This window comes from Sciurus vulgaris, assembly GCF_902686455.1.
Source record: "Sciurus vulgaris genome assembly, chromosome: 1".
Taxonomy (NCBI): Eukaryota; Metazoa; Chordata; class Mammalia; order Rodentia; family Sciuridae; genus Sciurus; species Sciurus vulgaris.
Genome location: NC_136461.1, coordinates 48,535,897 through 48,680,075, shown reverse-complemented (window position 1 = coordinate 48,680,075; position 144,179 = coordinate 48,535,897). Strand labels below are relative to the sequence as shown.

The 144,179-nt window shown below is 37.8% G+C and overlaps 1 protein-coding gene across 4 annotated transcripts; it reads left to right on the top strand.

The window, feature by feature from the left end:
* Positions 1–56,557: 56,557 nt before the first annotated feature.
* Positions 56,558–142,716, top strand: LOC306639994 (uncharacterized protein C1orf87). Of its 4 annotated transcripts, none has more exons than XM_079103766.1 (12): positions 56,558–56,711; positions 58,207–58,339; positions 74,545–74,773; positions 92,359–92,493; positions 93,128–93,391; positions 96,044–96,165; positions 99,226–99,415; positions 108,014–108,111; positions 124,494–124,558; positions 133,283–133,362; positions 136,286–136,493; positions 142,275–142,716. In XM_079103766.1, exons 2-12 carry the CDS (start codon positions 58,233–58,235, stop codon positions 142,433–142,435), a joined length of 1,659 nt encoding a protein of 552 aa, XP_078959892.1. In that variant the 5' UTR covers positions 56,558–56,711; positions 58,207–58,232; the 3' UTR covers positions 142,436–142,716. The 4 variants fall into 4 exon arrangements, with proteins under 4 accessions (XP_078959892.1, XP_078959891.1, XP_078959890.1 ...); XM_079103765.1 differs by lacking the exon at positions 56,558–56,711 and adding an exon at positions 56,722–57,523 and having other exon boundaries at positions 99,250–99,415; XM_079103764.1 differs by lacking the exon at positions 56,558–56,711 and adding an exon at positions 56,722–57,523.
* Positions 142,717–144,179: the final 1,463 nt, after the last annotated feature.

Below are 144,179 nucleotides of genomic sequence, written 5' to 3'. Positions count from 1 at the left end.
TTGGTAATTTAAAAGAAAACCAAGGATAAACACAAATCTTATAAGCAGGTGAAGAGAAGCAGGTGAATAAGAAAACAAAAATAAGAAATGATACCTGGCTTCTCAACAGCCATGGCAGTAACTAAAACACAGTGGAGTGGGAAAACATATAGATCTAGGATGCCAAGAAAAAAATAGCTAAAATCTTAGAGTTGCATACCCAGTGGAACCATTTCTCAAGATCAGTGGGCAAATTGGTTTTAGATAAAACTGAATTAATTTATCACCAAGATACTCTCAACAAAGGACCTATTGAAGTTGTGCTCCAGGAAAAAAGGAGGTTAGTATAAGAAAGAATTGGAGATACCAGAAAAAATAGTGACCAAAGAACTTAGTTAATATGTGGAAAATAAAAACATTGACTCTATGAAACATAAATAATGGAGATTTAGACTTCAACATATGAATATCTGTTTCTTCATCAAAATGGCACCACAAAAAAAGAAATTTTCCACAGCTTGTTTTACTACTATATCCCTAGCACCTAGCAGAGTGATAAAAATAGAATATACTATTTGTTAATTGGACAATTGCATGAAAGGATATTATAAATATCCATTCACATCAATTCATATCAATTTAAACAACCAAATGAAAAATAACAATCTTGGCCAAAGAAGAAGTATATTTTAAAAATTCTATAAGAATATTATAACAGGAACTTATTCTAAGTAAGATTATAAAGTCAGAGCAGGCCAATATTTCCACTTGGACAACCCAAACATGTTACAAATATCATGAAATTTATATTGTTAAAGTCTTTGAAAGCATTTTAAGCAACAAAATTAAAGAAATTGGGATTCCAGAGATCCAGAATCTTTCTAAAGTGATCTGAGTATTCCTGACATTATCCTTCTTCAAGGTGTGACCCATGTGAACGATCTCTTGGGATAAAGAGAAAGCAGTGAGGTTTTGGTGGTTGCAAATGGAAGACATGACAGTTTTGAAGCAGGAAGACACATGATAATCCATATGTTTTGCCCACAGAATATTTGTTGCACATGAAAGATAAGGTTGATAAATTCTAAAGGGTAAAATAAAATCCCCTATAAACTTTTAGTCTTAGAAAACAGAATCTTGCCAGAGGATGAAGAGATGCTTAAAGCCCACAATTTTCCCTCAAGATAATTATCAGCTTTTGCAGCTTCAAGGGAGGGAGGCTAATAATCTAATATTAAAACGTTCAAAGAACAGGCTTAAATCTCCTGCAGTGTTTCATATCTGAACTGACAAATACTAACTGGCTTCTCAATCAAAATTCAGGGGGGTAGCATCTAGGGAAATGGGCTAAAATCAAAGTAGAAGGTCATTTCATTAACTGCACTACAGTCTGAACGCATTTGAGCACACGGGTGGATTAAGGTGATCAGCAATTATCCTATCCAGCAAATTGAAGCCAGGAAAGAAAAAAGAAATATAGAATAAACAGAGCATAAGGGGAGTGATGGAAATGTGGGACATGGAGAACACATTCCTCATTTCTACCTTTGGAGTGTCAAAAGGGAAGCATAAAGAAAAAAATACAAAATAAATATTTGAAGAGCCACTTGAAGAAAAATTTCAAAGACATACCAGAGATAGCCTTCAATTGAACAATCTCAATTGACTCTTCAATTCAACTGCATGCGGTTTAAAAACTTTTTGAATCCAATTCCTTAAACCAAAGTGTGTGTGAATGTAGTGTGTGTGTGTGTGTGTGTGTGTGTGTGTGTGTGTGTGTAGAAAAGGGGAGAGAGGGAGAGAAGGAGGGAGAGGGAAAAGAGAGATAGACCTAGAAACAGCCTAGAAAAAGAACACATGCCTACAAAGGAATAATGAAAAACAGACAGCACCCTGTTCTTTAACTGTTAAGGAAACCAGAAGAAGTAGATGATGTTTTCAAGATACTAAAAGTCTAGCAATCTCTTCATTTGTACTTAGTAAACATATTCTCCAAAAATGATGCCCATGTAGGAATAATTCAGACAAAGAAAATACAGACCAGACCTTCAATTAAAGATGTAAAAGAAATTACCCAGAAAAAAAAAAATGCACATGGAAGAATGAAACGCCAAAAAGAAAGTGGAGCATTAAATATGTAGTTGAAGCGTAAGGATATGTAGTAAGGGTAAACATGTAGTTACACATAAAATAATATGGACTCTTTGAAATAACTATATTCTATGGAATTTATAACACAAATAGCAGTAAATTTCATGAAAATAGTAGGAACCTGAGTGGGAAGGGGTAAATGAAGTCACATGGTTTTAAGATAGCTGCTCTGCCTTCAGAGTGCTAACATTTCTAATTTAATGGTACTATAAGGACTCAAAAATAAGGTTTCAATCTCTAGGGTAACCACCAAAAGACTAATATGCATATACTTAAGTAAAAATGAATAGAAAAGCAAGTATTGAATCATTCAAATATGAGTTTTTCAAAAGAAGAAAAGAAGGAAAAATGAAAGAGCATGGAAAAGATGAACCAAAATTAAAATAAATAACAAGCTAGTAAATGCAACCCAACTGTATTAGTATTGCATTAATTAATATTATATTAAATGTAAATGGACAAAAAGTAAGAAGGCAGATATTGTTTGATGGAACTTAAAAAATTGCCCTCCTGTACACTATCTCCTAGAGACACTGTTTGAATTGAATACATAAAAAGAATGGAAAGGAAAGAATGGGGAAAAAATCATGTAAAAAATAACTAACAAAAAAGCAGCCATACTTACATCAAACTTTCAGATGATAATAATTATTAGAGCTAAAGAGAGACTTTTATAATGACCAAAGAACCAGATCACAGAAAAATATAAAAATCCTAAATTTATAAGTATATAATAACACAGATTCAAAATATATAAAGCAAAACATGACTGAATGAAAGCAGAAATAGACAAATCCACAATTGTATAGATTTTAGTATACCTCTCAGTAGTAGAACAAAGGCAAAAACTCAGTAAGGCTACAGAAAATATGAATATATGATATAATTATCAAATTTACAGTACTTGGCATCTTAACAGCTGATGATATGGTCTTAACAGATGATATGGTCTTCTCAAGTACACAAGGAATTTTTTAAATTGACCATGTGCTGGTATTGGCTTATCCAAAATAAAACATAAAACCTCTTTTAACAAGACACATCCTTGATTATCTCAAACCAGTCTGGCAGAAGCCAGCTTCCATGTAAGAAATCTAACTGCCCTGAGGCTATCACATAATACAGAAGGCTAAGCTAGCAAAATGGAAAGCAATGTGGAAAGGGGCCTTGCCTTCAGAAACTTCAAGAAATGTCTAAAGACAACAGACACTTCCTATGAATCCAGTTCCAACAACCGTTTGATGGATATTGCATAAGAGACTATAAGTGAGGAAAGACCAGTTAAGCCCAGTCAATATTCCCAAATCATAAGATTTAATAAATGGTGGTTTTAACCTACTGGGCTTCATATTGCTTTGTTATGCGGCTCCAGATAAATGAACAAGTAGTACTATGAGAATCCCCTGCTTCTTTTTATCCCCAAGGAGGAAGAGGGATTTTCCCTTCACCTCTTCTAAGGAAAAAGTGTCTTCCTTCAGTGTGTCTGCTCCCAAGACTTGGAATATCAATGTGGCAATTAGGAAGACTTAGTAGGCTGATGTCTTTCTTCTCCCTGGGAATCTAGAGGACGAGGAGCTGCTGCCGTGATAAGGTTGGCCTGCATTCCTTGAACTGTTCAAGCAAAAATGTGCGACTGTTTCCTGTGGATCAGATCAGGGCATAAATGTGGGAGGATACCTGTGTGAAGATCATGTTAGACTCTAAGCAGTAGTTGCCTGGAAGGACAGAGACTGTAGCTTTCAGGTTTCACTGTGGACATTAAGATTTGCCTGTAATCCCAGCAGCTCAGGAGGCTGAGGCAGGAGGAACTCCAGTTCAAAGCCAGCCTCAACAGCTTGAGGCCCTAAGCCACTCAGGGAGACCCTGTCTCTAAATGAAATATAAAAAAGGGTTGGGAATGTGGCTCAGTGATTAAGTACCCCTGGGTTCAATCCCAGGTGAAAGAAAGAAAGAAAGAAAGAAAGAAAGAGAGAGAGAGAGAGAGAGAGAGAGAAAGAAAGAAAAGATTCTGAGGGGCTGGAGCCTGATGAAGAGGTCCTGGGAACTAGGCACCCTCTGCAGAGTTCACAGTTCTCCCCCTGGAGCAGCGAATCTCAAAGTTGGGGCACAGATGAACATTAATTTAAATCTTAAATCCATGGTACTTTCTATTAGAAAGGTCCTGAACTGTCTAAAGGTCCACTTGAGATGGGGGAAGGCTATCCTCCAATTAATACACTTTTAAAAACAAGATTGTTGTCTTATTTCATTCAATGCCTCTTATTTTTATTTAAATTTCATAGACATGAAATGCCATTTCAAAGAATCCTCACAAAACTACACTTGTTTTTCTGATAGTAGAATTCCTTGTGATTTCGAGTTTTTTCATTAGTCTTATTTTTCTTGTTTGATTTTTATAAATAAGCATGCATTACTTTTATAACAGAAATAAAGATTTTTTTTCATTCTACATTTGAAATCAAAGGATTGAACAAAAAGATATTTCCCAACTCTATAAATTTTACAATACTAATAATCAGAATTCATCCAAATCTTTTTGTGACTTTAAACCACATATCCCATAAAAGGAATTAGTCAAGTCCTCGAAGATCCTGAGCCGAGGAAGTTCATTCATGGCCTGCAGGGAAAATATATAAATCCCAAAGTCAAAAGGTTGCAGAGTCAGGATGTAGCTTTCAGGTCATGAGTGAGCCTCCTAAGTAGGGATCCTAGACACATTGCAGTTTCTTTGAGGACTTTATCGAAAAGAGGTCTTTTTTATTAGAAGGAAAATGAGTCAGGAGGACTCTTTCTCTAAACACCTTTCCCATGCCGCCTGTGATCAACATGAAAACAAAGTGGAGTCCAGAGAGTTTGGCTAGTGCAGTTCCTCATCTTCCCTACATTATTGAATCACTACTTCAAACATCTGCTCACTTTCCTCTTTAAATAGCAATTCCTGTATAGATCTTATTAATTTCTTTTTATTGAGCATTTCCTTAAGTTATTATGCTTACTGTTTGATTGAATTCTTATCATGAGTCAGTGGCCACTTTTTTGCTTATTTTAATGACTAGTATGGTTTGGAAGTGATTTGTCTCCCAACCCTTCAGGTGTTGGAGGCTTGGCCCTCAGTGTGGCAATGCTGAGGGGTGCTGGGTCCTTTAAGAGGTGAAGCTTAGTGCAAGATGATTGGGTCAGCAGAGGCATCTTCCTTGGAAGGGATTAAGCAGTCCTTAAGGGGCTTCGGTTAGTCCCCACAAAAGTGTTTATAAAAGAGCAAGACTGACCCCTCCACACTCTGGCTTCCTGTCTTACCATGTGATCTCTTCTTCCTGCAAAGGTCCTTCCGTCTTAATGCCACTCACCATGAGGTCTTCAGCGTAGCCAAGCTGATGCCTGCATCATGCCCTTGAATGCCTCGAAAACCATAAGCTAAATAAATCTCTCTTTAAAAAATACATTATCCATCCTTAGGTGTTTTGTTATAACAATAGAAAACGTCCTATTAGGGATGAGGGAGTACATCAGCGGTAGAGTGCTTGCCTAGCATGCTTAAGGCCCTGGGTTTGATCCCTAACCCCACAAACAAAAACAAACTAATGCAACAACCTTCTTGTTTTCAAAATGAGAAGACTGTAGTTCAGTGAAATTTAGTTTGTGGCCCATTGTCCAATGAATAGTGAATGAATGAACTTGGATTTAAAAACACTTGGGCTGGAGCTCTAACTCAGTGGCAGAACACATACTTAACATCCATGAGGGCCAGTATCAAAAAGCAATAACAACATGAAAAACCACCTATCTGACTCCCAAACCTGGGCATTCTCCAAAGTCCTATACTGTGCACAAAAATTAGAACTGACACTCTAGAATGCGGATTATGGAGATGTGGCTGTTCAGTCTCTGAAGGGTTCGTCTGCTGCTGTCCCCTGATCCAGCACCTTGGCAGAAGGTGTCAGGCTTTGATGCTGTGACACAAGCATGACATCCACATCAGAGCATTCAGCCTGGGGGTTTGATCCCCTGCCCACCTGCATTTGTGACACATGCTGCAAAATAAAAGTAGGAAACCAGGAACGGTTTAGTCACACTGGTTAAACATTTACCATGCCAGGCAGGAAAGATGTTGACCTTCAAATTAAGAATTAGAACCACACATTCCATAAAAGGAATTAGTTCAATGAGAACAAAACCAGTGCAGCCAGGGATTGGCCTCTGGGCACCCACAGCAGAGGCAAAGAGTAAGCTGCAGCTAAATGATATATTTCCTCTGGCTTTTGCTATTTATGGTGCACCGCCAGGACCATGCGGTCTTGTCTGTACATATGTTTTTCATGAGAGAGGAGGGGACCCTGGCCATTTCTGGACCTTCAAAGGCATAAGAAATTGGAAGTAGTTTGCAGCAGGAAAGGTGGCCAGTGGTTGCTCTGCGTCTGTCTGCTGCCACAGTGTGTGACTTGACCTGTAAGAAGCCAGGTAAGCTGGAGAATTAGCCAGTTAAGACAGACCTGCTTTTGACATCATTTCTTTAATATGTTTTTTATTGTGGTAAAATATGTATAACATAAAATTTATGATTTTGACCATTTTCTGGTGTGTAGTTCAGTGATAAGTAGTAAATTCCCAGTGTTACACAACTATCACCACACTCAAGTGCCAGAACTTTTTCTTGATCCCAAATGGAAATCCTGTGTTCATTTTTCCCTGCATCCAGACCCTGCTAACCACTAATCTGCCTATGAATTTGCCTATTTTGGACATTTCATGTGACTGGAGTGATACACTACATAATCATTCATAGCTGGCATCTTCTTTCACTTAATCATGTTTTCAAGTTTCATCTGTGCCATAGAATGAATTCATACTTTATTTTTATGACTGAATAATATTCCATTGCATGGATGGATTGCATTTTATCTGTGTATTTACCAGGTGGTGTACATTGGGGTTATTTCCATCTTTTGGTCAAGCAGCTCTTTGTTGTTTGTAGACTCTGTCCAAACCTCTTTGTCAGGCCTTGAGGACGCTTGTAAGAAAGAACCACAGACATTTCCCCAAGTACCCAAAGCTCCAAAGCCTGTCTACAGGCTGCCAAATCCACCCCATGTGATTTCAATTTCATTTTCTCAGAGTCCCTCTTCTTCCTTTACACATTCATCACAATTCATGATAAGGTTGGTGATTTTGTTTCAATTTCTGTCCCCTCCACTGGAAAGTCAGCTCTTTAGGAATGGGAGACCCCACCTATTCTATCCACTTAGTTGTTCTCAGCAGTAATGACACTGCCTGCCACATAGTAAGTATTTAATAAACATGTGAGCCTTTTAAGCCAGGCCCCATATTCTTAGAAGGTGCTATCCCCAGATATGCATCTGGCTCAGCCCAGCCCATCTCCTGCAAGTCTTTGCTTCCATTGCCCCTTCTTTGTGAGACATACCTAACCATCCTATTTAAAATTGAGGGGACAGGAGTGGATGAGAATTGTCTCTTCTTAAGCTTCCTTTAACTCTCTGCAGAGTTATTTTTCTCTAAAACTCTTTTCCTACCTGGTGAATCCGCCCATGTGCCTCTTGTTACTTAACAAGGCACTCCCGGAGGGCAGAAGACTTCATCTGTCTTGTTCATAGCCACAATCCACTCCCTTGGCCAATCGCTGGGCATATCAGTGCTCAATCAAGATTTGGTGAGTGAGTGAATAAATAAATGAAGGGGAAGACTTCTCCCACAGGGCAAGGAATATGAAAGTCTTTGAAAGATTTGGGGGGAGGAGTGATGATATTTCCAATTTTAGGAGGGTTTGCTGGGGATTGAACCCAGAACCTTGTGAATGCAAGGCAAGCACTCTACCAACTAAGCTATATCCCCAGCCCTTTGTGATGTTTTATTCCCCAAGAATATAAAAACTTCTTAGCCCTCCCAAGTTCCACCCAACTGTCCCCTCCCCTCTTACCTGTGCCAAGGGCTTTTCTGCCCAACTGTTCATAAAGCAAATACACATCTTTTGAGTTTGTTTCTTAAGGGCTTACTTCCTCAAATGGAGTTTATATTCACTCCTCACATCAATTTGCTTGTATGTCTCTTGCATGGTGGCTTTTGCTCTCACCTACCTTCTCTTTCTTTCTCTCTTACTCACCTTCTGCCCAAAACTAACCTATAGGCTTTGCCTATGGTTCTTCTCTTTATAGACTCTTTTCCTAAAGCTAACAATAGCTTGGGAAAAGAGTTCAACAAATGTAAAATAGCTACCAATTTTTTAAGGCCAGAAACCAGAACTACCAAGAACAATGGCTTGCATCTATTTCTTGTTTACAGGCCAGGGTCTAAGTACTCTATGTGCTTCATTCTCAGAAAAAAAAAAAAAAAAAAAAAAGGCATTAGGAGCCATTATTATATCCATTTTTTATATGAGGAAACTGAGGCACATTTGAATTGAGTGGATACTCAACAACTCTCAGCCAGAGTTTTGACACCTCATTTGTTCTTCCGGTTTCGTCTACGGTTCCTGAGGGCTTGCTGAAGGCCCATAATCAAGGACAATGCTATAATTAAAGTCAGGTATTGCTAATGGAAAAACTCTTCCTTTTTCCACTGTGCTGCAACTCCTCCTCCAAGAAACAATTGGAGGAGAGAAAATGCATGATAATTATTATAAAAACTATTATTCTTAACAATCTCTGGTCTGTACTGGACTATGAATCATCTGTGATTCTCTGGGAATCAAGCCCACCAGCTCCACTCTAAAACATATGAGGACATTTTCTCAATCCTTAATCAGAGCTAAAGGCAGGCTGGCACCATCGACAGTCTGTCGATTTCTCAAGCACAACTAGACTAGGGCATGTGGGAGTTTATGAATTTTTTTTTTTTTTTTTTTCACTTTGAGTCACTGGGTCCAGCAGTGGTCTCTTAGGTTCTGTTCTAGTTTCTGAATATCAGGAACATGATGCACATCCCTGATGTGTGTCCAAATGTTCTTCTGACCTCCATCATCCTTGCCTAGAGATGCCTGTGATTCAAAGCCTGCAATCACAGAAATCTTAGGTTGTTTCTATCTTTTATGAGGGAATTTCCATAATTCATCTTGCTGAGGATAAAAAATAACATTTATCATGTGCTGGGCATTGTATAAGTGTTTCTCATTTAATTGTGGCAATTAACAGTTTAAAATTCATCTTCAAAGGAACTTGTTTATAACTCTGCAATTTAAATTATTTATATATTAATAATGTTAATATATTATAAAATACCTCAAATTTAGCAACTGAACACAATATCCTTTTGTTATCTCATGTGTAGGCCGGCTTCTGCACCATGACTGAAATTAAGGCGACAGTCAGCACATTTTCCTTTGGAACTCAGAGACTTCTCCCAAGATCATTCCTGTTATTAAGCAACAGTCTATTCCTTGTGATTGTAGGACCGTTTCACTACTTTTTTGCAGGCTGTCAGCTGGGGCTGTTCAGCTTCAAGAAGCCACTCACATTCCTTACCAAATACTCCCCTCTGCTCTCAAGCCAGTAGTAGTGCATCGAATTTTTCTCATGTTTTAATCCTTTTGTCTCTCCTTCTGATACTATCCAGAGAAAACTTTTTGTTCTTTTGTTGGTTTTTTTTGTTTTTTTGTTTTTTTCTTTTTGGTACTAGAGATTGAACTCAGGGGCACTGGACCACTGAGCCACATCCCCACCCCTGTTTTGTACTTTTATTGAGAGACAGGATCTCACTGAGTTGCTTAGGGCCTCACTATTGCTAAGGCTGGCTTTGAACTCACGATTCTCCTGTCTCAGTCGCCCGAGCTGCTGGGATTACAGGCATGCACTTTCTGCTTTAAAGTGTAGTGTTTGTTTGATTATATTACACTCACCCAGGTATTCTCCCTTTTGCCATACAGTATAAAAGTGTATTTTAAAGTATACTATATGGCACAAAAGTTCTGGTGACTTTCCTGTAACCCACAAACTTCCTAAAGCAGCCAGGAACAAGTTTATATCTGTTCTTATTACTACCTCTTCCAGTGTTGTGAGATACTTCCATTTTCCCTAAGAACTGGCAGAACCATGCAGGAACTGATATCAGTAACAATTAGTTACCCAATATATTTAATGATGAAGGAGGTGGGGGAAAAATAACAGTCAACATTTATTTATTTATTTATTTATTTTCAGTACTAGGGATTGGACCCGGGGCACTTTACCACTGATCCATAACTCAGTCTTTTTATTTTTTATTTTGAGATAGTGTTTCACTACGTTACTGAGGTTGGCCTCAGAACTTGTGATCCTCCTGCCTCAGCCTTCAGAATAGCTGGGATCACAAGCATACGCAACTGCACCCAGCAAAAGACAACTTTTAAATAGAAACTAGAAGAATTTACCTAAAAACAGCATTCAAAGTTGTTTTTCAACTTTTTTGAAAGATATTTGGTACCAAACTTCCTCTTACATTTATTGTATATTTATTGAGTGTCAGATAAACTCTAAGCTGTGAGAATAAAAGCTTTGTGTTGGTACCCACACAAGGAGACTTGAAATAGTCTGAAATGGCTACCAGCAATTGGTGCTTATTGTGATTCAGAGCTGATGTTATGAAGGTGCAACTAGTGCAAAGGACAGTGCTGTCTAGAGAGCTGTGGGCTCAGCATTACCACCCAACGGGACACCAACTTGGTGTGACAGCACATCTACTTCAGATTTCAATAACTGTCTTTCCAGGAGTATGAAGAAGACAGGTGTTCTTATTTAGAGGAGCAGAAGGATCCTATAACAAACACTGTAAACTACAACGCCATGCCCTAATGGAACATGTTAGCCAGGAGGAACTTTCTGTCCGAGGAGTCCCTTGCCATCTCTCAAATCAACAATTGAATAAACATTTACAGCTGCTAGTTTTCTAAATGGTTCTCCTCTGTAGCCTTTCCTGAGACCCTGAGAAAATCCAAAGTACTTTGTTTCCAACTCTGTAAGAGACTGTGGATCTTTTTAACTTACATTGCTGTTTTTTCTTTTTCTTTCTTTCTTTTTTTTGTTAATCGCCTCTACTAGACTTGCTTTCTTGAATGGGGAAACTGTGCCTTGTATGTTTTTATACACTCAACATCTGATGTGTAACAATTAATTAGTAAGATAACTAATAACTCACCACTAGTCAATTTGGTATGTTCTATGATACTTTTTCCATTGTGCTTATTTTATTTCTAAGTCTCCTTTAAGAGCAAGGTTACATATTTATGAGTTAATGGGTTGAATTAAAGTACTGATTCACAGAGGGAGCTAACCAGTGACTTAGCTTCTGTCTCTGCTTGAAGCCTTAGTACGAGCTGGCTGGAAGCATCTGGGATACATTTACAAGGATCTAGTGAGAGCAACAAAACCACAGGGAGGAATTGGAAAATTCAAATGGGGACTGTAAAAAGCCAAAGAAATATTGAGTTCCAAAGAAAGGTTGTTTGGGAGCCAACAACTTCTTGGACCACTCGGATCCATTTGCTCTCTAACAGTTGAAGCTCCAAGACTACAGTATAACTTCATTTTTTATGAAGATCTAACTTCTTCTGTGAGAAGACATATACTAGTCTAAAAATGCATATTGAAGAAGGCAAACCATTGTGATCGGAAAGACTAAAACAAGAGCCCGTAAAACAAGCTACAATCCCATTGCCCCAGTTTGTCTAGAGGGCACAGCTGACATTCATCCACTCCCTCCTCAGCTGTCCACTCTAGATCCCCCTCAGCCTTGTCAACAGGTCTGCTGGGCTGGGTTGTTTGGCTTGTGGGGTGACCCAGACCTTAATCCCTAAGGTGTCCAGATGCTTCATTGCTCTATCCCTGTTCAGTAAGTTCATTGTATTTACTCGTAAATAGTCCTTACCAGGCAAGAAAGTATGGAGAGAAACCCCAGAGATTTCTGCAGATTCCAGACTTGCTCCTCAGCTTAGCGGGATAAGCTACCACAGTAGCGCAATAATACCCTTCCTAGTCTATTGCACCACTAACTTATTTTGTTTTTAATTTTTTTATTTATTTATTTTTATTTTTTACAGACTGCATTTTGATTTGTTGTACATAAATGGGGTACATCATTTCGTTTCTATGGTTCTGCACGACATAGATTCATACCATTCATGTAATCATACACGTACATAGAGTAATGATGTCTGTCTCACTCCACCATTTTTCATACCCCCCTCCCTCTCATTTCCTTCTACATAATCTAAAGTTCCTCCATTCTTCTCTCACTCCCCACCCCCCAACCCCCATTATACATCATCATCCACTTATCAGGGAAAACATTCGGCCTTTGGCGTTTTGGGATTACGATGAGCTCAAAGTGATTAGCCCATAGTCACACACTAAGTTTGGTAGGACTAGGACCATATCTGCTGGAAAAAGGTTTGCTCTCACTGTAGAATTAAGTTCTACAACCTGGCAGAGCCTCAGATTAAGGGAATGAAGGCCATTTCCACAAGTGGACCACTGGATCTGAGAGTCAAAGTGGCCTCGCTCACTTTCACCCCTTGTTTCCCAGAGCCATGTACATTAATAAATAAGATGAGGTACCATCACTTCAAGGTACATGCCGTGTCTACAAACACTGCCCTGTCAGAAGAAGCACCTGCACCTGTACTGTATTTGAGTCTTCAAAGGCCACCCCACTGTTCTACCGGGCTGATGGTTTCTAGGTGACAAGGAACATAGTAAAACTGCCAACGCCACAATCATAAGCCATGGTCATACATTCTTTGCTGAAAAGGAGATTCTTTAATCAGAAGTATAGCCTTGTGGGAATCACACCAATGAATGGGACTTTCTGTGAACTTGCAGATGGCAGTCCTGGGGAAGGCTCTCTAGGAAGGGGGAAGAACCCCTATCTGGAGTGTAGGTCAATTCCAGTAAAGATAAATGACTTAAGTGACTTCCTTAACAAGGTGAAAGCATTTTGATGTCATGTGTTCCACCACCAAGTGGCTGTCTGGACTCTCTGAGTCATTATACCTTGGTCTTTGCTGCTAAAGAATTTGCATTTGTCAGGGACTGTGCTAGAATGGTCCTGGTGCAGGACAGCTTCTGCAGTCGAGACATGTGCAACCTACGTACCTGTCTCCATGTGTCTATTTACTAACCACTGAAGCACTGGTTCCAAGAAAAGAATATAACAGTCATTCTAAGTACAGGTCGGACTGCCCCACCTGCATTGGTTATCCTCTGGTGGCATTAAATATGAGGCATGGAGCACATTCTAACTATTACCCCCTGTTCCTGCTGATACATGTTAGACAAATCCTGGAATTCCTTTGGACTAAGGATTTTTCCTTTCAGGAATAGGCTTATAAATTTCAGTTAGAGCTTAACTGAGACCTGACTCTGATTATCAGCCATGAGCTAATGAAGAATAGTAAGGGTGAGTCTTGAAATAAAAAGTGATATTATGAAGTTGCTGCTCAAGGTAAAATGATTACACGGTCTCCAGGAAGGTGAAGTTGTTCTCTGGGAAAAATGAAGGTGCCGATGATTGTATTGGCCAAGAGAATTTGAGAATTCCAAGAGAATTTGAGGATCCAAGATTCTCAGATTTGTTTACTAACTGCTCTCATTTCAGTTCTCATGATTCTACTTTTTTTGAAGAGGTCCTGACTTTGGCATAGGAGACCCACACAGACCATTCTGGTGTCTCCTTGGTAGCTCGGTTCCCCTTACAATCAGTTCCTGGGCATGCTTTTCATCACAGAAACCCACAAAAGGAAAACTGAGAAAGAGTTATCTGACTACCCATTCTGCCTTTCCTTCGTTTTTGCTCTTGGCTTGTCCAGCTGTAGTTGAGGAACTCCCGCAGAGGCACAAGCCACAGCGTCCTCTTTGCAAAACTGCCTCACCTTAAAAGGGACCAAATGTCTGGACACCATACAAAGCAGGAAGAGATCATGATATTAAACAGACACATAACAACTGACTCTTACCTCAGGCATAGAAGGTAATTCATGTTCTTTGGAGAAAAATGGGGAAGAAAGAGCCAGTGAGACTGGAAAACCAGAGAACTCCTGAAAATCTTCTGATCATCATCCAAGACCCACAATGATTTTAGAAATCAAGACGTTACAACACGTTTTATATAATTCTACCCTAAAAACAAATTTCTTCTTCCATTATCATTGCATAGCAATGGCTTGAAAATACACAAAATTTTAAATATAATTTATTTAAATAATTGTTGTCTGTTTTATAATTTGCTATAGTTTGGGTTTTAAATGTCCCCTAAAGACCCATGTGCTAAAGATGTGTTCCCAGTAATGGCACATTGGGAGGCTGTGGAACCTTCAAGAGGTAGATAGAGCCTGCGAGAAGTCATCAGGTCATCAGGGCGTGCCTTGAAAGAGAGTGTGAGGCCTACTTTCTTCTCCTCCTCTCTCTCACTTCTCCACCATTGTCATCTAACATCTCTGCCAGAGGCCAAAAAGTAATGGGGCCACCTATTCATGGACTGAAACCTCTAAACCCATGAGCCCAAACTGCCTTTTTTTTCTTTTGAAGCTTGTTATCTCAGGTACCTCTTAAATGGATAATGAATAGCTTACCAACATGCTTGCAACACATAGCAGCATCTGATGTAAGGCAGAGGCAAAGGAATACTGCGGGGAGTGTCCACACTGGTGTGGTCTCTGGGACCTTACCAAAATAGTAACACTTTTACTTTAAAGTATTAATAAAAAGCATATAGTTCCCTATGTGCTTCTTTGCTCAAAGGTCATAAGATTATATACTCTATAAGAACATGGGCCATATGTTTTAATGAGCAAGGCATATAGTATATCAAACTTGGAAAGCATTTGGTTGCTGTTTATTGGATGACATAAATAGAATATCAGTCAATTCAGAAAGTCTGGAATACCCATTTCTATTTTCTCTTGCTTTGCTCATTGAAGTCTTGATGCTACATCAATACACATTACATTTATTGAGTGGTATTTACATAGGTCTTCCGAATTTTCCTCATAGCTCTTCTTCAGTGCAGTAAATAAAAACATTGAAAATTGTATAAATCCGTGGATAAAGGATAGACCTTCTAAACCATTAGTTTAGTAAAGGAGTTGGATATAGCTGAATTTCATTTTGCCTTGAAGGATCCATAATTTGTATCATGTCAATGTTCATAGATTTCCAAAGATGATTTGTTTTTTCTTGTAAATGTGTAAAAAAGACTAGTACCAGCTTACCTTTTTATAGGCCCTTTTGACAAATGACTCACACTGGATTCATTTTTTCCTACCATTTGACAAATTTTCCTGTTGATAGCATTTTTTTTCTTGCCACTATCTTACTTACTATGTTTCAGTCTGTTCTAGTCAAGTTTTTCTCTGCTATGACCAAAAGATCTGACAAGAATAATTTTAAGGACAAAAAGTTTTGGGGGATTCCTGGTTTCAGTGGTCTCAGTCCATAGACAGCTGGCTCCATTTTATGGGATTGAGGTGAAGCAGAACATCATGGAGGAATAGCATGGTGGAGGAAAGCAGCTGGGAACATGGCACCAGGAACCAGAGAGAGAGAGATTCCATTCACTGGAGACAAAATATGTACCCCAAAGGCACGCCCCCAATGACCCGCCCCCTCCAGTCACAACGTACCTGCCTTCAGTTACCACTTAGATAATCCCCATCACGGGATTAATTCACTGATTGGGTTAAGGCTATCATAACCCAATCACTTCACCTCTAAACCCTTTCTCATTGTCTCAGGCATGAGGTTTTGAGGGAATCCTCATATATAAGCCATAACACAGTCCATAGTTAATAGCCATGGAAAAGTACGCCTGAACTTTCAAACCTCTTGACATACTGAGCAGGGTTTTCTACATCATGGGAGAGAATTGGAAATGAACTGGTAACAGTCTGAGTTGAAAATAATGAAAGTATAATCTTACAACAGGCTTCACTATGTTTGATTTAGGTTGACTTTGTCTATACCAATCAACTGAACATAGATTATTAGAGCTGAGTTTTGGAAGAGTCAGTGATCAGGGAAGTTCTTGGAGAACTCCATGGGAATGGAAAAGAGCCAATAACAATAATAGAGAAACAAGATTTTAGTTATCAATGCAAAGAATAAAGAGTTTCTCATCCTTAGTAACTTCAGAGAGGAAATCTGTATTATTGGTGTCTCAGGTGGGAAGTGATGCTGGCAGATAACAGCTAGTGGAGTCACTGGCTTCTTGGTAAGCATGATGCACAGGATCAGCTCAGGCCTCTCAGTGAGACCAATTCCATTCACATTTAAAGGTGTTGATTAAAGGTGGTACACAGCTGAATTTTCTTCTTTTTCATCAAGCTAACTGTACCTATTAGGTTCTTGAGAAATGGGATGAGTCTGAATATAGACATCAAAAATTGTCCTTGCCTGCTCAGGAAAAAGACTGAAGAATCAATTCTTTAAGTTCATTGAATAGTCCTTGAAATTGTCTAGCAATTATCAGATTCTATTTATTTATTTCTCATTTAACCCAGTGTTGTAATGTTATGATGTGCTGATTAAATTTCTCAACATTTTTGAAGTAAGAGCATTCACCCAAATTATAGATAGCCTCAGAAGTAAACATTGCATCTTTCTATGTTCCATGAAGCTAGCAACCTATCAATCAGGAAATGCCCAAGAAAATTTTATAGGCTGGACTTTCTCTTTTTTAGTGTAGACAGACAAAAATATTTTAGCAGTGTTCCTTTCATCCACACTTTTCCTCCAACTGAATTCTTTAACACTAGATTTCTCCTTTCTCTTCTGTGGAAGAACTTATCAACATTTTTCTCTCATGAAGCGAAAAACCTTCAGGGATCTTGCTGGCTTCCTCATCTGTGTCTTTGAGAACCAGGGTAATGTAACTACAAGTATTAGAATGATACAGAGAGGACCCAAAGGGTACTCATCACAGCCCTGCTGCAGATTCATGTGATGACTTTGAAAAAGTCACTTCCCTTTTCTAGGTCACGGTTTTCTCATCTGTCAAAAGAGAAGGTTCAATGAAGAATTGGTAAATTCAATTTACAGCTTAAATGTCCTTCAATTCCAAGAGCAATTTGAGGTTTAGGTTTCCCTGAGCCATCTTATTTACTCCAACCGACTAGATTTTTTTTGACCATTAAGTATGGTTGATGCCTGAGTGTAGAAAGTAATTGTTAACTTTCTTGAAATTTGTGAACTTTCCCAAATTGGTTTTGGTATATTGAAAGAACTCTGAAAGAACTCATTTGCATATCCCCCCTCAGTGTCCTGAGTGATTAGAAACCTGTCTCTTGGGTGGACAAATCACCTCATTCTCATAAACGGGTCATTCTCTGTTGTTCCTCTTTGGGAATAGCCTTTCTGCTTAAGAATATTTTAAGAAGAAGTGAGAGATATTCAGTGTCTGTGTCTTTAATACTCTGCCTCCCAGGTCCAATGGACCTTTAGTAAGTGTCCAATTTGAAAGAGAATCAAGGCATTACTAAGGCATTTTGCCAACGAGTATACATTTTAATTCAGTAATTAGTGCTTCTCAACCTTTTATTATCCTCACTATGGCTGGTTAAATGTGAATTCTTCATATATATGGTTGTTCAATGGTTTCTCTCTCTCTCTCTCTCTCTCAATCTCTCTCCATGCCCTAATATATATATATATATATATAAAATATTGAAAAGTATGAAAGTATCTTTCAGGTAGTTTAACTCTTCATATATTGGGTAAAATGTCTTCAAGTTGGTAAAAGGTCGACTTCTAGAGGCCTTTAGAATACAGTTTGAAGGAAAAAACCTAAGTGATATCAAATTCTGCTAATTCTCAGCTCGTATCTACAACAGACTATGTTTTCAGTAGGGGCTTTCTTCTGCTGCTGCTGCTGCTGCTGTCACTACTAGTGTTGTTCTGCTTTTGCAATATCAATACCAGAATGGGCATTCTACTTCATGCAATGCTCTTCCCCAGACCACATGCCTAGTGAAGTTGAAAGGGTTGAATGAAATACCCTGATTTGCTAGATGCCCTCCATTTCTCCTCTGGATCTACTCTGCACCCTCATGTGTCATGTGATCCAGGATGCTGACCTGTAAGAATTCTGTTAATGAGTTAACTGTTCTCTAACTTCCAACTGGGTTTGGCCAGTAAGGAATGCCAGCAGGAATTCAGAAAGCAAGAGCAGAGTGAGGGTGAGTGCTTATTGCTGTGCTTTCTTTCCATAGGGTTGGGGTTTGACTAGTTGCTATCAACCAAAGTTCTATCCCCTATCAGGCAGTTCTCTCTTCACACAACTCTCTCTGACTCCAGGTGTTGATAACTGCTCCCTCCACTTACCCACCAATCTAGCATCCTCCTGACAATACTGTATTATTCTTTATAGTTTAGTCTGTAAATAATAGTCTATTTATTAACCTTTCTCCAAATTATCCAGGTTAAGTGTGACATGCCTTTCCTGCCAGAACCCTTCCAATACACATTATCTAATGTTAATTAAGTCCATGAGGATGGGGCTCTCTGTTTGGCATTGTTCGTTGCTATATTCTAAGCACCTAGAACAATGCCTGGCATAAGTTAGGCACTTAAAATTTATTTGTTGAAAGAACTACTATTTTCTAAATATGACTTTAGCACAGGTTTTATGGGGGTAAAAATATTTTACAATTTTAGAGATTGTCTTTAAGAAAAAGGACTTACAAATATCTGGCTGTCACAAAGTTTACAAAAATCTTAGATGTATTACTAAGGTCCCTCCCTAGACCTTGAATGGGTACCATGCAAATGAAGGGCTCTGAAACTTTAAGCTTCTCTAGCTTCAACCTGGTTCCTCTAGAATCTTACTTCAGAGTTCCAAGAAATCTGTCAGTCACCTTTAGAGAAATGTGAAGAGAACAGCAGGGAATAATCCATAAACGCCAGTAACTGGGAGTAATAATCACATAGGTCAGAATTCCACTCCTCTGTGTATTAGCTACTGTTTTAGTCAATTTTTTTGCTGCTATGACCAAAAGACCTGATAAGAACAACTTTAGAGTAGGAAAAGTTTATTTGGTGCTCACAGTTTCAGAGGTCTCAGTCCATAGATGACTAACTCTGTTACTCTGGGCCTGAGGTGAGGCAGAGCATCATGGTGGAAGGATGTGAAGGAGGAAAACAACTCAAAACATTGTACCAGAAATCAAAGAGAGAACTCTGCTCCCAGGGAACAAAATATAAACTCCAAAGTCACACCCCCAGTAACCCACTTCCTCCAGCCACACCCTGCCTACATACAGTTACCACCCAGTTAATCCATATCCATGGATTAAGCCATTGATTCAGTGACACCTCTCATAACCTAATCATTTCACCTCTGAATGTCCTTGCATTATGTCACACATGAGATTTTGGGGGATACCTCATGTTCAAACCATAACCACTATGAATTTTGAAGGCCAATAGAAGACAACCCCAAGAGCTTTTGATACTTCACCTATAATACAAGAATAATTGGTATTTCTTCAGGACACTGTTGAGAGGATTGCCTGAGATGTATAGGGATAGGGTCTGGAGTGCAATAGGTACTTGGAGATGGTCCAGTCTTGCTGTTGTCAGGGTGTCTCCCCAGAAACCTCTCTTCCAGTCTTCCCAGGCCTGCTTCTTACCTGTTAGAATCAATGAGTTCCCTGACAACCAACCTACAAATCTGCTACATCAGACAATTAACCTGTTCCCCTTGGCCCAGAAGCCAATATTTGCACAACGGAAAGTCCCATTTCTCGCACAGTTTGCCCACTGCAGAACACCCGGCCCTGTTTGCTTAGGATTCCTTTATGTCATCAGCCATAACTCAGACAATTCTCTGTGGAGCCATTTAAATGCTGCAAGAAAATTTTTTCATTGCTTTCTCAGAGGAAAATTTCTCTCCATATTTCATTTTCTAAGTGATCCTCAAAAGCTTGTCAGTGGCCTTCTACATAAACATTTTATTGTAATGTTGACCAAACCACATTTTAGAGCCTAAGCTACTTTTTTTAATTCTATAATCTCTGTTCTTAATGCTCCCTCTTCTAGTTACTCAAATATGAATTATACACAAATCCTTGCTTAAATTTAAGGTAAACTCTATGAAGACAATACTGCATTTGCTTTATTTAGATTGTACCCTCAGAATAAAGTATATTGCTTAGCATGTAGTAGATACTCAATACATTTTTGAATTAATAAATTAATGATTGAGTATGGCATGAAGAATGGAAAGATCTAGGGAACGTGAATTATAAGGATAAACTAAGGAATAAAATATGGGAAATATTTTATGCCACACATTTATATTTAGGAAATATTTAATACTATATATCTATAAGTGTTAAATACCTTGTGAAGGAATGTGCTCTTCATGACTAGAGTTATTCAAGTAAAAACTGGTGAAAACTTACCAGGAATTCTGTAAAGAAAAATCTTGCATTGAATCAAAGGTATAATTTGGTTACCTTTGATTTTAATTCCAACATAAAAGAGCATGGGATTTCATAAATTCATGCTGCCTAGGTGTTAAGTTGTAGTCTGTGGCAGTTGGGGACTTAATTGACCTTGGAGCTAATTCCAGTTCAATCATATTATCCTGGATACTTTAAGTTAAATTCTCTGATGCTCAGTTTCTCCACCAGAAGATACTGACTTTACAGGGTTATTGTGGATTAAATGAGATAATCAGTTTAAGAGCCTTCAAGCACCACTGAAGTATTCAATAACTGCATGACAAATGTTAGATTCCTACTCTATCACTCACTCTTATTAATGAAGCTAGCATAGTTCAGAAATTCCTTAAGAATGCAATGTGTGATAAAAGCTGCACCTGCAATTTGAAAGACCTGGTCTCTTGGGCTGTCACTGGCCTTAACTCTCTCTGGACTTTTAGCAGCTCACATACATTTAGTTTTCCATTCTTCAGGTATAACATGACAACCCTAGACTAAATAGTCCCTTAGATCCCCTCCATGTCCTGAATATGTGGAATTACTTCAGAAAGTTCAGCTCACTCACATTTTGTATATTGCAAATACTTAGAGTAATTATTAGTTAGGAAAACCTGCATGTGCCTATTGGGTTTTCTGATCATTTTAGGGAGATCCTAGCATGTCACTGAATTGGCCTGGGTCTCATGAGTATATTATTGGGTACTTTGAGCCTTGTGAAATGCAATAAGCCACATGGTATTCATTTGTCATAATCAACTTGTCTTGCCAGGTATCCTCTTTGAGGCAGACCTCCTCCACAATTACTTCATTTCTTCCTAGAATGAGACTAAGAATTGAATACACTGCAGATATTAAGATAATATTTCAATTTTTCAAAAGGTAATACTCTTAAAATGGGCCTGGTATCCCTCCCGCTGCTACCTCCTTCTCTGAACCTCCCTCCAAAGCCCAGGAAACTCATTCCCTGATAAACACATACTCCCTTAACCATGGGGGAGAACAGATCATTTGAGCCCCCTGCTTGGGAACCCTACAGTGCACTGGTGTCCCTTCCTAAAACCTGATTAGTTCCTCAAATAGAAAGCCTGATCCTTTTTCATCATATCCCCTACCCTTGGACAGTTTTCAATACCAGTAATTTGAATAATAAAGCTAACATTAACATGGGGTGAGCTCTTTAATGGAGATAAAGAACGAGGGGTCAAGAAAAAGACTCTTTTGCCTCTAACTAGGAAATTAAACTGCTCTCTCAGTTTTGGTCATAAAGGGAAGGGGAAAAAAAAACTTTCACTCAACTGTAAAGGAGAAAGATTTGATTGATAGAGCTGTTATCCTTGGTTAGCTTTATAATGACTTCATTTGAGTGGGTTGATTTTAAGGAAAAACTGGTTTCAAAAATATGCCTCTGCCTCCTGTCCTTGTTTAAGCTGTAGCCTCATTCCCTCTGCCCCCAGTACTCTCTCACAGAGCTTCCATCGCTAATAAGTAGTGTTCAGGTTCTGGATGATTTCAGGCCTCCATCTGCAGAGATACTGGCAGGTCCTAGTTGTATGAAACTTTGAAATGTTCTTGCCCAGAGTTTTCAGTGAGAAACACGTTTCTGACACTGGCTGTCACTTCAGTAACTCATGGGGTCTGCTACCCTGAGACTTTTCAGAGATTCTCTACAGACCCAAATGATCCTAACTCCTCTTAGATACCACTGGAACTCGGATCCAGGAGCTTGGACACTGCAGACTAAAGGAAAGAAGGCCCTTAATGTCCCTCCAAAGGGACTTCTGGAAAACAACACTAAACTAGAAAACTGACTCCTTGAGTTTCAGAATCAAATGCTGACTAAGCCCCAACTCAGGAGTCATTTGTAAACTGGAGGCATTTCACAATCTCTTCACATCAAGTCTGTGTTTTTAAGCAGTCATTATCTTTATTTTATAATGAAGGAACTGAAGCTCTGTCCTTTCACTACATTATAGTATTTTCTGAATGAGGTCAGAATCCCCGTCTGTGTGTCTTTGGTCAAGTCACTTGCTTTCTCTGAGCCATTTATTTTCTCTAAAATGATGAGAATGATCCTGCAGACTGGCTAGTCCCATAATGCACCAAGCAGGAAAATTCATCCCTCATCTGACTTGAAAGGAATTATTAATAACTACCTCTCCTAACTAAAGGAACAGCATTAAGATTGCTCTTTAACCAAATTTAAAAACACCAGTCATGCAATGAAAAATTCATAACTACTGAGATTCCATGCCAGTGGTCATGGCTGCTCATAGCTTTCAGAATAAAGTTCAACGTTCTGACCTTAGCCAATCAGGTCCTTCACTGCCTACTTTCTTCCTACCTCTCTCTTTAATCCACAGGAGCAGGACTTAGCTGCCCACTCCCACCAGGAACACACTCCCAGTGTATGTGCAATTCCTCAGCCTGCAGCCGCTTCTCCCTGTGTTCCTTCAGCAAACTCAAAGCTACCTTTAAAATATAACTCCACGGTCTCCTGGGAAGCCAACCTTTACTCAGGCTTAATTTAAGTGCCTCTGTTGTGTTCCCGCCACACACACACACCATGGGGACCTTACTTATAAAGACGCTTCTTAGTGGCTGATTGACTTGCCCCTTCATCAGATTTAGAGCTGCCTTAGAACAGAACCACCTGGCATTCATCCATCACAGCAACCAAAGTGATTAATAAATGATTCTGAATGATTAAGGCGATGGTCAAAAAGCAAAATGGAAAATAATTTCTACATTTGAGAAGTCAAATATTTTTCAACCACAGTAGGATATTGCCTACCTGTAGAATTATATGTACTGCTTCCTGCTGCCACCTCCCACTTCTTCCTATCTTAAAATAGAAGGAATTATCCAAATTCATTCCATGATTATCTTTGATATGCTGAAGTTTAGCATTATGTTCTTTATTTTCACTGATGAATAATATTTTTAAAAAAACCTAAAAAATAACTACTGTATTGCTTCTTATAAATTTCCACACTAGAAATTTCTTTAGTGTGGGCCAAAGTTTAATTTCCCGTGATGAATGGTATCCTTTCTCCCTTTTGACAATATAAGCTATTTAAGCAAGTGTGATTTCATTTTCACTTTAGAACTTGCTTCTAGGAAGTTCAAAGCCAAATTTCTTGCCAACCAATAATCATTATATAAACTCTCTTGTTTGCGTATTCAGTTACTTTATGCTCTGGTCTACTTCAATTCAACCAGTATTTATTGAGACTTTGTTTTGTGCACCAAAGTGTTCTAGAGGCTTGGTATATACCAATTAAGAAAACAGAATAAAATTCTACCCCTGTAGAACTCACTCAGTTTGCAGGTATGATTTTCATGTACATCATGCCAATCAATTCCAAAATTAGTACAGTACATACTATCTAAAGTTGATGCTTATATTCATTAATACCTGATTCCTTCTTTCATGATGCATTCATTATAAATGCATCTCTCATCTAAATTTCATAAATGCTGACTTTCACAGATTTGAAATCTATAATAAAAACATAAAATGTTGGTGGAATTAAAATCAGCTCACTTCTGACATTCTTAAATAATGGTAATATAAAGTTCATAGGCAGCTTCAGTAATCCCTAATCAGCGTTTCCTAACACTTTAGCAGTTGGTGTCTGGAGTCTGACATTTGCTGTGAATGAGTGCCTGACAGCTTTTGTTGTAAGTTTGGGCTTCTTTTGCCTAGCAATTTGCTCCCTGCTGTCTGAGGGGAGGGGACTTGACTCCAAAATGCCCTTCATAGTGTAACTGTCAATCTCCCAACCCCACCCCTGAACTCACCCCTCTCCACACACTGACTACCCTGAAGGCTTCCTAGCTACCAATTAGGACTGACTTGTTCTGTGATGGTAGAGGGCTCCTCCTGAGATGCTGAGATGCCCCCACCAGTCTTCAACAACATCTAGGGAGTTTGTTTGCTTACTCGTTTTTTTTAATTCAGGACCTTACCAAGACAAGTTGAGAGGTGAACCTACATAATGAACTAACAATATACAGTCTGAGAAATGCATGATAAAGAAAAATGTATATTCAACTTATTCAACTGCACATTTTCTACAATGAATACCTGATATTTATGTCCTTTTCACTCTTTTCTCAAAGAATTAGTGGAAACCTAGAGAGAAAGGTATCTAAGCAAGAGAGTGGGTTATAGCTACTCTTTTCCTGTCATTGTCTAAACCTCCTTTTCTTCTGGGTCCCACACTGCTCTTCTCCTATGTGCCTGTTCCATCAGAGTATCTGACCTGCAGAGGCCTGCACTGAAAATTACCCCTCATTATAGAGAAAAGTGGAAATCTATTCATCACATCTCACTCCTCCTACCCCATCTCTGTTTAACTATACCATTCTCATTATGATATAGGCTGCACATACAGCAACGCTATTCTACACAACCATAATTCATGGAACAAGAAGTTAATGAATTACTACTATGCCTACAAAATAGAAAGTGACAACAAAATATAGATAGAAATAACAGCATGGACATGGACCCAGTACAGGTCACTCCTGCTTGTGTGATTGAAGGATATCTTTACCTATGGATCAAAGAGTGCACAGTTTGTCTGTTTTTGTTTTTCACATGTGGATGAAAAACATGACTTCAGCACTACAGCAAAGTAAATAAGAAGCTTCTCCCACATCACCATTATGTATCTTGGCCCATTTTCTTTTGATAAGTATACCACATTTCCAACAGTTTATTTTCTTTTCCTTTCAGGCAGTTGATGGGAAAATACACTCTCAAGCCATTCATACAAGATATAACATCAACAAATCACAAATGCATTTTACTAGGTAGAAGAAGCTAATCTCAAAAGACTGCATGCTGTGTGAATCCATAGATATAATATTTAGAAAACGACAAAACTTTTGAAAGTAAATTAAAGTTTTGTTTTTGTCATAATGATGAAGACAAATCAATGGCTGCCAGAGAGAGGAAGAGAAACAAGCTGACCCAAAAAAGAGACAAAATAAAGGGATTTGGGGAGGGGAAGGGAGATGAAACTGTTTCCTTCATTTCAGGTGTGGTTGAATGGATCCTCCAAAAACCCACTAAATTCTATACAACTGGGAAAAAATCTTATCTAAAACAAATAAACATTAAAGGACACATAATTTGTTTGCATCATAATAGAACTTTGATTAGATATCTCAGAATTACAGATTTGCTGCACTAAGATATCATAAATTTATAGCATCTTTAGTTATTAGCCTTTGGACTTAAGTGTCAAAGGCAATGCTACTTTAGCATTTTGCTAAGACAGGTTTAAAGATTTAAATAACCTACAATCACAGAATCTAAAAGATAGAAAAATATCCTGAAAGATTTTCACCATATTAATTCATAGGAAAAACTAGATCATCATTTCAACAATTTCAAAAAGTGCTCTATCTGAAATTTTTAAAAAATTGAACTGGGCATAAAAGGGAATATCTTCAAACCAAAGGCATCTGCAAAAAGCCTAAGCTGGGATCATACGGAATAGTAAAAGGTGGAAGGCTTTCCCCTAAGGTGAGGAACAAGTGAAGGATCCCTTCTCACCACTTTTACTCCACTCTCTGCTGGAGGTCCTAGACAAGGACACAAGAAAACATTTGGGAGTGACAGTTATTTCATTATACTTAGTTATAATGCTTTTTTCTTAGGTATATAACTATATCAAAACTTAACAGATTACAGTATGTGTGACTTACTTTATATCCAGCACAAATTGGATAAAATTTAAGAACATATACCATTTAAGCATAGTCCTTTCACCTGCTGGAGAGCAAAGTATTATCTGGTTCTTGTGCTCTCTGCTTTCAGATCATTCTTTATGTTGGAAGTAGACCCAGTGTATTTCGGGAGTAGTGGAACATTCCCTTCTGACAAGAGAACAAAGCAAATCAGACTTCCAGAAATTGTGCTCACTGGGAGCATAAACAACTGTGGGATCTAATCTTTTTAAGAAGCAGGAAAGTAAAGTAAGAATACAGAGAGTTTAAGAGCACACAGATTTAAGATTAATTTTGGAAATCATCAATTATTGTTTGTATAATTTAAATACATCTACTACACTTCCAAACTTCAGTTCCTGCTCTGTAAAGTGAAGATGATATTTTTTCCTAAAGGTGCCATGAGGAACAAATTAATTATTCTATATTAAATGACATTAGGAATTCAATAAATTAACTTCGCTTTTCTTCTGAGTCATTAAATCTTTTCTACTTTTATTTTTTTTCTGAAAAGTCTTGCAAATAATTATTCAACTACTTATCAAGTATGTCTCTACATCAACTCCAGGTCAGTGACTAGCATAGAAGAATTAGGCGTGGCTGTTACCTAGAAAGATCTCACAGTCTAGAATGGAAGAATAATAAATAAATGCTATATGGTCATCCTACAATTAAAGTCAGAGCTACTAAAATAGCACATGCAGGTAGAATGACTGATTTTTCTTATATACTTCAGGCAAGGCTTTTCAGAGAAGGAAAAAAAAAAAAAAAAGCAGGTCTTGAGATGGATAAGCGTTAGCCAAGTTGTATGTGGATTTGATTGTGGTGAATAGCATTTCAAATGGGAAAATCAAATACTATAGTTGCATTGAAAGCTGAATTAGTTAGCTTTTGTTGCTATAATGAAATACCTGAGGTAAACCAAATTTATAAAGAATAGAGGGTTATTTTGTTCACAGTTTTGGAGGCTGAAAGTTTAAAAAGCACGGCACAGGCCTTAGCAAAGGCATAGCAGGAGCACATGCCAGAGGAAGAAAGTCAGGGGGCTGGTTGGGGCCAGACATCAGGCTATTACGACAGTCCTCTCTCATGGACTAAGAGAGGGTTCCATGAGAAAGACTTTCAACTCTTTTAAGGACACACCTTCACTGCCCTAAGGACCTCTCACTAGGCCTCACCTCTTATAGTTTCTACCACCTCCACACTGGAGACCAAATTTCCAACATGAACCCTTTGAGTTTGAAACCAAACTCAAACCACAGCACTTGCTGTCATGAACAAAGGACTTTTTGTAGTTAACACTTTATGACACAGCACACACTGTTTGAGACCAACCTCAGATTCCTGTAGCAGGAGTGTCACTTCATAGAGATCCCAAAAGAAACCCCTCTTTCCTGAGTTCTGGGAAAGTACACAGAAGAGGCCAACACCCTCGACAACATATCCTTGGAAAAAAGCTGTCCTCTGTAAGAACAAGTTGCACAACCCTGACCTCATATCTAGGTCTCTTCTCCATTCTGTAACCACAGGAATTAGAGAAGTTGCAGATCCCTCGGGCACATCAGATGGGAAGATGGAGTCTGACTGTTATTTTTTTCCAAACAATTTTCAAAGTGAATGAAACTAACTATCAACCTCTAGGGAAAATGCTGAACACCTTAGAGAAAGGTATCAAATAACCATACCATAAGCAGCAAATCTGAAACATCTGGAATCTGCTATTTTTGGAATACACATAAGAAGCTATATATTGAATAGATCAAGGGAGTATCCTCCTCCTGAGCTGGAAAAGTTAATTTGATTTGGAAGCAAAAATAGAAAACTCTTCCACTTCCACTGCCTTCTAATTAATTTCCTTTCTAGATTGTGGTAATATGCTGGTCTGATTAGAAGTTGCCTGGATTGAGATGCACCCCTTGAAATCTGCAAGCAAGAGATTCTTGATTTCAGATTTGTACTCATTTCTTTGCAACGTGCTGCTTCTGAGAGAATGACGAAGTCTTTTTCCCAATCTTCACAGACATTTTAGAAGGACCCTAAGAACACAGAACCAAGGACTGCTAATTTTTGGTGGCAGAAGAGAAGAGATTAGAGATTAGGCATTTGAATCCAGGGAATGCAATGATGTAACTTCCCATAAAAAAGTAACCTAATAACTAGAAGAAGTTAAAAAGAAACACAGGAAAGGGGACTAATTATGAGTTTGGCAAAGCCAGTGATAGCTATCAATATCTCCCTTATAAAGATACAAAAACTGAAGCTGAGGGTAGTGAAGTGTCTGGTCTAAGAATGATATTAATAAGGGACAGAATAGAGACTGGAATTAAAACCAATCTGACTCCAAAGCAAATGCTCATAACCACTATTTTATTCTGAAAAAAGCAAAAAGCTATACAGCATACTTCAGAGAATACAACATGTGCTATACAGCATGCAGAGACCAGCTAGCCAGCAGCCAAAGGCAAATTCCTTCACTTCAAAGTTATAGTCACTCTAACCTGTTCTCCAACCACCTGGACACCAACATGAGTGTGGTGTGGAGGAGGCATTTGAAACCACTGGACCTAGGAACCAGGAGTGGCTTGTGATGGTAAGTCTCCACTGATAGCAAAGAATGTACTACAATTAACCAGGTTCAAATGGAGTTTTCCTGCTTAGTCTGCAGGGTCACCATGTCATAGAAGAATCAGATCCACTACTGAAAATGTAGTAGCTATGTTTCCTTTTGTATCTGAATGTAGGATGAAGATACAACTCACTCTGAATGGCCCTGTGATGAATATAGTAAGGTAAACATGGGACCACACAGTCATTTACAGAGAAACCTCAACTGCTTTGAAGGTTCAGGCAAGGCTGAGGAGACAATGTGTAAGCTGAAGCCAGAAGGAATAAAAGAAGACTAGGGGGTGGGGTTGAGGAAGTAACTCAGGCAAAAGAACAGCCCATGCAGCTGCCACCAGAGGAGGAAGAAGTGAAGGGAAGACCTGAACATAACCCTGTCGCTGCCGTTTACAGACACCAATCACAGCAAAAGTGCACTAAAGAAATTCACTGAAAATAAATAAAATGGTCTCTGGGCCTTCAATCATCCAATTGGTTAAAAGCTTTCTGCCCAATGTTCTCTATACTCATTCCTACAGACTGACTTGGTTTCTTTTCCCAACACTGATATATTGTCCAGCAAAATCTGTCAGCTGACTTTCCATCAAAGCTTTACTCAGGTTACTTTAATGTTATAATGTGGTTGGAAGTTGTAAAGTTTGGATTGAGTCCTGTCAATAAATCCTTCATGCAGATATAAGAAGGCCATTTGGTGGGATACCACATTCTGAAAAGACCATGGTCTATAGGAGCATATGACTAAGTCATGTGACTAATTAAAACCCTTATACTAGCATTGGATAAAGAGTTTACCTGTTCCTTCTTCCCTTTTGAGTGGCAGTCTTGTGTCTCCTTTGAATAATGGCTTAAAGATTGACACAAACTATGGGCTTTTTCAATAACCTTATCTAGATAGGTGCATCCTAAACGAATATATTGAATGTGACTGTGAGTCATTCAGAAGTCAAACAGAATGAAACTGAGAAGACTAAATGAGATTGCTCAGCTTTTAAACTCAGGAGGACACACATACACACAAGTGGGTGTGGTAAAGTTGATACAACCTGAATTAGCTCTGTAGATTATCCCACTATCTATTTCTTGGTTTGGATGTTGCAGTATACTTACATTACCATCGTAGAAAACGAGAAACAGGAATGGTTAACACAGTACTGGTCTTCCTTGTTCTGTGTGTGTGTGTGTGTGTGTGTGTGTGTGTGTGTGTGTGTGTCTGTGTGTGTGTGTGTGTGTGTGAGAGAGAGAGAGAGAGAGAGAGAGAGAGTTCCTGTGAACCTATAATTGTTTCAAAATAAAAAAAGATTCTTTAAAAAGAAAGAAAGCAGTAACAATGGAACATACACAAAACAGAGAGGGAAAGAGAGAAAGAAATCAGCAAAACTAAGTCAGAAATCAAGGCAAAGAGACTAGGCAAAAGATCAGGAAAATGGTGGGCAGGAGAAAATCTGTAGGTACCCAAAGAAGGCTAGCTAAAACCTGTGGGAAAGCAAACAACTGGAGAGGAGCAGTCCTAAGGCCTCAAATGAGGTCATCCTCTTCAACAGCCTAGAAACTTCTTGCCTGGTTACTGCTCTGTTCAGAAAAAAATATTTCAGGATGCTGAGAGACCAATGGTTGTGGATAGAAGTAAGTAAACAGCAACATGCAACTAGAAAGAGGGTGCAGTAAGAAACAGGGGAAGACATGAAATTGTGTCCACTGGAAAACATACCCAAAGTGGATCATTCAACATAGTGTGTGTGGTCTGATTTGTCTTGGAACTTGCTCTAAACAATGTGTTTGGCTTTCCTGCAGACTGGTGACTATTTTCTTGTTTATTCAATCCACAGAAAGGTTAATTATGCTAGTAACTATAGTTGGAAAACAATTCTTAGAAAACGCTTTGGTAACAACAGGTTGGCAGTGTATGGAAACCATCTGCTTCCTACAAATGTTAAGGTAAACTTTCAGACTTGTGGGGTTAGCAATTACAGATTGTATAGTAGGTTAGTAGAGTGAAAATAATGCTGTGTTGATGTAGACTTTCTGGATCTTCTTGACACCCAGCCTAGAAGGAACACCGTGTTGTAAGAAGAATGGTCTTCGGGCATATCGAAACTTTGTGTAAGTCATCTTTGTTTGCACGTAGAAGGCTAACAGAACGAGAACATTGCACAAGGGAATACAGTATTTATACTGAATGTCTTCTAAGTAAATTAAGCCTCTCTAGCGTGCTCTTGCCTTGACCTACTAATGGGAACAAGATCATAGATGGAAGATTTGTTTCTTATGAAAATATTCAGTTTATTCTACAAAGGAACATAAAATGCTGCTCCCCTGACCCTGTGGCATGAGCTGCTCTCAAGGGCTGCAATTGTGGTGGTTCCAGCTGCTTTGTCATGGACCCGTCCATTCCTGCCTCTTAGTACTGCGGGACTCCCCACCTCCACTCTGCAGGAGAGAGATGGAAATGGCTAATGTGCTCCCAACTTAGCAATCGCTGTCAAGGCAGTTATCCATCACTTATGGGTACTTCTCAAAGAGACAAATTCTTGTGAAAACCATTCAACTGGAGCTGAGGGGGAACATTTTAAGTAGAGTGAAATTCAAAATTATGAATGGCAGTGGGGAGTGGACACAAATCATATTTGCTAATGGAAGTGAAAAATCTAATTGGTCTCTTGTGTTTTCAGCTTGCATAGCAACACGTTATTATGTGTAGGTCCTCAGTGGTTTGTGTCCATTACTTATGGAGGAACAATCACATAGATATATGAACTACAACTTTAGGCAACTCTATATCTGTAAGTGATTAACAGTCTCTGCACAGCATCCCTTGCCCTGACTGACCATTGGTGATGCTTCTGTTAAAGTCTGAAAAGACGGGAAAAAATTATGCTGTCTTGCCTCAGTTCTCAGTTTATATGTGTTAGTATCAGGTAAGAATGGTCCTAAAGAAGGGTTGACAGAGGAAATTACATCCCAGCCAGAACTCTGTAGGACATAAGAAAGAGCCCATCATTTGCAATCAGGAGAGATTTGCTTGAATAGAGACTCCGCATTATATACTTGATGTGCTAGGCATTTAAACTCTGAACCACAGAATGCTCATAATTTGAACTAGATAGATGTCTCTCATAGATTTACTGTTTGTGGCACATATCTATCTCCTTAAGTGATAGATACCTATTATTCCCTCCTTATTTGCTAATCAAGCCCCAATTTTGCTTAGATGTTCATTCTTGCCCTAGTTGTGTGTTCAGGGGGAAAAAAATACCTTTCAATCTTAAATGGATAATCTCGACCAGGTTAAGCTGAACATGGTCATTTCATTTTCCCTGACAGAATCTAGTTAAGGCATGGATAAAGGAACATTTGGGAGAAGGAGAAATCTAGAAAAATGAATTCTTCATTCTTTTATGGGGCACCAATAAAGGCAAACTTTGCTTTCTTGCTTTCGGATAGCATCAGCTACGTGATACCTGGAGCTGCAGTAGATGAATATGGATCATAAGAACAAAGCCAAGAGAATCTCAGAGAAATCAAACCAGATCAATGAGTGGAGGACAGGATGCTTCTATGGATTAATTAAAGAAACACTCAAGGGTCTGGGGTTGTGACTCAGTGGTAGAGCACTTGCCTAGCATGTGTGAGGCACTGGGTTTGATACTCAGCACCACATATAAATAAATAAAAATAAAGGTCAATAAACAACTAAAAAATATTTAAAAAAAAAGAAACTATCTGTGAGGATGGAATAATTGTATTTAAGCTATTGCTTTTTGTTTACTTACATTAGTTAAGAAATCTTATCAGATATAAGAATCAAATAGATAATGCTCCTGGAGTGCTATATTCTATGTGTAAGATAAACCAAGGTCAACAGGAACTATGCCAAAGTTGCAACCCAGTTTTAAATAAACTGTAATAAATATTTCTGTTCTTCATTTATCTTTTTGAGAATATGATGAACTCACTCTGACAGAAAACGATAGCACTTAGAGATTCCCTAAACTTTCATACACAATATCTGGCGAACAAGTAAACAAACCAGAGATATCAAAACTCAGAGGGGGAAAAGATAATAGAAAAAGAACTAGAGATGATCCAGGTTTGGAGACATCAAATATGAACTTTTTAACTACTGTTGGTGCTATGCTTTACATAAATAGATAATAATATAGAGATCCCAATCAGAGAATAGGAATCTATAAAAATCACATTAAAATTGTACAATAAAGATATGTAACAAACCAAATTGAAATTTTAATATGAACTAAGAGAGGACCAGGAATTAGGTCAATGGAAAATATTTAAAGTAAACAAAGTAAAGCCACAAGGATGAAATTTTTAGACAATATAAGAGAAATAGGAGAGATAATTTAAAGGTCTATTTCTGTGTATGTGTGTGTGTGTGTGTGTGTGTGTGTGTGTGTGTGTGTATGTGAATCTTTGTGATATTCAGCTTTGCATTGCTCTGAACAACTACCTGAGAAAAACAACTTAAAGAAGGAAAGGTTTACTTGGGCTCATGGTTTTAGAGCTTTCATTCTATGGTTGGCTGGCTTCATTGTTTTTAAGCCTGTGAAGAGACAGAAATATCATGGCAGAAGAGCATGGTGGAGGAAGGCTGCTCACCTCATGGCAGCCAGAAAGCAAAGAGAGCTAAGAAATGGGGGCATAAGGGTGGAAACAAGATTTGCCCTTGAAGTCTACATCCTTGATGATCTAATTCCTCCAACTATGCCCTACGTCCTTGAGTTTCCAACACCTCTTAATACTCTTAATAGCATTATCAGTTGGAGAGAAAGCATTCAACAATTGAGCTTTTAGGGAACATGTAAGATTATATATTCAAATTTATAAGATTAAAGTAATATGTAATATATAAAATATATATAAATCATTTTATATTATATATACTTATATGTATAATATATTATAATTAATATACACCTATAATATATATTATAATATATATATAATGGGAATGACAAAGTGAGAAGAGAGAAAGTGTCAAAAGCAATATCTGAAAGTTAACAACTGAAAATTGTCAAAAATTAACAAAAGCTATCAAGCCACCAATTAAAGGAGGATGCACACAGAAAATCACAGCTAGGCAAATCAAAATAAAATACTGAAATCCAAAAACAAAACAATTTTAAAAGCAGCCAGAGGCAAAAACATGTTTACCTTTAAAGAATCAATAATACTGATGGTTGGATTTCCAGTAGGAGCTGTAGAAGTTACCCACTATAGGAATGCTACATTCAAAGTAATGAAAGGGAATAACTCTCAACCCCCAAATCTAAAATCTGTAAAAAATTCATGAAAAGTTAAAACAGAACTTACTTACAGCCTATCAAAATGCTCGTACAAGAATGCTCATCACAGCTTCATTTTTAATTGTCAATATTGAAAAGCAACCTGTGTCTATCAATAATAAAATGGACAATTTCTTTATCCATTCATCTGTTGAAGGGCATCTAGGTTGGTTCCACAATCTAGCTATTGTGAATTGAGCTGCTATAAACATCGATGTGGCTGTGTTACTGTAGTATGCTGATTTTAAGTCCTTTGGGTGTAAACCGAGGAGTGGGATAACCAGGTCAAAAGGTGGGTCTGTTCCAAATTTTCTGAGGATTCTCCACACTGCTTTCCAGAGTGGCTGCAACAATTTGCAACTTCACCATGGTTGGGGAGGGTGAGAGAAGAATGGAGGAACTTTAGATTAAGTAGAGGGAAATGAGAGAAAGGTGGGGTATGAAAAATGGTGGAATGAGACAGACATCATTACCCTATGTACATGTATGATTATATGAATGGTATGAATTTACATCATGCACAACCATGGAAAGAAATGATGTACCCCATTTGTGTACATTGAATCAAAATGCAGTCTGTAAAAATAAAAATAAAATAAAGTAATAGAAAAAAATTTAAAAATAATAAATGGACAAATAAATTATGATACATTCATATGATGTCAATTAAAAAATAAACTATGACTGCTCATACACTGTGGATGAGCACCACACATGTAAGATTGAGTTTAAAGAAGCCAGAAACAAAAGTACATATTGTAAGTCTCTGTTTATATGAAGCTCAAGGTAGGACAAACCTGAGTTGTCGTGAGAAAATACAGAACGGTGGCCACTTCTGGGAGAAAAGCATCACTTGGATGGAGGGAGCTTCTGGCATGGTGCACACATTCAAAACCCTTACCTGGAGGGTACACATGTATAATTTTATCAGGTGAACACAAGGTTTGCGCTTCTGACAGTATATGAATTATTCCTCAACATTACTTACATAATGTAAGTAAAAGTAAAGAGACATGAAATCAAAGAAAATAAAAAGGACACATAAAATATTTCCACAAAGCAAACAAAAAACCCTTAGAAAATTTGTTGTCCACAGAATCACACTAAGAGAAATATTAAAGATAGCTCCTCAGGCAGGAGGAAAATCAGCCCAGATGATGAAATTAAAATGTAAGAAAAAATTAGGGACAATAGAAAAGGTACATAAGTAGATAAACCTAAATGAAAATTGTTTATAAAAACAATAATAATAATAATGTCTTGTGAAATCTAAATATATATGTATAATATTGTTTGAAATAAATAACAGAACATCAAAAGAAGAGCAAATAGAATATAAGTGATCTAGATGCTAGCAACATCTAGAAAGAGGTAAAGGATCTAAATTATACAGGACTATTAATTAATCAAGTATTTTCGATATAATTTCTGGAAAAACCCAGTAAAGGTATAGCAAAAAATTTTAAAATATAACCAATTATTAATTAAGGTTAAGCAATTAAGTGATAAACATGGTAGAGAAAATGGGATGCACAAATTACTAGTAAATACATCAGGTATAAATGGACTAAATATTTCAACTAAAACAAAAAATAGGTAAAACAAAACACAACAATGTGCTTCTTTTGAGACATGCTCCTTAAATATAAAGACATAGACTGTAAGTTAAATGATAACTTCTTAAGTCAGATTTTCAGAGAAGCAGACCCTGACACAAGATCCTGAGTGCAGTAGATACCATGGTCTTTTGGAATAAAATAAGGCAGGGAAAAGAAGGCATACAGGAGGCACTGATGATCAGTTTAATGTCTGGGGCAACTGTAAGTTGGACTGCTGAGATGTGATATAAAATAGATATTGTAGTTATCTCCTCTAAGGCGTGAAAAAACTGAGGCTTTTATTCCTAAACTCGTGGGCCTTGGTGGTGGAAGGCCACACCTGGAGGACTACTAACTCCCTACACTTCCTGCTTGCTCCACAAGTCAATTGAAATTAAGCTGTCAGGCAGAAAGCAGAATGACTTCAGAGGGACTCCATAGGATGCTTTGATATGTCCTGGAAGAGTGCTGAGTAGCTTCTGCCAGAACCAAAAGTCAAATACTGAGCAAACATTAATGTTAAAAAACCCACTAATGTGGCTAATATGAAACCATGTAGGCTTCAAGATAAGACACTTTCATATAAATAAAAAAAGAGCACTTCATAGGCTAAAAGAAATATCTTGCATGTATTGATCAATATAAACTCACTTACATTATTTTGGTGAGATCCATTGTCCAAAATCTGGTCTCCAGAAGTGGAAGATATCAAGAGACAAAAGAAAGAGAACAAATTCAGGATAGTAACATGAAAATTACAGAGGACTTAACAGACAGGGATATGTCTTAGATGGCAGCAAGACAGGAGGATCCTATTCCCCCAGGAGGAATGAAGGGATTTATGAACTCACTAGACAAAAGTGAGTCATGGCTAACTGGGATGGACCAGGGCCTTCTCCAAAACTTGACATATCAAACCTCAGTTAAGAGGGACATGATATGAGCCCTTATGTTATTTTAATGACTTTGTTTATCCTACAGGGTTTAGAATGAATGTCAAGGTTCAAAATGCAAGATGCGGTTATAGTCAAGACAGCTGTAATCATATCAAGCTGGATCTACACACAGCTTTACAACATAGGAAATACAGGTAAAATGAGAAATAAATCTACAGTCAGTTGGAAATGGTGACATGCTTCTCTTAATAGCTGATTTATTTCCAGACAAAACATCAGTAAGAAAAGAGGATTTGAATAACACAAATTCCTCACTGGAACTAATTGATAAATGTAAAGTACTACAAGTGAAAGCATTTGTAATAGAACACACATTCCTTGCAAGGGTATATAGAACATTTATCAGAACTGGCTATATGCCAGACCATAAAACCAGTCTCAACAACTAACAAATTATTGATGTCACAGAATATCCCCTCTGACAGCCAGTCATTTATGACTAGAAATCAATAACAACAAGTCTAAATATAGGAATCCCTAAAATTGGAGATTATGTAAAATATTTCTAAATAGCTCTTGAGTTGAAGAATAAATCAAAATGGAAATATAAAAATATTTTGTACTGAAGTATAATAAAAATATAACTTTAGGCAGTTGCCCAAGTAAACTTAGAGGAAAGTGTGATGCTTTAAATGCACACATTAGAAAAGAAATGCTTAAAGGCTGAAAATCAATGTTCTAAGTAATTAACTCAAAGAATGGTAGGAAGGAGAAAAAAAGAGCAGAAAATGAAATGAAAAATACAATAAAAAATAATCAAAGCAAATGTGATTATTAGACAATGAAATGAATAAACATGTAGCAAGATTGATTGAGGGTAAAGAAGCAGAAAGAATAACTGGGTATTAAAATGAGCATGTGAAAAGATATTCTAAGATGTTTTTGAAAGAGAAATAATGAGAATATTCTGAATAACCTTATGTCAATAACTTTTAAAAATTAAATAAAACTAATAAAATTGCTGAATTTTTTGAAAAAAAAATACTTGTTCAAATTGTCAGAAGAATAAGTCAGAAAATCTAAATGATTCTGTACCTATTTAAAAGTGCTAAATCTCTATTATGAAATATTCTGCAAATAACATCTCCACCATCACACAGGTTCGGTGGTTAATTCTCCATGTATTTAAGGGGGAAATATCATCCATCTTCCACAAAATTTTCCAGAAATAGAAAGAAGAGCTAATTTTACGAAGCCAGAATAATCTTGATACAGTAACCTAGGAAGGATATTACAAAAGAGGACAGAGTAATCTCTCTCAAACATGTATAAAAAACATGAATAAAATATTGCTGAGACCAAACAGCATCAGGTAAAAATGCTAATACACCAAGGTAAAGTACAGTTTATTCCAGAAATAAGCAGTTCCTAACAACAAGTAACAAAAACTAATTCTCAGTGAAATTAAGATCACAATTATTGCACAATTGCACATAGGCAAATTTGCACAAATGCAAAAATGTAGAACACTGAAGAATTTAAAAAAAGAAATATTTTTATGATCTTAGGGTAAGCAACAAAGATTCATTAAACAGGATCTAAAATTAATAACAAAAATTATAAATTAGATTATATCAAAATTAATAACACTTATATGCCACAAGATAATATTTAGAGTGGTAAGTCTAACAATAATTTGGAGAATATATTTGCCATACATATATGCAGCAAAGAATCCACATCCAGATTTTTTTTTTTTTTGTAAAAAAAATAAGCCTTCAAATCAAGAAGAAGGCAGAGAAAGTGAATAGGCATTTCACAAAAGAAGATATGCAAGTGTCCAATAGGCATATGAAATGATATTCAATTCTAGTAGGCTTTAGGGAAATAAATGCAAATTAAAATAACAAAAGCACCACCACTACAACAGAATGGGTATAAGTAATAAAAACTCTGACCACCAATTGTTGGTGAAATACAGAGCTGCCCAAATTCTCATTCTCTGATGGTGAGAGAATAAATTATTTGAACTACTCCGGGCAATCCTTGGTCAATATTGAAGGTAAAGACGCATATATTCCATGACCCAGAAATTTAGTGCCTAGGTATTTAGCCAATAGAAAAGTGATTCTGTTTTATCTTTGTATTAAAAGACAAGCACAAGAATTCATAGTGTCCCCTAATTGGAAACAAGATGTCCTTTAGTAGTAGAATGGATAAAAAAAGATATCAGACAACAACAATAAAGAACAAACCATTGCTACATGAAACAACATGGATGAATCTCGCAAGCATAATGGAGTGAAGTAAACCAAACGTGAAAGAGTATATAATACATGACTCCATTAAAATAAAGTTCAAAACAGGCAAAACCAATCCAAGCAGTTGGAACTCAAACAGCACTGATCTATGCATTGGAGGTGGTGCTAGGCAAACACAGGAAATGTGCTGTTTTCTTTATGTTGGTGTTAGTTACATAGGCGCATGTACTCCATAAAAAGTCAAAGGCCACTTATGATTTGTACATTTTGTATTGAAATAAGACAAAAGAGAATGTATATTAATGTACTTTGCAGAATGAAAATTTATAGGTGAAATGAATGCACATGAAAGAACTTTGCATAAAGTTTGGATTGTTCAACTGTGGGAACATGGAAAATGCTTAGAATGTTTTTCATAAGGACAGATAGAAGCATCCAAGGTGGACTGAAAGGTAGAAAGGAAAGGAGAGAAGAGCAAGCAAACACTGCAGGGATGTCTGCCCTGCTAGCTCTCTCATTCACTCACATAACCTGTACTTGCACAAAAATATACAACCACAGCAATACAATGACTCCAGGTAGCAGGCTCTGAGTTTTTCTTCTATTCTGCCAGGAAGGTATTTCTGCACTCATTATATAGGTGATAAGGAGGCCTAGTGAGGCTAGATAACTTTGTGCAAAATCACACCAGTACAGCCTGAAGCAAGGATTTGAATAATGTCTCTGTGACTTCCAGGCACTATTCTTAACTGGCACCTTCTAGTGCTTACACAAGAGCTTATAGTTCTCTATTTAGATAAGCACTTTGAAAGGCTAAGTAAACAACAAGACCAAAGACTCTTATACTTCTCATACTCTTCCTAGTATTTATTTTCTTTTCCTTCTGATGAATAGTGAAGATCATGCAGGAAAGGTAAAAACAAAGCACTAAGACAGAGTGACAACTTGATTTGCTAGACCTTGGATACTGAGAGTGTCCTCAGGGCTCACACTTGCAGGTGTAGACAGTGGACTCTAAAATCACATTTACAAGTGTGCTGAGAGCTACTCACTAAAGAAAACTCATCCTTTGCTCTCCATGCAAGTGGTGTTCCTTTCCGTTGCTCAGAAAAACTGCCTCTTCTCAACCTGGCATTGACCTCAGGCTGATCTGACATCCATAGTATTCACACAGCACACAAAACCTTCCCATGTGACATCATCCTCAGCACTTCCTCCATTGAAGAAGCAACATTCAAGTGTTCACTCATCTCTTTTTAACTCTTTGTATTCAGTTTCTTACTCTCTGAAAATTCTTATTAAAAAGGTGATTGTTGTTCATCCACTGGGCGATTTTACAGTCTTATCTTAATCCTCATCACACATTAATGAGGTAATTTATTAATTCCCATTTTGCAGAGGAAGAGTAATGTTAAGATATGTTCAGGTATGTCTTTAAGGTCCTAGTTATTATGGGGCAGAGTTAGTTTCTATCAGATACGAAAGACTTAGCTCTAAACCTCTGTGTACACTGCCTAAATCAAGCCTACAGCCGTCAGCTGGTATAAATACCTTGATTCAGGAAAAATGGGAAGACAGTGAGAAACTCTAAAATGCTGACTGAACTCAGCAAGCTTAGCACTTTTTGAAAATTTTAAAAAATTTTTACAGACTGCATTTTGATTCGTTGTACACAGATGGGGTACATCTTTTTGTTTCTATGGTTGTGCACAATGTAAATTCCTACCATTCATGTAATCATTGAGGCTAAAGGAAGAGCCCAGGGTAGGCAATGGGGAATGAGATTGACCACATTACGTCACTATGAATATGACATAAAGAACCACAATATTATGTAGAATTATAATGCACCAATAAAAACACATTGGAAAAGAAATAACGTAAATGAAAAAGGAGAAAAAGAGAAGAAAATCTTTCATACTTCAGTAGACTCTAAAACATTATTAATTGAATTGCATTCTAATTCATTAGGTGTAATTTACTGTCATTCAAGTCCGCTTATTCTTGTATTTATCAATCAGGCCTTTTGTTAACATCTGTTACATGCCAGATACTAGGTTAAGAACTGGGAAGTCATATGCAATTATTATTATTATCATTACTGCTGACTGGGTGCCATATACTCTCATGGACTAATTGGAAAGATAGACAAGTTAGCAAAACAGTGAGTTATCTGTTATAACAGAGGAAATTATATCCCAGGTCATCAAGGAGAAAATACAATGATTAGAGTTCTCTTGTCAAGCAGAACATAAAAATATAAAATATGTATATGTGTGTGTGTGTATATAATATTGTTATTAGTATTTTTTATATGGAATCTCACCTTGTCACCCAGGCTGGTCTCTCAAACTCAAGATCTTTCCCCCTCAGCTTCCTTAGTAGCTGGTTTTCCAGGCATGTGACTGGCCCAAAATACATTTTAGACTTCAATGAATATAATAACAAAATATGCTTGGACCTCTTATATATATGTGCCTTAATAACTAGAAAAATGTTTGGCAAAAACACTGTCTTTGAATGATGCAGAAAAAAATAAGAGAATTTCCCAATATAATTGATTATCTACCTTTTTTTTTTTTTTTTAACAGTAAAACCCAAGTTCACTATGATGAACTTTTAGGTCTGATTCCATCTTCTGTATCTTACAGGTATTTTGTATACAACAAGGTCTTTGGAGTCACAAACAATAGTGTGAAGGTCAAATGTATCACTAGTTATCTAGTTCTTTATTTCTATTAAAAAGATCCAATCACAAGACTACTGGGTCCTAGATTGTTTTGGAAACTGGGGATAGCATATAGAAACATACCTTGCTATACATTATCTTATTCAGAAACTGTTTCTGTTGTGAGTGACAAAATTCTAACTCAAATTCATTTGTTTTAATGGTATTTACTGATATTGATCACTGGGAAGAGTGAAGTGGTTCCAGCCTTTTGAGTTGCTGAGGCCTAACAGATGCATTCTGAATGTCTCCATCTCTTGCCTTTGGTGCTTTGTTGACTTCATGCTTTCTACTGAAAGCAGTCTTCTAAAGGCTTACCTACCCCATTCTGCCTAGCAGCCCTTCAGGACAAAGCAAGTCTGACCACTTTTTGTTTTGTTTTGTTTTTAAATTTTTCTTCCAAAATTTTTATTCCTATATTGTAGTTGTACATAGTGATAGGATTGATTGCTACGCAGTCATACAGGCACACAATAAAATAATATAATTTGACCAATATCAATTCCCAGTATTTCCCTTTTCACTCCCCTCTTACCTCTTCCTGGTCCCCTTTCCTTTATTGTAATGATCTCCCTTCAATTTTCATAAGATTCACCTCCCCACACTTTTCTTTTCCTTTTTTCTCTCTAGCTTCCACATATGAGAGAAAACACACAACCTTTGACCTTTTGAGTTAGGCTTATTTCACTTAACATAAGGATTTCAAGTTTCCTCCATCTTCCTGCAAATAACATAATTTCACTGTTTTTATGACTGAAGAAAACTCTATTGTGTATATATGCTACATTTTCTTTTTCCATTCATTCACTGATGGATACCTATGTTGAGTTCATAGTTTAGCTATTGTGAATTGTGCTGCTGTAGACATGGGTATGCATGTATCACTGTAGGATGATAACTAATTATTTAGGATAAATACTGAGGAGTGGTATAGCTGGGTCATATGGTTGTTCCATTCCCAGTCTTTTAAGAACTCTCCATCCTGATTTTCCATGTTCATGGCAGAATTAATATTGTTAAAATGTTCATTCTACCAAAAGCAATATATAGATTCAATGCAATCCCCATCAAAATACCAATGACATTCTTCACAAAACTAAGATAAAAGGTACTAAAATTCATTTTGAAGAATAAAAGACCCAGAATAGGCAAAATAATTCTAAGCCAAAAAAGCAATGCAAGAGGCATCACAATATCTAACTTCAAACACTACAGAGCTATAGTAACAAAACTGCTTAGTACTGGCATAAAAACAGACACATAGACCAACAGTATAGAACAGAAGACACAGAGACAAATCCATTTATCTATAGTCATCTGATCTTTGACAAAGGTGCCAAAAATATACATTGGAGAAAAGACAGCCTTTTAAACAAAACAAACAAAAAAAAAAGTGCTAAGAAAACTTATTATCCATATATAGAACAATGAAACTTGAACCTACTCTCTCACCCTGCCCAAAAATCAACTCAAAATGGATCAAAGACCTAGGAATTAGAACAGAAATAGCAACTCCTAAAGAAAAATGAGGGTCAACACTCCAGCATATAGGTACAGGCAACAACTTTTTTAATAGGACCCCTAGAGTTCAGGAAATAATACCAAGCGTTAATAAATGGTACAGCATCGAATTAAAGATTCATAATTACCTCATGTACATATATGACTGCATGACTGATGTGATCCTAAAGAAAAATGAGAAATTATACTCCATTTATGTACGATCTATCAAAATGTATAAATGCATTCTACTGTCATGTGCAACTTATTAGAACAAACAAAAAAAATTAAAAAATAAAAAAGATTCTGCACAGCTAAGGAAACAATTCAGAAGGTGAAGACAGAATCTACAGAATGAGGGAAAAATCTTGGCAAGCTACTCTTCTGACAAAGGATTAATATCTAGAATAATAACTCAAAAACCTTTACACCAAAAAATTAATAGCTCAAATAGTAAATGGGCAAATAAATTAATCAGACACTTCACAAAAAAAGAAATACAAATGGCCAAAAAATATATGAAAAAAATGTTCAACATCATTAGCAATTAGGGAAATGCAGATAAAAACTGTCAGAATGGCAGTCATCAAGAATACAAACAAGAATAAGCACTGGAGAAGACATCGAGAAAAAGGAACACTTTATATTGTCCATTTTTATATATAAATTCCATGGATTCTAATTGACCCCACTTTCACCCTGCAGTCATTTTTATATATAAATTCCATGGATTCTGATTGACCCCACTTTCATACTGCAGTCAACTAAAGGGAGTAAAGTGAGAATATTACTGTAAATGGTGAATAAGTCTAAGTCTGGCTACTCTCATTTTACTTCATTTGTGGTCACAGGAAGGATACATAGGTTTAGAAGCCCCATCAAAACACTGGGACAGATGACAATTCTCCAAAGAGGACAAGAGAAAAGCATTCTGGAGAGTCAAATCTGTGACTACACAGTGCTTCTAGCTCCATTTTTCTCATCTATAAAATCAGATACTTCATAAGGTTGTTGTAAACATGAATGAAATAATAAGCCAAGGTGCTTAATAATTGGACTTCGAATCGCCTTGTAGATGGTGGTCATTATTAATTATATTTATCCACATCTCAAAGAAGCAAGAACAAAAGCCCAGAGAGGTTAGAACCTGCCCTTGACTTCATGCATGAGCTCCCCCATGGAAAGACGGTAACAAGTACCAGGGCCTGGAGCCCTATGGACATCCTGTACACTCTGGGAATTACATATGTGATTTATCAATAATGACATCTATTCCTGAGGGAGATAGAGACTCACTTTTAGCTTAAGGACAAATGTATAATAACCATAATATTTTGAGCTGCATGGTGCTTTTATTTTTCAAACTGTTTCCCATCAATTACATCATTTTACTCTTGAATACTCTTCCCTATGAGTCAGGGAAGACATTATCGCCATTAGTTGTTGTTCTTATTATTGATTTTTTAAAAATGTTCTGCCTGTTATAGAGCAAATACAGTCATTCCCATTTTTAAACTGTTTCTAATATGTTTTTTTTTTTTTTTTTTCCCAATGAATTCTGGTGCTTAGCTTTCTCTGACTTGAGTTGTTGTCTCCAAATTGAAAATGGCAAATTTCCTTGACAAATGCACAGCAAGATGGCTTAGGCAAAGAATCACTTAGGAGTAGGAGAGCTGGAAAACACATTTTACATGCAAACAAATGGATCACAGAATCCGCATTTCCTAATCCTGAACTTTTGAAGCAGCTCAAATCAGGACCAAGGGATCTGTAAACTAGCTAACACCACAAGTTAACACCTGTTCATACGGATCCCAGGCAATAGCCAATGAATGAATTTCTCAGTGTAAACAGAATCAATGAAAACACTGGGTCTCTTGAAATATGCTGCATTCCTCCAGTTTCATGAAAATGAGTTCTTACCTTTTTTTCTCACTATATCATGTAGAACATATGATACAGGAAGGAGAATTCTCATCTTGGTAAAGGTCAGAAGTCTCAGATTCTACTACTTAACTTGATCACTATCTTGCTTTAGGAAGTCATGTTCACTCTCTGAACCCCATTCACTCTGAGAAGTGGAAAGAGTATGAACTTTTAGAGAAGGTCTGTGTGTAAATTCACTTTCTCTACATTTTTACTGCATAGCTGGTTATTTGATTATCAGGGTTCTAATTACATCATTTAAACTGCTTATATTTAAAGATTTAAAAAAATCGGTGTGTAGGAAGAACTAGCAAGGAATCAATGATTAGTAGTAGTGCATAACAAGCAATTGATTTGTATACATAGATAAGATACATAGATGATAGAGATACATAGATGATTATTGTGCATAACTATATATATAGTTATATAGTTATATATATATATATAATTAGGATACTTCCTAATATAGCTTTCACTCATTTTAAATGATCATAAATATATGCAATATGTGATATACAATATTACAAAACATTTTACATTATTTACTATTTGGGGTCCTTAAATAAATATTCCCTCTTTAAAAAGAATACCATTGTGTAAAAGCAAGGGGCCATATTATCCTATTTCTTTACACAATAATTGAGACTCTTATGCACCAGACACAGTCATATAACTACTAACAACAGAGTTGGTCTTCACCTCAAATATAATAGAAGTTCAGTCAATTATAACAAAAAAAAAAAAAATAGCTATTTTTAATCAGGGATGTACCTGAGAAAATGAGAGATACACCCAATGCAGACTCAAGAGAATTTAGCCAGGTGAAAGCAGAAGGCAGAGGGTTCTAAGCAGAGTAAAGGGCTTCGGTGTACCAGCTCTGCCCAGTTTTGCAGTGGGTGAAAGATGTTTCCTAAGGTAGAATTTGTGGGTCTGATTGGCAAGAGGTAAGAGTTATGCAGGCCCCACACACTGAAGGATGATGTTTGCATGGAGTTTCATACTTTTTCTAAAATGATCAGTATGCACATCTGCAAAAACACAAGAGAGAGAGGCTTAGCTGCTCCACATTCTTTGGATGCCAAATATGTATGAATTAATATCTACAAGTACCAAATTCTATAGTCCATCCCATGCCTTATGGGAAATCTGGTTTTACTATCTGCCCAGGACACTCACTAGTCATGTGTCTTTGGGTAAGTCACCTCATACCTAGGCCTCAGTTTCCCCAGTGTCAAATGACAACAGTTATAAATCAGCTCAGTCTTCTTTTCAACCTGTTGCATGAGACCAGTATTTGGATGACAGGCATGTTTTGGTGTCACTTCCTGCCCTATGATTTCACATATTTATCATAAAGCCTGATTTTATCAACAGCCAATAACCACTTAGGAAGAAAATGAGAAAAATCCCTGCATAACTAGACCCTTGTGAAATAGAAAGGGAAGTGAAACTCATAAACTTGTAAAAATCAAGCAGCAAAACAATTTAGCTGTTGGTTAACACCAGCCTGGGTTGTGCTTTGCATGGGAAATGAGCTCAGACTCGAATGCAGCAGATTCTGCTTGTTTGGTTAGTGTTTCTAATCGAGAAATATATATTTTCCCTCAATCACAGGAAAACAAATTGGCAGTGGCATATTGCTTTGATATTTCAACCATTTGCTGAATTTCCTTCCCTCCAAAATATCTTAAACAGAAGCATGAATAGGCCAGACTGCAGAGCCCAGTATTTATGAGCCTATTCGAACCTTATAAAGATTTGATCAGCAAATATGCCAATTGATACACCATAATGTTTTACAACTGCAGTTGTCTTGGTCTATAAAACTTATTATAATTCTGAAGGGATTTCTGCTTTCTTTGCAGACATTTGTTTTACTGCCACCGCGTGGTTCAGATTAGAATCGGTGGTGGTTTTGCTACTGGAGTTTTAAGAAAAAGAGTGTTTTCATTTTAAGTGTAAAATGCAAATAAATGATCCTGAAAGACATCTTCCTTTTTTTTTTTTCCCGATTCATCCTCCCTTTCCCATCCAAATACCTCTCCACCACTCACAAACACAGACACAAAATATTCCCTCCAGAATCTATAAGCCCTTCATGCAGATTATGGCCTGTGATGTCTACCTGTGAGTCTGAATGATTCAGTCTGCTTCTCTGAACTTCAGTTTTATTCTCCATAAAGGAGATTTGGTGATACACTGTAAGATTCCTTTTTGCTCTGATGACCTTGCCCATCCACTTCCTAGGTGGTACTTCTGATGTTTCAAAATCATCATACTTATTAGAGGCCAATTTGTCCTCCAAAAATTTATGTGCTGAAGTTCTTACCTCTGGTACCTCAAAATGTGACTTTATCTAGAGACAGGGCCTTAAGAGGTGTGATTAAATTAACACGATGCCATCAGGGTAGACCCTGATCTAATATGACCAGTGTCCTTTAAAGAAGAGGAAATTTGAACACAAAGAGACATCAGGGATGTGAGTACACTGAGCAAAGATCACATAAGTACGCAGTGAGAAGGTGGACACCTGCAGGACAAGGAGAGAGGACTCAGAAGGAAGCAAACCTGCCAACACTTTGATACCGGACTTCCAACCTTCAGAACTGTGAGGAAACGAATTTCTGTGGTTTAAGCCACATGGTCTATGCTACATTATTAAGGCAGCCCTAGGAAACTATTACCACATTTGTGAAACAAAAAATGTCAAATAATATATAAAGTATGAACTTTGAAACAAGCAACTGGTGTCTTACTGAAAAGTCTGTGGCATGAAACTAAAAGTCCTCAGCTGAAGTTGATTGACAACTAAAATCTTCATCTGTATAACTGTCCATATGCATGCATAGACAGACATATTTATATTTGCATATAATATGTACAATATATTCATATTTACATGTGCATATGTAAATACACACACATAGATTTGAGAGTGAGGAAAACTTAGATTCAAATCCAAGCTCCACCAATTATTAACTGAGTGGCCTAGGCAGGACACTTACTTCCCGAAGACTCTTTAATAATGATAAAATAGGGAAAAAGCAAACTGTAATGATACAACAAAGTAATATTTAAGGTATTAAAGGGGGGTAATTCTTTTTTCTTTAACATGTATTTATTCCTCAGGCCAGAAGGAAAGAATTTCCATCCTTTTCTGCCCTTTATGTATGTAGCCCCACATGCCTAGGGGAGGTACAGTTAATGCTGATCCTGAAAGCGGACCACATGGGGCCATGTTTTTATCAGGGGGAGAATGGTGCAACATTAAAAGAAACAGCCTCTCTTTCCACACTATTTTTCTGATGCTTCGGTCTGTGATCCAACAAGCCCCTGACTGAGTATACATCTCAGCGTCTGCTCTGCAGACTCAACTATCCCCACAGGAAAGACCAAATCTCAGTTTGAAGGTAGCAGGAAAGATTTCAAATCTATTTTTGTCAGAGTTCCAATCTTTAATATGTACTGACTATAAATAAAGATAACATTTGGACTTCCAATTTGACTACTTGTTCTTAAATCTCTACCTGTTGAAGCTTCCAGGCTACTGATAGCAGGGACCAAAATGTTTATACTGAAGTGCAAGAATCAGTCTTAGGAGAAAACTGATGGACCAAGGGGTTGTGAGTAGAGGTCCTCTCTTGGAGACTCTAAGAGCACCAAGCAAAGGAAACAAGAGAGAACCCCAGTCATGATGTGCTGAGAAAACAAAGAGGAGCAAAGTCCCATTCTGGAAAGATCTATGGGTCCCCTAGAACTGGCTCTGAGACAGGACAGCGATGTTGAGTCCCACTGGGTCAATGACCTAGCCTCATCCCCACAATAAACATTTGACATGGAGGTTGTGTCTGTATTAATATAATGAATGGTGTACATTCCTGGCATCTAGTTCCCAAGGACTGGTGTTGCTAAATGTCCTGCAATGTTCTGGACCATCCAGCTCAATGAGGAATGTTCCACCCAGAATGTGAGTGCTGCCTCCACTGAAATTCACAGATTTGACTTGATAATTAAGGCAATTATTCATCTTTCTCTTATTCTTTAATCAGGTATTTTCTGAGCTCCTTCAAAACAGGCCCTGAGTTAGAATTGATGGGTCTGATAGTAAAAATATTTCCTCCCATAAATTTTAAAACATCCCAATGGGTATTTATTTCATGCATTCTCACAATATATCAGTGCTATTCTCTTGTGGATTTTCCTTTCCTCCCTGAGGATACCAAGGAAGTCACTTGAGGATAGCACTGTCTTGTCATAATCCCAGATGAGGGTGTTCTCCAGGAGAATGTTGATTACCTGCCAACGATGCTGTGGTCCACAGTACTCAAACCTCAAATCCTCAAGAGACTACAGCAGATCAGGATTCCTTATGACTCTCACAGTAACACTTTCACCAAATAAGTACTGCATGTGTTCATGATCTCAGAGTCTCCCACATCCTCTTGTTATAGCTGTGTAATGTATATAAGCAGGATACCTAGATTCTAGATAAACACCAAAAATTTCATTCTGTTTAAGGTTCAATCGTAGATACCCGCAGAGAAAAAGACTTTCCTCTTCAACAACCCTCCTCCACTCTTGGAAAAAAACTTTGTACTAATGCACTCCCTTACCACCAGGTCCGTTCATCATATGGGTCTAAATCCCAGTTCAGATTCAAAATGGAACTGCCCCTCCCATTACATATGAATTGCATTAACATTACTTTCTTATACAAGTTAACCATCGACATGGATTAGATACATCCATACATACATGCATAGATGGAGTGATGAAGGAAGAAAGGGAGAGAGGAAGAGAGGAAGTTTGACATACACCAGGCTCTCAATTAATTTAATATAGCACTATTAATGCATTTTTGCAAGAACTGTTGTTATTTCTGTCATTTTAATTTTTTCAATTTTTATTTTTACAGACTTCATTTTGATTCATTGTACACAAATGGCGTACTACTTTTCATTTCTATGGTTGTGTATGATGCAGATTCATACCTTCCGTGTAATCATACATGTGCATGGGTAATGAGGTCTGTCTCATTTCACCATCTTTCATATCCCTGCCCCCTCTCCTGTCTCATTTCCCTCTATGTCATTTTTAAAATGAGAAAACTGAGGTTCAACGTCACAGGACAATAAGTTCACAGAGTTAGGATTCTAACTTAACTTTTCCTGGCTCTAGAGCTCAAGTACTTTCAATTGAACATATTGCTTGTACGTTCCACCATTATTTTACTTGGAAAAGTAAAATACTTTGAGGTCATATAACAACATTCATAGGACACTGTGCACACCACCTACGTGTACTTCATTACTCAAGCATGTGTTTCTCTCTCCTCCCATTCTGACAATCATGGCTTTGCTGCCGCTTGCAAGTGAAGCCAAATGAGAAATCAGCAGTATGTGTGCAAAGCCCACATCACTCACAGTGCACCTCAGTTTATGGTCTCTAGAGACAATAGCAGGCAGATTATAGAAATAAGTAGGTATCTTTCTTTCACTATGTGCCATGAGTGGATAAACCATAAACAACACTTCCTTCATTTGAAAATGGTAAATGCATCTGATGGGGAAATTCCTGTTAATAGTGTATTAGAAATTTTACATATCTCTAGTAAATGAAACCTGTCTGGAACCATAGGGGATTTTCTGTAAGTGTGCTTGGGGTACATCACAAGGGTCATCGTCATGCACTATCCTCTGCAGCCACATGGAGAACTTGGACCGTACCTCTCAACCCCATTTTTGTTGGGGAGGGCTGGGTTACTAACTCTGGACAAGCGGCAATGGGAAGAAACAATACATGTGTTGCTTCTAGGACAGAGCACTTGGATAACCTTCCAGAACTTTCTTCTCTTACCACAGTCATCATGGAAGCAAGTTTTGAGAGGGAGGTGCTATAGGGTTCACAGAGACCAGATTGTTGAGCCAACACATGGAGCATAATTGTCCCAGAGAATTGCCCAAATGCACAGGAAAATATTGTGTGAATGAAACTCAACTTTTTTTCCCCTTAGGCCACTGATATTTAGGTGATATTTATCTCACGATGAGTGAGGTAATTTCATTCAAGCTGTAAAGAAAATGCACCTCTCTCTGTCCTAATCAATAATAATATATGTGTTTTACTCTGATGCTCAAGGTAATCCATACTCTGGCCCAAACTTTCTTTCTTAATTTTGTCTTTCATCTTTTTCTAAATGAAAATAGAAACTATTCCTTGACCATATGCCACAATTTCTGACTTTTCTTGTCTCTATTTATGCCATTCCTTGGGCTTAGGATATTGTCTCTTCCCTTTTCTGGTGTCATGTATTACCTTTTAAAAACCCAACTCATATGCTAACTCTTTAATAAAATCTTCCCTAATCTCACTATTCTGAAGTTGAAAATTTCTCCAGCCTTCAAATTTTCACATTTATTTCTTGTAACCCCTTCTTACACCATAGTCTAATTTTTATCTATGAACATGTTAACCTTTTCTGCTGATTATCTTGAGAGGGACCCCTAAACTGTTAATGAATCAGAATTCATCGATGTATCCTCAGTAACTCACTGTGCCCTAAAAATCATGTTCAAATTCCATTACTACATCAGACTATTAATGCACCAATGAAATAGAAGAAGAAATTAATAAAACAATAAGCTCCTAGAAAATGGAAAAAATAATATAAAATGTTTAGAAAAGTTTGAAGAGCTCATTGGTTAAAGCAAGGTCCTATTGGACCTAATATAATATCACTTATATAGAGAAAGGAAACTTGGGTGCAGACAAGCACAGAGGAGGAACAACATGCGAACATGAAGACAGATCTGTAAGACAAATAATGACAGAGATTGCCAGAAAACCATCAGAAGTAAGGGGAGAGGCTCAGAACAGAGTCTCCCTCATCATCCGCTGAAGCAACCAACCTTGCCGACACTTTGATCTCAGACTTTTAGCCTCTAGAACTATAAAACCATAAAATTCTGTTATTTACTCTATCCATTTTGGCAGACCTAGCAAAGTCTACTGCAGAGTCCAAAGTCAGTCCATCTCATCAGTATGCTACATAGTCTTGTTTCTGGAAAGCCTTGAGAGCATTTTAAGGAGGACAGAAACTTGACCATATTTGATGCTATACTACCGCCAGCCTGCTCTTGCTTGTCCTTTTACCTGAAGCTCCCCATTTAGTCATAAAGATCACCAGCTTGGGTCCTGTATGTCCCTTGGAGGAAAAAAAAAAAAAAAAAAAAAAGCAAAACGGCAACCACAAAAACACTGTACTACCCCCACGTTCTTTACAATATAGCTCAGTTTAGCATCAGTACAGGTCTCTTCTCTATTTGGACAGGGACTTCACGGCAAAATGCCTCATTTTTATAGATCTATGATTAAACTGTTCAAAAGAGCAGTTCTTTATTGCTTCCTGTTTATAAACTCATTCTACTTTGACTTATATGGGCAAAACCAAAGCATTGGAGACCATTTTTCCTCTCTCCCTTTCTCTGTTTGATGGTAAATGTAAAGCCATGAAGTTTTAGGAGGGGGCATTCTTTGGTTCCCTTATTACAGCTATTCATCTTTCTTTGGGGGGAAAGAGAACACTGACTCTATTGGATGGAGATGTTTCTGTGGAATCTTTCTCTGGTGACTCGTAATCTAAAGCTGTTGAATCCAAGGAAGGCAGTTTTAACCACGGTATTTAATCTTATGGAGACATTTATTGCGTAGCTTTTTGTTTTGCCTTGTTTAATATAAACCACCGGAGAGATGTTTCTTGGTTATGTCATTTCATAAAGCACAGTGTGAAATGAAGATCCCAGATAAGAAAAGGCCACTCCTCCTTAAGAATTCTGTCACAGTCTCTACATTTTGTGGGAGACCTCAAGCCTTGAAACAACACCAGTAAAAACACTAGCATTAATAATAATTATGATAACAATGACTAATCAACATTCACAGAGCAATAATGGAAAGGAGCAATAGGAACTACTTCTACAGTCAGACATACCTAGATTTTTATAATAGTCAGACTCTTCCTATCTACATTCCCTTGAGCAAGTTATCTTCTCTTAGCCCCAGGTTCCTCATCTCTAAAATGGAGATATTAATAATTCTTGTTTCATAAAATCATTATGAAGATTAAATGAGATGTTGAATGAAAAACTCTTAGCACATTATCTGGAGCATGATTAGTATTCACTAAATGTTAGTTACTGTCATAAATAAGAACATGATTTATTATAAACCTTTTATTTGTCAAAGGCCTCCAAGAACATGATCTCTAATCCTAATAATCTTACAGGGTGATTATTGTTAGTTTTCAGCTTACAGTTAAAAGAACTCAATTATATGTTCAAGGCCAATTGTTTAGGAAGTGGCAAAACAGAGGTTCCCTAGGATGGAAAAAATAAATCAAATTTGATCTAAATATTGTCAACTGATAAAACAATTGCCTGATAGATCCCTCCATTGTCTCAAGTTGGCATCTATAAAACCTATGAAGTCAAGATAATGTCAAAGAACAGTCTTCACTAAAATAATTCATTTAATCAAAATCAATTCACTACTCCTTCATTCTTCATTATAGAGTTTAAAGTGAAATTCAAACTCTCATCCCGTCAACTAACTGTACCCCATATGTGACCTTTAACAACCTGAAGTTTAAGAGTATTATTCAGAACTCTTTGGGGAAAGATGGATACAGCATATCTCAAAATAACTTTCGAAAAAGGGAAACTTGTTGCTCCTGTGTCTGAGAATTATAGGATCCAGGCTTTTTGCTTTCCTTTCCATCATCCCATTGGCTCCATTTGCAGTTCTATTTTCCTGTTGATTGACTTCCTCCTCTTCTCTGAGAAAAAAAAACAAAAAAAAAAAGGCAGAATGTGTTGACACAGATATTTGCCAACACCCTCAATACCCATCCTCACAGTCTGGTAACCCAAACAGGTCAAAGACCTGTCTACATGTTGGTCATGGGTAAGAACACTGCTTGACCTACTTAACCCATAGAATGTTATAAGTTAAATGAAGAAGTAGGATGAAAGTGACACTTGGATTGACAGTCCCCACTAAGATTCCTTGGATTGAGAAAAGAGGTTCCCAAAGAAAAGGTTCTTATCACAGAAAGGCAGACCAAGTAAGCGTACTAAATAGACCAAGCTCCACTTGGTACTGTGAGAACTATGTTCATTATGGTCTTTTTCAGAAAGAAATATTAAAGTTTAATTTTTATTCTATTCTCCTTCAGTAAAAAAAAATTTTTGCAGAGCCCTGACTACTATGATCCAAACAACTGTTCCAGTTAGTTAAAAATACAGAAGAGGAAAGAAAAAGAGTTATTGAATAGCATGAGAATAGCATTATATCAATTTTTCCTATGACTATTATAATAAATAACACATGGTGGTTTATGACCAAACTCATACAGTTTTAGAAGCCAGATGTGCAAGACAATCTCACTGGGCTACAATGGAGAGGTCAGCAGGCTGGTTCCTCCCGGAGACTCTAGAGAGTCAGTACCCTTGCATTTTCTAGCTTCTGGAGACCACGTGCATTCCACAATCAGGGACCCTGCCTCACATCACTGTGACCTCTTACTTCCATCAGCCCATCTCCTATGCCTCTTCTATAATCTAATCTTCCTCTGACTCCCCCATAAAGCCCAATTAAATAATCCAGGATAATCTCCTCATCTCAAAATTCTTATCTTAAACACACTTGCAAATTTCCTCTTGCTACAGAAGGCAACATTCACAGGTCCTAGAGGTTATAAGACAGACATCTTGGGGGATCATTATTCAGCTTTCCATAAGCATAATCCAGGAAGGTACAACAGTCAAATCAAACAAATAGCCACACTCGCAGGCAAAGCAAGACATAGTTCCTAAGAGAGAAACCACAGATTATATACAGAATAAAGAAACCACTTTCAGTTTCTAGAATTCCATTTGCTTTTTGATAGATAGGGATAAGAGCAAACACTGATATTCCTCATTCTGAGTCAGGCATTATTCTAAGTGTCTTGCTTATGTAACTCAATCTCCACAATAAATCATCCTGATTGTATAGAAGAGGAAAGAAACTAAGGCATAAAGATGTTAAGTGACTTCCCCAAACTCACATTGAACCAGCAGAGCTAGGATTTGAACTCAAGGTATTTGATTCCCAAGTTCATACGCTTGATCATTTGAAATGGAATTTAAGGAATGTTGAAACAGGCTGAAATCATGAGGAAATGGAAGGGCAGTGAGGACAGAGGGAACAGAATGAACAAAAGCATGCAGACAGAGAAGTGAAAGATAGATTCAGGTCAGTGAGTAGACCAGGTAGAGTGAAGCATAGCAAGCCTAGGACAAATAGTGGGAGATCAAGCAAGAGATCTTGCTTGAGTCAGTGTGGAAGACATTGAAACCATGGGCATCTTCCGGGACTCAGGAAACATCTGAGAAGAGGAAGGTCCCAGTCAGAGCAGGGCCTTGAGAAGACTGATCTGGCAGCAGTGTGAAAGCTGGGCTGGAGGAGTGAGAGGGGAGCTGCCCGCTCTATGCTACCATTGAACTTCGTTTATCACAGAATGTCCTGTGCCTCTCGCCTTCTAGAGAGTGAGTCCCTGGAGGGGAGCTTAGTGGATCATCCATCTCTGACTGCATGTGCCAGTAGAAGATAAAATAAACAACAAAATACAGCACAAAGGGCAGAGGCAGGGGATATGGATGATGGAGTTGAAGTAAATAATAATACCATTTTGGAATCAGTTTAAACAACCTTTATCCACATTTACTGAAGTCTTTTAACCTAAGAAAAAGTGCAGAAAATTTTGTGATATGCAGATCTACATTGAATTCTTGGCTTTGTCACTTGCCTTTTTGGTGTCTTGGGGTAATTTCTCAACACCCAAGCCTCATTTCCTTGCTCTTTTAAATAGGAATAAATTTAATTTATTGATAACTGTTAACTTATAATAGTCATACAGCTCAAATAAGGGATCTAGTGTATGAATGGTACTCAATGTTATAATTATCATTATATTCGTATTTATTGTTGTCACCAATTCACATTTAGGTTCATGTTATTAGTTTGTTTCGCTTTACTGATGAGGACACTTAAGGTCAGGGAAAAGAAGAGATTTACCTAAAACCATTTAGTAGAGAAGCATGGATTAGAAGAACCGAAAGTTTAAGAATTCCAACTATGCAAATTTCACAACAGACAATGAAGTCTAAGAAAAAGGGCCAAAAGGAGTGACCCACAGGTGAACTAGACGGGCTTCTAGAAAAGCTCACAGACCTTTGAAGAAGCTTAAATGCTGCTTTGGTGGACCCGGGCTCTTCACCGCCAGCGCCACGCCCCTGAGCACCTTCTCAGAGGCGTGTCGCCGCCTTCTACACTGCTGGGAAATCGGGTCCCCGCCCGGCGACAGCTTTCTGCGTCCTTGACGACCTGGCCGGGAACAGCCTCCTCGGCGAGCCCAGAGCTGTGATTGGCCGGATCCCCGGGCTTCAACCCCAATCGGGTCCTGGTCCCCAGGGGGTCGCCGCCGTTGGCTGCCTCAGGAGAAGACCGACCGCGCACCTGTGAGCTACCTGGGAGGGAAACACCACTTTGGGTGAGGCTGCCCTTTGGTTCTCTCTGGGAAAAGGTCTCAGGGCTGACGTTCCACTGCTGGGCGCGGAGGGAACTTGACATTCACAAACTTTGGGCCTTGAATTTCCTAGACAGCTGCAGAGAGGTCGCAGGTCGACTGGATAGGGCGGGTTCACAGATTTGAGGACTTTCCACGCACTACGTGGAACTAGGGTCTTGGGAAGAACTCTGGTCTGGCTCTCAGACCCGAGTTTGGGAAAGACCTTTGTCCCTACTCTGTGTGACCTGAGTAAGATTTCAAACCCTCTCTGGGTTTGCTGCCCAATCCTTAAAGCAAACATTTGGAGTAGAATGATTTCTACAGGCCTCTCGGATTCTGAGAGGCTCCGTAAGAGAATGGTTAGCCGGAGGTTAAGTTTACAGAATTTCTACCATTTCCCTTGGTGTCGCACCTGTTTAAACACCTAGTGCTTATCTCCAAAAATCTCTCAACGTCAGGTTCATTGAATTGTTGTGGAAACGGATAGCGACAACAAATTCCTCTTTCCTGTACGCAATGGTCCTTCAGGTACTGGGTCTCATTGCATTCACCCTAAGTTGTGAGAGCAAAAGTAGAATTATCCCGATTTCACAAATGGGGAAATAGCATTAGAGTCAAATAAAGATGCTTTCTATGTGGGAATAAAACCCCAGTTCCTTCTCTGACCGCACAAGACTCTCATCTGATGGCTTATACTGCAGGAAGACAGTCACCTAATGACTCAGTAGGTCTGCTTAATGGGACTTCTTGATTGGGATTTCCTATTCTGCTAATTACCGCACATGTAATGCTCAGTAAGTCACACAGCAACCTGTTCCCTCAAGTGTAAAGCAAGACTTTCAATAGTAATAAAGAGGATCTGATACCTGTATTAGGAGTGCTAAGTGAGATAATATAGGTGTGGAGTGGCAAAATTCCACCTCCATTCTCTTAGGTTCATGTCTGTGCCCAAGAATTAAATCTATTAAAAGACAAAAAGCATGTAAATTTATTTAATGCAAGTTTTATGTAGTATAGAAGCTCTCATTAAAAAAAAAATGAAGACACAAAGCAGTTAGAATCAGGTAGTATGTTAAGAATTTGACAAAGAATAAAATATTGTGATTAAGCAACCAAATTATGTGGTGAGGCTTAAAAATAAGACTTATTTTAACAAGGTCTGTATAGAATTCTTTCAGTCTCAACCTTCTTGTCTTTGAGGTTAAGGATGTTGCAACTTTCACGTGGGAATTTCATCTTCAGCTTTTAAGAAGCACTGGGCAGGTCAGAGTGACTTTTTTTTTCTTTCTTTCTTATTTCTACTCTTGTTTTTCAAGTGCCTCTGACTGAGTCAATATGCCAGAATGTTTTAACTCTTTCATAATTAAAGCAGTGGGTCAATATTGTTGCTGTCGTTGCTTTTGTTATTGAAAAGGATTCTGCAGTTGTTCAGTCAAAAAATCAAAAGGAATGATGTATTTATTTTTCCACCTCTAAGGATTTGAAGGCATTTGGGGAAACACCATGTCTTCAGTTTGGAAGAGTCCCCCTGGGTCAGATGCAATGCCTGATATCATTGTGAAAATCATTGGGAGCAAACACTTTGGATACCTTGCGGAGAAGCCAAAGATGTAAGTTTCCTGTTTTAAAAATATCTTTATTTCTTGGATGACAATGAAATTTTTCCAACCCAGAAATTTACATTTTAAAAATGCCATCCATGGAAAATGAAGTCATTAAGATGTAGCAGTGGAGGTAAAACAGTGTTGATAACTTCTGTGTGCACTGCTTTCCCAGTATTTTTCATCTTTACAATTCCCCATGCTCCTTAATTACTTGGGTTGGTTTTTGAAATAGATGGGAAATATGAGCATTATGAAATTTATAAATATTAATGGAGTATCGCTGCTGCTTCTCATCAGGTTTGTGATCTACCACATGTAGTAATTTGGGGATGGGGAGGGAAAAGAGGGCTGTTAGTCAATTTGTTATGAATTAGAGGAGTGGGATTAATAATGAATCACACGTTGTAAGGTTTTCACTTACTCTTCTTCGCATCTGATATTCTTCTCAGCAGCACTTCTTAGAGCACAGGCGACATGTCTTTCTTCCCTTCTCTTCAAGTCACATTCAAGTAAGCACACTCATGTCTCAAAATTCACTAGATATTTGGCACAGAAGGGTATCACTGGCTCTTCCTTGCAGAGTTTTAATGGTTCACAGAAGAAAAGCAAGTACCAGACCTGTCTTTCTTATAGAGGACACTCTATAAATAGCAGCTAGTCAGCAAGTTCCCTTTTCCAACTGGGATTGTTTCTTTAGCAATTCCCTCAATTTCAGAAACCCACAGACTGAATAAATAATCAAAAAAAGATATGACATCATTGAACAGAGGAACAGGAAACAATGGTCACCAAACCTGACTATCCTCAAAATTGCCCAGAGAGGCCTTAAAAATACACATTCAGGGTCCAAGTCAAGATCAACATATCAGACCCTCTGAATGCAGGTCACCAGGAGGACTGTTACAAAGGACAGGCTTCAGAAAGGTTTTTGGAACTCCATTTTGTTTTGCTTCTGCACCATTAGTGTTGTCAGCCCAGAGAGATTCCCAAAGTGAGGGCTGTCATCAGTGTCTGTCAACCCAGGAAATGTGCTTGGTGGCACATGATTGAGGCAGTGGAGATCCCTGCAGAGCTGGTGTGAGTTTCAATCCTAGTTCTGGCCAGGCGTGGTGGGGCATGCCTATAATCCCAGCATCTTGGGAAGGTGAGGCAAGAGGATTGCGAGTTCCAAACCAGCCTCAGCAAATTATTGAGTCCATCAGCAATTTAGTAGGATTTTGCCTTTAAATAAAATATAAAAAAGGGCTGGTGATGTGGCTCAGTGGTTAAGCACCCTTGAATTCGGTCCCCGAACCAAAATAAATAAATGAATAAATGAATAAATCCGAGTTTTTGTTCCTTCCTGGCCTTTCGATGTTGGGAAAGTGGTTAACATCCCTGACCTCTGATTCTACATCTGTAGAGATTAAACAGCATTTATTTAGTAGGGTGGTTGTGAGAGTTAAATGAGGAAAAATATGCAAAACACCTTTCCAGGGCGTATGATCGCTCGTGTGCTTAGTAAATGGTTCTGCTAATATTACTGAAGTATGCTCTATGGATATTGAAATGATTAATGAAAAATCAAGCCCTTTTCTATGAAATGCTTGCCATTGCTTTTATATTTTATGCCTAGCAGGCGGGTTATCTGTTTTGTAGATGAGGAAGCTAAGACATTAGGATGAGGTAGGTGATCATTTCAAGATCTTTTGTTAATTCCCTATCACTGAGTAAGGAGAATTAGACCCCTCAGATCTCTCACCTGAAAGAATACATTACCACTCTCCTAATTTCTTTGCTTCTTAAGGTTGTTTGTTTAGCCTCATTCAATTCACAACACCCTGCTTTTCCAGGTACATCAAGTGTAATATATTTCTAAAAGAAAAGGGAGGAGGAACCCTTGTCCTTTTATAACTGGGAGAAATTCCCTGGGTCTTATAAGAAGATACCTCCCCTTTATTTTTAAACTTCAGGAACCAGGAAATGGATAAATTGTAAAATAAAAGATTCATCTCTTCTATGAACTCTAAATTATAGCATTGTTTTTATGTAGATAGGTGTTTTCTGCTTTCTATGAACTCAATGCTATCATTGCTGGGATTGACATTGAACTATGATCGTGCTTTGCTAAAGTGTGTATGGTTCAAAAATAAACCACTGTCAAAGTTTTGTTGTTGCTGAGGTAAGGCGAAATCTACCTCTAGAATGTCATGCATGTCCTAGAGTCTGTCTCTTCCAAAGTGTCTACACTCTTAAACCAGAGCCTAAAGAGGGTCTTTGGGTTGAAATAATTGAACCCATTAGTATATGAGAGGCACAAGTAACCAACCAAGGGAGGGAAAAATCTCCAAAAGGGTAATCTAAATATTTTAAAAATCACAAATTAGTAATGGATAGAAAATAAATCTTTCACTGTTACCACATGTGACTAAGATTTCCTGTAGGATGTGTATTGAAGATGGAATGATATGTCAGACCTGAAGATATAGGGCAGCATATGAGCTTTCTGGGGTTGCTGTAACAAGCTACCACAAACTGGGTGGCTTTGGCTTAAGACAACAGCAGTTATTATCTTACAGTTTTGGAGGTTTGAGGTCCAAAGCTAAGGTGTCTGTAGATCTGCTTTCCCTCTAAAGGTGCCAGGAAGGAATCTCTCTGTCTCAGGCCTCTGTCCTTGCTTCTGGTACTTCTCTGGCTTGTAGCATTATAACTCTAAGCTTTAGAGTTTTTTGCTCTGTGTCTCCCCCTATGTTCAAATTTTCCCACTTTATGAGAATATCCATCAATTGGAATAGGGGACCACCCTACTCCAGTAGGACCTCATCTTAATTTATTACATCTACAATTACCTTATTTCCAAACAATGTCATTACGTGAGCTGTGGGGATTAGGATTTAAGCATAGGGGTCTTGGTGCGGACAATTCAACCTTTACAACCAACCTCCTATTTCATGGATGGGATAAGACAAGCAGAGATCAGTGAGCTTAAAACAAGCTGCTGAAGTTGCAGACCAGTTGCTAAGAAATAAGACTAGAATGGAACACTCCTTCCTCCCTCTTTTCTAGGTTTAGCTTGCATAATTGTTGACAGAAAGTAATACCCAACACCTATCAGTATATGTATTTTTCACAAGAAAAGCAACCCACAGACTTCAAAGAGTACATCAAGTATCTCTTATGTTTTTAGATCAATTCCAAAGGAGTTCCTTGCCTCTGATTCTCTTGTTCACAATTCTGCTGTCTGAAGCCTTATTGTTCAATGTGCAGTTCACGGACCACCAACACCATCCTCACCAGGAACCTTGTTACAAATAGAATCTTGGTCTCCTCTCCAGATGCATTGGGTCAGAATTTGCCTTTTAGCCAGACACCCAAGTGACTCCTATGTGAATCCCAGGTTCAAGTATGGCCAGAAAGATATTTCTAAAATACAAATCTGATCATATGGCACCATCGGCAGCCCCAGATTTGCCCACTGCATCTGTGCTTCCCATAACACCCCCACAGATCATATACTTATTGGTGAAGTACATATACTTCCCATGCATGTCTTTCATTCTCCTTTAACTGCAAATTCCGTATGCACAACTATATCCTCAGCACAAAAGACAAAGTCTTGCACATGTTGAAAGCCCATAGAATGCATTAGAGGAACATGGTTGCCAAAAAAGTAATGATCTAGAAAGACAATACTTGGTTGCTTTAAATAAATCCAAGTCTAAAAATCCATGCTGTTAAAATAAGCATGCAGATGTTCCTGTGGAACCCTGATGAGTGAACTTTGATAGAGCATCCAAAGGAAGATATGCCAGGTGACAACAGACACATTTTTTTTTTTTTCTTCCCAAAAAGAAAATAAGAGTGGGAAATAAAAACCACAGAGCCAGAGACTTGTGGACCATCTCTGGAAAATTATAAACCAAAGAATTAAATAAATCATTGATTATAAAAACAAAACATGAAAGTGATGGTCTGCAAGGGGGTATATGTTAACTGAAAACAGGCTGGACCACACTCATCCCATTCCCTTCATGGATGAGATCACTGAGGCCCAAATGAAGGGAATGATAAAGAAGAGTATTTGTCCATTTCAACAAGTCACTAAGCACATCTTTCTCATAAAGTCTTAAGACAAGACAGAGAATTGTGCATTGGACACTATTGAGGTAGGTGACATTCTGTAATGGTCTGTTTTCTGTTTGTACTTAATACAATTCCACAGACCAGATAAGTTATAAATAAAAGAGATTTATTTTGGCCCATAGTACTGGAGTTCCAAGTTTGAGGAGACATATCTGCTGACAGCTTTCTTGCTGGCAGAGCCTGGAGATGGTGGAAAGCTTCTCATGGCAGAGACAAGAAGTATGTGAGTGTGTGTGTGTGTCCCTCTTCTTATAAATTCACCAGGATGCAATGATGGGACTGCACCTGATGACATTCTCTAATCCTAATCACATCCCAAAGGTCCCCCTCCAAGCACCTAGTCAGATTAAGCTTCTATCCTCTTAATACCTCACAATGGGGATTTAAACTCTCCCATGAGTTTTGGAGGGAGCCAACCATATTAAAGCCATAGGATATACCAATGTGGTGGTAATTAAAACAATTGTTATAAACACAACCAGCTGGAGGTGGGAAGGATTTGTTTGTGACCATGTTCTTATTCAACAACTTTTGAATTCACAATCAAAAGACAGACAAATGATTGTAAATGCCAGGAAGTCTTGGCAGGAAAATAGGCTAAAACTAACAAGATCAAATCGACAGAAATATACGCAAAGTCTGTCTTTAGATAAGTGAAAATGTTCGTGATTATGTGGTGTAAACGTCTGTTTTGTCTGTGTTTGAACTTGGCATGCACTGGGTATATCCAGTCAGAGAGATGTGAGGCCCACTGCACTATATACTCTGCAGTTCTGTTCTTCATCCTGGATATTGTAAGAGGGACCCTGGCACATTAAATGTGGGGATAACCAAGGGCATGAGGAAAGATCCATTGTGGTAGACCCAGGATGTGAAATGTGTCCCAGGGGAACATGTAGAGAATCTCAGGATGGAGTTGTTGAAAAGAAGAAGCACGGGTCCATTTCAAGAAACCCCTGTGAGAAGCATCCACCAAATAAAGTTGATCTCTGTAGTTCCATCCAAGACTAAGTGACTAAAGCACTTTCTTATTTCACAGACACATTGCTGTGATATAGCAATATTAAGCACAGGGGAAGCTTGCTGCAAACTTTTCTGGGGAAAGGATAGTAATGCATTAATGTTTATAGCCGAGAAATAAAAACTTCCAATATTTTCCTCTGCGGCTTTCCTGGAGCCCCTATTCTGTCATTTTTTAATCCTCCAAAGTCATTTATAATAATAAATTCTTTGTCTCTCTTCTTAAACATTTCTAATTGAAACATTTCTAATTGTTACTGTTAATAGTTTTAGACATAAATGCATGTACGAAATTCTTTCCACAAATATGAATGAGCACCTACTGAGTTCCAAACCTTGAGGGCACAGCAGTATACCTAAAGTTCTGATGTGTGGAGACACAAAACAGACACATAAACAGTGATCATTCAAATGTGGATAGTGCAACAAGAAAAAAGAGAAAGGGAGATATTGGTCACTGAGAATATTTCTGGAAGGCCTCTCTGAGCAGGTGGCATTTGAACTGAAACTGTGGAGATAGGAAGCCAGAATTATCCAAGAGGACCACCACAGGTTAGTAAGCAGTGAGCTGGCTAAGACTGGCTCAGCCTGCATCCCAGTGAGCAGGGCTCTACTTGATTCCAGTGTTCCCTAAAACTAGTAGTTTCTTATCTCCTGTTTCAGAAGTAGAGGCTGCAACTTTCCATAGGCCACAAATTCTCCAGATACTAGGCATGTGGTTTTTCCAGTAACTGCTAAAAATAGCACCTAAATTGATTACATAGAACCCAAGCACTATTTTTTTTTTTGTTTTTTGTTTTTTGTTTTTTTGTTGTTGTTTTGTTTTGTTTTGTTTTTAATCCAAAATCACCTTATGTTTTCCTTATAAAAAGTACGAAGTCAGTCTGAGAGGCCAGTAGGGCTAGACTTCTGGGCTGTGTGCCCCAGTCAGAACTATGGGTTTCATTCTACCTATGATGGGATACCACTGGAAAATTGAGAGCAGGGAAGAACATCTCATAGTTCTACTTTCTAAAGAATGTCTCTATCTGCCCAGTGGTAGATAAGCAGGGAGTGAAAAGAGAGACCTTCTAGTGTTATGATAATCAAGGCAAGAGATGGCAGCAGTGGCTAATTATAATCCCTAAATAAACTCTGAATAAACTTTGTGATTTAAAAATTCAAGAGCAGTGCATCCTGTATGCATGTGTTGAAATGTCACACTACACCCCATGAAGAGGTGTAGCTGTTACATGTTAATAAAAAAATTGATTCAAAAAAATAATAAATAAAAATTCAAGCACCCTGCTTATTTATTTAAAAGAAACAATTAGTCAGAATATTATATCTTTGTTCATTGTTTTTCTCACTACATAATACCTTAATATCCATGAATTCAGTCTCTCCTTAAAACTGAACAACAACATCAGACACTTATCTCCATTTTCATGAGTGCAAAATGATGAAATAATATACTAAAATCACGTTTCTCTTCAAACCTTCTACTGCATTAAACAGTTTCTTCCTTACGTGTCTACAGTAACTTTTTTGTTTTTATTTTTGTTTGTTTTTGCGTTTATTCTAGGCACTGTGAAAAGTACAAAGAGAGAGACCCTTTAGGGTTCTAGTGTGGTAAAGATATTGTTGTTTTGCATGACAGCCTACACTTAAGTCCTTAAGAGTTCGTGGCATTATGTGAGTGAATGCCAAATGAACACTTTACAAAATAGGTGCCTACTGCTCCCCAATCTGAGACTATGAAATAAAAGTTGTTATTTTATCATTTGAAATTCTATATTGTAAAAAATAGAATTAAAAAAACCAAAGTCAAAAACAAAACACTATTTACAACATATATGATGAAAAAATTAAACCTCTATGTACAAAGAGCTCCCACAAATCAACAGGGAAAAGATGAGCAATCAAATTGAAAAAATTGGCACTAAAATTAGACAACAATTCACAAAAGAATAAATAAAACAAATAAGAGATACGTAGGGATATTCATACCACATGATAATAAACAAGATGTCAACTCAGGGTCAACAAGGGTTTAGAGAAAAAATACGTGCTACTGGATCTTTTCAAGTATATTTATCAAAAGCCTTAAAAGTATATGTACTTTGGTATGAATAAATAAATATATATATATATATATGTAGATATATTCAATTCTGTAGAAATAATTGTGGATAGATGTAATGGTTTAATTTCAGAGATTTGTATAAGAATGTGTAAATTAGGATGTATAATCAGAAATCCAAATTAGGGTGATCCAAGGAGGGCTTGGTTAGGAAAGAACTAATTATAAAGATATAGGCTGAGATTAAGGGACCATAAGGCAAAATGCATGAAATATGGTCTACTAGAAAGCAGTGTGGAGATTCCTCAGAAAACTTGGAATGGAACCACCATTTGACCCAGTTATCCCACTCCTTAGTATATACTCAAAGGATTTAATATCAGCATACGACAGGGATGCAACCACATCAATATTTATAGCAGCTCCACTCATAATAGCTAAGCTATGGAACCAATCTATGTGCTCTTCAACAAATTAATGGATAAAGAAAATGCAGTATATATACACAATGGAATAGCAATCAACCATGAAAAAGAATTATCACTTTTGCAGATAAATGGATGGATCTGAAGACTCAGGCTAAGTGAAATAAGCCAGTCTCCCAGAAACCAAAGGTCAAATGTTGCTTCTGATATGCGGATGCTAACACATAATAAGGGGTGGATTAGACAAGGGGAATGAAGGGAAGAGGGGGGAATGCGAATAGGAAAGACAGTACAATGAATTGGATATAGCTTTCCTATGTTCATATATGTGTACAAGACCAGTAAAACTGCACATCACGTACAACCAAAATAAAGGGATCCTTGTTAGAATAAGTAATACTCCATGTATGTATAATATGTCAAAATACACTCTACTGTCATGTTTATCTAAAAGAACCAATTTTTTAAAAAAATGAATTATAGTCTAACATCTGCAAGATTGGCTCAGCACTAGGTCTGAAAAGGTAACTGGAGGAGAATGTTAGTGACACTAAATGGAGAAAGCATTCTCTAACCCAAGCCGCTTTGAGGAAAGTCATGGCCTTTGGTCTTGAGACATGGGTAACCCGACTCAGTCCTGCAGGGAGGAAACCATCTCCTGCCAGGGTTATCCATTGGCCAAAACCAGTCAGAATCTGAGGACATGCAGCTGACGAGAGAATCCATACCAATCTCTGAGATGGAGAGGATGTCAAGGATCTTAGAGCCAATGAACAAATTTTGCAGAGCAGCAATGTTTAAATGAATAAAAATTTGGCAACAAAGTTAATCTTCAACACATAAGATACAATGAAATGCTATTTAGACATTTAAAATGTTACAGTGACATAAGCATCAATGTAAATGGTATCCCCATCATATTTCCAACTGGTTTTTTTTTTTTCTTTGTAAAATAACAAAGCTATATAGTTTTTCTTTGGTTTATAGGCAAAACAAAATAAGTTTCTGTGCCTGTATATGAAAACTTCATCACATTTAGGTTCGCTGGCTCAACTTTGGAGATAACACAGGTTTATATTTGTATGTATACTTTAAAATCCATGATTTCTTGATACATCCCTGACTTAGTTCAACCAAGTTAGACAGAATAACATAGTTGTAAATACTGTTCCCATTCCCAAAGACCATGTGGATACATTCAGGTGCCAGTACAGAGACAGAACTTTCATGCTGTATCTTGAGTTGGTTAGAAGATCTGATTCAGAAACTGTGCCCTAAAACATGGAGAGAGAGGCCATGCAGTGGCACAATTATTTTGTTTACCCTTGCTAAAGTGAAATGGAAGAGAATGTATGCGCAAAGGACATTGAATTTCAAGCTGGTAGTGATTGGTTCAAAGATTTAGAAGCTGTGTGGTCTGAAGCTCCTGGGAATAATTCACCTAGGTACATCATGATACAACGATGTTTGGGGAGGGGGCGTGTTCCCTGTAAAAGTAAGGAATCCTGATTTATAAGAGGTGATTTTAGTGCTAACTGATCATCCTTGTTTTTTTTAAAGTGGGGCATTTATAGAATTTGTATTTACTGTGATGAGATGTAACAAAATTGCCACATAGAATTCATTAACTCCATTTTTATCTATTTAAATAGACTTTCTCCAGTTCCTGAGTACTATGACATCTTGTTCTTTTGAACTTTAGAATTGCCTGTGAGTAAAGAAAGTTTTACAAGTCCAGGGGCAAAAGCAGCTCTCTGTACTTAGGTGATGACGGAGGTGTTTATAAAGTGCCTTATCTTGCGCCTAACACAGAACTGCCATTTGTCATGGGTTCTCTGAGCATCAGGCTGGGTGCTCAATATTTTATCCATCTTATCTTGATAAGAATTATTTTTCTCATTTCAAAGATGAGAGCCTAAAATTCAGAAATGTGAAATAACTTACCAAAAGTTGCACAATTTAATTAGTTTGGGGCTGGGATTCAAACTCAGGTCTTTGGGACATAAATTCCATGGCCTTACCTACAGTAGTCACACTATACTGCTTGACACTATGAGTAAATTTAGCAATATTTTAGAAAAGGCCTTCATTTTGTTCTCTAACCTATTGTTTCTCAAACTTTGGTGTACATAGGAATCATCCAAGATGTTTTCTAAAAATGTAAATTTTCTTGTCCTGTTTCAGAAACTCCACTTTAACAGATTCACAGTGATTAACAGATTTAACAGATTTACTCTTTTATCGTCCAACCTCCTGCACAATTATAAACTTGCAGTCTGGGGCACTTGAAGGTCAGGAATCATTGCCTTTTTCTCTAAGAAGAAGCCCATCCTAATAGTTCTCTATCTCTTAGGGTCTTTTAGAGGCTATTTCACATGTCATTTCTTTTATGGAGTTATTTCCATTTTCCTAAAGCAGATTCAGTTTGAACCTTCCCTATGGATCCAGGTCTCCTTTTATATAACTTCTATTTTTTTTCTATGGTCACATTATATTATACATTTCTGTTAAAATGTCTGCTTCTCCACTTAACTTGTAAGTCAATGCATTCTAAATATGATGGGTAGATTGGATGCCCACCCAACCTCAACTAAGAAGGGCAGCACCCATAGGTAAAAGATAGATGTAAGAAAACATCTGTGGTCCAAATGTAGCTACCACTGCAATTTTGTATATGAGAGAGAATAGGCTGTGGGAAAGTAGATATGTCGAGAAAGAATTTTTGTAAGTTAAAAGTAGATCATATAAAATAACAATTGCTGTTTGACTTGGTTATCAATTTTGTAGCTATCACTTTAATTTGAGACTTCACTTTCATTCTGTGAAATACTGAGCTGCAAATACCATGAAAAATAAACTTCAATGATTTTCAGTACAGTGAGAATTTGTCTCACTGTTATGAAGAAGAAAAAAAAAAATGAGCTACCCTGGGAATCATTTTGGGAATGTAATAAATTCCCTTTCTCGGAAAAGGTACAAACTGAGACTCAATGGTCCCTTAGGAGTTCTGCAGGGAGAATAAGTTAGAAGATGGACTAGTTGACTATGACATTTTCATTAAATTCATTAAATTTTTAAAAGAAAAAGATAATTTTTAAAAAGCTAATTCAAAAAAAGCCTATTGTTTCATGCTAGATAGTTTGCGAATTATGATATGAAACTGAGGATTAGGTCTGCTGCCCAGCAGCAGATGAACAGTTTACTTCATCTCTTTGGTCATTCAATTCTCTCGCCTGTACAATGGTGATAATACCTACTTTGTAGATTATGAGGTTAAAATGAAAGAATGGATATGAATTTACCTGTGATGGCTGACACATGCATTTAGCACATGTTAGCTAGTAAGATCACAGTGATGAAGAAATGACTTGGGACAGAGTTTTGGAAGATGAATTAATGTATTTTAAGAGGTGAGAAGCATGCTCACCTGTCCAAAGCCAAAGAAGGAACTAAGAGACACAGGTATAGCAAAGAGCAAGAATTTTCTTTATTGACAATCTTACAAGATCCATGTCTTGCAAAATCTTGTGCCTGGGGGGAGCCTGCACACCCAGATTGGTACAACCAGCATTTTATCCCCTAGAGTGCAAGGTTCAGCCCCATTCCACACTGCCTGAGTACTCTGGGGTGGACAGTCTTCCCTGCCATTGCCTGGGTTTTACTGTCTCCCATCTGGTTATTTAAAGAAATATAACTGTAGTCGTCCCCACCTTCCTTTGTTCTCTTGTGGCAGAAAGACCCCTTTGGAATCAATGCAGTTTATCTCTGTTGGTCAGGTCAGGACCCTTCTTCTCACCCCCTTTTTATCAAGAGACTGAATTTTTACACTCCAGTATCAACTGCTTGTAAACTTTTCATTCTGTTCTCCCCTCCATCAGTCAGTCTTTCTTACATCTCAAGTCATTTTACATTTAAAGTTAAATGCTGTATTTCAAAATGGACCACTAGACTTTCTATTTTTCACAAAGATCTTTCTGAAGACAAAATTTCTACAATAATAATGCATTATATAGCTCCATGGCATTAAAAAAAAAAAAAGGAAAGAGAAAACCCCTTGTCCTTCCTCTTTTGCTACATGCATTAACACAGGCTTCAAGTTTCAACTACCCTGTGGAGTTTGGTGAGATTTTTCAGCTGTTCTCCCTTCCCTTTACTATTTTATTTTTGACTATCTTTAACAAAGGAAGGAAGGAAGGAAGGAAGGAAGGAAGGAAGGAAGGAAGGAAGGAAGGAAGGAAGGAAGGAAGGGAAGTCTTGTGTTCAAGATCACTTCTGATTCCAAATAAGAGCATGCCATTCATTTACTGAAATTAGATCGCCATTCCCTGCACTGGGCACTCTCTAGTCTGTCTACTCCAGAGGGTTTAGGACCTGTTAGTTGTCGAACAGTTGGAAACTGGGGGCATTGAGTGGCTGCCAAGCCTGGCAGACCTTTAAGATGGCATCTGGTGACCTTTTGCGGAGCCCCCTGGGTCCTTTATTTGTGATTTTATGTTCCCTGCAGGGGTATAATCCAAATCAAATGTGAGATCTGGTGAGATGGAGTTACACAGGCGGTAGGGCCAAAGGGGATCCCTACACTGCCTCGGGCAGAGGAGGCTATTACAGGCCCTTACTGTCTTCCTTCCAACCCTGAAACTCTGAGCTCCGTCTGATAGAGGGTAGCACTAAAGGGCTGGTTTGCAGCTAGAGCTCAGTGTGAGAGACGGAGCCACGGAACTGTTTTCTCCTCGTTTATTTATCATTCAGCAACAGCACAGCAAGCCTCCCTAATTGCCCCAGTTCCTGGATGACACTAAGCTCTTCATGGCACAGAGCAGGCCCAGCCCGGGAGGTCGGAAGTAGGCAGGCGGAAGCTAACTGTGGTCATGCTTCCAAGAACCATCCATGGCATTCTTTCACTTTCTTTTGAAATGGCAAATTTCTATTTTCAGTCATGTAGGTAGCTAGCACACAAGCCTGGAGGAAAGAACTGTGAGTTCGTGAACAACATAACAACAAATGTGTGCTGTGGGATTGTTTGTGCTAACCACAGGCACAGGCTGTTTCTCAGCGACAGTCATTTTCATGTTAATTTTTAAAGTGCTATGTATTTTTTTTTTTAAACAGCTTTTACTTGAAACAGATTTTACAGGTTATTTTTGGTTTTACATCTACTGTGACTGTTTTAAAAGAGAGCCAGATACATTTCAAAATTTCTCAGGCCATTCTGTCCTGAGACTGCCCAGAAAAGGGTTTTGAGGGTAATTAAAGCAAACATAACATATAGCCCTTCCTTCCATCCAGCAGAGAGTTTCTGTGCTCCACAACTACTTTTGCCTTCAAAACTTGCACTTCCTGCTTTGGCTGCCTTCTCCTTTGCTTTCTGTTCCTCACATAATCCCAAACTTCCATGGACTTTCTCTGTACTCTATTAGCAATAGGGGTACAGGCAACCAAGTAGACTTGGTTTTAAATCCTGGGCCCACTAATGAAAAACTATGTAGAATTGGACAAGTCACAAAACTTTCTGAGCCTTCATTTCTTCATCTTAAAATAAGAATAATATGAACACATGACTATGGAGTTGATAAATAAACTAATGTATATAAATGGCCAGAATGTGACTATCTATAGTTAAATGCTCAATAGCTAATATATTTTTGTAATCACTGCAGACCATAGTTATTTATCTTTGTTATGATCTTCAAATCGTACTGATTCTTTATAATAGTCACTTGGTATTTATCTTTATGCTAAGTATGTTTCATATTATTTATGTAAATTTCATACCAACTTCCTTTAACAACTTTAGAGAAATATGTTTACATAAAAGTACACATGTCAAAGCCTACCACACACTGAATTTTTACAACTATTATATACCCATGCAACAAACACCCAGATGAGGAAAGAATAGACCAATATCCCAGAAGACCCCCATACTCTCCTTCTGTACTCTACGCTTTACAAAAATAACCACCATTCTTCTTCTAGAATCATTTTTATCAATCGTTGACTCAATTGTGCTACTTTTGTGCAGCTAAATGAAATGTAAGTTTGTTGATGTCAAGGAACTAATATCTCTTTTCACATCTCAAGAACTGTATGTCAAATGTATACACTTCTCGTAACATGCCCATCTTGCACTATTGCCCTTCCTCTGAACTTGCCTGGGAAAGCCCCGGTTGTAGGTGAGTTCCACTGCCTGCCTTCTTTGCATTTCCATGAAGACTAGTGGTCAATCTGGAGGAGAGTATCCAGCCATCCAACTGATGCTACAAAATCTGTAGTCTCCAACTATCTGGCCCCTGCCTTATTTTTCCTGATCAGCTCTGTCTTCCACTTTTCAAGCCAATTTGTCTTTAATTCTGACTTCCTATCTCACTACTTTCCCCATGAGACCTAATAGGTTACTGCCCCTTGTTATCAGAGAAAAAAACTCAAGATGTCAGCAATCTTACCAACCTCTTTTTACCAAACACAAACATTTGCCTAGAAACACCCATTTCACTAACAGCTTTCCCTGAGGTTCCCTTCCTGAGACATCCCATCTCCCTTCCTCAGGGCTCATTGCACATCATCAATGACATCCTCTTCTTTCTCCAGGTCCACTGGCTCTTCACAATTGACATTTCAGTGTGCCCTGCCATCTTTAAATATGACGGTAACAAAGCTCCATCTGAAACCCACATTCCACAACTACTCCCACGACACCTCAACCCCTCTTACAGTCAGAAACTTCACCAAGGTCTTTATACCGCCTGACTATAATTTATTTCCCCCTTTCTCCAGCCACTTCAGTCTAGCATCCACCTCCATTATCTCATTGGATCCTCCCAACCCCAATAACATCCTTGCAGCTAAACCAAATAGATCCTTTTTAGAACTTACCTTGCTCATCAGTGTTGGAAACTTTTGTCTATTCCCTCTCCGTGGAAACATCCTCTTTACTTGGCTGCTAAACCCCGACTCACTCGGTTTCCCTCCTACCTTACTGGAAATTTCATTTTAATCTCCCTTTAGGGAGCCCTCTTCCCTCCATAAACATGCTTTCCATCAGAGTTTTTTCTTAAGCCAGCATTTCATTTTTTTTTAGTTGTCAGTGGATCTTTATTTAATTAATTTATTTATATGTGGTGCTGAAGATTGAACTCAGGGCCTCACACATGCCAGGCAAGTGCTGTACCACTGAGCTACAACCCCAGTCCCAGCATTTCTTCTATGCTACCACTACTATAACAGGATGGACATAAAAAAAATGTATATATATATATATATATATATATATACACATATATATATGTACACACACACACATACACATATATGTTCAAATCCTCTAGTTTGACATTATTCAAATCAGCAAATACTACAGCAAAAGTTTTATGCTCAGATAACATACTGTGCTTTAAAATGGATCCTTTCCACCATATCAGTAAGAACTTCTAGAACTTAGCCTTCTGTTGGAAGGTATAGCTACCTTGAATTTTATTTTTAATGGTTGTAAAATGACATTTTCTCATGCAGAAATTTATAATAATAATATTATAAGATATAATATGATATAATGTGTTAAAGTGCAATGTAATACCCCAAGTTCTACCACTCAGAGATACTTACTCTTAATCTCTGGCATACATTTTTCTAGACTTAATAATCCACACATTGCTTACATACATTTTATTTGGTTGAAATAATCATATTGTTCACTTATTTTATGCCTGGGCATTTATTCGTGTCACTAAAATTATTCATAAGTATTTTAATCATAGAATAGACTATGCATTACTAAGCATTTCATCCAAGCATTACTAAGTATTTCAAGTTTTTTAATTTCTTCTTATGCATTTTTTTTTTAGTACACATTCACAAAAATTGATCTACTTTATCAAAAAAGTTCAGCTATCTGACTCTTAAGGAATCTTTTAAAGTCACCCACTTCAAGAATTACGTCTATTTATGTGACATTAGCACTTAAGTTTCTTATTTTCTGAGACATTTTCTATATTTAAAATGGTGTTATTGTTTTGATTCATAAGTCTTTAGTTATTAAACAAGGTTGGCTCTTTGTTAATTTTGTCTGTTATTTACATACTTTTTAAAAACATTCCTTCAATTTCTTTTTCTTTTTCTTTTCTGCTACATATTAAATTCAGATGGAAGAGTACTGAAAGAAAAAGAAATCTCCATGTCAGGCCTCTGAGGAGAGACTGTAGAGCTGGGCCTGGCAAATTGTGCTGACTTTCTTCCTTTTCTAGTTGCAAAGGCTGAAAATACCTGTTAGATTTGTAATTGAGAAATTTAATAACCTTCAGGGCCATTTTTCACACTGTTTACAGCTTCCTGTAAGGGCCGGAAGAAGATGGATGAATGATCTTTATGAGGAAGTGGGGAGGGAAAACATGAAATCTGAAAAGACAATAGCACAGTCTCTATGGGAAATGATCCATGGACAAATAACCAACATTTACATCTGCATTCCACTCTGCCCTCTTAAGGATGCTCAGGCCACTGGACTAACACCTTCTGTTTCTCATGCCACCCTAATGCTTGAGGAACCTGTCCCCTGAGTAACGAAGTGCAAAACTCTTTCTTCACAGCAAGCAGGATGAGACCCTGGAAACTGAAACAGCACTCCAGAACCCCAGGTCTGGTAGTGGGAGGCAGATGAGTAGGGACGCACCAGCTCCCAATGACCCCTCTGATCAACAAACCAAGGATAACCCAGATGATGTGGAAGAGGGCAAGCACCCAGCAAACAGTCAGAAACCAGAGAACCACCAGGATCTCCTAACAGGAACATACTGTGGCAAATTCCTGGATGGCAAAGTGAGTAACGAGAAATTCCCAAGCTTTTCTTTATAATTTACTAGGAAAACAGAGATGAAAGCATAGGTTCACACAAACACACACTTGTTGTACAAATAAAAATTAATATGTTTTATATAAAATGGAAATTAGAATCTTTACTTTTTCCATCTGAAAATGAATTTCAAGATCATCTGTATATTGCATCTTTCTTGACCACCAGTTGAGTTGGTCAACCTACTTGGCCTGTAGCTAAATCAGTGATATTCAGTAATAACTACAGTGATTAAATGTCACTATCTGTGCAACGTTCTGGTCTGCTGGAGGAGCAGGGTCTGTCTGCTTTCACATTACAGGAACAGATAATTTATTTTCAAAATCCAATTCAACCATGTCTAAATATCAAAAAATTATAGGCCAAAAACTATCTTGATAAAAATATGTATCGCCGCATGCTGTTAACAATCAACCAAACAATCCATAACAAACTGACTTGATAATGATGAATCTAAATGATTAGTAATTTGTAATTAAAAAGCAAGTAGAGCAGCAATTGAAAACTGGATCTAAGTCAAGACAAAACTAATGATTCATTGATAACAAAGTACCATTTCCAAAAATTGCTGAAATTGCAATTAAACAGATACATAGAGTAGGAGTTTTGCAATGCTGCCAAGCACTAAGTGACAGCCAGATATTTTAGTAGAATACTGATTAGAGTCTGCAGCAAACTCTAACATAACTATTTTTAGTTTAAAATTTTAATAGCCCTTTTAAAATCACTGAGATACTATCTACTCTTTATTCATATCAGAAAAGGAATACCTGGGAATTTGTGATCTTTTGTTCATAAGAACCATGCAAAGGATTGCACATCTGGAGTAGTGTACAGCCCACTAATGGACTTCAGATGATACTCAACAAGGTCTAGTTCAACACTGAAGTCCATTTATAAAAGTGACTTGCCCAGAATGTTAGTGGCATAGCCTAGGGTGGAACCCAGGCCTCCTGGTCTCCATTTAATGAGTTATGTTTTTTTGTTTTTGGCTTTCCCAGGATGAATCCTTGAAGTTAGTGCCTTCTTAGAGCAGGAGATAATGAATTTGGAAAGGTGAAATAATCCAGTGTGAACTTCTAAAGACTTCTGTGTTGTAACCCCAAATTTTACTCTGACATTGATATATTTCTTGTTGTTTCTGTTACTTCCCAAGGATAACCAATAAGATTACAATTATAAAGCACTTATTATTGACTGATTGCTTGCACATAAATTTTACTATTTGTTCTTTGGAATCAACCCTATGAGATAGGTGGCACTATTATTTTCATTGTTGTGATGTGGATGATAAAACAGAGATTCAAAAAATTAAAGTGACTCAGGCGCAGATAAGGTGTTTTCCCAGGTCGTCTTCTTTTTTCTTCTTCTTTACTTGAATTTTGAATTGCTCTTTCTAATTATAAAATATTACACAATCATGCAGGAATTCTGGAGAACAGAAGGAAATAAAACTCAATCAAAGAAAACTAGTGGTTTAATTGCCCTTGATTTCTCTTCTTTCCTCCCTGCATAGATACAGAATGAGAATCATCATCATGTGTATTTTCTTTGTTATCCTGCTCAATTCACTTCAGGTAAAGAATTCTGTCCTCAGAATGAAAAAAAAAAAAAAAAAAATTCATCCTACGTATCATCTTTAATGACTCTGTGAGAGTCATATTCAGAACTAACACTTAGATAGCAGTTACTACGTGCCAGGCACTATTCTAAGCTCTTTACATATATTAACTAATTTACTATTTCCAAGCACCTGGTGAGATAGGAATGCTTATTATCTTTAGTTCATGGATAAGGAAACTGAATAACAAAAGGTCAAGTGGCTTCCTAAAGTCATAAGGCTAACTAGTGACAAAGCCGCAATTCAAGCCCAGGTAGTAGGTCCTGAATCACTAAATTGCATCTGTTCCTCTATATGGATATAATATGGTTGATTTAATATGTCCCTTAAGGCTATTTAAGTCAATTCTAATTTTCCTCTTACAAATGGAAATTCATTTCTTGACACTCCTAATATATTCACCTGCCATTCCTGCCATGGATTCTGCATCCACCATTGCAATGGGCAGAATGTTCATTGGGTGAGCAGTTCTTGGACCTCCATGATCTGGAATCTTTGCTGGCTCTGTGGTAATAGAGAGAGGTGATTTAACCTCTCCCCTCTCAGAACTCATCAGGGTTTTGTGGGAGGCTAAGCAGGGCTAACACCTAACCACTGAATTCAGGAAGGCCTCATGGGAAGAATGGGGACTGACTAATTGGTTCTGTCTGCCAGGCGGGCCTGGAATGCTGGCCTGCCAGATGGCTACCGCAGTCGCAGGCTACAGAGACCCTCATTACCACCTTGACTAAGTGGTAAATGGAATCCTGCTGCAGTTACAGAAGCAAACCAATCAGAACTCCTTCTAGATCCTTATCACTCACACATAGATGAAAATAAGTTTCCTGCCTGGGACATAACAGACAATCTGGACTGGCTGAATTTGCTCCAAAAGTGAAGTTGCTGATAAAGACTGAGCTAACATGAGTGAGGATGGGCAAGTGTGAAATAACAGATTAAGTTCAATGACTATCATTGGTAGGAGGTAAATAAAGTCAAAAAGACACAAAAATCCATTTAATGTATATGAGAACAATAAGGTATTTTATAGATTAACAAGTACAAAGCTTGATTTCACAAATAAAAAATAAGAGTCTCAGAGGGCTTCAGTGATTTGTCTAAGGTTCAGGAGAAGAGAGCTTATTTTCTCTTCCCATCATCCCTAGGATGTTCTCCTCCAGATTCTGCTCCTTAAGGGTGAGTCTTTGAAGATGTATATATTGTTATATTGTTTGTCAGAATCATTAGCTCTGCCTTCTCTCAGAAATATAAAAAAGAAAGTGTGACTAGCAACAAACTCAGTAAGTTTCAAAAATAAAACTTGATCATGATTTTTGCATCTGTCAGTATGAACATAAAAGTGTGCTTTAATTTTAGTAGTTCATAGTTCAGTTTCGGGGCATGCTTTTCAAAACCCTTCGGCATGTATTTTCCTCATTATGCTCCCGTGAGGTCAGAAGAAGCACATGGAACAGATAAACAGGCAGAGGTCAAGGACCCTCCTGCCTGGCCGTGTATTCACATGCCAAGCAGAACCTGCGATTCTGTTCTTCCTTTTGTAGTTCGTGTCTCACGGAATCATCCCACCACTCCTCCATTGGCACCAGTAAGAAACCTGGGCATACATTCCTTCTCTCTCTCCCTCACTCTGATGTCCAACCAATCACTGAGTCTTCAATTATTCCACCTTCATGTCTCTCAGAATGTCTTCTTTCATTTGTTTCTTCTATCATCACCCTAGTTAAACCACCAATCTATCACACCAGTGACTTCAATGATCTTTAAACTGTTTTCTTTTCTCTAAACCTCCTTATCTGTCTTGGCTAGCTATTACAATCAAAACTGCTGTGTAACAAATCACCCAGTACTCAGTGGTTTATAACAATAATAGTGTATGCTCATATTCAAAGACATGAGCCAAGGCAGCTTTTACTGACCTCAATTGGGTTTGTCTAGGTTTTTTTACTGATCTCAAATTGGGTTTGTCTAAGCTTGGCTGTAACAGTTCAATTGGTTCAAGTTTGTTGTTTTTATTATTCTGAATCCAGTGGGTCCCTCAAAGCACGTTTGTCTCATGGTGACAGAAACATTTCAAGATAACAAATTCAACTAGTCAAGTGCATTTAAAGTCTTTGCTTATGTCATACCCACTAACATATTGTTGGTTAAAGCCATCAATCTATCACGTGGCCAAGCACAACACCAATGGGTCAGCAGTTGGTATACATATGGCATATAAATTGAAGACCTATAGAATTCCAAAGAAAAATCTACATATTGTAACTTTGTGTATGGTAATGTTTATACCACAAACAAATAGGGAAAGGAGACTTTTTAATAAGTGATACTGAGATTATTGGAAAGTCACATAGAAAATTTAAATTGGGTCTATTCCTCATATGTCATATGTCATACATATATGGAATGTGTCCTACAATATACTCCAAATGGATCTGAGATTTAGGTGTAAAAAAATAAAACTACAAGTAGCATAAATAGTAAACATGGCTATTTCCTCTATCTCCTGGGCTGAAGGAGAATTTTCTTAACTAAGACTCATAATGCACATATCCTCAGAAAAAGACTGAAATCTTTCACTATTTACTTATGGACAAAACCACTGTAAGCAAAGTATCAACACCTGAAAAACTGTGGAGAAATCTGTCATTGATATCATGATAAAACATATACCTAACACATAGAATCTTCTATGTGGAAAAGGAGATTAACCTATTAGAAAAATAGGCAAAATGAACAGATTACAGAAAAATAAGTGTAAATGGTTCTTCGACTTACCAAAAACTATAGTTTTGCTCTTAATAAAAGGAACATAAATTAATTCAAACCTAAAATACAATTTTCTTACTGGAAAAATCCAGAAGAAGATAGCATGCCTTGTTTAAAGGCTGTGGGCAAAGAGACACTCTGTTGCAATAATAAAGGAAATTTAGATGGAACAACCACTTTGGAAGAAAACATGACAATGCATTTAGTATTTGGCATGAAAATTGCCCTTTCAGAAATCTATCATAAAGAAACAATGGAAAATTATTAGAGGTTCCATTCAGAAGGTGTTCATTGCAACATTACTTGTTACACCAAAAACTAAACAATTTAAATGCTCATCAATAAGGAATAGCTGAATAAACAAAGATACATCCATATATGGAGTACTATGAAACTATAAAAAGAAATTGTGAATACATACATATATATGAATACTGCCATAAATCACTGTATAAAATAACTACATTTATCATTATTTGAGTAAAAGCAGACAAAAATATATAGATTTCACTACCAAGAATCTATCTATACCTAATATCTATCTATCTATTCCTTATTTTTTTTTAATGAAGGAATTAAAATCTTTGATTTTTGTTTGTTTGGTTTGGTTTTTTGGCTATGGAGGGTTTTTTGTTTTGTTATGTTTGTTTCATTGATTGATTTTTGCAGTGCTAGGAAATAAACCCAGACTCCCAAGCATGCTAGGCAAGGTGCTCTACTACTGAACCACATCCCCAAGAGATTTTTGTAAAAAGTAGTTATCTATTCTTAGGAATAGATGGAACGTAATTGAGGGGTCAAAAATAGAAAGCACTTTTCTGAATAAATCTTGTGTTCAGTGTATTAGAACATAAATATTTTGCCTATTTATAAAACAAAATTTAATGTTAACAAAATCAATTCCTAAAAATAAATAAAATAAATCAATTTGTTTAGTTGTCTATTGCTGCTGCATAACAAATTGCCTCAAAAGCTACCATTTAAATCAATAAACATATATTTTTTCTCATCTGTTTTTGCAGGATAAGAATTCAAATACAGCTTAGATGAGTGATTTTGGCTCAAAATCTCATGAGATTTTATTCCCAATGTCCCCTAGCAAGGTAGTCCTCTGAAGGTTCCACCAGGGCTGAGGATCCACTTCAAGCTTGCTCATGGCTGTTGACAGAGGTTTTAGGCACTTGACAACTGTAGCCAGAGATTTCACTTTTTCTCTATTTGGGCCTCTTTCAAAGACATCAGGTGGCTCCCTTGATTGTAAATTGTCCAATAAAGAAGAGGAAGAGAAAGTGTACACAATCATATTAGAAGCCACATCATTTATGACCTGATATCAGAAGTAACACGACTCACTCCCTCTCTATTCTGCTAGTAACATAGGCTAATCCTACTTGAATGGTGGGGGTCAGGGGAGACTACATGAGGACATGAAACCCAGAGGCTGTTCTACTCGGGCTACCTTGAAAAGTGGCCACTGCATGAACCCAGTTAATTGGCAGTAAAACCAAACAGAATGGAATTATTGTAAATGACTTTGGAATATGACTTCACTGTATGTCCCTAGAAGCATTATATATTTGCAGTAAATATATTTTTTAAAAAATCTTTAAATGTTTTCAGAACTACTATGTTATTCTCATTGCTCTGTATATACATTATGGGAGAAAGTGAGTCATTATCTTGGAATGTTTTGAAGTTGGGGTTTTTAGTATAGAAGAAATAAAATATAGATATAGTATTGATGAGATTATATAAAATTCCTATATCCTGCATTTAATTATTTATTTATTTATTTTTAATTTATTTTTATTGTAAACAAATGGGATACATATTGTTTCTGTTTGTACATGGAGTAACAGCATACCATTTGCATATTCATAAATTTACATAGAGTAATGATGTTTGATTCATTCCATTATTTTTTTCCTTCCCCCCCACCCCTCCCACCTCTCTTTTCCCTTCTTCCTCCATTCTTGTCCCACTCCCACCCCCCATTAAGTGTCATCATCCGCTTATCAGTGAGATCATTCCTCTTTTGGATTTTTGAGATTGGCTTATCTCACTTAACATGATATTCTCCAATTTCATCCATTTGCCTGCAAATGCCATAATTTTATTATTCTTTATAGCTGAGTAATATTCCATTGTATATATATACCACAGTTTCTTTATCCATTCATCAATTGAAGGGCATCTAGGTTAGTTCCATAGTCTGGCTATTGTGAATTGAGCCACTATGAACATTGATGTGGCTGTATCTCTGTAGTGTGCTGATTTTAAGTCCTTTGGGTATAGGCCAAGGAGTGGGATAGCTGGGTCAAATGGTAGGTCCATTCCAAGTTTTCTAAGGAATCTCCACACTGCTTTCCAGAGTGGCTGCACTAATTTGCAGCCCCACCAGCAATGTATGAGTATACCTTTTTCCCCACATCCTCTCCAACACCTATTGTTGCTTGTGTTCTTGATAATCGCCATTCTAATTGGGGTGAGATGGAATCTTAGTGTAGTTTTGATTTGCATTTCTCTTATTACTAAAGATGGTGAACATTTTTTCATATATCTGTTGATTGCTTGTACATCTTCTTCTGTGAAGTGTCTGTTCATTTCCTTAGCCCATTTGTTGATTGTGTTTTTTGTATTCTTAGTGTAGAGTTTTTTGAGTTCTTTATATATTCTGGAAATTAGTGCTCTATCTGAAGTATGAGAGGGAAAGATATTCTCCCACTCTGTAGGCTCTCCCTTCGCATTGCTGATAGTTTCCTTTGCTGAGAGAAAGCTATTTAGTTTGAATCTATCCCAGTTATTGATTCTTGCTTTTATTTCTTGTGCTATGAGAGTCCTGTTAAGGAAGTCTGATCCTAAGCCAACAAGGTGAAGATTTGGACCTACTTTTTCTTCTATAAGATGCAGGGTCTCTGGTCTGATTTCAAGGTCCTCGATCCATTGTGAGTTGAGTTTTGTGCAGGGTGAGAGATAGGGGTTTAGTTTCATTCTATTGCATATGGATTTCCAGTTTTCCCAGCACCATTTGTTGAAGAGGCTATCGTTTCTCCATTGCATATTTTTGGCACCTTTGTCTAGTATTAGAAAATTGTATTTATTTGGGTTTGTGTCCATGTCCTCTATTCTGTACCATTGATCTACCTGTCTATTTTGGTGCCAGTACCATGCTGTTTTTGTTACTATTGCTTTGTAGTATAGTTGAAGTTCTGGTATTGCGATACCCCCTGTTTCATTCTTCCCGCTAAGGATTGCTTTAGCTATTCTGGGTTTCTTATTCTTCCAGATGAATTTCATGATTGCTTGCTCTATTTCTGTGAGATACGTCATTGGGATTTTACTTGGAATTGCATTGAACCTGTATAGCACTTTTGGTAGTATGACCATTTTGACAATATTAATTCTGCCTATCCAAGAACATGGGAGATCTTTCCATCTTCTAAGGTCTTCCACAATTTCTTTCTTCAATGTTTTGTAGTTTTCATTGTAGAGATCTTTTACCTCTTTGGTTAGATTGATGCCCAAGTATTTTATTTTTTTTGAGACTATTGCAAATGGAGTTGTTTTCCTCATTTCCCTTTCAGCTGTTTCATCACTTGCGTATAAAAATGCTATAGATTTATGCATGTTGATTTTATAACCTGCTATTTTGCTGAATTCATTGATGAGGTCTAGAAGTTTTCTGGAGGAGGTTTTTGGATCCTCTAAATATAGAATCATGTCATCCACAAATAGTGACAGCTTAAGTTCCTCTTTTCCTATTCGTATCCCTTTAATTTCATTAGTCTGCCTAATTGCTCTGGCTAGAGTTTCGAGGACAATGTTGAATAGAAGTGGTGAAAGAGGACATCCCTGTCTTGTTCCTGATTTTAAAGGGAATGGTTTCAGTTTTTCTCCATTAAGAATGATGTTGGCCATGGGCTTAGCATAAACAGCCTTTACAATGTTGAAGTATGTTCCTACTATCCCTATTTTTTCTAGTGTTTTCAGCATGAAGGGGTGTTGTATATTGTCAAATGCTTTTTCTGTGTCAATTGAAATAACCATATGATTCTTATCCTTAAGTCTATTGACATGATGGATTACATTTATTGATTTACGGATGTTAAACCATCCTTGCATTCCAGGAATGAACCCCACTTGATCGTGGTGCACAATTTTCTTAATATGTTTTTGGATACGATTTGCCAATATTTTGTTAAGGATCTTAGCATCTATATTCATCAAAGATATTGGTCTAAAATTTTCTTTCCTTGATGTGTCTTTTCCTGGTTTGGGTATGAGGGTGATATTAGTTTCATAGAATGAGTTTGGTAGGGTACCCTCCTTTTCTATTTCCTGGAATACTTTGAGAAGTATTGGAATGAGTTCTTCTTTGAAGGTCTTGTAGAACTCGGCTGAGAATCTGTCTGGTCCTGGGCTTTTCTTGGATGGTAGATTTTTAATGGCTTCTTCTATTTCATTGCTTGATATTGATCTGTTTAAATCGTGTATGTCCTCCTGATTCAGTTTGGGAGGAGCATATGTCTCTAGAAATTTGTCAATGTCTTCAGTACTTTCTATTTTGTTGGAATACAGATTTTCAAAGTAGCTTCTCATTATGTTCTGTATCTCAGTGGTGTCTGTCGTGATATTTCCTTTTGCATCATGTATTTTAGTAATTTGAGTCTTCTCTCTCCTTCTCTTTGTTAGTGTGGCTAAGGGTTTATCTATTTTGTTTATTTTCTCAAAGAACCAAATTTTTGTTATGTCAATTTTTTGAATAGTTTCTTTTGTTTCAATTTCATTGATTTCAGCTCTGATTTTAATTATTTCCTGTCTTCTAGTACTTTTTCTGTTATTCTGTTCTTCTTTTTCTAGGGCTTTGAGCTGTAATGTTAGGTCATTTAATTGTTGACTTTTCATTCTTTTCTGGAATGTGCTCCATGCAATGAATTTTCCTCTTAGTACCGCTTTCATAGTGTCCCAGAGATTTTGATATGTTGTATCATCATTCTCATTGACCTCTAAGAATTTTTTAATCTCCTCCCTGATGTTTTTTGTTATTCATGTTTCATTCAATAGCATATTATTTAATCTCCAAGTGTTGGAGTAATTTCCTTTTTTTACTTTGTCATTGATTTCTACTCTCAGTCCATTACAATCTGATAGAACACAAGGCAGTATCTCTATTTTTTTTTCATTTCCTAAGGGCTGCTTTGTGGCATAACATATGGTCTATTTTCGAGAAGGTTCCATGTGCTGCTGAGAAGAAAGTGTATCCGCTCGTTGATGGATGGAATATTCTATATATGTCTATTAAGTCTAGTTTATTGATTGTGTTATTGAGTTCTATGGTTTCTTTGGTTGGATTTTGTTCCAGTGGTGACAGCGGTGCGTTAAAGTTGCCCAGAATTATTGTGTTGTGGTCTATGTGTTTCTTGAAATTGAGAAGGATTTGTTTGATGTACAGGGATGCACCATTGTTTGGGGCATAAATATTTACTATTGTTATGTCTTCCTGATTTATGGTTCCCTTAAGCAGTATGAAATGTCCTTCTTTATCCCTTCTGACTAACTTTGGCTTGAAGTCCACTTTATCTGATATAAGGATGGAAACCCCCGCTTTTTTACTGGTTCCATGTGCGTGGTAGGTTTTTTCCCATCCTTTCACCTTTAGTCTGTGGATGTCTTTTTCTATGAGATGAGTCTCTTGCAGGCAGCATATTGTTGGGTCTTTCTTTTTAATCCATTCTGCCAGTCTATGTCTTTTGATTGAGGAGTTGAGGCCATTAACATTCAGGGTTATTATTGAGAAATGATTTGTATTGCCAGTCATTTGGCTTATCTTTGGTTTTTAAGTTGGCTTGGTTTCTCCTTTGAGTGGTTTTTCTCTAAGGTAGTTCCTCCCTTTGCTGATCTACATTGTTGTTTTTCATTTCCTCCTCATGGAAAATGTTTGTTGAGAACATTCTGTAGTGCAGGCTTTCTATTTGTAAATTATTTTAACTTTTGTTTATCATGGAAGGATTTTATTTCATCTTCAAATCTGAAGGTTAGTTTTGCTGGGTATAGGATTCTTGGTTGGCAACCATGTTCTTTCAGAGCTTGAAATATGTTGTTCTAGGCCCTTCTAGCTTTTAGAGTCTGGGTTGAGAAGTCAGCTGCTATCCGTATTGGTCTCCCCCTATATGTAATCTGATGCTTTTCTCTCACAGCCTTCAAAATCCTATCTTTATTTTGAATGTTAGGCATTTTCATTATAATGTGCCTTGGTGTGGATCTGTTGTGATTCTGTGCATTTGGTGTTCTGTAAGCCTCTTGTATTTGATTTTCCATCTCATTCTTCAGGTTTGGGAAATTTTCTGATATTATTTCACTGAATAGGTTGTTCATTCCTTTGGTTTGTATCTCTGTGCCTTCCTCAATCCCAATAATTCTTAAATTTGGTCTTTTCATGATGTCCCATAGTTCTTGGAGATTCTGTTCATGATTTCTTACCATCTTCTCTGTTTGGGCAACTTTATTTTCAAGATTAAATGTTTTGTCTTCATTGTCTGAGGTTCTGTCTTCCAAGTGGTCTAGTCTGTTGGTAATGCTTTCCATTGAGTTTTTTATTTGGTTTATTGTCTCCTTCATTTCAAGGATTTCCGTTTGGTTTTTTTTGAGAATCTCTATCTCTTTGTTGAAATGATATTTTGCTTCCTGCAGGTGCTCTTTCAGCTTATTGGTATTATCATTCATTGCCTGCATTTGCTCTCTTATCTCATTCTTTGCTTCGCGAATCATCTTAATCATGTATAATCTGAAGTCCTTTTCTGACATTTCTTCTACCATACTGTCATTGGATTCTATTACTATAGAATCTAGATTTGTTTGGATCATTTTCTTCCCTTGTTTTTTCATGTTGTTCATGTATCTTCCCCTCTAGCGCTGCAGATCTGGGGTTTGCAGTTTTCCCCCTATAGGCTTATAGTGGCCCTATAGGTGTCCGAAACCCTTTCTTTAAGGGGAGATCAATATTAGCAGTACCCAAATCAGACACTATGCAATCCTAGACCAAATAGCCCCTATGGGGACAATAACATCATGTAATAAGGGAGTAAGCGACTCTGAGGGAACAGGTAAACAGAAGGAAAAGAAAGCAAGAAACATAAAGAAATAAAAACTTAATTTTTTTTTTAAAAAAGGAGAAAAAAAAATCTACTGTATAATAGTCATATACTAATGAAACCTCCCAGTGTTCAGTAGCCTGATGTATGAGAGGTACCTGACAATGAGCTTCAAGCCTCCAGCAGGCGTCTCAGGATGGGATTTGCCCCACCCGAAGATCGGAGCTACAGCTTCCAGGATTATCCAAGATGGCTGCTCTGGCTTCCAAGTGTGTTGGCAAATGGGGAGCTGCAGCTCAGGGGTGGACGTGGTCAGCTGGAGGTCCTGGAGACAGGATGCAGTTGGTCCCGCAGTGGTCCTGGAGGTCGGGTGTGTTTGGTGTGGTTGTGGGATCCAGGAGGCCGGGTGCAATCATTTGGTCTGGGTTCCCGGTGATAGGGCACAGTCAGTTGGTCTGGGGGTCCTGGCAGCAGGGAGCAGTCAGTTGATGTGAGGGCCCCAGAGGCAGGGAATGATCGGATGGGCTGAGAGATCCTGGAGACGGGACTCAGTCAGTCTGGCCAGGGGTCACAGGGCCTGGCTGTTGTCTCAAAATGGCGGCAGCCACGTGTAATCAATCCTGCAGGTACTGTAACAGTGAACTTCCAGGCAGCAGCAGGCAGCTGGTTCTCCACTGGCGGTTTGCGGTCAATCTGCTGGCAGCTGTCGAATGATCGGGAGGTGAACCTCGAGCGTTGGATGATGGATAGGGGTAAGGCAGGCGATGGACAGGTGAGAGGCAGGCAAATGGCAGATGATAAACACCTTACAGTGAGCAATCTGCTCTCAAAAAAGGCGTCGATATGCTGGCAGATTGCAGGTGATCACAGCAGACAAATGGGGTAAAGAGCAGGGGATCGATAAGCAGCAAAAACTGCCTCACGGAAAAACAGATATCCTCTTCTTGAATCCGGCGTTGCAGAGCGACAAGGAACGCAGCCTCCCTCTATCCTACATTTAAATTGTAAATATCAGTATGAATTCTGTAAAAGCATGTATTTCCTATCACTATCTACTCATGTAGTAGCATCTGCCACATGTCAATGAGAACCCTAGATGTGCATTCTGTTCAGTAAAATTCTGAAGCTGATTCTAGCTTTGTGCCTGAAGCATCTAGTTAGAAGCAGTGATGATATCAAAGAGCTTTCATGATTTATCAAAAAACCCTCAGAATCTAACTTGAAGATGGCCCCAGCAGTCAGAAGTGGAACAATGTATGCTTTGATGAAAAAATTAACAGCAATCTATACTTTCCTAGTGAACCTTTAAAAACAAACAAACAAACCCTCATTAATTATCTCTGAAGAATGCTAGGGAACAAACTCTTTTTAAAACTGACAAATAAGAGAAACAAGTGTTTACTCAGTCTACATTTTCCTGTGCAAACTGTGTCTTGATAGAAGGAGAGGGGAAGTTTCTGTTTAGAGACGCATTCCTGTTAATATATGAAGAAATGATAACATAAGAATTTCATTCCTCCCAAGAAAAAGGACTTCAGCAATGAGTATCCGTACCTGTGAATGTGAAAAAAAAAGATAACCAGACACCTGTTGCTTCTACAGGGAAATACACCATTTATGAAAAAAAAATTCTTACTGAACAAATTGAATTTGAGTATGATCAAGACTCTAGATCTAACTACCATTTTTGGTATATGTGATAAATTTTGGTAAACTGCCTAGGGATGCAAACAATGAAATACAGACTGTGTAAAACCAAATATGGCAAAAAATACAGCTTCTTCAGCAAATAAATTGAGAGAATAAACGTTGCAAAAGGAAAAAGGGGATGAGAAAAAATAGAAATTTTAAAAGATGTCAGAGCTATCAACCAATTACAATATACTGATATTATTTTGTTCTTGTTTTGAATAAACAGACTATAAAAATAAGATTTACCAAATAATTGGGATTTGGACACTATGTATTTGATGATATGAGGAATTACTATTAATAATGATTTTTTAAGTGCGATAATGTTACTATGGTTGCATTTTAAAAGAAGTCCTACCTTTAATGCATCAGAATTAATGGAGGCTTATTAAAACATATTTTGGGGCCTCACCCTGAGAAATTTTATTCAGTGGGTCTGGGTGGTTCTTATGTCTCACAAGTTCCCAAATGAGATTGAGGCTTCTGGACCAAGGGTCACATTTTGAGAATCACAGGTTTATAAATAACATGCTGAAATGGTGTGGATAAACCAACAGACTGGGCTCACTTCATTCCTGGCTGGCAGAGGGTAACATGGGTGCAAATAAAACAATGCTGTTGAATGATAATTGAAGCATGGTGGTGACTTTATGAAGTTTCATTATTCTCTCTGTGTGTGTTTGAAAGTTCCTTATTCAAAAAGTTAAAAGGTAAACAAAATAAAAATTTTCATTAGATATTAAAAAGATAAACATTAATATTCAGCGCATTAATCTGCTTAAAGCATATATTTAAATTATGCATTATATGTAATATTATTTGGAAATTTTTAAGAATTTTACATTTCTTAAAAAAAGTACCAACTTTCATGTGCTTCTTACTCATAGTTGCCTTCCTTATTAACAATGCCCTTTTTTGAGTCATTTGACAGCTTTCTAGAACACATCAGAGACTTGGTCTAAGTGGTTTAAGAAACAAAACTTCAAATCTGCATTTGACGCTCTTTCTGGAATTTCCTCCCCAGCCAGGGATATACATGGCACAATATTAAGACAATTAATAGTTGTGCTCACTTGCCTTAGAGGACCAGTATTCATGACTTCCACAATGTAACCACTTAAAATTGTTATATTATGAGCAATATTTAGAAGATTTGTTTACACTTCCAACACTTGCAAGTTTCAACACCCCCAAGGAGAGTTAGTAAATGTGTGTTAATTTTTGTTTTGTTTGTACCAATTATTTTAAGCAAGCATCACAAAACTATTGTTGATCAAAGTCACTTCAGGCTGTTTTGTCAACAACCCCAAGCAGTATTTTGTGATTCAAGTAAACCAAATGAGAGAAGCCTGTATATCAGAAATTTGTAGGTGCTCTGTCAGCTCCCAAGGTCAGAAACTTGATGAACCTTGATCAGAATTTCCCATTTAATTTTCTTCGCCGCTTTGGGGACACTCCTGTTTTTAAAAAACAATGGTGCAGTCCAGGGTGATTTGTATTAGTAAAGAGAGATATCTGAAGCCTGGCCCAGTTGGTGCAAACCAGGAACTCATGGCGCCAATGGCTCACTACTGTTTCATGACAGTTTCTCTATTCATCCAACAGACTCAGCCCTGGTTTTGATGCTGGGACTCAGCGGGATACAAGGCAGGGTGCTGGCCCACATGGGAATTATATTACTGAAGAGACATACACATAAAAATAATGTCAAATATAATTTCAGAATTTAAAAAATATTTAAAGTCCACAACACCCATTCTTCTTAGTACTCATGAGAGTACAATGCATGTTCCCTTTTCTGTCAGTGAGAACATAACATTCAGTCTGTGATATCTAGGCCAGAAGACCTGTGAGGACAGGAACTTTGCCTGCTTTGTTCACCTGTTTCTAGAATGCTGAGGATAAAGTACTCAATCAATTTTGGTATTTAAACGAAGGCAAAGAAGGCTAACAAGCACCTTGACTCTGTTGGAATGATGAAGTACAGACGTCTCTCTGTAACTGCCAAGTATTGATTCCAGGACTCCCAAGGATACGAAAATCCAAGGATGCTCAAGTCTTTTATATAAAATTGCATGATACATCCTTATACCCTCCGGTATACTTTAAATCCTCTCTGGATTACTTGAAATACCTAATACAAGGTCAATATGTAAATGGTTGTTATATTTTTTAGGAAATGACAAGAAAAAGTCTGCACATATTAAGTACAGATGCAAATATTTTCCCTCTACATTTGTTGAATCTGAGAAAGTGGAACTAGTAGAAGTGTTTACTGTAGGTATATAAATCCAAAAATGGAAATATTTTATGTTGCAAATAATTTGCAATGAAACATACTGTGCTTTCAACAATATGCCTGAAAGACCTTAGTAAATCTTTTAACAGAGTGAAATGGCTCTGTGGACTAAATATTAAATTTCTTTTATTCCAGGGTAGTAGTAAAAAACAGGATTCAGATTTTGTCTGCAAAATTTACTGGGGAGGAAGTTTTGGACACACTGACGTAGTCATTTCTCTACTAACATCATTTCCATGGTTCCCTGTTGCCCTCAGAATAAAGCATAGAGGCTAATTCGCTGCCTCTTTCTTGCCTTCCTCTCCAGTCTTATCTTTTGCCTTTCCTAAAAGTTTATGCTCTGAAAGCATCCATCTCTCTCTAACAAGCATGAGTGCACCTTTGGAGTTTTCTACATCCAGTTCCCTTTTCCTGCCACCTTCTCTCTTCTCCTCCTCTCTCTCTAATTGTTAGCTTATCTAGATGTAACTTACCTTTCAAGCCTGGACTTAGGTGTCAGTTCCTCTAGAAGGTTAGGTAGGCATTTGGACCATTGCCATAGTGGCCGCCCACCCCATGTGCTTGCTGTGCCCTCCACTCTCTCAAGCTCTGAGGGCAGGAGTAAGTCTGTTTTGTTCTCTCAGGCCTACCACAGTGCCTTGACCAGAATAAGCAAGCCACAGACATTTCTTAAATGAAGGAATAAAGTTATTCAGCTTCTGCAAATCTCAACTTTCCAAATGTAAAGAGGAGCTAAAACACCAACCTCACAGAGTTATAAAAATTAAATTAAATAGCATTATTGAAACTCCTACGTGGTGCTTTGTACAGAGTATAGTCAAATAAATAGCTGGCTATTTTTATGTATCCTCTAGAATTCTCTGTCATTCCAGACTGCTCTGAAAGCCTCATGTTTTTTCTTTAAAATACTTCATGACTATTAGACACCTGTTGGTTGCTATTCATCTAAATAGGTTGTTCAACATGACTATCAATTGTGTACAGATCATTATTTTCAGTCCTTTCATCTTGTTACCTTTCAATTGCCTGATACTAAAAATTAACCATATGTCTCAATTTTTACCCAGGATTTTGTTTTAATCAGATCTGATAAACTGACAGATGTGAGGACAACTGACTTTAAAAGAAGAGTTAATCGCTTACATTTCCCAAGAGAAGGGATCATACCTCCTCATGAGGGTCACATGGGGAAGCACCAAGTTTAATGGGGTGGTGAAAGGACAATATAGGGAAAGTCACAGATTTTGGTGAGATTTCTGTAGAAAAAGCAAAGCAGGGGAACAGTCAGAATAATGGCCAGCCAGAATAATTCCCTCAGGCTTTGGCACACAGAAGTCGTTTTCACTTGTTTAGAACCTGGTTCTGGGTTGATTTGGGACAAGACAAATAATGGCTTGTTGTATGAAAGTTACATAAAGGGAGCAGTTGGGGATTTGAACTCAGAATTGGTTGGTTAATGTGAATGAAAGATGTGTGTGCAAGTAAGTTTTATACTGTCTGTAGGAATTACCTAGCGCTGGGAGGAGCAGTCTTCCCTAGAGGGTAGAGTCCTTCATCCTAAATTGTCAAACCATCATAAAATGCAGACAGTTTTAAAAAAATGGTGAATGGGACTTTATTCTTGACCCTAATTTGATTATTTTTCTATGGTAACATTTAATAACATTACTCATGAGCTATAATATTCTAGACTCTTTAATCTCTTCCATTTTTGACAAAGTTCACAATTTCCTTTGCAGTTCTTTCTGATCCTGCTAATTTAAACAGCCTAAGGATACTCTTATCAATAAGAACCTCACATTTGCCTATAAACACTTTATGTTTTACATTTTTTTTTTTTTGGTCTGTCACAGACACATTTCTTGTACAAATGAGACAGTATCTAATTGTTAACATATTTGTCAAACATGTGTTAATTGCATAATGCTGAAATTTGTGTAATTGCAAGCTTTCTGAATTGGGGATTTAATTCATTTAGAATTGGGATTGTGTTTAAAGGAGCTGTTTGTCTAACATTCTCCCTTCTTTCCTTTCTCTCCCACCTGTCTTCTCCTTGCTTTCATTTGTCTTTACTTCTTTAAGTTTCCCAGTCAGTCCCATTGCAGCTCTGTACCTTCTGGAGACCAGTCCCTATCCTACATGCATGGCGTCCCCCGGAGAAATCTTAGAGACGGGTCCTTGGAGCAGATGGTGAGGGGTGGCCCTGCCCAACCTGAGGTGTGTACTGAGAGTTGTCAAGTTGTTTCCTCTTGTGAATGAACAGGTATTATTTGTTGACTGTACATCTTAATGTGGAGCAGGTGATAAGACAGTCTGAGGAGGAACTGATGGACACTAAACTCTGTATATCCATACAACTTTCTTGAAACTTTTGATGACTTTACAGGCAAACACTACAGATGTAACTGAAATCATCATCTCCCTGTCCCTGACCTACCTTCCTTCCAGAGATTCCCAAGATCAAAGGGGCCACTATGCTCCCAATTAGCCCTGTCAGTATCTGGGCTTCATCCTTTGTCTGAACCCCTGGCCCTAACCTCTCCCATCCAATAAGTCTGTAAGATATGTTATCTAAATTCTTATATAATTAAAGAAGTTATTTTGTAAAAGACAGATGGTGGATGTTAAAGAACCATGTGTGTACTCTAAGAAGATTTGCTTCCTTTCTTCTCCTGAAGGAATAGATCTGAAGCATTGCATTGTCCCTTAGGAACAACTGGCTTGTCCTGTTCTAGGTCAGGACTGTGGGTAGAGCCTCTGATACCAGCCCCCATGCACTTCTGCACCTTTGCCTGAGTCTTTTATCACCTTGTATTGAAATCTGTCCATTTATTTTCTCATTTTGTGTCAGGATATCAACCAGAGGCCAAGTGAAATGACAAAAGAAGATTCTTTTCTTCTTGCCCTGGTCAGAAGGGAACTCAAGTCACACCCTCTGAGCTCCAGCTTGTTAGACAAAATTCAGAAAGAGCTGACAAACCTGGACCCAGTCTCTTCAGGGTTTCTCCTCCAGTCTCAGCTGAGCCTCCTCTTCCTGAGGCATGGAGTCCCTCTGCCATTGCCAACAGTCAAGCTCCTTTGTCAGAGATTTTCTAGGAAGGGCTCTCCTGAAATGGTATGGCTACACTTTTAAGTGTGGATGTCTTTTATGTCTCTTATTTGTACCCACAAGCTTGTAGAATTAAGAGGTTAGTTTTTTTTTTTTTTTTTTCCTTGAAAATAACCTTAACTGTGGATGCTGTGTTAGTTAGGTTTTCATCCCTGTGATCAAAAGACCTGAGAAGAACAACGTAGAGGAGGAAAAGTTTATTTTGGGCTCATGAATTCCGAGGTGTAGTCCATGGTTGGCCGACTCCATTGCTCTGAGCTGGAAGTGAGGCAACTCATTGTGGTGAAAGAGCATGGCGATGGAGAGCTACTCCATTCCAGCACCCAGGAAGCAGAGAGAGAAACAGGAAGGTGGTGCAGGAAAGATAATCCCTCTCATGGCAAGCCCCCGGTGATCCACCTCCTCCAGCCATGCCCTATCTGCCCACAGTTACCACCTGGTTACTCCATTCAAACTAGGGTGGACTGATTAGGTTACACCTCTTATAATCAGATCATTTCACCTCTGAATATTTCCGAATTAACATAGGAGCCCTTGGGGTTACTCCTCATTGCCACATCATAACATATGCCTACGCTTACTTATATTCATGTGGAAATTTCTAGTTAGAACAGACATTAATAGAAAGTAGACCTAGGGATCTTACCTCTGTTTAATTTCTCTTAAAATTGGTGTCCTGTCCCAACTCTTATTGTTTGCTTTTAACACTGTCAAGGTGGTTACAGATTCATTATGATAGCCCCTCTTAAGACCAGTAGTGAGGTAACTCAGTCAGAAGAGAGATTTCTTATTTGTTGGGACAAGTCCTTAGACTGAGAGAGGTAGGGAATGTCTTTGAAATATAATTTACCACCACCAGCTGTGACCTGCATGACCATTAATTAGAAACCAGTGAAGGGCAATGGGGGATTAAGAAAAACAAACACAGAGAGAAACCTGGGACCAGGTGGGACAGTGTTCTCTGACGGAGGAACAATGACCCAGAGCTTGTACAGCATGTTTATTACAAAGGTCTTATCATCAAAGCTTATTTGTGGGAGTTTCTGAAAAGAAGAGAGTCTTGAAGGTCGTGGTCACTTGGGAGACACTGTGGTTATCTTATGCCCAGAATTCTCTATCCCTGGCAGCTGGTACCTGAGCTCAAGGTACAGACTAATATAGCTCCATGCCTTTTCACAGAAACTCCTAAGGTAGGGAGGGCATCATCCTAGCAAATGGGCAATCTTGACCTGCACCTTTACACAGGAAGTTCCCAGTGCAAATGCAGTCACAAGGCAGTCAGAGACCATGATCCAAGTCACTGCTCTCCACAAACATTATTTTACATATTAGAAAACCGATGCCCAGAAGTTACCAAAGAACTGTCTCATGACACCCAAGAATTAATGGCAGTCATAGAGCTGAGACACAAGCTCTCCAACAAGGTCAGAAGTCTTTGGTTACTGCACATCTCTGGACACTGAGCCTGAATTCACACTTGTAGCTGAATATAGTGTGGTAAAAGTATAACCAAGTGTGTGCATGAATAGCAAGCCTATAGACAGAACAAACCTCTCAGAAACCTGGACTTTAATTCTAGTTCCATCTTTGGCTCTTCATGTGGGGTTTACTGTACTTAATATCCCTGATGCCTCAGTGATCTCATCTAGAAAACCAGGTCAAAACCAAACTTCATAGATTTCAACTCAGGATTGGGTGGCATGATAAATGCAAATTACTGCTCCCATGTTCAGCATGTAGTGGGTACTCAAATGTTAGTTCTCTCTCCTCTAACTTGCCCTAATGAAATCTCTGAATATTATGACAAATATTTAGCAATACAATGTCAAATTATTATACAAAGTATATGAATCTTTCTAGCAGACAACTAGATTTATCTAGCTTCCTTCCTTTACTCTTACTCTCAACTTCCCTGGAATTGTCTATAGACCAGAGTTCCTAGGATCCCATCCACACCAGTGGTAGACATTAATGGCATTCCTTCAGTTCTTTCCTATGTAGAAAAGTAATCTTGAGATTTTTCACCTAGGCTCGTAAATTCTTACCCCTACAAAATCTGAATTCATCTAAACATAAGCATATATTCTATATAATAAATGTGTTAGAGATGTGAGAGGGAGACAGAGAGAGGCTAGAGGGTAAGTTGTACTGTAATAACAAACAACCCCAAATTCTCAGTGGCTTAAAATAATAAATGTTTATTTTTAAATTTACATTACATTTCCATAACGAGTCAACCACAGGCCTTTCTCCTCACTTATTATCTTAGCTACAGGACCCAGGCTGATGGAACAGACACTCTAGAATATTTTTGAACATGATGGAAGAGGGGATTGAAAAAGAGAGCTCCAATGGTTCTCATGGCAACAGTTTAATCCTCCACCCAAAGTGGCACTTGTCACCTCAGCTCTTACATTAGCCAGAACTGGTCACATGGCCCTACTCAAACACAAGACAACCAGGAAGTACCATTTTACATTATGTCCAGAAGAATAATAAAAATAATATTTGATTGAAAACACTTATAATTATGTTTCTATTTTTAAATAGTTTTTTTAAAACTTTCAATAGTAAAAAGTTTCCAAATACATTTTATCTTGGCAGTCTATTTTCCCTTCATGTAAAGTAAATGAGTATGCTCTTATACTTAATTTTCAGGTGAATTATGGAAAGCTACTCTGTTTTTTAAAAAGTGCAGCCTCAGATGATTTACAGCAAAGCAGAACAGTTGTGGACAGCAACGTGAAGAAAACTCAGAGGCACAGTGATCCTAAGCAGAGGTATTTTTTCCCTTTTCATGGGCCCATTGTTCTAGCATGTCTTAGTCAGTTTAGGCTGCATGTCTTAGTAGGCTGGCTGGCTTATAAAGTGCTGATATTTAGTTCTCATAGTTCTGGAGACTGGACATTTAAGACTAGTGTGCCAACCTACTATTAGTGGTCCAGTTCTGGTGAGAACCCTTCTTCCATGTTACAGACAGTCAACTCCCTTCTGTATCCTTACTGACAGGAAGAGTGTAAGGGCTCTCTGGTCCCTTCTTAAAAGGGCATCAGTCTCAATCCTGAGAGCTCAACTCTGATGACCTGACCACCTCTCAAAGGCCCCACCTCCTGGTACCATAACCCTGGAATGATAGTTTCAACATTTGAACTTTGTTGGGAGGACACAAACATTCAGTTCATTGCACTAGACTTCTAGAGCTGGCAGGGATCTTGGAGGCATTCACTCTAAAATATTCCCAATGCAGAATCACTTTGCTCTTCACCAACACTTGGCTTATGCATATAATTTTTTTTCCCTCTCTTGTATGCAGGCCAGCATGGAAAGTTATTTGTAGCAATTGCATATGTTTCTTAACACCAAGCATGTGTCTTTTTATGAGGTTGTTGTGTGAAAATGAAAAAACCTCATTATGAAATAAGAAATGATTGTGTATGGGTGCAGAGCTCATCTATAACATATGATTCCAGAAATAGGTTCAGTCAGTGAACCTCTGGGTTACAGGCACTAGTTAATGGTTTGAGATATAGAAATCAGTAATACTTTCACATAATCTCAAGGAAAAGAAGTGACTGAAAATTTTTAAAAGGTGTGAGAAATATCATTAGAAATGAAGCACAGCAAAGTATGATATTCTCCACATTCAAAGAACAGGGATAAAGTGCAGTGGTTAGTAGCATAGGCTCTGCTGCTGGAAAACTGAGTTGGACTTCTGTCTCTGTCACTGAGTAACTGTTTGGCCTAGGTATTCACTTAACCTCTTTGTGCTTCCATTCTCCATCTGTAATATGAGGATAAGAATAGACTTTGTTCTTTTAAAAAGTACCTAGTACACAGTCAGTGCCATATAGGTGTATTTATTACTCTTAAACTTCCCTCTGGAAAACCTTTCAGTTACAAACAATGTGACATCGCAGTTAAGAGCCATGTCCATGGAGTTTATTGCTTCACTCTAGGACAAAAATAATTTTTTGGAAAAAAGTCCCTGGGCCAAGCATTAGACTTGATTCCTCTCCACGGGGTGCCACTTTTGACTATGATTCTTCATTTAACAAAGATTCATAGGATAACAGCTGATTGTCGGGTTCATTTTCCTGGCACAGTAAATTCCAAAGCTAGTAAGTTCATAGTCCAAAGAAAATAGGTACTGCTGTGTGGGTACTGCAGTCAAGTATAGTTCTGGGAGCAAGTGACCTACTGGGAGCTAAAAGCCCTAGAAATTTTTAAAAATAAGCATCCACTCTTCATGTAAGACAGATTGTAAAATTATGGTCATGAAACGTGATCAACTATGTAGAAGAATATACAGCCATTCATTTGTAGAAATGAATTCTTTTAGTTCTAGATAGGAAGCCTTTTCTGACCCCTCAACTAGGTTCTGTCTCTTTATTTTATTATCCCATAGGCTTCCCCTTCATAACATCATTGCCTTTATAAATATTCATTTGACATTTAAGGTTAGGAATGGTGTCCGTCCTTGTGAATATCTTAGTCCTAACATAGTTCCTGGCATATACGAGATGCTCAATAAACATTTGTTGAAATGCAATTGACCTCTCCAATTATCTAAAGAATTTACATTTCTAGGCTTGTAGGGAGATGTGTATATCCTCTGTATTTAAAAAAGATGCACAGAAATCATTTTGAGCCCATCAGAGAAGGCACTGCTTTATATGGACCAGACAGCATGTTTATAGAAATGCAGGACTGATAGGCCATGATGAAGCCTGGCCCCTTAATAATGAACATGCTGTGGAGGAAAAGCCCCCTCCATGGATTGTCAGACTGAGCCTCTAATGGGGTGGTTCTGTGATGGGGCTGCAATAGACCTTAATGCCTAAAGTGGATCAAAGGAAATACACTCCAGCACACGCTTTCCAAGAAACCCTATGAGCTGCAGTAAATTGGTTCCACACAACACCTTCCCACTAGGTACTCAATGTACTGAGCCAGGGCTAAAGCCTCATGAACGCTTATTCCCAGGAACTGGTGGTGTTGCCAGCAAAGAAGAAGGAAAACTTCTGATTCAAATCTGAAACAGAGATACCTATTGGCAGAGTCTGGGTCATGTGCCCTAGTAGTAGAGAGTGGCCAGTAATGCAAATACCAGCTTTCTCTTGATAGAATGAGAGGGAGGCAGACTGTCTCAGGAGCTTAGGAACTCCCTGAGTGAACATCTCCAATTAGTTCACAATATAAATGACTATAACGTTTTATCTTTATTACTTTTTCACCTATTATTAAAAGCAATAATAGTCAAATAAGCCATCTAAATAATTACTGACATTTGCATGCCAGACTATAAGTAAATAATTACTCCCAAAATATTTCTGGGTTTCCCAGATATAAAGAACAGAGTCAAAGACAATGCAGACTTTCACCTGATTCAGGATTTCCTCCTGTGTAGGTTCCTCACTTACAGGGATCTGGCAGGATCTGCTTTGCTTTGCTTTGCTGTGCTGTGCTTGTAGCAACAAAGAGTGTGGAAATTTGATTTGCCATCAATAATTATCTGAGTTTAAGATAGGTAAGATTACTTAGGCAAAATACTACAATCACTTGTTTTTCTCTGTATTTGGGAAAAAAAGAGGAAGTTGATTTGAGAATTTCAGTCTATATTGTAGATAGATTGTTTGGTGCCTCCTGGGAAGAGACTCTAGAGCTCAGTCTAATGGGGTAGGTTTGAGTTAATTTGTAAAGCTTTCACTTGCAATCCCATGACCAGGTCATCAAATATTTAGGTTGTAGCCAGTGGGTTCTTGGGGTCCACTGTGGGTAGCCCAGTTGGGAGACACAGTGTGAAAACACGCAGCTACTTCAAATGGATCATCTTTTCATAGCCTTTCCTCTGCCCCTCCAATAAGAACCCCACCTCAAGACTCCAGCTGGCAGTCAGAAGGGAACAAGAGCCTGTTGGAGATTTTAAGGATGATACTAAGGACAACCAATGGCAAACTCAACATAGGAAACCTCAGCCTGAGTTTTCGAAAAGAAGATCGCTCATTCTCTGGCTGTCTGCCCCCAGCCAAGGTAACCAAAATCACATTTCAGATTTGTTCAGCTAAAGGCAACTGAGTCTCTGACAATATTGAGTCTCTGACAATATTAAGTCTCTGACAATAAGGAATACTTATGATCTGTATTCTGCCTGTGAATGACATTACATAATTGTTTTTGTGTGTGTGCTTGTGAGGAGAAAAACAAAATACAAGAGGAATTATGAAATGTGCAGAACTGGTCCAGGAATTACTTACATTGGACTGTTTTATGTTAATAATAGAAAATATGACAATATCCAAACAATATTTCACAGTGGAAAACAATTTTTTTTCAAGGCTGAATTCATTTCTCACATCTTCTCCCAGCCTTCAGTAAAATCAGCATGTGGTGTCTCATTCTTAGGAACACCATATTTTAGGGACTGATGTAATTTATTGCTGATAGAGGTTAGCATGCTGCTTTGGAGCATTAATTAACAGTGCAAATGTGTTCCATGGAAGAAGATCCAGAACCATATTAATTCATGGATATTTGGTAGCCAAACAAACCCCAATAACAAGACTATCTTGAATACAGGTAAAATAATCATTGCCACTGTTTTAAAAATACCAACACCACACTATTGAATTCTTACTAGAACCAAGCACTATGTAAAATGTTTTACTTACATGATCTCACTTAACATAACACTGAAAAAGTTTATTCCTTATAAAATACCACAAAATCTAGGTAGACATTATTATCCCATTTAGTAAATGAGTCTTGAAGAGGTCAACTCTAATCAAATCCAATCAAGGTCCAGGTAACAAGAGGCAGAGCCAGGATTTAAAGTATAAGAGTTCTGGAAATGGACTGGAGAGCCAAAACCAGAACTCCATTAGGTAGAAGATGTTTGAAAGTGTCCACTGAGTCCAGCAGACAAAATTTTGAATTCTATAGGATTGGAAAAGATTTGCAATGACAGGGGGGAAAATATTTTGTCAGAAAGATCAGCATATACCTTTCATCTAGGTATACTGAAGTTAGAAATGAGGGAATCAGAGAATTTTTTTTAAATGGTGTTTACTCAGGAAGCAAGGATATAAGGCGCTGAAGGGGGTTCTTATCCTAGAACAAAAAGCAACTTCCTCAGAGCCTTCAGGTATACAGTCCACTGTGCAAAGCAAAACATGTTACTGTCAATGTGTGTGTGTGTGTGTGTGTGCGCGCGTGTGCACGTGCGCACACGCGGGTATTACACATGCAACACGTTTCACTGGAAAGAGAGGGAATAGTGCAGGTCAATGAGAGTTGGCACATCATAAGTAACTTTTACTGTGTTCACGAGAAGGTCTATAGAAACAGACTAAGAATCAGAAATTCATTAGATTCAAAACCACATAACACCATTGATGAAACCTGAAGGCTCTCAAATGATATTCACAGAACAGAACATAAACAACTTGAAAATTGCAATACATTTACTTAATCTCCTTGAGTCTCATATTTTCATCTGGAAACACTGGGTTCCAAATAGTTACTTCCTGTGTCTTTTGTGAGGATTAAATAAAGTAAATATGTGAAAGTACTTAGTATAGTACCTGACATACCAGGCTCTAAATGTTAGTTTCCTTTCCTTCTTATATTAAAAATAAATCTGTTTGGTGAAAATCTCACTTCAAAACAGCCTAAAGGAAGAGGATCCTCCCATGGTCAAGTGATGGCCACATTGAGCAGTGGCTATCAAGGAAGTGCTTGAGAGTTCTTGTTCCCCAAAAGCTCATCCTTGGAGTTCAGATGCAAGGAAATGGGGCACACTTTCCTTGAAGCTGGTCTGCCTTTCGTTAGCCATCTGGCATCTCTTAAGACATCTGGAACTCACTCAAAGTCGATTACAGTTCTGGGAGGCATGGAAAATAGAATTTTGTTTCCTCAGAATGTGAGGAAAATTGAGGCCCAAGGGACACTGAATATAGGAAGCAGCAGCAGCCACACAACACTTCCTTACTCCTGGATGCAGGACTTCAGAGGAGAATGAGAAAGGTCACATCCGAATTAGGAAGCTTTTTCTTTTTGACTAGTAGTTCTGAAACACCTTAGAGTACAGAAGAGAGAATTGTGAACTTTCTTGACTATCTCACGAAAGCTTTGCACTTTCTATTCAGGAAAATTATATATATATATATATATATTTTTTTTTTTTTTTAAATAAGCATATCCAAACAACTACCATTTTCAAGGGTTGACAGACCATTTGTAGCTTCCAAGATAAGTAAACTTTGACTTCAAGGATAATCCATAGGTCTTGTCATCAAACCCATGGAATTTTAACCATTCACAAGGACCAGAATGGAAACTTATCAAGTGTCTATCATCTTCATTCTCTGGATCCACTGATCCTGTGCCTCTTGTACTTTTTGGATACAGTGATAACTTCTTGTGGGACTGCTAAGGCAAGGAAGAGCCACATACATTTATTTACCTACCACTTATCATTACTCAAATCAAGAGTTGATTCAACAGGGTCGTAGAACCTAAGACATTCCTAAGTGTGCAGACTCCATTTAACCCTTTATACATAATCCACATCCTTCACCTCTTGAATGTGTCCTCATTCTGCTTCACATCAGGAGCCCCTCCCAAACTCCTGCCAGACCTTCCTCTCAGGAAGAGCTTGCTGGAACACAGGCTGCTCTGCCTCTTAGTACTCTTTGATTCAAGTTCATGTGGCTTCTTCACCACCCTCAGGAGGGGATCTGCTACTGAGCTAACCAAGGTTTGTTGATGTGAAGTTCATTCTCATGGCAGGACTCCAGCTGGAACACTAGTTTACCTAGTGAACCAGGACCATCAGACCTTCTACATTTTGTCAGGCCTCTTTTTTCCTTATCTAGTTGTTTCAATATCTGTACATCTCCCCTAAAACAGCCAAAGGGGGGATTCCTATTAATTTTGAATCACTTCCCTCCTCCAATGCAAGAGGCATCTTTTCAATCAATAGGTATATTTAATCTCTGCTCTTGCATTTGACATGCTACTCCCTCAAGTGATAGGCACTGAGGATGACGGGTTCTATTATTTCAGTTCCTTCTTTCTCCAGGAGCTCAGGGAAAGTCAACACGTCATCACAATTCTGGTAGCACAGACTCTGAAGACAGAGAAAGTGCACCAAGGTACCCTCCTAGCCTGAAAGGCCCCAAAGGAAATGGTGCAAATACCCAATCTTAGAGGCCTGACAAATTTGGCAGATTGCCAGTAAGGATGATAGGGTCAGGAGAAGAGACTGGAAACATATTCTAGGAAAAAGAAGCCATGAAAATAGCACTTGCACAGGGAGAGAATGGGCAATTCAGGGACTGCTCTAAATCCCTGCTCAAATGCTGCTAGAAGGGAAAATAGAAGCTAGTGTGAGGAGGGTCTTTCTGATGAGTGCAAATTTTATCCTGAAGGTCCAAAGTAATCAGGGAAGGATATTGAATTAGCGCATGAAATGATTGAATTTGAAATTGAAAAAAGAGCATCCTGATATTATTTGAAGACTTGGTTAGAGGCACAGGCAAAATCAGAGGCAGAGAGATCCTTTTGGAAAGCTGCTCCAATGATCCAGTAAGAGATTCTGAGGGTTGAAACTAAGGCACTAACAGGAGTGGTGGAGACAATAGGAGGTAAAGAAGCAGGCCTTGGGGTTTAATTGAATTAGAGCTCTTAATGAGAAGGAATCAATAATGACTCCTAAGTCATTGGCTTGGCGGCTGATTGAATGGTGGTGCCATTCTCTGAGAGAGGAAACAGGAAAGGAATAATCTGGAAGGGTACAGGATGGGTTGATGAGTTCAGCCTTGACCATGCAGATCAGTAGAGATGAAGACTGAATAATGTTTTAAGACTCTTCCATAAGGAGTGGAAGTCATGGCATAGTTAAGATTACTCAAGGACATAATGGAATGTAGGAAGAAGGAAAGGGGTTGAAGAAGACATGCATTGTTAAAGAGTAGGTAGCCAAAGAGAAGTCAAATAGAGAGACTGAAAATAATAAAAGGAGACAGGGGAGTGAGCAATAAAGAAATAAAGGGAAGAGAGTTTGGAGGAGCAAGTCATGGTCATCCCAGACCCACAGTGCAAAGAAATCCTCGATAACTAGTACTGTAAAGAATTTGTAGCCAGGCACAGTAGCACATGCCTGCAATCCCAGCTACTGAGGAGGCTGAGGCAGAAGGACGGCAAGTTCAATACCAGCCACAGAAACTTAGTGAAATCCTGTCTTAAAATTTAAAAAGGACTGCAGATATATCTCAGAGGTAAAACACCTCTGGGTTCAATCCTCAGTACCAAAAACAAAAAAAAAATTGTAAAGTGTACACTCATTGAAGTTTCTAGTAACTTGATAAACAGAATTAAGTAGAGCAGTGAGGTAAAATGGAAATGGTTCTAGTCATGGGGAAAAGAGGGAAATATGATTTTGTACCCTCTTTCAAGCAGTATTTTGAGGAAATGTATGTCCTTTTTAAAGTAAGAGCTATTTTATTTACTTCTTTTTAAAAATTATTTATTAATTTTTTAATTTTTACAGACTGCATTATGATTCATTGTACACAAATGGGATTCATATTTTTGTTTCTATGGTTGTAACACAATGTAGATTCATACCATTCACGTAATCATACATGTACATAGGGTAATGATGTCTGTCTCATTTCATCATTTTTCATACCCCCTCCCTCTCATTTCCTTCTACATAATCTAAAGTTCCTCCATTCTTCTCTCACTCCCCACACTCCCTCCCTCATTATATATCATTCTTTACTTATTGGGGAAAACATTTTTGGCCTTTGCATTTTTGGGATTGGCTTATTCTACTTAGCATGATATTCTCCAATTCCATCCATTTATTTGCAAGTTCCATATTATTATTCTTTATGAACCTAATAGAAGACAAAGTAGGTCCAAGTCTTCATCATGTTGGCTTAGGATCAGACTTCCTCAACAAGACTCCCATAGCACAAGAAATCAAAGCAAGAATCAATAAATGGGATGGACTCAAAGTGAAAAGCTTTTTCTCAGCAAAGGAAACAATCAAGAACATGAAGAGAGAGCCTACAGAGTGGGAGAAAATCTTTTCCACATGCACTTCAGATAGAGCGCTTATCTCCAAAATTCATAAAGAACTTACAAAACTTTACACCAAAAATACAAAGAACCCAATCAATAAATGGGCCAAGGAACCAGACAGACACTTTACAGAAGACATACAGGCAATTAATAAATATATGAAAAAGTGTTCAACATCTCTAGTAATTAGAGAAATGCAAATTAAAACAACTCTAAGATTTCATCTTACTCCAATTAGAATGACTATTATCAAGAACACAAACAATAATAGATGTTGGCGTGGATGTTGGGGAAAAGGCACACTTTTACATTGCTGGTGGAGCTGCAAATTGGTGCAGCCACTCTGGAAATCAGTGTGGAGAATCCTCAGAAAACTTGGAATGGACCCACCTTTTGACCAGTTATTCCACTCCTTGGTTTATACCCAAAGGACTTAAAATCAGCATACTATTTTATTTACTTTTGACTGAAAACATTTCCTATTAAATAGAGACTCCCTAAGGGTCATGTCATCATTATGAATATTCATGCTTTGAAATATTTTAATAATTGTCCTGAATCATACTAAATTACAAGGCTTTTCTGGTAGATGTTTCTGTTGCTCCTCTTCAACTGTCAGCAGTCAGTTCTTAGTAGTTGTCAATCAATCTACTTCTAGAAATGTTGATGTACCATTTCTAGTCTGCTGTTCCTTTTAGCCTAGAGCAAAATTCAGTATTGCCAGAAGTGAATGATCTATTTTTAGAATAACCTCATAATGTCCATATTTAAAAATATATCAATATGTGCTGATCATGTGGATAATTAAATTTTTATTTGTGGAGTAAAATGGTATAATGCATCCAATTTCTACCTCTCTTTGTTTTATGCCAGCCTCCACCCACACACACTCCACTCTCCAGTGACTTCAGCTCATTCATTAACCCACTCATTCATCCATGTATTCAATGGTTGATCCTTTATTTTTGTTTAATTTTTTATTTGTTCTCATTATTTATACATGACAGTAGAATGCATTTATGCATTTTGATAAATCATACATAAATTTAGTATAATTTCTCATTTTTCTGATTGTACATATTGTAGGATCACATCGCTCTTGCAGTCATATATGTACATGAGGTAATAATGTCTGTTTCACTCAACTATTCTCTTCTGATTTGGAAACTAAGCAGTGTCAGGTCTGGTTAGTACTTGGATGGGAGAGCCTTTATTTTTCAAGGCTTTGCTAAGCACTGGTGATAAGAAAATGAATGAAACACAGGTTCAGCAATGATTAAGCTACTGTCTTGTCAGAAAGCACAGCAAGTAACAGAAAATTACTGCCCACACAGGAAAAGGATACAGAACCATACTAGATTGGATAACATCAAAACTCATGCCTTCCTCAATAGCACCAGGTTCTTATTTACACTTGATTTTCCTCTCCATGGATTTCTCCCCAGCTCCTTATTCTTCAGGTTAACTCTGTCCACTTTTTCACGTTTCAAGCAATCTTCTATTTTTCTCTTTTCAGCTTCCCTGATTTTATTCCTCTATGCCTAAAAAGTAATACACGCAAACTTCAAACCCAAATTTGGTGTCTTACCTTTTATAGCAACAAGTGAAGATGGACTTTTGGTTACTGATGGTTCCTTCATTTTATTTGTTTTCTAGTGGTGGGGATCGGACCCAGGGTCTCCCACATGCTGGCAAATGTTCTACCACTGAGCTCTCCCCTACCTTTGCCACTGTTTTAAAATGTAGGCTTTATTATTATCTGATGTGGTGAGACCAGCAGATCAGAAGACAACTGTCACTAAAAAAATTTTTTCCTTGATATTTCTATAAGGAGGGAGCATGCCACACCATACAGGACCACACAGAACAGTCAGCAGGCAGAAGGAGTGAGGGGAAATGTGGACGAGAGCTTGTTGTGTTTTTCTCAAGAAGGAATGAGCAAAGCAGGCAAGCAGGATTAGGATTGGCTAGTTTGGAGAAGTTCAGGTGACTCTGGGACATTAGTTCCTACTTCCCTGGCACCTAGACCTCAGGTGATTAGGAGGGAGAAATAGTGGCCCTGTGAGAGCCCCAACAAAGAATGGTGTCTAGGCTTTGGATAATTTGGTTTGCATCTGAAAGTCTTATGAGTTCCTTTCTCTCTTTAGAAACTGGCTAACCTTGCACCTTGCCCATAATCCCAGAAGCTAGGGAGACTGAGGCAGAAGGATCTCGAGTTCAAAGTCAGCCTCAGCAATGGCAAGGTGCTGAGAAACTCAGTGGGACTCTGTCTCTAAATAAAATACAAAATAGGGCTGGGGATGTGGCTCAGTGGTTGAGCGTCCCTAATACCCTCAAAGAAAAAGAAAAGAAATTGGCTAACCTAAAGAATGGCAAGCTTTCTAGGGTCAACAAGGGCTCAGGGTTTTAAAGCATAAAAGTTAAAAGATATACTTACTATACTCACTGTACTGAACTTCCTTTCAAAATAATAGCAGGAGCTACCAATAATTTACTTTGAACTATTTAGTAGCCACTAATTAGTCCAAACACTGAATTAGGTAATTTTTTCTTTAATACTTTCCTTCCTCTCTCTCTTTCCCTCTCTCTGTTCCTCTTTCTCTTTCTTTCTCCCTTCTCTCCATGTCTCACTCCTCTCCCATCTCTGTATTTCTCTTCTCCCCTTCTCACTCACTTCTTTCCCTCTCCTTTCACTTCCTTCCTTCTTTTCTTCATTTCAAAAACTATTCAAATGCTTGCTAAGAATCAAGTGCCATTCTAAGTATTCACTCTCTCATGTAACCTTCACAGAATTCATGGAAGTTGAAAGTATCCTATTTAGTAATGAAGTAATTGGACACAGGCAGCAGATCTGGTGTTCAAAATAAGATTTGTTGGATTCCAAAGTCTATTTTTGAACCATTATTATAAACGCACAGCATATGCTATCACATGCCTGAAAATATGGCATATTTTAAGCATCATCCACCCACCAACCTGAGAACTGAAATGTTTTTTTAGCTGGATCTAGAACATATTACATACACGGGAACCACTATGACACTCTATTCAATCAACAAATATTTTTTGAGCATCTGGTGTCTATACAAAGTTCTAAATATTTATTAGCTATGTGACATCAAGAAATAATCTCTTTCTTAATGGCTTCCTCATGTATAAAATACAGATAGTAACATTGACCCTGTTAGTACAACACACTTGTTTTGTAAATCTAAGCAGATGATATAAAAATGTTTAACAATGTACCTATATAATGTATAGGTAATTCCTTGGCCTTGATCACCCATCTCATGACTGATCAAAGTATAAGAGCAGCATTTGAAAGCCCAGTGACTTCTAACTTATAAACTGTGTCAGTTAAATAAAAATTTATTGATTATAAGCAATCAACTAGATATTCTTGTCCTAAAGGATATTCAGTAGAATGCACTCCTGGGTATTAATTGGCCATCAAAATCATGTAGGCTCTGATTATAGAAAGGAAATTCAATTATTAGTTTTATGCTAGTGAAACTTCAATAAATCTTTTCTTATTTCTAGGTCAGGGCTATCTGTGGGAAACATGGATTATACCTGACCTTGAGCCTGCTGGAAACATTGCTAACCCACCAAAATTTGGGTTTTCAAGATGAAATAAAGTAAGTTGATTTTTGTTATAGAGTAAACATTTGTACACCCACTCCTAATTATAAATTCCTAACTCCCACTGGGATGGTACTGGGGACTGAGGCCTCTGAAAGATAATAGAATTTAGGTGACGTCATTAAGGTAGAATTGGTGTCTTTTCAAGAAGAGGAGGCACTTCCTCTTTTGTCATATGAGTCTATATACAGCAAGAAGGCCAAGACCATCTATAAACCAAGAAGAGGGTCCTCACCAAGGACTAAATCTGCTTGCATTTTGGTTTTGGATTTTCTAGCCCCAAATTGTGAAAGACAAATTCATGTTTTTAAAAACTATTGACACCCAGCCTGTGGTATTTTGTGAAGCTAAGACAACTTTTTATCCCTTCATTCTTCTATTATGATGTGTGAACAAATAATGTCAGTCACTTGACAACCAAGTTAAAGAATGTTTACTTTTATTAAGATGAAAGGGTTTTCTTGGTCATAGAAAAACAAAGCAGGAAATTTCTCCTACTGAACATTATGAATCATCAAGAATTAGATTTACCATTCTACTAAGAACTAAGAAAAAGGACAAAATATATGAATAAATGTTTTGGACATCAAGCATTATAGAATAGTGATTCCTGAGAGAAGGAAAACCAATGAGATCGGTTCAACTTATTGAACAGGAGAGGGGAATCCAAACAGAGCCCAAAAGTTTCCTTGAACTAAAGGAATAGAGTTTGGAGGTCAGAAAGACTGAGGATAGAATGCACACTACAGAGAAGAAGAGAGGAGGAAATAAATCCTCAGAGAGATTTCTCTGGAAATTTCCAAGAATTGCCCTTGGTACTTCATGTTAGTATTGAGTAATGTATATATTTGAAGAAACTACCCAAGCCAAGAACAGAAACACTAAAATAAAGATGTAGAAAAATTATTAGCTCTCTCATAGTGTTAGGAATAGTTCATTTTTTCCAACAGTCAATGAAGAAAACCTCTTAACACATGTAGCATTGAGTAGGGTCCTTATAAGGGTATTGATTGTATTGAAAAGAGGCCAAATTACCCTACATAAACTCCACATATATTAAAAGTTTAAAAAATATTTGCAAACTACTTAACTATATCCAGAAAAAAAGCTCTCAAATTTCTAAAGGAATAAAATAATCTCTATCAATTATGTAAACTTCACAATTTCTAGCAGACATACAAAAATTATCAAACATAAAAAGAAGGAAGAAACATATGACCTAATGTTAAGAGAAAAACAAATCAATAGAGACATATACATAAATAACAGATAATATAATTAGTGGACAAGGACTTTTATTGTTTAAATTAGTTATATATGAAGGCATTTTGACACATCATACATAAATGGAGTATTACTTCTCATTCTTCTGGTTGTACATGTTGTAGAATTGCACCATTTATGTAATCATATATGTTCATAGGATACATTCTACTATCCTTCCTACCCTCATATCCCCATATACATCATATATACAAGAAATATCTTCCCAGAATGAACATAATGAGAAATATGGAATGAAATAAAAAATACATAAAGGAAACTTCTAGGTAGGAAAAACACATGCCTTCTTCCTCAAAACAAAAAACACAGAATAATAAGAAGAAAAACATTAAACTAATCACAATACAGGGATAGCTGACCAGTGCTTCTCAAAATTGTGAAGGCCATTAAAAATGTGAAAAATCTGAGAAATTGTCACTATCAAGAAGAACATAGTGAAACCAGAAGATTTAATTTAATATAGTAGCTAGGATGGAAACTAGAGAAGAAAAGGAAAAGCAGGCAAAATCTAAGTATATGGATATAAATCATGAATTTTATTTAATTGAAATGTAATAGTATTGGCTCTTAATTGTACCATACTAATGTAAGATGCTGATGAAAATGGAGACTGGGTAAAAGGTGACTGAGAATTCTCTCTTCTATTTTTAATTTTTTTAGTATATCTAAAACTATTATAAAATAAATTATCTAAAAATTATAATGCTTAAAGTATTCTTGATACAAATAACAGCAAATTAGACAGGGAATAAAAATAACTTGAAGACACAGAAATAAACACTATTCATAATAAAATTCAGTGTGAAGAACAATGAAGGAAAAATTAACAAAGGATTACTGCAGCTTTGTGACATCATCAACTGTTTTAATGTATAGATATTCAAATGTCAGAAAGGGAAAGAGAGGAGAATAGAAAAGAATGTTGAACAATGAATAGCTGCAATTTTTCTAAATTTGGAGAAAACTACAAAGACAAAAAGCTCAATGAACCTGGAAAAAAGAAAGAAATCTTGAAATAAACCATCCAAGGGATCATTCTATATAAATTACATAAAGTAATATAAAGACAAAATCTAAAAAGCACACAGAGACCAAAACAAGTAACACCAAATGACAAAGATAAGAACTACAACAGACTTCTCACTAGAATCAATGTAAGAAATAAGACAATGGAATGAAACCTACACATTATTGAAAGAAAGCTATCAGTTAAAATTTTCTTTTCAGAAACTAACCTTTCACAAAGCAAATTGACATAAAGACTTTATCATACATATAAGAGAGGAGAAAATTAATAACCTGTAGATCAACACAAGAAATACTTTAATAAGTCCTTCAGATGGAATAAAAATAATTATTCTATGTGGCGGGCGGAACCCGGGGCCCAGGGTTACACCACAGGCATCCAAAGATGGCGACTGGCAGAGAGCAAACGGCGTTCTGAATATGCATGGAGAAAGGCAGAATGCTTTACAATTGGCTGTATTATAATCAGTTCAGCTGCCTAGCACGTGGACAGGTATACTTTGTATGTATGCTCAAGAGTGACTGCTTGACCTTTAACAGGATTGGATGGACATATCTGGTTACAATTGCTTATACATGAGACTGCTTATATATTGAGGGTGTTATTGGAATAAAAAGGAAGCTGCTTCATGAACTTCTAAAGAGTACGTGTCTTCTGTCCTGCTGGTCGGCCATAAGCCCGAGGAGCAGCGGCTTTCCATAAGCGGAGCCGCTTGGAGCCGCCGGGCAAAGAAGCCCTGGTTTTTCCTAAGAGTGGCGTGAGCTGCTTGCAGCAGCCCCGGCAAGCAGCAGCAGTCTTCCGCAATTCTATATCTATATGAAGGAATGAGGAGAATGGGAATAGTAAATATATGGATGAATAAAAAGCACATATATTGCTTAATTTTAAAAAAACTAAAACAGAATTAGATGTTTAAAGCAAAAATAAGAACAATGCTGTATATGAAGTTTATAACATAAATAAAAGTGTAATACTTGATGATAGCATATAAGACCAGGAGAGGGAACGCAAAAATAAATAAAATACTGTGATGATGGTTTTGTACTATAAGTACAGTCGTATAATTTTCTTTGAAGAAGGAATAAATTAATTAAAGAGGCTAAAGTAACCTTTAAAATGAAAACATAACATAAACAGGGGAAAAGGTAACAAAAAATACAGATGTGACAAATATAAAATAAATATCAATAAGATAGGATTTAAACCTAACCACATCAATTATTACATTTAGCCAGGCCCAGTGGTGCATGCCTATAATGCCAGCAGTTCAGGAGGTTGATCCAGGAGTTCAAACCCAGCCTCAGCAAAAGGCAGGCATTAAGCAACTCAGTGAGACCCTATCTCTAAACAAAATACAAAGTAGTGCTGGGGATGTGGCTCAGTGGTGGTCTCTAAACAAAATACAAAGTAGGGCTGGGGATGTGGCTCAGTGGTGGAGTGCCCCTAAGTTTAATCCGCAGTACCCCCCAAAATAATAATAATAATAATAATAATAATTAAATTTAGTATAAATGATCCAAATGCACTAATCAAAAAGCACAGATTTTCAGATTTTATTTATAAAGGAAGAACCAATTAAATGCTTTCTACAATAACCCTTTTTAGGTATAAACATATAGACGAAAGAAAAAAGAATAGAAAAAGATATAGCATACCAACTCTAAAGAAAGTTGGAGCAGTTATATTCATATCAGACAAGGTAGATTCCAAGAAATCAATTGCATTCCTATACTCCAATGATGAATCAGATGAAAAAGAAAATCATCCCATTCACAATAGCTTCAAAAAAAAGAAAAAAACAAAACAAAACTTGGAAATCAACCTAACAAAAAAGGTGAGGAAACTCTACAATAAAACTACAGAATACTAAAGAAAGAAATTGAGGAAGACCTCAGAAGCCAAAAAGACTTCCCATGTTATTGGATATGCAGAATTAATATTGTCAAAATGGCATACTACCAAAAGTGCTATACAGATTCAATACAATTTCCATTAAAATTCCAATGATGTTCTTTATAGAAATAAAAAAGCAGTAATAAAAAAATTCATCTGGAAAAACAAAAGACCCAGAATAGCCAAAGCAATCCTTAATGAAAAAAGTGAAGCAGGCAGCATCACATTACCAGACCCTAAATTATAGTACAAACCTATAGTAACAAAAACAGCATGGTATTTAGCACCAAGACAGGAAAGAAGATCAATGGAAGAGGATAGAAGACACAGACACATATTCACAATAAATAAATACCACATACTAGACAAAGGTGCCAAAAACATATTGGAGAAAAGGTAGCCTCTTCAACAAATGGCCTGGGGAAGCTGGAAATCCATAGTTAGTAGAATGAAATTTAACCCTTATCTCTTACCTTGCAAATAATTCAACTCAACATGGATCAAAGTCTTAGGAACTAGAGCAGAAATCCTGCACATACAAGAAGAAAATGTAAGCCCAACACTCCAACATGTAAGTTGAGAAACTGGCTTCCTTAACTAGAGTCCTAAAGTGCAAGAAATAAAAGAAAAAATCAATAAAGGGATGGCATCAAACTAAAAAGCTTCTTCACAACAAAGTAAATAATCAAGAGCATGAAAAGACAGTCTACAGAATGGGAGAAATCTTTGCCACTTGCATCTTAGATAGGGCATTAATTTCCAGGATATACAAAGAACTCAAGAAACTTAACACCAAAATAATAATAACAATAACAATAATAATAAATAATAATAATAATAATAATAATAGCCCACTCAGTAAATGGGTAAAGGAACTGAACAGACTCTTCTTAATAGAAGAAATATGAAAGGTCAACAAATATATGAAAACATGTTCAACATCTCTAGCAATTAGAGAAATGCAAATTAAAACTACACTGAAATTTCATCTCATCCCAGTCAGAATGGCAATTATTAAGAATACAAGAAACAGTAAATATCAGTAAGGATGTGGGGAAAAGGGTATACTCATACATTGGTGAGACTGCAAGTTGGTGCAACCACTCTGGAAAGCAATAAGATTACTCAAAAAACTAGGAATAGAACAACCATTTGACCAAGTTATCCCATTCTTTGGTATATATCCAAAAGATTTAAAATCAGCATACTACAGTGATGAAGTCACATCAATGTTTATAGCAAGAGCTAAGCTAGGGAGCCAACCTAGGTGGTCTTCAAGAGATGACTGGATAGAAAAAAAAAAAATGTAGCATATATACACAATGGAATAGTACTTAATCATTAAGAATGACTTTATGACATTTGCCAGTAAATGGATGGATATGGAGACTATTATGCTAAGTGAAATTAGCCAATCCCCCCAAACCAAAGGTCAAATGATACATAGAAGGTACCCCACAATAAGTGGTGAGAGCAGAATAGAAGTTTCATAGATGAGAAAAAGGGGAATGAAGGAAAGGGAATGGGGATACAAAAAGGAAAGACAGTGGAATAAATCTGACATAATATTCCTATGTACATATATGTATACATCATAGTGAATTACACCATCCTGTACAACCACAAGATGTACAGGGGTACATCAGGGGTTCTAATTAGAATAAGATATATTCCATGCTTGCATAATTATATCAAAATGGATTCTACTATCATTTATAACTAAAGGAACCAATTTAAAAAAAAAAAAACCTTAAGTGGTACACATCATTCCTCCAAAGACTGCAAAAGTACCTTATTTTGTTCAGCGGGAAAAAGGTTCTTAAAAAGAGTTCTACATGACCTACTCCCCCATCATTTCTTTGGCTCCATCTAAAAGCTACTTTGCCTGTTCTGTTCCAGTTACACTGTAATTCATGTCTTCCTCAGGTGGACCAGGCAAACATCCACCTTGGCACCTATCCTTTAAATGTTTTCTCCACCTGGAATGCTATTTAAGACCCAGCCATCCTCCTGCCAGCCTCTTCCCTTTCTTCAAGTTTTTGCTCAGATGTCTCCTTGTCAATGAAACAAGACTACCACTAACTACCCTATTTCTATTTATCACCTCCCTGCACTTCTTTCTCCTTTTAACCTGCTCTCCTGTCTACAGCAGTGCCTGCCATAATAAATATTATTATCATAAATATTTATGTGTTTGAACTAAATTAGGGGAAGCATAGTATATTGAAATGTTTATAGTTTAGATGTGAGGTGTCCCCCAAAAGCTCACATGTGAGACAATGCAAGAAGATTCAGAGGAGAAATGATTGGGTTGTAAGAGTCTTAACCCAATCAGTGGTTTAATCCCTGATCAGGATTTACTGAGTGGTAACTGAAGTGGTAGAGTGTGGCTGGAGGAGGTGGGAATTGGAGTATGACTTTGGGTATATTTTTGTATCTGACAAGTGGAGTCTCTCTCTGCTTCCTGATCACCTTGGTGTGAGGGGCTTCCCTTTGCCACCCTCTCCCACCATGATGTTCAGACTCACCTCAAGCCCTGAGGAATGGAGTCAGCTTTCTACGGACTAAGATCTTTGAAACTGTAAACCCTCAAATAAACGGTACCTCCTCTATGATTGTGCTGGTCAGGTCCTTCAGTCACAGCAGTGAAAAAGCTGACTAAAACAGAAATGTTCTCATGGATTCCAATATGTGAATTCTTCCCAGTCCCTAGTTCACAATCAAAATTGAAGGACACCTTCCCTAACCATCTCATCAACGTCAGGTTCCTTCTGCTGAGTACTCTCAATGATCCCAGTCATTTTATTTCCTAACCCTACTACTTTTAATTATGTGTTTATTTGTTTGATGTTAGTTTAATTTCTACAGTGACTTCCCTAATGATCAACAACATGACTGCTTTGCTCACAATATATTCCCAGCATATAGCCCAGTACTGACACCTGGTAGTTATAAGTAAGAATTAGATGGAGTTGCTTATTCATTATTTTAACATTTATTGATTGCCTACTATATACCAACCACTACTCTAGACACTGGGAATACAGATATATCTAAAACAAAGCCCTTCCCTCATGAAGCTTATATTCTGTTGGAGTGGGGAAGGGAAATGATAAGTGAGTTAGAATATATGGCATATCACCTGATCACAAGAGTAAAGCAGAAAAATAAAGCAGAGTAAAGGCTATGGGGAGTGTTTGGGTCAGCTTTGTGTCACTTTAACCAAAACACCTGACAAGAACAACTTGGAGGAAAAGTTTATGTTGGTTCATGGTGTCAAAGGTTCAGTCCATGGTCAGACAACTCCATTGTTCTGGGTCCAAGATGAGGCAGAACATCATGGTGGATGGGCACAGTGGAGGAAACCTGCTCAGTTCATGACAGCCAAGAAGCAGAAAGAGCTCCACTCACCAGTGGCCTACTCCTGCAGTCACACCATACCTGCCCACAGTAGCCACTCAATTAATCCATTCAAGCTGATTAAACCACTGATGAAGTTATAGCTCTTGCAGTCTAATCATTTCACCTCTGAACATTCTTGCATTGTCTGACATATGAACTTTTGGGGGACACCTAATATCCAAACCATAGCAGGGAGTATCAGTCAGTGATTAAATGAATAATGAGGCCAAGAGTTTGAATGCAGTCAATGAATTTCCAGTGGAACAGCTTTGGATATGAGAATGTCCCTACTCTAAAACCTAGGGAGTGGTGTTTGAGTGAAGGTAAGAGAAGTAGTTAAACTGGAAGTGCAGAAGAGTGAGCTCAGAGCTAAATAGAAAACCAGGAAGTTGAAATTGAGAGTCCCCAGAGGCTCCAAACTAAAGGGAGAAAGAGCGTTTTTCAAAGCTCACATTGTCCCTGGTATGTAGTGGAGACTCAATAGACATTAGTTTGATTAAAAGTTGGGATGCAAATCAATATTCCAGGAATTCAGAATATGAGATCAAGAGAGACTAAGGGGCAAGTGAGGGGAGGCTGCTTATTATTCTATCAATATTCTCAATTTCCACTGCTTTTGTGAAAAATCGGAGAAGCATGTTAATTTTTTTATTTACCTGTCTTTGACCTTTGAATATTCAAGGACATCAAAACCATGAGAAACAAAGAAGAATTGCATTTATATGAGATAAACCTGTTTCATCCTTAAACAGTCATTGGCTAAAGCTTCTTCCGTTGAATTAAATCCATTTCGTTAAGGGCTTTGTATGCAAATCTATATCCTTAAGAGATTAAAGATGCAATTTAGACACACATTTTAGGAGCTGAATGCACGAATCATTATTTTAGTACATATTGTCCATTAATCTGCTGTTCAATTGGGAACCCATTTGGAATGTGGCTGCTTGCTAATTAGCAGGATTCTAGTGCTGAGCTGCTTCCTGATTAAATGTCCTTTAGAATCAATAAAACATCAGGAGGGATTATGGTGATGTGGGATTAGCCCCATCTAACCAAATAAAATGAGCTGCATTCCCTTCTTAAACTGTCATGTTGCAAGAGCTGACAAGGAGAGCAATTTTGTGAGCCCTGTAACAAAGTTGTTGTTGTTTTTAACATTGAGATTTTGTTTTTTGCCATTTGCCTACCAATTAGCAGTGACATTAGTGAATGACTGCCAGGGTAAGGCGATTTTGAGAAAGACTTGATTATGATTTCAAATCTCGACTCTGAATCACCCTTATGTAAAATGAGTTCAGGTTGTGTTGGTAGAAATTATTATCCCTGTTCTTGGCCAGGAATGTGTAAGTCAGATTTTGCATTTAATGTTTCTGTGTGACTTTGTAATAAGTGGTAATTAAGAAGAGCAGAGAGAGAACAGGAGGCAAACTAATACTCTAAAATTGTATTGGCAAAATTAAATGCTTCAAACCAGTTTAAAACACGTGCACGTGAGCCAAATTGTGTTGGGGGTGAGGGGGAAATAATGAAGCTGCTATGGAAGCAACGTGAATAGATGGAGCAATTGACACAGCCACAAGTAGGACTTATCAGACACATCTGGCCCATTATTGAGAGTGCAATTAGGTTGAAAAGGACCCGTTTTGCTAATCCCAGGAACTACCAGAGGATTTTAGGAGATAAAGGAAACATGAGGTGTCTGATTCAGCAATTACTTTGTAAAGGAAATAGGAAAGGGTTAGCAAAGAGCTATTAGGGATGTGGTATGGTCTGCCTATTGGCTATGCTATAGAAATCATACCTGGCTTTTCTAGTCCACATTATAATAATAATAATAATAATAATAATAATAATGCTAATAAAATTGTTATTATTATTAGTTATAGCCAACACTTACCTAGTGCTAAAAGTATTTCAAGAAATGTTTTAAGTGCCTTATAAATATTAATTCTTTTAATCCTTGCACCTGCCCCATGAGGTGGGCACTCTTATTTTTCAAATGAGAAAACACAGAGAGATTAAAATCTATATGTAATCAATACCTGAATTCATCAATAAGGCTAAGCCAAATGCAGGTCCTCCAGTTTCAGAGTCTGGGGGTTTAATCACTACACTATAGCAACTTTCCTACTTGCCCTACAATATTCAGAAACTTACATGTGGCTAGGCACAGGGTTTGGGGAAAAACTGGGAGTCCCAGTGCTGGCTTCACACTTAGGTTTGGTGCTGAACACAGTTTTGGGTCTGAGGAATTGGGTATCTCTTGTCCTCTGCCCATACCTCAGTTGTGGACTTTTGTGCTCCAAAACTGTGAGAAAATTCTGTTGAAGCCACATGGTCTGTGGTGTCCCGTGGCAGCCTGTCTTAGTCTGTTTGGGCTTCCATAACAAAACACCATAGACTGGGTGGTTCATTGAAAAAAAAAAAAAAACAAAACAAAACAGTCTTTTATTCCACAGTTCTGGAGATGGGAAGTCCAGGATGTGGGCAGATTCAGTGTCTGGGGAGGTTCTGCTTCCTCCTAGATGGCTTCCTTCTCACTGTGACCTTACGTGGCAGGGAGGATGAGGGTGTCTCTCTTGGGCTTCTTTTATATGGACACTAATCCCATTCAAGAGGGCTCTGCCCCATAACCTAATCACTTTTAAAAGACTCCCAACCTCCTGATACCTGTGGGGTAAAGATTTCCATATACTCAGACCATACCATAGTCCTTGCAAACTAATAAGGTCCTAGGCCAGTTCACTCCTAAGCAACCTTCTTCCTACCTGCCTTCTCCATCTGGCATATTCTGTGACCCTTCCACTAGACTCAGGAATTTCAGGATTCTGAAAGACATGGTTACAATGGCTAAATTCTTTAAATCATGGGACTTAATTTCTGATTCTGGCAGTCTGGACAGAGTTGACTTCTCAGCACTATTCTATGCTATGTCTCAACTGAGCTTAATGGGATTCATAGGAGCTAACAGGGTGAGAGATGGAAGAAGTAGTTCAGAGAGAAGGAACAGGATGTGCCAAGACAGAAAGGCAAACCAAGCTTGGCAAGTTTGGATTACCACAAAATGTTCCTCATGACTGTAGCATACATTTCAGGAGGTGAAGAAAGGTAATGGACTTGGGAGGTGATTTCTGGCATACCTTTTGACGTAGCTTTTATGATGTTTCTAAAAGAACACACCCCCTGAAACTAGCTTTATCAAGACTACAAGGGTGTTTCAATAAAACAACCAATGTCTTGTGTGCTTTTTATATTTAGGTTTGTTTTGTTTTTACATTCAAGGATTTTTGAATCAAAAGGCATCTGCCTAACAGCACTGACTAAAATTCCTAACCCCCAAAACCAAAGGCCAAATGTTTTCCCTGATAAGTGGATAATGGTATATAACGGGGGTAAGGGGGTGGGGGTGAGATAAGAATAAAGGAACTTTAGCTTAAATAGAAGGAAATGAGGCGGGGGTATGAAAAATGGTGGAATGAGACAGACATCATTACACTTTGTACATGTATGGTATGAATCTACATTGTGCACAACCATTGAATGAAAAGATGTACCCCATTTGTGTACAATGAATCAAAATGCAGTCTGTAAAAATAGAAAAAAATGTTTTAAAAAAGCAGCAACAAAGAAAAAGGCCTGAAACTCACAAGCAGCAAAACTCACTAACAGGAACTATAGTGTCAGGATCTAGCAGGAACCTCCTCTATGTAATGTAATTCAGGAAAATCGATAAGTTGCCTACCCTACACTTCACCCTGACTACCTGTAAGAAGTGTGGAAGGCAGAAGATATTTCCTCCCTTCACCACAGCCCTCCCTTTGGTGTGGAGACCACGCTCTTAACCAACTAGAAAATTGCAAATATGCTGTTTATGATAGTGGTCTAAGTTCTACTGTTCCCTGCTTCTCTCTCCCCTCCCTTCCCTGCCCAAGGAGACACATCTATGTATTTACCCACACATCACTTCCTGTACCTATTCAGAGATACAGATATATTCTGTACAACTGGCCAAAATGATAGAGTAAAAAGTTGGGGTGAGCAAGGGGGGAAGGGAAACCTAGTTTATGTACAGTGTTTGCACATGGTGAAGTTTAATTCCTGAAAATTTAGTCATGTGGGTTAGGAGAAAGGGAGACTCCTGGTAGTTGTTTATTCTAAACTAGAAAATATAAAGTAGGACATACTACATCTATCGGAAGTGTCTGGTACCCAACGAATGTGGTGAGAAGATCCCACCTCCATTCTACCAAGGTGCATGAGGAGAATGTCTACAAGAAACCAGTAAGGGATGGGGTTGCCATCTGTGTTTGACTGAGTTCACGTGAGCAGGGAACACAGTCACAGGAAAGCAAGACAGCTCAGCTGTGGGTCATATTGAATGTGGGGAGACCCTCATTTGAAGCCCAGTAAGGAGAAAGTACCAACATTTAAGAAAATACTGCAGAACATGAAAGGAAATCATCAGCCTGCAGGCTCCAAATCTCAACAAAGCTTAGAAAATGATCTACTCTAGAAATTAGAAAAATAATTTAGGAAAACACAGTGATTCTATGTAGTATATAAGAAGTCATGTCCTCTATTGAATTGAATTAGAAAGTAATAAGTGTAATGAGATTTTAAAAATCTATAAAAATCAAATTTAAAAAGCACAAGAAATTAGAAAGAATTTGGGGAAATACGGATGGTATCAAGGAAGCTAAAACTTCACTAGGCAAATTAAAAGGTAACCAGGAATCAATAAAAAGTGAGATTAACACTAGAGGAAAATGTGTAATGTCAAACTTAAGGGACTTCTGCAAAATGTAGGAAAAAGTAAAAGAACAGAGAAGACAATGAGAGAGTGGTAGATATAAAATAATAATAATAGAGATCCAATCTAAGAGGACTTGGTATTATGGAACAGGAAATTAGAAAAATTTGGAGTAAAAATAAAAATGAAAGTCCCAACTATATTAGTTCATTTTCTGTTGCTATAACAAAATATCTGCATTTGGGTACTTGATAAAGAAAAGTGGCTTATTGAGCTGACCGTATTAGAGCCTGAAAGTTTAAGATGGAACAGCCCCATCTGTTGGACCTCTGGTGGGATCCTCTTGGCTGTACTGTACCATAGCAGATGGCATCCTCGTGGTAGTATCCGTGAGAGCAAGAGATCACATGGTGAGACCACAGGCTAGTGAGTGAGGAGGACAGTCTTGGAACAACTCACTGTCATGGGAATTAACCAGATTCCCAGAACTACACTAATCCCTTCCTAAGGAGATGCTTTCAGTTACCTAATCCTTTTCCACTAGATGATTTCACCTCTCAGAGTTCTACTGCTTCATCACCTCCACACTGAGGACCCAGCTTCCAGCAGATGAATCCTTGGGGGACCCACTCAAACAATGTCCACAACTAAACAATTTTGTCCACCTGCTGACAAAGAAAGTGTACAGGGTGAAAAGGTCTCACGATGATCGCAGCTAAATTATGTATTTTAAAAATGTACTCATGTCTATCCCTATTAAACTTTTGCAATATTAAGACAAAGATAATAAGTCAAAAATCTTGGCCCAAAACAAAATAAAACTAAACTAAAGCAAATAATAGGAAAAATATAATTATCAGTGAACAGAAACCCAACTGTCCTCAGATAGTCTCGGCAATGATAATGTTAGAAGACTCTGAAGCCATGTCCATGGAATTTCAAAGAGGAAAAATATGTAACTGAAGCCGAATTGCATAAATCCGTATGGATTTGGGATGAGACAATCAGGGTGTAGTCCTGGCTGTCCCTGTGACCCATGTGTCCTTGGTCAAGTCATTTATTTATCTAATAGGATGGTTATCTCCATTGAATGAAATAATGAACAGAAAGTACTCAGAACACTCACTAAATGCTGTTAACTTGACAGACTCTTGAAGTTAGAGTTTGAACTCAGGTTGACCTGAATCTAGAACTAGGCTCACAGGTCTTCTCCTCTAGTCCTGACCTCTCTGACTTGACACTGTCACTCCTGACGGTGGAACCCATTCCCACATTTAAATCATGAGTGTCTCTTTGAAGATCTTGTAGTAATGTAAAGAAATGGAGAGAAAGGAAATATTTCACTAGAAGAATCTTCAGAATGTTATTAGTCACCTAAGTCTTATAATCATTTAAATCAGACAATGCTCAAATTCAATACTTGGAAAATTTCCCACAATCTTCTTACCCCTCTCTCAGCATATGATCAAGAAAGCAGGAGAGTTCATGGTGCCATTTTATCCAAGGACCTCAGCTCACATATGACATCTAGAAGATCACTACCTGATAACTCCTGACAATCCTGAAAATAATAGACAGTGTGTGAACATTAATGGATCTAGGCTTTGGGTTGTTGAATTTTCTTATCAAAGAGTGGGAAGGTAGTCTAGGCATAAGCCTAGTCTTCCTAAGAGGGTCTAGAAAGCCATTGTAGGAAGTGCAGACGACAGGAAATACTTCTTTGAAGTTTATTTTCAGAACTGTGCTAATGTCATATCTTTGTATGATTATCAGTATTTCTGAAAAGTGCTACTTCCTTCTCCAGTTTTCTCTTACCTTCCTACATCCGCAGCAGCTGATAAAGTCGCCAGCTTATCTGACTTGTCATACTGCATGCCACACCTTGTCTATTCATATGCCGAAAGTGACATGACACTCTGAAGGTCACATTTCCAAAACTCAGTATCAGAACACATATATTGACCAAAAAATGTTTCTGACTCTTGATATCGTGTATAGAATAAGTTTTATGATGGAAAGCAAAATGAATTAGGCACATATTTAAGAAATCATTTTTATATAAGGAGAATAAAACCACAAGACATTAGAACTTTTTGAGAAAACCCAGGACAAGTATTTCAAAACTCCCTCTTTATTTTTGCTGAACTTGCTATGATAGGCAAAACAAAGATAAAAATTCGTATTATTTGCAGTTTGGTTCCTAATCAAAAAAAAAAAAAAAAGCCTGTCTTTTGCTAACACTAGTGGAGGAAAAAAAGAACTATTTTTAAAGAATATTAAGTAATTCAGAAAATTGAGGAAAAAAAATAAACCTTCAAGAAGAACCAGAACCAGTCAGATGTGGTGGCACACGCCTGTAATCCCAGTGGCTAGGGAGGTTGAGGCAGGAGGATCTCCAGTTAAAAGCCAGCCTCAGCAAAATCAAGGCGTTAAGCAATTCAGTGAGACCCTGTCTCTAAATAAAATATAAAAAAGGACTGGGAAGTTGGCTCAATGGTCGAGTGCCCTGAGTTCAATTCCCAGTACCCACCCTAAGAAAAAAGAAGAAAAAAAAAAAGAAGGACCAGGACCAAAAATGAATGACAGAGATTGAGACAGAAAAAAAAAAACAGAAGAAACAGAAAAGAGGTGGGAAAGGGGAGGGATAAAGTAAACGATAGATTGAGATTAATTAGATAAAATGGGTCTGGACACTGGCAGAAGCAGGATATGAGATTTTAAATATACTCCTAACCAAAATATGTATAGAAGGAAAGTGGGTACTTAATACTACAGAGAAAAAAAAATTCATATTTAAATAGAGGGTGGATATTAGGCAAGTGTTTCAGTTAGCTTTTTCGCTATTATGACCAAAAGGTCCAAAAAAACGAGGATGAAAAAGTTTTGGGGACAGATGATTTCAGAGGTCTCAGTCCATGATTGTTAACTTCATTACTCAGGATCTGGAATGAGGCAGAATATCATGGCATAAATGCATGGCAGAGAAAAACAGCTGGGGACATGGTGCCAGAAAGCAGAGAGCAAGTTCCACTTAACAAAGACAAAATATAAACCCTAAAGGCGCACGCCCCCAGGGACCCACCTCTTCCAGTCACACCCTTCCTGCCTACAGTTACCGCTAAGTTAATTCCTATCGGAGAATTAATTCACTAATAGGTTGAAGGATTTCATAACCCAAACATTTCACCTCTAAAACTACTTGCATTGTCTCACACATGAGTTTTTGAGGGACACCTCATATCTAAACCATAACAGCAAACAAATATTAGTAATCTGTACTGCCAAAGTTTTGCTGGAGTACTTTTTAAGCTTTAAATAACTACTTGATTGGTGCTTGCAGACATACTGCTCAATGCAATTTCTTCTTGGGCAACTCACTACATATTACCTACTAAATAATATTTATCTATCCCCTTTATCTCTCCCCTAACACTGATATCTATCCCCTGTGTTGCAATTTTTCCATATTCCTGAAGACCAAAAGGAACATTTCTGAAATCCCCTTGACACAAAGTTTTCAAAACTGATTTGATTTATATTAGTGAAATACAATTAGACAAGATTTGAGAGTCAGAAGAGTGGGTGGAGGGATAATAGTGTAGAGCCAGTTTAGTTACTTAGTTTCTTACAACAGTAGCTACTCCAGAAACTGGCTTATATTAGTTTTCCCAGTGGCCAGAATGCACCTGGGACTGCAGTCACCAACTTCATGAATAGGGGCAACTGAGATCTCAGCCAGATTCTCCTGTAGTTCCTTGATCTTTGGACCACATCTGCTGTCCTGACCCTATTCTTAGCAGTGAACCCTAATCTACAGTCTCCTAGCCCTGCAATAATTGGGAGGGGGGACTCAATTCCCTATACTGTTCCCGTTCTAATAGAAATAAATCAGTTTATTTACTATGTTGAACCGGGAGTGATGCAGGTATCAAAAAATTCTCAAATAACCTTAGAGTTTCACTGCATATTCTTCCAGGGCAATGATACTGATCAGCAATATTATGTTTCCTTTTCTTACACAGATGGCAGAATTTTGTTGAGTTGCTGAGCAGAGCTTCTTCTGATTTGTCGTCTGATTTGCCTCCAGGTGAGTTCCATAATTTTGTTGCTTCTGAGAGATCTCCCATTTCCCAGCGCTACTGTTAATAGTACTGCTTAGCATGAGTGGTTTTCTTGTTGGACTTCATTTCATTCCTCCCAGAAATGTAGATGGCTCACCAGTGAAGAAAAAATAGGAGTGGGAATTGCCTTAATGCATATTCTTCTAGGCCAGCTGGGTTATAAAAGCATAATTCTCCAAGTTTTATCATAAGGCATACTCTAGAGGTAGTCCTTTAAGATAAATGCAGCACACTTACCAAATAAGTTGGTATTATTAGAATTTCAGTGGCATAGTACCTTTGATCTAGAATCCTGCTACCAGGTATTTATTCTACTGGTCTCACCAAAAATTTTCAAGATGTATGTTTGTATGTGTGTATGCACACACACATATGGTTACATATGTATGTGGTATGTGTATATTTAGTGCAGCATTCTTTGGTAATTTTTTTAAATGGAAAAAATGAAATGATCATTTAGGGACCATTTAGTTAAATTACAACACAACTAATTGGTAAAATTATGTACTTGTAAAATAACACGACCAAACTACTACAGGAAGATTACCAAGACATATTATTAAGAGAATTTATGAAGATGAATTGGGCAAAATATTTAACAATTTAGAAGTTTTAAATATGACAGGTGAAAAAATATGCATTAATATTAATCCACTTTTCTAGTTTCTCTATTTATGACATCCATCAAACACAGACTACCATTTTAATCAAAATATAAGGTGCAAATTGTTTGTGTGTGTGTGTGTGTGTGTGTGTGTGTGTGTGTGTGTGTTGGGGGATAGATATATCAGTCTGCATTCAAGAAAAACAGAAAACTTACTAGGTATTTCAAACAGAGGGAATTCATTATAGGAGATTGGTTATGTAACTATCACGAGACTGAAATAATTAAAAAGGGGATGGTGAATTTATTTGTTTTACCAAGCTGCTGTAACAAATTACAGAAAAAGCAGGTATGTCTTCTCACACAGTTCTGGAGACTGGAGTATGCAATCAAGGTGTTATTAGACCCATGTTCCCTCTGAAGACTCTAGGAAAGCGTCTTTTCTTGCCTCTTTGAATTTCTGTAGTCCCAGGCCTCTCTTGGCTTGTTACTGTATAACTCCAATCTTGGTCTGTGTTTTTATGTAGCTTTTTTCATGTCACCTCTATGTCTCTGTATCCAAATATCCCTCTCCTTTCTCCTATAAAGACACCAGTCATTGAATTTAAGGCCCACACTAAGTTAGAATGATCTCACCTTAACTTGATTACATCTCCAAAGACTGTTTCCAACTAAAGGCAGATTCGCAGATACCAGTGGAAAGGACATGAACATATCTTGGAGGGACCCAATTCAACCCACTACAATGAGGTAATCCAGACCTTAGTAGCTGTAGGAAGCAGCTTCAACCTGCAAGCTGAAGGAACACGGAGAAATCAGTACTATATCAAAATCTAGGAGCTAGTGCCACTATGCAGTTGGTTCTAGGATCTAAGAAAATGCCAAGTACATAGAAAAAAGATTTCAGAAGGTGACACACAGTTGGTTCTGAAAGTGTCACTTCATTTGAAATTCAGACCTGGAAGAAGGTAGCTGTGCTTGGATCTCTTAAAAAACACCATGTAGTCAATGCTGAGGCCACTGACGGGATGCCTTGTGGCTCTTCACCTAACCTCTGAGGTTTCACACATAGCTAGTGCTCAGAATGTTGAAAACCATGCCACAGTTCTGGACAGATGCTTGCTGTATCCTCACATGGCCTTTCCTCTGTGTGCGTGTTTCCCCATTGTCGCTCAGTGTCCAGATTGCCTCTTCTTATAAGAATATCCAGTCAGATTGGATTGGGATTCACCTTAACAATCTCATTTTAACTTATTCAACTTTGAAGATGCTGTCTCCAAACACAGTCACATTCCAAAGTACTGAGCATTAGAACTTCAACATATAAATGTTGGGTAGCACATTCTAGCTTATAGCATATAACATAGCTAAAAAAATATGTAAAATATAGGTTGAAGTCTTACTTTTGTAACTAAACCACCTTGTATGAATCATTTATTTTACTTAACTCCAAATTATTTTTTTTCTCATATCTAAAACTGAGAGAGAAAGAAATTAAGGAAGAAGGAAGGGAGGGAAGGAGAGAGGGAAAAAAGGAAGGAAGGAAAAAGGCAGAGGAAGAAAATCTGTTCTGTTGATCTCATAGGGTGACTGAGTCTGATACACATAATAGGCAATATATCATTTCTTTCTTTCTTTCTTTCTTTCTTTCTTTCTTTCTTTCTCTTTTTTTGGGGGGTACTGGAAATTGAACCCAGGAGCACTTAACCACTGAGCCATATCCCCAGTCCTTCTTTATATTTCTATTTGGAGACAAGGTCTCACTGAGTTGCTTAGAGCCTTGCTAGGTTGTTGAGTTTGGCTTTGGCCTCCTGAGCCACTGGGATTACAGGCATGCACCACTGTTCCTGGTTTTGCTAACTTCTTAGTCAATGTAAGACTCTCCAGAATAATAAGGTTGTTGAGGTGATGTTGCTGTTGTTGCTTTGTGTGATAGTTTACTGCTTACTGACTTAGTATCTCAGTCTCTTCCCATTTCTTTACACTAGAGCTATGATGGTTAATTGTTCTTAAGTACTGAGTGAGCCGTTTTATTTGTCTGTTCTCTTGCCCACAATCAAGTGTTATAAAAGGGAAGAGGATGCACACACACAAAAAAAGAAACTTACTCATGTGTATGTAGAATCGTACATTTTTTCATTTTAAGTATCCCTTTTGACTCAAAAATGCTACAATAACTGATTTAAATGACTCATTTTATATATGCTCCCTTTTTAATAACTTTTATCTCCTTTGTAATTATAAAAATCCTGTGAACTTATTCTTTAATGTATATATATGGTTTTCACATAACTATTCATATCTGTGATTTGCACTAATGACAAGATTGAACTTATTTGCAGCTGATCAAAGCTCTTTGCAAGAACAACTAGCAGATAAAATAACATATATAACAATATTTGTTTGAAGACTTTTATTTGGGATTTAAATTTAACTACCAAACAGAAGATGAAAAGGTTATCTGTGAAAGAAAGTAACGTCACACAAAAGCTCTGTGTGTCTCATATAAGTTTTCAACTTCTGTTAAAAATTATCAGTAACAATGCAAGCAGGAAATAGATTTTGAAATAACTATAATTAATTACGTTAAAGAAAATGAATAAAAAATGGAGAATTTTTAAAAAAGAATTTGAGGTATGTTCCTACTATCCCTATTTTTTCTAGTGTTTTAAGCATGAAAGAATGCTGTATTCTATCAAATGCTTTCTCAGGATGTGGATAAAAGGTACACTTTTACATTGCTGGTAGAGTTGCAAATTGGTACAGCCACTCTGGAAAGCAGTGTGCTAATTATAGCAGCTCAATTCATAACAGCTAGATTGTGGAACCAATCTAGATGCCTTTCAACAGATGAATGGATAAAGAAACTGTGGTATATATATACAATGGGATATTATTCAGCCATAAGGAAGAATAATATTATGGCATTTGCAGATAACTGGATGGAATTGGAGAATATCATGCTAAGTGAAATAAGCCAATCCCAAAAAAACAAAGGCCAAATGTTTTCCCTGATAAGTGGATGATGATATATAATGGGGGTGGGGGGTGGGGAGAGAGAGAAGAATGGAGGAACTTCAGATTATGTAGAGGGAAATGAGAGGGAGGGGGGTATGAAAAATGGTGGAATGAGACAGACATCATTACCCTATGTACATATATGATTACACGAATGGTATGAATCTACATCATGCACAACCATAGAAACCAAAAGGTGAACCCTATTTGTGTACAATGAGTCAATATGCAGTATGTAAAAATTTAAAAAAATGAAAAAAGAATTTGAACCTATAAAAGGAATTGAATGGAATATCTAGACTGGAAAACATTAAAATTATACTTTTAAAACTTAAAAAATAAGATTAAGAGAATATTCAACAGAGCAGAAGAGAGGGTTAGTGAACTGAAATATAGTTCAGCAGAAAATATCCATATTGAAGCATCAATGAAAAATAAAGATGGAATGTATGAAAAAAACACTATGTAAGAGCTATCTAGGAAATGGTGACACCATCCAACATATATGTAACTGAAATCATAGAAGTACAAGAGGAAAAGAATAGAACTGAAACAATATTTGAGGAAATTTGGAGAAGTTTCCAAAAGTGATGGAGGACCTCAAGCCACAGATCCAAGAAATGCTATGAACTCCCATTAAGACAAATAAAAAAAGCTTAGGATCCACCAAACATGGGTATGGTCTAAGGTCTAAGGTATTTCACAAAAATTAAGTACCACTCCAAATTTGAATCTCCTCATTTCAGAGACCTAGTAAGGAAGAGGAAGAAGGAAAATCAGTAAGCAAGGGTCAGAGCTGCAGAAAACCTGGAGGGGAAAACTTGGAGGGAATGAAAGGTAGTCACAAAGGTTCATCGAGCCCCCTCAATCATTTCATAAAAACCTATCACTGTAGATACAATACAGAAAAAGGTGACAAGTTGGCCTCTCTTTCATTAAGGAATAAAATCCATACTAATTACTAGTTACAACTATTTATATTAAATGGATATAAAAGCCAACTCGATTGGTTTAGACAATAAAGATATTTTGGATTATTTGACTGAAATGTCTACTAGCAGCAAGGTCTTTGATCTAGCCATTCAAATGTCAAAATCTGCTTTCCTCCTTTATGGCTCTCTGTTCTGCTTTATCTGGTGTTGGCATCATTCCGGGGCTTTATGTGACTCTCCTGACTACTCCAAGCACTCCTTTCACAGTAGTAGAAAAGCTAAAGTAGCGAGGACCATCATGTCTTACAGAACTATTTTGGTAGGTGCTGCTGATGCCAAGATGGAGGAAACTTTACTATCCAAGCGGCAGTTATCGTCTCTCATCCCAGAAGCTCTGGTGGAGTTTTATGTCCACCCAAGATTGAGATGAGGATACAATGACAGGCTTAAAGTAATCAGAGACCCAGCTTGGAGGTGGAACTGGAGATCAACCCTACCAAACCACAGAGCACTGGAAAGAGGGTGGAGTGACCCCTCCAAAGCGAAATACAGTTGCTGTTGCCAGAAGGAGATGGTTAAAGGGAGAATCACCAGAGAAGAAATGAATGCTGGGAATTAAAAAACAACAACTTCAGTCACATGACATGGCACATGAGGACTTTAAGATCCATGAGCACAACCCACTTCTCTTCTCCTTCTGCCTCAGCTAGACTCCCCTCTCAGAATGTACTAAGAGCAATCTTGCCTTGAGGCCTTGGCCTTTGCGGTAACTTTTCCCTCAAATATCTTTCCCCAGATATTTTCCTTACTCACTCCCTTGACTCCCCTCTGCTCAGGGTTCAACTTAATTTTCATCTCTTCAAAGGCCTTGGGTGAATTCCCTATGGAAGTTAGTAAGTGTCATAATTGCCGCCCCCATAAGTGACATCATGTTTACAGCACTTAATCAGACCTGGCATTGTTTTTTGTGTCTGTCTGTCTGCTTGCCCTCACCACAGAAATGCACATGCTATGAGAAGAGTCTCTCCTGGTCACTGTTGTGACATAGTGCCTAGGACAATGCCTAGCATTTAGAAAGCACTTAACAAGTATTCTCAGAATGAATGAGTTGGAAACACTGACTTTCATCTACTCTTTATTTGTCAAATGGAGATAATTTCTACCTCCCAGGTTATCCTTTAGATAATGTGGGAAATGCCTGTCATTTGTAGATATTTGACATATATTCGCTTCCTCCTCACAAAAATCTTCATTCAGTAAATCCAATGAGACCAATAACCTTTGTTTAAACCAGTTGTCCTCTATTCTGGTTTTACTTTAGAATCATCTAGGGGATTTTTTTTTAAAGTGCTGAAGTGGGTTCTCCCCCTCCCCCATGAGATTGTGATTTAATTGGTCTGGTGTGACACCTGAGCACTAGTAAGTTTTAAAGCTCCCCAGGTGGCTCTAACATGCAGCCGTTGCTGAAGACCACTGATTTCAAGTCATTAGTGGGGGCAGACAGGAGGGCTGGCTGTGTAACCATCAGAATCCACTGGAAGCCCTGTAAAACCTGGCCCTTCCCACACCTGGAAATCTCTAGAAGCCAGCTTGGCTTTTTTCCTCTAGTACAAATCTTAAACTGGCAGACTAGACAGATGGTTATTATTTATCCTTCCTGCTGTGTTAAAAAAAAAAAAAAGAAGAAGAAGAAGAAAATAGAGCTCTGCCTCAGGCCTTTCAAACAAGTTTTACATATGCAAACCATTACCTTTTTATATACTATTAGCTATAAGGAGGAAAAGTGGACACTTAAAAGAAACCAAGTAGACTAGCATGTATTTTCTCTTAATGGAACTTTAAAAAGTGAAGACAGAAGAGAGGAACCATACTGGGACACAGTCAAGGTTCTAGATCTTATCCCCAGACAATTCAATTATTAATGCCCAGAAAACATTCTGGCATATTATAATCAATATTAGATCCTCTTCTCTGGCTTAAGGTCATATAATAACACAACAACAAATAATATTCTGTATTGAGCATCTTCCCAGGGTTAAGTATTTTATGTGAATAATTTTTATCTCACAATGACTATAATTTCACAAATGAAAGAACTGATCCAAAAGCTTATAGCTAGTAAAGGAAAAAATCAAGGTTGATGTTCAGGTGTCTGACCCTGAAATTCATATCCCTGCCCTAATGCTATATACCGCTTCTAGAATCCCTTCAACTATCTAACACCATGATTCTGAGTAATTTCAACCCTTTTGCTCCTGCAATAAACAGGAAGCTTTTCTTTCATATTCTGGGTGAAATGAGCTGGGGCCAGTGTACTAAGAGATGATGGGTTTCCATGACAACTTAAATTTTCAACAGATCAAATAAAATCTGCCTCAAAGGTGGTGCCTTCACTGGCTGCCCTCATGATGCTTGCTGAGCTTCTGTTAAGGCTTACTTACCCTATATGGCTTCTGTGTTAGGATGGGAGAGCAAAGAAACACAGAGAAAATTCCTCTCCAAGTATTGGAAAGAAATTGGAGAAACAAACAAATAAAAAATACATATACTATATATACACACACACACACACACACACACACACACACATTAGATATATATACATTATATAATGCATATATAATGTATATATAAACACATTAGAGATATATATACACATTATATATACATACACACACACACACACACACACACACTGACACACACAATCTTTTCCAAATTTCAAGTAAAGAATACATGATCATTCCTTTATTCAACAAGCATGCTTTGAATATTTATTCTACTTATTCTAATGCTGGGGGCAGAGAAAAATGTGAAAATTACATTGTCTTTTCCCTCAAGAAATTGAAGAGGATTCATAATGACTCATGGTTACAATACTAAAAGTCCAACAAACATGTTTTAAATCTGATCTGTGTATTGATTTGTGAAAACATCCTTACCTAGATAGCACTATTACTTAACGTTTATTAATTCCTTGTTATGCTCTGGTTCTTGCTTTACACTTTGTAGTCCATGTAATCCTGACAAAAACCTATAGGCATCGTTACCTTCATTTTATAGAATAAGAAACTGAGGCACAAGTAGCTTACCCCAGGTCATGCAGCTAATAAAGAAAGTGGCCAGAATTCAAACCCAGGGTATCTGGCTTCAGAACCTATGGTCTCAACCAGTGTTATGTGCCCCCTTCTAACTTTAATATTTATTCATAGAATAATTTTTATTGAAAATAATGAGATCCAATTCAGAAATAATACATATTTTTAATGACATATTTGAATTATGTACTGAATATTGAAGTTGAGGCTCCAAGAAATCTGTGCTGAGTGGTCACCACAGGGATTTGCAACATAAGTAAGCCACCCAGTCTGATGGAAGGTGCTGAGTGATGAATGCGTAGGGTCTGCAGGAAACCTTGGAGAATCACAGCAGCAGGTCTTTCCCGTATCTGAAGGAAGTCTGTCCTGTTCATGAAGGAGCAGCCTGCAGTGAGGAGTACCCAGGAGAATGCGTGGTGTGAGGGATGCTGTTCACACCTCATCCTATACAGGGCCTGTGACATTGAAGAAGCAGAGAAGGCTGTGCCTGACCCTTCAGGTGCACACCTGCACAGAAAGAGTGGTGGAAGTGCTTGATTCTTAAGAGACAGGCTCACTGGAAGAGGCCCCTGCCCACTCCCTAAACAAGACCAGCCTTTCTGATGAAGGGCCTTTCTCCAAGCTGTTCTCTCAGCTGATCTGGAATTCTCTGCTCCATAGGCACCAGGAGCACAACCCTACTCATCCCTCAGGTCGTCGGTTTATGTCACTTTCTCCAAGAAGCCATCCCTGCCCCCCACCACTCCTGCCATTGCTCCAAAATAAGTTTCAATTCTTTCTTATGTCCCCATATTTTTCTTTTGTAGTATTTATGGCAGCTTGTAGGTTAAATAATAATTGTAAGTGATTATTTGGCATCTCCCTCCTGGTCTGAGGTACATGAGGATGAGAACCAGGTTTTTATTCATAATGTGTCCCCATCACCTAACACAGGGCCAGCCACACAGCAGAGCCTCAGTATTGTCTTTGCCCGGTGTATATGTGTGTATGTCAAATGAAGACCAAACCAAACCCTTCCGGTTTTTGTTTTCTGTTTAGGAAAGAATGAAAAGGAAGTCTCTGCCACTCCAGAGCAGCCTGAAGTCTCTGAGATATCTCAAAGCAAAACTGAACATATGGTATGCACCTGGGGTACACAGCGTGCATGGGGAAGGTCCTCATGGATCCTCAGCCTTCCTTTTTCTGATGTTGGGGGGAGGGCCTCTCCTGTGGGTTTCTGATTTCCACTCAACTGTTGATGTGAGACTGTTGTACTCCAAGACTCCTCAGGCATAGAAGGGAGGCAGAGGAACCCCAAGAGTGTGGGTCAGCTCCATTCCAGCTGGTGTGCAGAAACCTCTCGCTTTCAGTAGGTAAAGAGGTTGCCACCAACCCCAAGAAATTGTACGCATTGCCTAGGTGCAAGTGTTTGTCCAAAGCTTGTGGCCCATCCACCAACTGCCATCAAAAGGAAGAGTAGTTATGGGACCTATTTTAACATCTTAAGTCCAGCTTCCAGAAACTGATGGTGACCTTTTCCCTAATTATCCCATTTTAAAATGTAATAGGCTCTCTGATTAAAAAAAACAAGAAAAAAAGAAAGAAAATCTGGCAAGCAGCTAAAATCCATTTTAATATTCCCAGCATTTAGCCAGGAGACGTTGTAGAATTGAAAAACAGCCTGAGTTTTTCTATTGTTGTTGTTTTTTAAATGCCCGGATTAGAACATAATTCATCTTAAAATGACGGGAGGCCTCTTCATGCACTTCACACGTTGAAATATTTTAGAAAACAGTATCATTTTGGCAAGCCTCTTGCCATGCAGGAAACAACAGCAAATGCTTTTCTCCTTGAGTGTTAAGTCTGTTGTGAATAAGGTTGTAAAAAATATATTTTGCTCTTTTATTTTGCCTCTTGTCTGAGGATTTTATTGCATCTTTGCAATAATTGATTCTTCTCACATCCTTGTGTAAGCAGCACTCGTTGTCCCACTTTTTAAAAGGAAGAATTGAAGCACAGAGTTGGTAAAGCAACTTTTCTGTTTTCCCAGAGAAAATCATTCATTCATTCACTCACTTATTCAGTCATCAAACATGTCTTGAGAACCTACCCAGTACCAGGCACTACCAGGACCTTGAGAATACATCAGCAATGATCTCATGCACCCAGTACCCACATCCTTGGTGGAGGAGGGGCCAGGATTGTGGAGAGACAAAACAAGGAATCCTGACCCAGTGGGACAAGAATTATAGGGCATGTTGGTTTGTTAGTTAGCTTGTTAGTTAGTTACTTGAGCCTAATTCAGATCCATACAAATCTCCACTTTCCCCTTATATTAGTGGTCAAAGACAGTTGAACTCTCTAGAAAAATATAAAACTATTTAACATCAGTTTCTTAGATCCATGATCAACTTGATCTCTCCAAAATCATCCATGAAAATGTAAGCAAATGTGCATTAACTTGGGCAGATTTTCTAAAGCTTTCTTCAGATCTCTGAAGTGGTCCATAGCTCTAAAAATGCATGAGTCACTACTAAACTATATGAAAATTTTCTGCTTTTCCTAAAATTGATTTCATCCTAATAGAGTTCTTTTATATTAATCCCTAAAGCTTATCAGTTGCTTGTCATCCATGTGGATGTGATTTTGTATTGTGTTCTCTTATTTCAAAGGACATGGTTCTTTACATGCCCCTACAGCAGCCAAATCTGTGTTTATTAATGCAGGGCTTGGTCATTCCTATTGCAATTACTATTCTTTAGGAGTATGGAATTTTTGCAGCCTATAAGTGAGAAGTTTGAGACAAAGTTACAAAATTGGAAAAATTCAGACATTTGAAAATTAGGAGAGCACAGATGTTATACAAAAGTTAGAGGAATATCTTTATGGTACATCAGAATTATTTGGATGGCAATCAACAGAACCAACTCCCCAAGTTTAATTTACTGGAAGGCTAGAGAAGATTATTATCTTACCTAAGGACAACAGCACAATAATAAATGAAAACCAAGGTCTTGAACAGTCAGGACTTTTTCTTTTTTCTTTTCTCTCTGCTGTCAATTTTATTTTCTCTTTCCTGACTGACCAACTTTTTCTCATTTCCAATGCACAGGGAAAAAATCGGCTAGCATTTCAAGATCTCACACAGAATGATCTGTGCTTCTCCCTTTATCTTTCCCTCTCACAAACAGATCCCAAACTCCTGGACAATAGGTGTATTTGTCCATCTTGCACCAGACGCCCAGTCCTGAACTGTGCAGCTGGAACATGGTGGTTTTCTCCAACAACTATCTGGATTGGCAGGAGGGGCATTTCCAGGAAAAGCAGAGCTGGTCATATCAAACTCTCCCTACATGCAAGGTGGTGTTAGGAAACCTTAAATGGCATCATTCGGATCCATTTGTCTCTTTCATTCTAAAAACACCTGTTTTGTACTGGACATGGGATTAGGATACCTAGGTTAACTCACCTTAATGCCTATTTATAGTCTTGGGTTTACCCTAAGATCTAGGCAATCTCAGTAAGTTACTTGCACTCTCTGGGCCTCAGCTTCCCTTGTTAAATGAACAGGACCCACAGACTAGAGGTGTTTTAATATCCCTTCAAGTGGGTCAGTGAGCCTAGGATAATATCGCTATTATTTCAATCACTTTTTATCCAAAATGTCACACTCAGGATCCAGAAGTATTCTGACTGAGAAGTTACACTTTGCCAGAAACCCATCCCCAGTACATCCCACTAGTACAATTAGAGTAGAACCTCAGGGAAAAGTCTCAACCAGTTACACAGTCCTTTGCTTTGTGTAATTAAAAAATGAAAACTGAATAAAAGTGATGATGTCACTCTCTTTTAAAAAATAAAAAACACTTAACCATGTTTGCAGTCAGCAAAACTTGGAAGACATGACCCCATGTAGTGAGGATTTGAAACTCATCCTTGCTTTCCAAAGCCAGACCTTGCAGTAAATCTTCTTAGTTGTGTGGCCTCATCGTTGGTCAAGAAACTGGAGAAGCTCTGGGTGATGAATGTGCTACCAGTGAGATGCTTGTATTATTTTGGTAGAAAACTCCAGAAGAGGAGCTGAGTCCAGGAAACCCTCCTGCTGAGACTTCAACTCCCGAAGATCCTCTAAGCTGTTTGAAGATCCGGCCAGTCTCCCAGCCCTTCATGAGTACGGCCATGAAGAACCAGTCTCAAGAATGTGAGACATGGATAGACAGGTTCAGGAAACTGGAAAATGCCCTGTACCTGTGTGATCTGAGTAATACAGGTGAAGTATAAACTGTAAAGGGCCCTCCCTTCCTATCTGTGCTCTAGTCTAAATGTAGACCTCATTTCTTGAATAACTATATTAATTTGTATATAAACCATGTGCCTGGCACTCTGCTAAGCACCATTAGAAAATAGAAAGATGAATCTGACAACCATCCCCCACAAGGTTTCCTACAGCATCTTCAAGTCCCTGTTCTTCCTTCACTCTACTGCCAAGTTCAATCCACAATCTTATACTTCCCTAACTAAAAGCCTTCAGGTGTCCCCTACTGGTACCAGCATGACCCCCAAACTCCTTAGCAAAGCAAAATCTAATCCCTGATCCCCTGACCAGTCTCTTCTCCTGCAGCTACTTGCTCAGCATATCCTGTCCAGTCAAAATAAATAACTTGCCTTTCCTCAAACATGCCTTCCTTTCTCACATGTATGTGTCTCTTCTAGGCCTAAACCTTCCATCTGAGCTATCTCCTTCTACTCCACCAACCATCTCCCCGCCCCCTTCAACACACACACAGTCTTGTCCACCTGGCTAATAAATGCCTAAAGATTTTTATATTGAAATTCAAACACTCTCCTGAGAGTCTCTGGAGAGCTAGGTCATCTATCCTCTCAGGGTTATTTAACATCTATTCTTTTTTGACGCTAGCACCTGCACAACTCTTTCCAATGTTTTGTTTTTGAGTCAACAATAAATGAATGCATAGGTATAAATAAAGAAATCCAAGATGGAAGGTGATAAATGGCTTTATAATGTGCTAAGTAGACATTAGAGAAAGGAGAATCCCTTCATGGGGTGATCAGGGAAGGCTATGTTTGTGTTAAATTGATCAGTAAGGAAAAAGTGCAATTTCAATGCAAAGGGGTGAAATGTGAGATTTCATGGCACAAGTAGGTGGTTGGCCCAGCAAAACACTATGTGCTGGACGTGAGGGGTTTGGTTAGGACAGAGTGTAGGAGCTATTCTGAGTGTTAAAGATAGAAACAGACAGGGGCCACACATTCAGGGTTTTAAATGCCAGACCAGGGAACTATGACTTAATTCAAAAATAGTGATTAGGACTGAGCATTTCTAAACAGAGGAGTGGTTTGATGAAGCTGTTATTAAAAGATTTCTATGCTGATGTGCAGAATTGAGAAAATACAGTCAAGCAGAAAGGAAGTCAGTGCAGTGGATCAGTGTGAGAGAATGAAATCAAGAACTAGGCCAGAGACCCGAGAATAGAGAAGAGAGAGCAGACCCTAAAGCACATGGACAAAACCGACCCTCTTAATCACCGAGCATGCCTGGTGAAGGGCTGACATGCACGTTAGTACGCTAGAAGTAACCACATAGCTAAAGCAATGACTTCATTTTCTTTATGTGTGTTTGTTTTCTGCCTTGTGTTCTATTTCTTTTGGTTTTATTTTATTTTGAATTTCCAAAGCAATTTAATTCTAGAGCCTATGAAGTATAACTTCCTGATAACATTCAAAGATATTTAATAATTATAACAAAGACAGAAAAAGAAAACTCTAAACTGAAAACTTTAAATGAAAGATTCATCTACCTAGAGTATAAAAGTATTTATTAAAAAGTTTGCATGAGCCCAGCACTGTGGTAGAGGATGGACCCAGAGGAAAACCGGAAAGGATGAGACATGATCTCTGATCTCAAGGATCTTACTTTTTGGTAAGACACAGAGACTAATAACACTGGTAAAATAGAAAAAAATAAAATAGAAAAGAGAGAAGAGGAAAAAGAAAAGGAAAGGAAGAAAAAAAGGATAGCATATCATAAATTGCTACAATTGATGGCACAAATGAGCGCTAAATAGTCAAAAGGAAAGATGACGGGTTCCAAGTTACAGTTAGAGAGGAGAAAGCAGTTTCCTGTGTTCTATTGCACTATGGGATGACTAGAGATAACACAAGGTACTGTGTGTTTCAAAAAAGCTAAAATAAAGGATCCCGAATCTTTTTACCACAAAAAATGAAATACATTTGAGGACATGGATATGCTCACCCTGATTTGAACATTATACACTGTAGATTTGAACATTATACAGTGTATACACTTATCAAAATGTTACCTGGTACCCCATAAACATGGACAGTTTCTATGTGTCAATTTAAAACATGAAGATTCTAAAGGAAATAGAAAAGAGATGAAAAACCACCATCTAAGGTGAGTTTGGAGATCAGAAAGTGCTCCTTGGAGAAGAAAGCTGGAGCTGAGATATGAGTCAAAGAGGACTTTGGGGACCCCAGCAGGCCACTCTGAGTTTGATCCATCTTCTCCAAAGTTAGGAGTTGAAAGTGATTGTGGTGGAGAAAGGCCTGAGCAAGACAAGCCTGGAGGTTGATGTTGGATCCATAGTAAAGCTGAGACCTGACTCTGAATCCCAAGGACGGGAAGGCCCTCTCCTCCAGCCAGCATCCACCAAGGTTCAACCAGAGGACATCATGATGGATTGATTATTCAGGGAAGATTATTCAGAAAAGATTAAAAGTTTATTGACAGAACCTCACATCTAGGTATTCATACCAGGACTGAGAGAGTAGCTATGGGTTACAAACAAAAAACAAATAAAAAAATAAACCCCAAGCAGATAGAAAAACCATTCCTAAAGAAACAAATGCTGCCTCGTGAGGATGGATGATGAATCATAAACTTAGCTGCTAAGAGACTCCCCAGAGATTGGGACCTTTCTCCTAGGAACAGAACAGTTCTGAGGAAAAGCCAAGCTTTGTTGACTTTGGAGGCAGATTCCAACAGCTTTAAAATGCCTTTCTCATGGCCTCTTCACTATTTATGCCTGTTTTCCCTGTTTCTATGAAATTCATTAGTTCCTCAACGGCCAAGGAATGTGTCAGCCTGATCTGGGATCATCTACAACTGTCTTTAATGAGGAAGGAGGATTAACTGAGGTCATTCTGCTGGTTTACTGGCCACAGGGTTTAGCAGACCATGGGGCCCCTTCTAGATGTTGAGCAGATGACACCTACTTTGCCCACAGATGAATCACTGTTCTTTATTATGTGCAAGGAAATATGTAGGCCAGAGTGTTCTTCATCCAGCATGAAGACAGACCATCCATCATCAAATCAGTGTTTCTGGGAACCAACCAAGCTTATTCTCTAATGGGGTTTGTCAAGAAAATAGCCTTGAGGAGAAAGAATAAGGAATGACTAGGAATAACTGGTCATTTTTTTTCTAAAGAAAGAAGGGTGGTTGGGATAAATGTCTGAGCAAATGGTGCACTTGGAATTTGCCCAGAGAACCAAAGGCTACACAGAAAATATTTTAAAGTTCAAGGAGGCAGAATGCCTTCAAGGACATTCTCGGCATGGGCTTGCACGCTCCACACTTCATGGCTAAATTCTCACATCTAACACATGCTGAAGGGATTAGCACCCTTATTTACAGAGGAGGAACTCAACTCAACCTGATAAAATCATAGCCAGTAGGAAGTCGAGCCATAATTCAAACCCAGCTCTATGTGACTTCCCGCTACAGCCAGCTTTCATGACATGCTAGAAAGAACATGAGGTTTTGCTTATTTTTCTTTCATCAGAAGATTTAGATTCAAGTCCAGGCTCCACCAATTGTTGAGCCCTAAAAACTAGTAACTGACTCTGAACCTATTTTCTCATCTATAAATTAAGACTGAAAAAATAAAACATACCTCCCAGATTTGAGAAAGGCTCAAGTGAGATAAAAGATTTCAAAGTTCTTTATAAATTTTAAAACAAAGTGGATATTAAAGAAGTTCTTCTTATTATCTCTTTCATTTTTGTTTCTGGCTGGGAAAGAACAGGCTTTTGACACTGAGATGAATTGTAGGTGGCATTTTATGCAGCTGTTCTGGCCATTCTCTAATGACAGAATGGAGAGATACAAATTTCTGTGAGTGGACTTTTGTTTGACATTTGGAATCTTTTACCAATGGCAAAGTTTAGAAGATAGAAAAATACCACCATGATTCCTACATGAACTTCTTCATTTTCATTGCTTTTCATTTTTTTAATTAAAATATAAACTAAATGTTATATAGTCTAGTAATTTTTTCATATCAAGATGCATCTTATGTACTTTAACTAATGTTGACATCATTATTATAATTATCCTATAAAATATTTGGCATAATTGAGTGCTTACTAATATGGACATATACTAAGCAGTTATTATTTTATTGGTTTTCATGAATTTTAATTACCCCTATTTTAAAGTTGAGGAAAATGAGGCTCAAAAAGTTCAAGTAATTGTCCAAGGTTATACAGTCAGAAATTTCTTCCAAAGCCTTTCATTTTCAGAGGAAAGGTATGGAAAATGTCTAGAAGGAGCAAACCAAAGCAGAATTGGGACTAGCCAACCATTCCAGAGAATTCCAAAGAGAGAAGAGATTACTCAAAGTTTGGTTCATAACGATTCCTAAATATGTTCCCCGAATTGTGAAGATCTACGCAACATGTGTCAATGAAAACTTTTTAAATCTTTTCTAGGGATAAAAAATACATCTTTTGAGTGTTGCTCTTCTATCCTACTTAGCCTGTGCAATCGTTAACAGCAATTACAAAATTCTTTCTCAAAGAGTCCAAAGGCAGTGCCTTGGTCATTTCATAGCATTTGGCCTATACAGAGAATAAGGTTTATGTGGAAAACAGGCCAAACAGACCAAACAAACAACAAACAAATCAAAACTGAATAGACAATAAACTGGAATGGAATGAAATAGAACAGAATGGGTGACATTAAAACACTACCACTCTGTGGCCCACTGTTAAGAATACCCATTAGAAGCTGGACCCTGGGGCATATGCCTGTAATCCCAGCAACTTGGGGGAGAGAGGGAGGAGGATCACAATTTTGAGTTCAGCTAGGGTGACTCAACCAGAACCAGTCTCAAAATAAAAATTAAAAAAAGCTGAGGATGCATCTCAGTGTTAAGCACTTGCCTGGCAAGCCAGAGGCCCTGGGTTCAATCCCTAGTTCTACAAACAAAAGAAAGGAATACCTGTTCAAGAAATTCAGAGGGAACTTTAGGCCCAGCAGTGCTTGCACGTAAAAATATGAATTGTACTTGGTAGTTTAGACCGGAATCACCACTTCCCAACTCAACTGGGCTAACAATGCCTTGCTACAAAGTGATCAAGCCACAGCCTCCAGATTCTCTGAGGAAGAATTTTGCAATTGCTCTTAACAATCTGTACAGGTAAAGGGAATAGAAGAGATACATGCACAGGATGTATTTTTCATCCCTAGAAAAGATATTTAAAAGTTCTTCATTGACACCTGTAGCATAGATCTTCACAGTTCAAGGATTGTATTTAGGAAGCAATCTCTTCTCTCATTGTGTAGTGTAGTGTAGTAGTTAACCTTGAGCCACCTTAGGCAAGTGGCTCGGTCACTCTAGGCCTCAGTTTCTCCCTTTGTGAAATGGGTGGTTGTGAGTTTTAAATGAGTTAATATTGGAAAAATGCTTGGAACAGTGCTTAGGACACAGTAAATTTTGCGCATAAATATCAGTCATGATGTTTACTGTCTGCATAACTTATCTTCCAGATCGGGAAGTTTCCAGAGGTAACATCACTTCTCTAATCCTCTCTATTTCCACGGACAGTACTTATGTATATCCATGAATATACATAGTTTTTAAGGTGTCACTTGATTTTTAAGAGGTTTACAGTTTCAAAATATTAGCCTCTAGTGTCTACCTAGAAGTTAATCAACCTAATATATATCTTTCTCGGTTCTCCTCTTCCTCTTTAAAAATCCTCCACCCATCCAATCCAATCACAGGAGTTCTGGAGAAGGAACGAGCCAGACGCCTCATTCACAACTACAATCTCATTTACAACCTGTCCCTGAGCCCTCGGAAAATCGACCAGGCCTTGCGGAGATTCTGTTCTGGAGAAAATATGCTCTTGGAGCCAGCACTGCGGTACTTAAAGGAGCTATGATAACAAGCCCATATTGTGCGAACAGATGTTTCTCTTATCTCCCTTCCTACCCAGACACATCTTTCTCCCCAACCTGAGCGCAGTGGTGGAGGCATTGTGGGAGTCAGGTGGTTGCAACTAAGGTAGATGTTTTTGACTAGGTCTTGGATTCTAGTTTTGATGCTTGCTCACGCACAGTTCTGAGGGACCAGGGAAAACAAGGTTTTCTCTTCTGTTGTGGCAATAACCCAACTATTTAAGATGCTTGTATAATAAAACTTATTAATATGATATAAATGACATTTTTTTCTTCATTGCTATTCAAACTGTTTTTTGCAAACCCCACTGCTCTACCTAGAAAAAAAGATAAAAAGAAAAAACACATGCCAGATGTAATTGATTCCCTAAAGCACCTGGTACATAGTAGACCTAAGTACATTGTTTTTGCATGGGTAAATATGCCCTTACCCTAGTCACTATTCTAAGAAGGATTTCCATATTATATGAAAAATGAAAGTATTAACATTATCTTAATACTAAGCAGAAGAATAATCCCAAGCAAGGCTTTCTAAACACGTGCAGTATCTTCTACAGTGCAAACTAGATAATATAATGCTATCTCCAGGGATATTTCCAAGAGTCAAATATAAAAGGATTGAGAAAGGACCTCTGAGACAAGGATTCTGGGAATAGGTAACATCCTCTGTTCTCCCAAGGCAGGAAAACCAGGTGAAACTTTCCACCAGTTCCCATAGTTCTATCCTGAATGTGCCCCAGAACTCTGCCCCACCCACGCAACAGACAGGTAGCCACGGGTTGTTGAAGGAACACCAGTTTGGGACTTCAAAAACAAGTTGCCCCAGCTCATCACTAACACAATGGGAACTGGATCCTGATCTTCAAATCAAAATGGGAAAGAGGAGAACTAATTAAGTCAAAGAGAAAATCAAATAGAAAGGTCTTTGAGACTCTCCCTTTATCCATTTTAAATAGTGGGATCTTGTGAAATCTTCAAAACTTCAAGAACAAAAAGCCATTTGAATTCACTAAAATAAATGCTTCAGTTTTTATAATCCTTGCATTGTTCATAAAAATGCTTCTTGAGATGCACTTGACCACCTTCCTATCTTTCTAGAATCCTTGGACCAGCTCACTGCTTTTAGATCAGAGGAGTAAGTAAATAGATGTGACTTTCTCATTCTACCAAAATGCCAAGTAAGAAAAATTAGAATACTAGGTCAAGCAATCTAATATACATTGGGCAACTACTGTGTGCCAGGAACTTGGTGTATTTTGTTTCCTCCAATTCTGACAACTCAATAAGACAGATTTTTCAGCTTCATTTCACTGATAAAGAGACCCAGAGAAGTGAAAGGTAAGAAAGCTGTTTAGTTGTGCCAGTTAATAGTTTGCAGAGGAAGAGGGCTTCCTGGGGAGCACTGGTAGAGGGAGACCTAAGCATGCCTTGGTACCAGCTTCATGTCTGCAGGCAAGTGGGCTGGAGAGGCAGCTGGAGTAAAGGGATGCCCTAAACATGAAATCAGAGTTATTAGACTAAGTCAGGAGGTCCTCAAAGGCAGTGATTTTACCCTGCCCTGTTCTTTCTGTCCGACATAAATACAGTTGCTGCTCCCTGACCTCAGCACCACCGAGCTGCACAAATGGAGTATATTCCACTTACATGGAAAGAAGCAAGAGCTTTGTGCCTACATTCGATAACCTGTACTCCCAAAGTGATGGCTGAATGAATATTTCTAAAAGCTGG

What these genes read in the sequence shown, in the direction of transcription:
- LOC306639994 (XM_079103764.1), top strand. An exon ending in GCTGTCTGCCCCCAGCCAAG is followed by an intron (nt 99,416 to 108,013) that starts GTAACCAAAATC and finishes TCTTATTTCTAG; the next exon opens with GTCAGGGCTATCTGTGGGAA. An exon ending in AAAGCAAAACTGAACATATG is followed by an intron (nt 133,363 to 136,285) that starts GTATGCACCTGG and finishes TTATTTTGGTAG; the next exon opens with AAAACTCCAGAAGAGGAGCT.